Source organism: Blastomyces dermatitidis, assembly GCF_000003525.1.
Source record: "Blastomyces dermatitidis ER-3 genomic scaffold supercont1.8, whole genome shotgun sequence".
Taxonomy (NCBI): Eukaryota; Fungi; Ascomycota; class Eurotiomycetes; order Onygenales; family Ajellomycetaceae; genus Blastomyces; species Blastomyces dermatitidis.
Window position 1 is genome coordinate 1,986,035 of NW_025544781.1, and position 138,107 is coordinate 2,124,141.

Sequence of the window (138,107 nt, forward strand, 5' to 3'; positions counted from 1 at the left end):
CTTATCTCAAGAATCAGTCATCTTATTATTCTTCATCTTAATGTTAAGATTCTTTATCAGTGTTTATATTACAAGTTGAATCACATGAGTAATGCAGAGAATATAATCTTATTTATCATTTCAGAAATACAAAGCTTATTTTTGCTTCAAGCTCTTCATCATAGTATAGTTATTCACAGCATTATCAGTTGTAATTGTAAGAAGACTAAGACTAATATTTCAATAGTTATTTTTAATCACAGTTATTAATATCTCTGTTATATAATCCTCAGTATGACTACTGATCAATGATTCAAATTCAATTAATATCTCTTAATAAGTTCAGTTCTCATCAATGTAATAACATGTAACTTTCATAAATGTAAGATTGTTTGTACTAGTTTATATATTCACTGTGAGAGACACTCTTTGATAATTCTTCAACTCTGATTCTAGATGTTGTATATTAACTTTGTAGTATGTCTCAAGATTGAACTGAAGACAGAATCAATGTGAAATATGAAGATTTGAATTAAGCATTTGAAGAAGTGTTCAGAATTCAGAGTTTTCAATTGATTAAAGAGAAAGATTCAGAGATATACATATATGAAGTAATTATTCATAGAAGTTATCAGATGAGAGTTATAAAATCAGAGTACTGATACAGAGTCATTTTCACATAATTTTCTTCAAATTAGAAAGTTAGTGTTATTAAAAATCATTATCTGATAGAGTAACTTATCAGCTCAGTAGTAATTTTCTGATTATTTTTCTTTTATTGTCTGTATTCTGATAACTTCAGATGTTGGGAAATTTCTTCAGAGCTATGATCAGTTTATAATGAATGTTTCTGAATAAAGTTACAGTGATTACAGCAGAGAGATAACTCTTCAGTAATCTGTAATATAATCTGTTGATAATTATTTCATAGTTCATCTCAATATTTATGTTGAGTTTTTCATAAATTTCATGACCTGGAATCAGATGTAAAGACTGAAGTGATCATTTATCATGATTGAAAGAGAGTATTCTGTATTGAATTGTAAATAATATAGACTTTATAATTCACAGTGATTTCTTGAAGAGTTTATGAATCTTCAATAGAAGTAAAAGAAGTGAAAGAAGTGAATTCAGAAGATATGATAATAATTTAAGAAAGATAATAATTTATTTTCAATAACTGATCACTGATGTGTGTAAGAAGAATTAATATAAGAGAAAATAATCTTGTTTCTTAGCTTAGTTATAATTTTAGTACTAACTCAGATTGAATATTATTAATGTATAAAAGTAAATAAACAATCTTGATTAATCTCTGTCATATTTCTTGAAATATATTAATATTGTGAAAGAGAGTGTTACTAAATTATGTTATTAGATAATATTATTAAAAATATATTAATATTGTGAATATCAATGTTGAAAAAATGTTGATACTTATACATTATAGTGATTTGTGAATCATGATAGTTAAATATATATATATATATATATATTGTTCCTGACTTGATTACAACTTGTACAATAATTTTTAAAAACTCAAAATTAATTTCAATTATTAATAATTATGAACTTACAACTAATTAATATAAAAAGAAAAAAACTTTTTCTACTCATCATCTTTCTTCTCTTTCTCATTCTTCTTATCATTCTTTATAATTCACTTCTTATTCTTCTTCTTCTTCTTCTTCTTCTCATCTGAGATTAGACTGACCGTGTGACCGTGTCTGGAATCAGGACCAGATTTTTTGATAGTCTCATTACCAATTCGACTGATTCCATTACATGGTTTTAACATTAGATAGTAGTCTCATACTGTTTCAGTGAGACTTACTGTCTACTCTTATCACATTTTTCAAATGAGATCATGATTTCCACTTCTCAATTTAAATTATTTTTATTGCTTTAAATGACTTTAAATCTCATTTGAGCATTACCAAAAAGCGTTACTTTTTAAAAAATTAAAAATAGTCTAAAAAAAACCTTAAAATGTCTAAAAATATTAACTTTATGCTAAGAATGGAACTAAATGGGATCAAATGAGACCACTTTCTCATTTTTTTCAAGTCATGGTTTCATTTTAAGATCTAATATATAGTCACTTTATCTGTTTTTTTGATAGCCAGTCCCAGCGGGATTCACGCCAAGAAATGTATGGGATCAGATCAAATGAGATCAAATGTGAAATTTATGATCCCGGCGGCCAGTCTATCTGAGATAATAATCATTTCAAAATCTCTCTCTGCTATCTTCTCAGAGAAGAGTTCTCACTGCTTTCTCTCAGTTAGGTCAATCTGTGTCTCAAAATCCTGCATTTTCTGATCTGCTATCTCAGATTTCATCTCAGCAGTAAGTAGATTGACATACTCAGAGAGCAGAGCTGTCTTCTCAATATTCTGAATTATAGAGCACATTCAAGACCTGAACAAGGCCTCAATTCCCTTCTTCTCTACCAGCTCCTGCTAATCAATTAGAGAATAGAAGTATTATTAAAAATTGTTATCTCTTAATAAAAAACTTATCAGTTTTGACTTCTTTATCTTCTACTTCAATATCTTCTCAATTTTCTTCTATTATTACTTATTTACAGTAACACTCTTCTTCTCTCTCTCTCTCTTCATCTTAATCTTAAATCATTCTCAGAACTTCTTCTAATCTTATCACTACTATATGAGACTCTTCACTATCTTCTTTTTCAATCTCTTACAGATGATGTCATCTGCATTATTTCTATACTTAGTTCAGTCTAAATCTATCAGAAGTATTACTTAAAATTGTTATCATTCTACTCTCTTACAGAGTCTCTTTAAGATATTATAACATGCCTTGCAATCTGTCTCTCTGCACTTGAATATCTTCTTCTTCTCTCTCTTCAATCTGTCACAGCGCTCATGTGCCTTGATAGTTTGCAGAACTGCAGAATATTTGAAGAGAGATAATATGATTGATTTTAATAAGTGTTAAGAAAGAGATGAAGGCAGACAATGATATAATAATGATAATGATGATAATAATAATGATAATAATGATGATGATGATGATAATGATAATGATGATGATGATGATGAAAGAGAAAGTGCATTGAAATATATTATTAACTTATCAAATATAAAGAGACAAAGAAACTATTAACAGCTTTCAGAGATGTACAGAAACAGCTACAGTGTTGCATAGCAATATTATCTTCATTCAATGCATGCACTATTGATATTCTTTGTATACATTTATTATATAATCTATATCAGAGATACATACAGAAAACAGATCTTTATTACTAGAGAGAATGATTGCAGTGATTCTCTGTTTTCATATTATAAAGATAAGTTATTCTCATTTCTTTCTTCTCTCTTTTCTCTTCTTCTTCAACTCATCACTAAGTTTAAGCTGATATGAAAACTATTAAAACACTCATAGAAACCCTCAAATTGAAGAGTATAGACTAATCAAATTTTAAATGTAGATGAATTAAATTAATTTAATAATACTAATTATTTATTCTTCTCTTAATAAAACAATAGTTGTGTCTTTCTCTTCCTCTCTTAAACAAAACATAGCTTGTGAAAAGTGAGTATCACATCAGATTATAATGATTAACACAGTCTCAGTATACAGAGCTGTATACATGCAGCACATGCTGAACTGAGAGACTGTGTGAGTTACAAACTGACAGCAGCATCTCAGAGAGAGCTGTGCAGTGTGAGAAAGCTGTAATTCTCAGTCATGTATGTAGAGAGTAAATCACTGCAGTAAGTGCATGTGCATTGCATGAAAATAACACTTTTTAATAATACTCAGTCTCTGATATTATGAAAATAAAGTCTCTTTATGAGATCTGTTTTTATCAGAAGTCAGAGAATCTTATATTTCTCAAGATCATCTTCACATACCTTGTCTGTGAAATTGATAAGAGAAATCATTAATTTCAGTATTCTGCTCTTGATATTATTTAAGTGATAGTAGAGTTCACCCTGATCACACTTTTTAAGTATATGTTTTCTAATTATTCACATTTATACAGATATATACTAATTATTTATTAGATAATGTTAAGATAATGACTCATTGCAGCTGTGTTACTCTCACTGTGAGAAATACATAGTTAGTAATGAATATTGCAAAGACTCTGAGAAGTGAGTATTTTAAAAGTGCTGCAGCTCTGCAATCTTGATTTTTTTTATTTTTATTTTTTCTTTTTTTCTTTTTCTTTTCTTTTTTTTTTTATTGTGATTTTTTCTTGTATTTGTTTTGTTTTTTGTTTTTTGTCTGTGTTTAGAAAAGTAATGATATTTGATAACACTCTCTGTTGAATTTTCAACAAATGAGCACTATGTTATGATATTATATAAGTGAGAAATGATTTCATAATCTCATTTGATATCATTCTCAATAATGAAATCAGAATGAAAATATGACTAAGAATTCAAATATATTCTTTATCTGAGACTAGATTTTTATTTGAAAAGTGAATCTGAGATCTTTAATATTTGAAATAATGTGATTTGAGATCAATGTAATGAACACAAATCATAATCAGAAGTAATACTTTTAGATAACATGATAACTGTAAAGTTTGATTCTGATCTCAGACACGGTCACACAGTCAGTCTAACTGTACTATTACTGATTTATTTTCTTCTTAACTAACTTCTAACTGACAGTTATCAGACATTATAGAAGAAGATAATAAGCTTGAGTAAGAGATTAAGAATATTCTCAATAATAGATCTCACAGCTGCAGTTAATAATATTTTATAAAATAAGTTAATTATAATTAACTGATCTGAACTCTGAGTTCTATATTATCTGAAACAGCAGCTCTTAACTGATAAGAACTACTTCTGAAAGAGAGAGGTTAATGTAATAAGCTGTGTCTAATCAATTATATAGACTATTTTATTACACTTTATAGATTCTTCTATTTCACTATTAAATATATATACTCTGATTCTCAGTCATTCTCAATTGCTGATTCTTAGCTGTTATAAATATATATAGATTCTTCTGCTCTGAAGCTTCACTGTGTACATTATTATATACATGTATAAATATTCACTCTGATCTAGACTGGCCGCTGAGACTATGAATTTCATGTTTGATCTCATTTAATCTGATCTCATACATTTCTTGGCGTGAATCCCGCTGGGACTGGCTATCAAAAAAACATGCAAAGTGACTATATATCAGATTTTAAAATGAGATCATGACTTGAAAAAAATGAGAAAGTGGTTTCATTTGATCTCATTTAGTCTCATTCTTGACATAATGTTACTATTTTTAGACATTTTAAGGTTTTTTTTAGACTATTTTTAATTTTTTAAAAAGTAATGCTTTTTGATAACACTCAAATGAGATTTAAAGTCATTTAAAGCAATAAAAATAATTTAAATTGAGAAGTGAAAATCATGATCTCATTTGAAAAATGTGACAAGAGTAGACAGTAAGTCTCACTGAGACAGTATGAAACTACTATCTAATATTAAAACTGTGTAATGAGATCAGTTGAATTGGTAATGAAACTATCAAAAAATCTGATTCTGATCTCAGACACAGTCACATAGTCAGTCTACTCTGATCACTGATTTCTACACTTTCTCTTTCTTTTTCTTCTTTAATGTTTTTCTCTTTGTTATATAAGACCTATCAATATTATACCAATCTATTTAACGTAGACTTCTTATATAAATGATTATTTTATACTAGTGTTATAATAAGTACATATTACTGAAGTCTGATACTAATTAGATTAATAAATACTAAAAGTTTGTATGAAATAATAACTTATATCAGTTAAAAATTCTTGATTTTAAGACAGTTTTTACACAGTATATATACTTAGAGTTTTCAGAGAAATTTATATTTCAAAATCTCTATGCTTAGAGACTTCTATATCTGAAAACTCTATACACAGAGATTCTTTACTCAGAACTCTATACACAGAGACTCTTTTATTTATATATCTGAAAGTTTTCATCATCAGAGATGAGAGAGAGATCTGTGAGATAAAGCTTATAATCTGAAAGCTAAGACTGATTAAACTATATATAGTAATACACTAACTAGTTCAGAACTAGTTCAATTGATGCATGATTCTAAAATCAGTATTATGTGAAATTAAGCCTTTACATTAAAAAACATTGAAAAAAGCCTTTTAACACATTTATCACTATAGACTGCCGTAGTACTAGAAAAATCCTGAGAACTGATTCAACTGAAAGTTCTCAGATAGATATCATGGTCTCTGACTGTATACATCTATAATTGAAGAATAATAATAATATATAATATTAATATGACTTGTCTGTGACTTGTCTGAATCGAGTTGAATTGAGGAAAAGATAAATACCACAAGTTAAAGAGAACCAGTACACCATAGAGGCATGATGAACCTGCCAGCCACTCAGCTGGAGAACTGGAGTTTGATTCTTGTTACTTCATCTTCCTTCTAGTAATTAGTAGTAGTGAAAGAGGCGCCCAAGCACAGTGCTGAGGATCAGCAAATTCCCACACAGAATGAATTCATTAGTACAAGCCGATTTAACTCCTTCTAGCGCCCGATGATGTCACACAAAAAGCAAAGGGTCTCTGTTATTCCCGCGAAATGGAGGGGGAAAATGAATTGCAATGGGTTGTGCAGATTCCATACACATTATTAATGCATTACTACGCGTATGTTCAAAGTTTCTATGTGCCCAACCGCAACTGCCAACCTGCCCGGGACAATCACTGAGGACAACTTATCTCTCTATCCCTGTGTGTGTTTGTTACTATTCGGAGCGGCAACTAGGCATACAACGGGCCCAAAGGTCAAAGTTCCAGGCTAAAGCCAGCCCACTAAATAAGAGGAGTGCTTAGCTGCGTGGGAACTCTCTGCCCACGGATGGGATGGGCGCCTTGGGGCTGTCGTATTCAGGCAGAATTGTGAATGGATTACTGGCCTGCCCAAGAATCCATCTATATGTCTGGGGCTCATGGTACCGCCCAGTTAAAGAGCTCCGAAATACGCCGCAAGAAGGCTCCCGGAGTCCGGTAGTTTCCCCCAGTTGTATTGCGCCGCTTTGTTCCAAGCTTCTACCTCGCTATCCTCCAATCGGTTCAAGACGACATTCTTGCCGCGCGCATAGATGGTAAGTTGAGTAGTTGACCATCAGCAGGTCGAATAGTTGTTTGGGTGCATTCTCGCCAACCTGAGACACTTTTGTGATTCTGAGAGCATTTTCCCCCTGGATCTGGTTCTCTCAGAGAGGTTCCAGTGGTTTGGCCGTTGAAGGTTTGCCCTCGTTCCAAGCGAGCCAAAGTTCGGAGCAAGAAGAGAGTTCAAGGGGAAAAGTCTGTCTTGAGCAGATTTAATTTTTAGTTTTTAATGTTTGGTTGCGCAGCAGTATATATGATCAGCAGATATGGTTGGTTATATGCGGGGTAAAGGAAGAGGCGCAGGGAGATATTCAATATTTGAAGTAGGAAGAAGCTGTATAGGAAATACCTAGGTATAGGATATAGATTAGATACCCCACAGACTGAATGCCATGAATAGTCGAGGGAATTCGCCTGACAATAGCCGTTAGTTATCTATCTCACACGCTACCGCAGCGCAGAGAGCGAGGCTGATGCCAATAGGAACTGGCCCTCCTGGGCCATGCCAGCCCAAGCTGTCTTCGCCGTGCTGCTGGCTGCTGTGTCTGTTGGTCTGCTGGTTGGGTTGTTGGGTGTGTACGCTGTATTCTGTTTCTGTAGCTAAATAAGCTATCCAATAATAAATACTTATAAGAATAGTTGCCCGCAGCCGTGACCCGCGCCACCACCGCCCATCGCATATTATCACCACCGCCGCCGTCCATACCCACCACTTGCTTGTGAACGACGACGACAACTGCTCCTCACCTCCACTACTACACCACGCTGGCTATCAAGCTAGTCACTAGGTTAACTAATTGTTCTTATCAATTCAAACGAAATTGGTTTCTTCTCTCATTCTCTTTCCCGGGTAGGTATCTCTTTTACCTCGAACGCTTCCCTCCCCCCCCCCCCGCGGACGACGACGACAACAAACAACGACAACGACAACGACTTCGACGACTAACATCAACCAACCCGCATCCCCCTAGTTACCGCCTAACATATCCTCCTCCTGCGCGCCACCCTCTCCCTCCTGTCCAGCTCCGTCGACTCCCTGAATCTTACCTCCCCTAGCCGTATTACGATCTCTCCACCGTGTTTCATCGTCCCGCGTGGCCGGTGCGTGCTTGGATCCTCACACAACCCCCACAAGGCTTGTGTGGGTGGCGCTTCTTTGTATCGCGATAGAACAAATCTAGCAGAGACAGAAGACGAGAAAGGGAATATATGTCTGACAAAAAGAGAGATTGATAGACAGAAGACAGACTCATAAGGAATTTTCTGACGGTTGAAACGACTTTGCGCCTATAGGGAGATCGCTGGTTTTGCGCGCGACCAGCTGGGATCAATCGATCAATCAGACTGCGCCTTACAGTGTCAGGTCGACTATTCGTTCGTCGTATCTAGAATCTTCCTCTCTGACTCGCACCCTCTTTGATCGGGCCTCACCAGAGCAGCTGGATATTTCTATCTAACACAGCCGCAAGCAGCTTTTTGCTGTTCCCTGGCATTGTCATCCACTTTTTCCGCCCTTCCCCCCTGAAAATTACCATTGTTGCCGCACAAGGGACCAACATACTCGGTCGCCCGCTTCATTTACCCCCCTCCCTTCCACCCTCCCCTCCCCGTCAATAAACAGGAGCCATCCAGGTCAATCAAATAATAGTAGAACCTTGAAGCCACTCTTCTGCCTTGAAAAAACCCGGGAGCCAAGAGAGCAACTCTCCATCCTGGCTTGTCCGTCAAAATGAAGGTATGTCACTCGGAAAACCCCACTATTCCCACCCGACTTTTGCGACGTAAAATAAAATAACTGGAGGTCGATTTGCGCCGCGCCTCTTTGTCTTTGACTTTTTTTGATCCCGTAATCGATTGTGGTTGGACTAACGACTTTCTGTTCTGGCTAACGTTAAAATCTTTCTCCCCAAACAGGCTATCCGGCGCTCACTCAAGGGCGAAAAAGAACCGAAACCACAACATATCTCCATCACCCCAAAGTCTGCCATTGCTATTCTCCCACCAAAAAAGGTGAGCCATTTCTATTTTTATTTTCTTCCAGTTAAACATTGTCAAAAACTTTATGTCCTTAATTTTTTTTCCCCTCCCCCCCAAAAAATTAATCCTCATGTATCATTCCTATCTAGTTGTCGACTGCATTCCAACCAAACTCAAGAGACACAAGAATTATGCATGGTGTGGGCGCGAAATTAACAAACGCCACTAACATAAAACTAAAACTATTGGTGGTTATTCCAACATCTAGGTTATCAAAGCCCTTTATAACCACAGGCCCGAACCTGGCAATACGCAGGAGCTGGCTTTCAGCAAGGGTGATTTTTTCCATGTCATAAGCAGAGAAGACGACACCGACTGGTACGAGGCGTGCAACCCTCTAATCCCAAGCGCGCGGGGCCTCGTTCCTGTCTCATTTTTCGAGGTTATTGGCAAAAACGAGCGTAACAGTGGTGGGTCTGCGGGGAACCCCGAGGAATACAGTCAAGACCTGCACGACTCTGGATTTTCGGATCGCAGTCCACAACACTCCCGGTCAGACTCGACAAACACTACCAAGCAAGCCGCTCGCGCCAGGATGTCTGCCATTGGCAAGGGCTCTGGCGCCATGGTGTACGGCATTGTACAGTACGATTTCACCGCGGAACGCCCGGATGAACTCGATGCAAAGGCTGGCGAGGCCATTATCGTGATTGCCCAGTCCAATCCAGAGTGGTTCGTTGCGAAACCTATCGGTCGCCTGGGCGGCCCAGGCCTGATTCCCGTTTCGTTCATTGAGATTAGAGATATGACAACAGGCAAGGCCGTGGCAGACCCGCACGACGCTGTCAGAAAAGCTGGTGTTCCCCGCGTCGAGGAGTGGAAGAAGATGACGGCGGAATATAAAAACAGCTCTATCACCCTAGGGAAATTCGAGGGTGGAGCACAGGGTGCAGCAGCAACAGCGGCATCGGGAGACATTAGCAGAATGACCATGAATGGCAGCGATCCTGTAAGTTTTTACAATTGCATTCGAAGAAGCAGTGGAGAGCAGCAGATATCAAGAACTTTTACATTAGTCGTGTACAGAGCATTGTGACTGACTGTTTTCATCCCTCTTCCGTGTGGGGGTAATGATAAATCTTAGTACCAACAACAGAGCCACAATTCGGGCGTATACTCACCGAACCAGCAACAATACCAGAACCAAGCATACCGACAATCTACCCAGCAGAGCCCACAGCAATCTCAAAATTTTTACCCCCCGGCCCTCGCGCCGGTTTCCGCATGCATCCCCCGATTCGACACCGATCACGATAAACACTGGTTTGTCATTAGGGCTAAAATGGAAGATGGACGGTATTGGGAATTGTCGAGATACTATCACGATTTCTACGACTTCCAGATTGCCCTCCTGAGAGAATTCGAGGAGGAGGCCGGCAACAAGGGGAAACCGCGGACTTTGCCATTTATGCCAGGCCCCGTCACGCATGTCACCGAAAAGATTTCTAGTGGCCGACGGCAGAACCTAGATGAATACATCAAGAAGCTATTGTCGATGCCCCCTCACATCTCCCGCTGCCAGCTCGTCCGCCAACTCTTCGCACCGCGCCCCGGCGATGTCGAAATCTTCCCGACCACCTCAGACGACTACAGACTCTCCGGCGGTTCGCAGCAATCCTCCGGCCACGTCCCTTCCCGATCAGAGTCAACCCATTCTACCTCCAGAGGCCATATAAACACGGGCAGCTACCCACCCGGCTCGATGGGACCTCCACCATCCTCACAACGCCAAGCGCAAGGGCACCCGCACCACCAGCAAGGACGCACGCCCTCGCAATCACAATCAAACGGCAACGGCAGCGTGAACCTCAGCCGCTCCGAGCTGCAAAACCAGATGATGAACCGGCAACAGAGTGCGATGACACAAACCTCGTCTTCCTCTACCACAGGCGCCGGCGCGATCAAGATCAAAGTCTTCTTCCAAGACGACCTTATCGCCATCCGCGTGCCTAGCGATATCAGCTACGCGCAGCTGCGTGAGAAGCTGAAGGACCGGCTGAAGCTGGGCGACGAGATTATGCTGCAGTATAAGGATGAGCCGAGTAATGGGTTTGCGGAGTTGTTGAGTGACCATGATTTGGATACCGCGCTACAGCGGAATGCGAAGCTTACGCTGTATGTTGGGCTTGCGTAGATGTGTTGGCACGAGGAGCAGTAGGAGTGTTTGGACGAGAATATATATTTTATATTTGTTTCTTTTCTTTTTTTCTTCTTCTTTTCTTCTTCTATTTTATGTTCTTTTCTTTTTCTTCTTTTTTTTTTTTTTTTTTCTAGCACACGCCTGTGATCGTTTCTATGATCTGATCTTGATCTGATTTGACGGCTTATTCCCCTTCTATTTCTCTTCTTTTCCAACTTCTTTTTTTATTTTCTTCTTTTATTTAAACTTCTTTTTTTTTATACTCTGACGGAAACGGAGCAACTAGCTGAGCTGCCGGAGACATCGTTGCTTGGATCTATTTCCCCCTCCAGTCCCTTTCTTCTTCCCTTTCTTCCTCTTCTTCCTCTTCCTCTTCCCCTTTTATATCCATTTTATATATCCCAAATATGACCCCTTCTTCCCATCTCTCTCCCTATATAATCCCCTCATCCTCCGACCTTTTTTCTTTTCCTTTTCTCTTTTTTAACTTATATCTACCTATCTATTTCCTTTGTTGTTCGCTCGCGCTATTTATATTTAACGTGGCCCCACTGAAAATACCAGGATATGTATCGGAAAAAATTGGACCGGGACGGATGGATGGATGGATGGATGGACGGATGGATGTGCTCGATTGATATTGATCGATCGATTTGACTGAATGAATGTATTATGAGCCAGCCACGCCCTCCCTCCCCTTTGCGAAAAAAGGAAATGTGACATGATATGTTGTTGTATGCCAGTTCGAGGGAAATTCAATCTCCGTTATATTATGGCTTTTTTTCTCACTTATTTCTTATTTCGGTTCCGCTTCATCCTTTTTCTTTGGTTTGCTCTTTTCAATCACTTTCACACCCACTGTTGGTGTGTGTGCGCAATGCTGTATTTTCTCTTTTTTCTGCATTTCTTTTATTCTCACCCCCCTTCCCCTTGTCTTTTTCAATATGTGTGCTACCCTCCTCTATGATTTTTATTGTTTGATGGCCCCCTTTTGATGACCTTTTTTACCTGTGTTTTGTTATATCTAGCTTTGCTTTTTTTTTGTCTGTTTGCTGAAACCTCTATAATATATTGTAATTGTGAAACTGAGCAAGCATCATTGATTGTCTCCTTTTTATTCACTGACTAACTAAAATCCTATCTAACTAGATGATGAGTTGGTAATGTTCAGTGACCTTGAATTTTGCTCGGTGGGGAGCTAGAAATGTCTTAAATATAATCCCTTCATACGATTTATATCGGGAGCCTTCGTGCAAAAGTAGGGGGCGAGGCACACAGTGACTGTATACTCTTCTGCCAACAAGTGTTGTGGAGTAGGAACTCTAGATGAGATAGTAGTGGCCATGGATTCTGCTCTCATATATCAGTTATCATGCAAAGATGAAAGGATCAGGGTTTGTTAATGTAATGTACATGTACACCCGGACTCCTGAAGAAAGAAACATTATCAACTTCACAGATGAGTGATGCAGAGCTTCTGAGTTGATCTTCAGAGGTCAATTGTGATAAGCTCAATGTTATATAACCCGGCTGAGATAGTTAGTAGAAACTGTAAATGGCTATCCTACTTTTCATCCATACTCTGACAGATATCTGGGCTGTCCTTATTGATACCATCATCCTTTTCTCATTGTTACTATCTCTATCTAATGATCATAGATCTGTATGTAGTTATGGGACAAGTTGTGTATCAACCTCGGTAATAATACTTCCCCACTAGCCGTAAGAAGACTAGCGTAGGTAACTAGTTTTCTTCTTGCCGCATTTCCCCCGAATCCCGTGACAATCTCGCCTTCAAGCAGATTCCGACATCTAAACCACCTTCCATCTCAACCTCAAACAACCACTCTCTCGTCAATCCCTATTACACTATTCTCATAGGCATCCATCTCGCTCTGAAATTAGCGACGTCTGCTCCGTCATTTACCTTATTCTGCCATTTTGCATAGCGCCGCGTGATACCAACTTTTTGCTTCAAGCCCGCCTCTGCCGATTCCCGGATCTGGTCCCCTCCCTCGTTCGATAACTACCTGCACCTTTTGACCGACCAGATTCCGCTCATTTGCGTGTGATTTACATAGCCATAGGGTTGCGTGTTCGATACCCCGGCGACGAGTTTATGAAATACAGAGTCCGTCCCGCATTTTAGAAAGTATCTATTCCTGATCGAATCTCACTAGAAGGGTTCCATTTTGCGTGTTATTCCTTTCGGTTCTTTTCTTAATGTCATTTTCGGAACGGTATACAGCATAGTATAAAAATCAGTGACGAGAGAAACGAAATACACACTTTAAAAGGAAAAGAGAGAGAGAGAGATACAACCGTTGCTGGAGGGGAACGAGAATGCGACCTCCACTGCGCTCCCGCCACCCTAGCCTGCTCCTCGCAGATGCGATCTTGTGCTCGCGCACTCGACTGCCAACGGTTGTCCGCGGGCAGTATGGTGGCATCATTTGTGCGGACTGCAGGAGGAGTATGACGGGTAGGCGGAGGGCCGGTTCTCCTTTGATGGTTACCCCGCCCCAGGCACGGCGATCTAGAATAGGATTGCCAAGGGATATCTCTCGGAGCGGTGGTCGACGACAGCAGCAGCAGTATCAACAGCAGGTTAGAATGATCTCGAGCAGTCGGGCTGATGCTGCTGAGGTTGTAAATGGCGCGCCAAGCATGTCTGCTGCGGATGCGGGTAGACATCAGCTTTACGGGCCAATTCAGGAGTACGAGGCGCGCGTGCAGTCCGGGAGATTGAGGGATGATGCGCATCAGAGAGGTAATATATATATCTCTCTTTTCCTTTTGCTTTGCCCTCTTTAGTTATTGGATTCTTTATACCTGCCTTTTCCCTTTGCGTCTTATAGGTATAAACCAGAGGAGAGAATATTCATTAACGATTATCCTTTTTCTCCTGATTTTGTCGTCGAACAGATATCATCCAGCATCTCCAAGACCTTCACGAGATGCTCCGCTCCTACACTCCACCAACCGTAGTCCGCCCAACTATAGAGTTCCTCGAAAACCCAGACCCGAGACCCTCATTCTTCAACACACTATTTGGCCGCACTCCGCCTCCACCAGCCACAACGCAGATTCCCTCTAATCTGCCCAAGGGATTGTACATGCACGGCGACGTAGGGTGTGGCAAAACTATGTTGATGGACCTATTTTTCGACACGCTGCCGGAAAACGTCACCTCGCGGCAGCGCATCCACTTTCATAATTTCATGCAAGACGTGCATAAGCGCCTGCACGTTATGAAAATGAAACATGGAAATGAATTTGATGCGGTGCCGTTTGTTGCGGCCGATATTGCGGAAGGGGCGAGTGTACTATGCTTCGATGAGTTTCAGTGTACAGATGTGGCGGATGCTATGATTTTGAGGAGGTAGGACATCTTTTTCATTTGCCACTTCCCTAGACCTCTATACACAAAGTACTAACTGTTTAACCAGACTCCTTGACTCCCTCATGTCCCACGGCGTTGTTCTCGTCACAACCTCCAACCGCCACCCCGACGACCTGTACAAAAACGGCATCCAACGAGAATCCTTCATCCCCTGCATCACCCTTCTAAAAACATCCCTAACAGTCCTGAATCTCGACTCTGCCACGGACTACCGCAAAATCCCGCGCCCACCGTCAGGCGTCTATCACCACCCGCTCGGCATGCCCGCCGATCATCACGCGGACAAATGGTTCGAATACCTAGGCGACTTTGCCAATGACCCACCACACCGCGCCGTGCATCAAGTGTGGGGGCGCGATATCGAGGTGCCGCTGGCAAGCGGCAAAGCTGCGCGATTTACGTTTGACCAGCTGATTGGGCGGGCAACGGGGGCGGCGGATTATCTTGAGCTGATGCGGAGTTATGAGGCATTTATTGTGACGGATGTACCTGGGATGACGATTCGGCAGAGGGATTTAGCAAGGCGTTTTATCACCTTCATCGATGCGGTTTATGAGAGTCGGGTGCGTCTATTATTATACCTGCCCTTCGTTTTAATAAATATTTGTGACTTCCTTGTTGTTGGCTGGCAGAACTAACATCGATACAGGCAAAACTCGTCCTCACCACCGCTGTCCCGCTATCCAATCTGTTCCTTTCTGACGCGGAACTTAAAGAATCTATTGCTGAAAATAACAAATCATCCGAAAACGGTACCAACAACCAGGATGAAGTGCCTGAAAATCTCTCAGACTCTATGCGGCATCTCATGGATGACCTGGGCATGTCCATGTCCGCGCTTAAATCCAGCTCCATCTTCAGTGGCGACGAGGAGCGCTTTGCCTTTGCACGAGCGCTGTCGCGGCTCGCCGAGATGGAGGGGAAGGATTGGGTGGAGCGCGGGTTGGGGATTGGAATGGATACGAAGGCGGGGGAGGGGGATAAAGCGGCGTGGGATAAAGCGCGGAGTCGGTGGAGAGAGGATAGTTTGTGAGTTTTATTTTTTTTTTCTTTATTAGGCTGGGAGGATGTATATAGAATATGTCTGTATGTATGTATGGCTTCCTATTCTTCTTATCCATGCATTTTTGGAGGGTGATATACCTAGAACGTTTATTGTTTTGTTTAGCTAGATACAAATATATGTATATTTTCCGAATGGGGGTGAGTTTTTTATTCCGAGATTGATGATGATGACAACTAAAATAATACTCGAGAACTAATTTTCAAATAATTGAATGATAGGGGATTCCTATTTTATTATCATTCACATGATAATAACAGATTCTCCGTTCGTTTCATCATTGATACCAGTTACCTTTTATTCCCTTTCTTATTTTCTTTTGGAAACCTTTCTCAGTTTCCTCTTTCGCTTTCCTTGTTCCCCTCTCCCTTGTGAAAGGTGAACAGGTCCTGCGTAACATATTGTCCTACCCAGCAATATGTATATATATATAAACCCGCGCTATTCTTTCTGTCCATTTCTTTTTGACTTTTGCCATTTCCTCTCCTTTATCCCCCTCTCTTGATCCTCTGAACTCAGTCGCACCCGTTTTCTCCCAACCAAGCTCAGAATCGAATGGCAAAGTTGTTTCCGTGCCGATAACGCTCACAGCATCGCATCTATACTATAGGCCGAGAGTATAAACTAGGCAGTCGGCTCTAGTGTATGCATACATACCTTTTCTCCGGGAACCCCCTGACCGCGCCAGCATTTTCAGTTTTCATACTTTTCCTACCGCCAGAAATTTTCCATCCAGGATTTTCTTACCCAACCTTCACCTATATGTTTTTCCAACGCTCGCTAACTCTCGGTTAATATTGCGGCGAGGGAAACGAGGGAGTCTGACGTTGGAAATGCCGCTTTCCAATCCGTGTGACATTCAGATCATCATGAAGTGGAGCGGCAGTGCCCTCCGTCTACAAGGCCCACTTGTTTGCGAAAGACAACGGTTAACAAAGTTTGCTCTAGCTTATTGGCTTATTGAGAAAGACAGCGGGTAGCTCCTATAGCTCCTTACAGACGGGGCCCCAGCGAATGATATGCGACTGGGCATGAAGCCGCAGTACGTTTTGATATCCGGCTCAGACGTGAGGACGGTAATTTCCCTCTCGCTCGGAACCCTTCGTGAAGGGAAGTGTGGATGACTTCCGTGCTTGTGAATTCGATAGCTTCATATGCCCACGAGTATGAACTATAAAAGCCGCATTCTTCTTTGTATCCTCCGTTTTCTTTTCTTTTCTAGTTCAACCTTCCACCTTGTTCCACACTCCCACCCACTATCATGCTACGGCATTCAAAACCAAACCTACAAACGTCGTCATAAAGGCTCCAAGAGAAACTCAAAGCTAACCTCAATCCACATCAACCTCTCTATACGGATCTACCACTACTTGCTATCTAGATATACCTCCCACTCCTCCGTTGGAATTTACACCTACATGCATACACCGAACTATAAAAAGCGCATTTAGTTCGATAGCTCAAACCATCTTACATCAACCCAAACGCCATCCACAAAACCCTCCTCGATTTACCTAGCCTTATTCCCATACCTACCTTCGACCCTACGGACCACCATGTGCCTCGTATATGCCGTCTACGCCGGCTGCGGCCATAAAATAGGCGGAGAGATTGAGCCCTGTCCCTACGCGCGATACCCCGACGCATGCGCAGAAGCTAAAACAGAAGACCGGAAAGTTGAAATTATGTGCACGCGATGTCGCAAGTATTATGGCTGTGACTATACAGAGCGACTGAAAGACCGGACACCGCCACCGAAGGCTGCGGAGTATAAGGAGATCGAACCCAAGGAAGCGGCGCCTAAGAAAGCTGAATCTAAGGAAGCTAAGAACAAGGAAGGCGAGGGCAAGGAGGCCAAGAGCAAGTGAGAACAGCTAGCCATGTGCAGGGCGCTCTGAGGGCCATCTACGGCGTTTATGAGAAGGGGATCCCTGCAGTATAAATTTGTGTCTATATGCGCGAAGGTTAGGAAGAGAATGTCTGGTATATGCTAGGGTAAAGTGATGAAACAGCCGATTTGGGATATGATGTGCTTTTATTTGCTTCGATTTCCTGCAACATCTTATTTAGTGTATGTAGTCCTGGTATACCAGTCTATCCTTGAAGTAATACTTTGCTTTGAAGAACGGAACTGAGAAGAACTAAACTGGGAAGTTCCGACAAAGCCCCCTCCCTACCTACTAACTGTTCAAAATTTGACTTTCGCATTTGTTACATCAAAAATGGCACTCTTCTTTATTATGCCGAGCTTTAATTGTAGCAGACAGCCCTACCACATAAGTAATCATCATCTTCATTCTCAACCTATCCAAAGCAAGCAAATTTAACAGGCAGAGAATCAAATTCCCGAAAAGTTATCTGTGAAAGCAGAGAGATGAACACGTAAAGATGAACAAACTGTTATTCTTTTAAAAAAAGAAATCAAAAAACTAATCACCAAACAAAAGAGAAATAATCAAATCAATCCATTCCAAACCCAGAGAGTATATACTAATTACAGCGCAACCAACCATGAAAGAAACCATAAAAGTTACAAAGCCAAACAAAAAGGAGTCAGTAGGTAGAGAATAAGCATTCCATCAACGTATACCTACATAACCATGAACAAGAAGATCATCTATCATTAACTATAAACATTTCACCACGAAAACCCAAGGCGGGGAGGGGGGTCATTATCGAAATAATCAGGGGCAAGAAAAGAAAAAAAAAAAAGAGAGAGGAAAACATATACATCAAAAAGACAAGAAATCATCCACTAACCTTTTCAGAGCAAATGAAAACGAAGAAAGCAGGGGGAAAATTAAGAAAAAATCTCAAGACCCTCATCTCCAAAATCTCAACTTTCCCGCCGTCCTCTTCACCGTCCATCCCGCCTCACTCGCCCAATCACTAAGCGTCTCCCCTACACTCCTCCCCGCAGACGTCCGCCCAACAGAGCTTCCCGCCCCGCTAGACCCCGCACCAGCACTACTAGCCCCAGCGCCCAAAAACCCACCACCATACCCATACCCCGTCCCCCCCGCCGCCTCGAACTTCATCTTCCCCTCCATGACTTGATGAACAAGATTCAACATGGCAAACGCCCCGGACCCCAGCGCCCGGAATAGCGCGAGGCCCGCAACACTCCACAGCACAAAGGCCAAGTACCCGTTGTTCCCTGCCGATTTCTCCGTGAAGGACTCCGACACCGCCATGGCCAGGATCGCGTTCGCGACAACCCATACCGACACCATGTACGTGCGCACGGCGCGGTAGTAGTCTTCCTGCATCTGCGCCTCTGAGAGCTCGGGCGGGGCCACCTCGAGCCGGTCGCGCAGGTTCCGTAGCGCCTCGTCGTAGCCGCTATCGATGTCCAGTTGCTCCGAGGGCATTTCCAGCTCGACGGTGGAGGAGCCCGTGGTGCGCGCGGCGCCGAGGTCGGTGTGGATCATGTTATCGCCCTTGGTGCCCCACGTGACGTCGTGGGTGTTGCAGAAGGCATAGACCTGCAAGGTGCAGATGTAGCTAGGGAGTAGGGCGAAGTATTGCGCTGACGAGGTGAACATGTGCCAGGGATCGAGGTAGAGGAAGGACATGAAGAAATATAGGCCGACGGTTGAGAGGGTCGAGACGATGATGTTGGTGAAGGTATTGTTGCCCAGCTTCAGCCGTTCTTCGAGAGGTTGGTCACTGAGCTTTAATTGGGTCACCACCATATACAGAGCGGAAAAGACCGTGTACATCATTATTATACAATAGACAACCATGCCGGTCATGAACATCTTCTTGGCTCTGAAAGTATTGTTAGCTGCGTGGCTGAAGGCTCAGGAGGAAAGCAGGGAGCAGCTGTAAGTCACATACCCTTGGGGTCGATTACCCATCGACAAGATGAACTGCAGGCAAATAAGGAGTACACAGGCATATCGCAATATTACAAATATGTACTTTCCGATATTATGCCCGAACGGGTCATTGGTAGGGTCCGATAATGCACCAGCAATGAAGTAAAAAGTGAGATAGAAATTTGCCTATAGGTCAAATAGGAGGTCAACCAATTAGTTATAGTCCGTTGGTACGTAGTGAGAAGAAGTATCCCGCACTTGATGACCAACTTACCAAAGAAAAGAAAGTAAACGCTAAAGAAACAAACTGATACACAAATTCGATATGTAATAGGATTTTCCTCGGAATTGTATGGTCTGTCCGCCAAATTTGCCGGAAATGAATAAGCGAATACACTGCCGCGAAGAAGGCGCCATTGAGCCATCGTCGTCGTTGGGAGATGAACTCAGGCACAGAATCTACACAAAAGATTATGAGCTAAAATGTAGAGAACACCGTTGGTGCCAACGATCGGATAGGGAAAAAACAGGAAGAAAAAGAAAAGAAAAAAAAAGAAAAGGGGCAACATACCCGGAACGTCAGTCTCCCCAACTGCACTTTTCACAAACTTCAAAACCCATTTTTCTTCACGTTTAGCCACCAACTCCCAACACAGAATCCGATCCTCCGCAAGGTACATGTTGGCAGTAAACACATCCGCGTTCTTCCCGTGAAGCATCTCCCCCTTGAAATACTGACTCAACGGCCCATGGCCCGTACTATCATTCTGCAGGGCATGGTACCGGTACGCGCTCAACGCACCGGGTAGCACGGTAATATATCCAAAAACTGACTCGAGCGGTTTATCTAGGATATTCGACATTTTATATTCGAAATTCTGCGAGGCAACCAGCGGGTTAAACAAGCCCAGCCACCCTTTACCCTTGCCAGCTTTAATCTCCCCAGCAGCGCCCGCGACATTTGAGTCTTGATCAAACGCTTTCCAGAGATGGTATAGAGCAGTGGGCGCCGGCTTCGTCCCAACGTCAAGAAGAATGCAGACGTTGGGGGTCAAGGCGCGCCCGAAAGCGTTGAAGAACCATCTGTGCGAATTCAGTTTCTTCTCATTGCGCTCCTTCAGACAGAAGATGATTTGGCAGGGCATTATCCCCTTCTCTGCACCTTTGAATTTAAGATCCGGGTCTAGGGAGACCTGAGTGGTGTATTCATAAACGTGTGCATTGACTGGCTTCTGGTTGACGATGTTCTTGGCGATCCCATCCTGATAGACGCCCATGGCTGCAAGAGCATTCAATGTGCGCGGGTGTACTTTTTGTCTACCATCAGCAATGATGCACACCACAATCTTCTGCCAACCATCTTTACCCCAGGTTCGCGATTTTGTTCTGGAACAAAAATGGGTGATATTTCGCATGATACCGTGCATAGTACGGGTGAAGTGGATTTCATTTTCATTGTACATGGTCACGCAGACGAATAATTCCGTTTCACGTATCGTGCTGCCGATGTTTTGTCGTAGCTTATACCCCCTAACAGTAAAATCATCCGGATCGCAGGTGACAGCCGTGTATCTCATATGTGTGAATTCGCGGTCATCGCGACGGGGAAGGAAGCTGTGTAAGATTGTGGGGATTTTACACTCCAAGATCAACTCTCCGTTGATAAGCCGGACTTCCTTCTTCGTCATTTGCGCCTTGCGCACTCCTCTCCGCTCCTGACGTCCAGCTGGCGCAGGGCCATAATGAACATTCAGATTTGCCTCCTCATCCTCATCATCGTCCAAGTCAACCTTACTCATTACGTCTTTTTCATCCGTAACAACAGTGGAGTCGGTGACATAGGAATCAAATGACTGAACACTTGCACGAGTATCGTTTCTCTGATTTATCGATCTCCCTCCACCACCAAAAGGATCGTCCACATCATCGTCACCATCTCCGTCGGCAATATCAATACTTCTATCACCACTAGTTGACGCCGGAACCCCAGTGAACAACGGGGCTGGTGGCAGTGGCCGTCGCGGGCTGCCGCCATACCTCGAACTGGGAGTTCCTGGTCTAGGGCTTCCATTGATATCTGGGGGTTCATAATTTACACTGGATACACTCGGGGGAGCATTTTGTCGCGACCACTCCGAACCTCGCGACGGAGTCCAGGGCCGTGTTGGGGAACCTGATCGAGGAGGAAGATGGAGGCCGTCCACCACCACAGAGTCTAACGGCAACATACTGGGCGCTTGGCCAAGGCTTGACGACGGGCGGGAGGGAGAGAGGGATGAGGTGGAGGCAGATTGTTGATGAAGTGGATGATATCGCTGCGGCGACTGCCGAACCATAGATATAGGGCTTCTAATGTGTATATTGTCAGTTAAAATATCCGATTTGGATTGTTCACTGCTAGGAAATTGCTGGGCCTTTAGTTGCTTTTCAAGGGATGATAGTGTAATCGATTTGGTAAGCCCATCTACGCGCTTGGGTAACAAATGGGCTGGGGGTTTAGGGGAGGCAAGACGGAGCGGCTCGGGAACCATATCTGAAACCCGAGGTTTTCTGCGACATATAGTCTTCGTTCGTCCCAGGCCACCCTGGATCGGACTCCGTTCTTGCTCAAGAGACTTGTCCTTCCAGGTGACGCGCAACTGTTTTTTGCATGTAGGGGGAATTGTTGGTAGGTCTAACGCCTCACCAGCAGGCGCCATTGAGAGGTGACTGAGACGAGGGGCTGGGCCTGATGGAAGAATTCCCTTATCTTGGGTTGGCTGAACGCTATCTTCGGTGCTTTTTCCTTTTACCATGGCGGAGCGTGGGAATCCCTTCGCTGAAGTAGAAGTTGGGGTACAGATATTGAAAGCAGGAGAATCGTCCCGCAAAGTTACATACTGTTGACGCGAAAGCGGATTTTCGCGCTTTCTAAATCTTCTTGCGCTCCCCAGTTCAGATGCGTCATTTCCACCGTTGCCTAAATTGCTCTCGCCGGACGGCAAAAGTCTCATGGACGCGGCATTGCCTCGTACAATCGTGGGAGTTGATGTTGTCATATTATCGCCGCTAGCATCGATAACAGAGGGTTCGCCGGGGTAGGCATATGATGGGGGGTCTTCATCGTACATCGGGGGCGCGGGCCGGTCGTGGGGGGATGTGAACGTATCCATTGTTGACAATCTAGACCTGTGTCGCCGTAATTGCCCGGCGTTTTCCGGGCGGGGGGGAAGGTTTCTAGTTATATAGGGTATTCAAAATTCTGCCACCAGACACTGAAGCATGCGGTTTTAAGCAGACAAGATGTTATGAACGTTTTGTATACTATATTCTCACGTCGCGCAATTTGGTGACGAGTGATTTTGTGGAATGGGGCGGTGATAGGTAGGTATCCAGGCAACGCAAAGGCGCAACGATGGAGTCGTTCGTCGCAGCGAAATGCAGCTGCTGCGGAAAGTTAGTTTTGATCGTTTCGACTTAGAAATAAGGGAGACATGATGGTACCAGAAGCTGGCCACGCCTAATGCGTCAATCGCATCAGCCGCTGGCGGGGGAGTAAATCAAGCTTTTGCCCGTGATGTATATAACTCGGAGTAGTAGCGAGTAAGAAATTGGGTTACAAATATCAGAAGTCACGCTTCCAAAAGAATGCGCCAGAGGTGTATAACAAAAAGGTGTGCAGCTAAAAGAATAACCGCATAGATAAGACGGCAGAGCGTGGTGCCAGGGACGTGCCAGGGACGGACGGTGGGATGAGTTAAGATAGAGGAGAAGAACGGACGAGAGAAGCGATGTCACGTGTTTTTGTTTGTAAATTCGTGGTTGCTGTGACAACGGCGCTAGTGCGGCTGACTAACAAGCGCTTTGTTCCTGTAGCGGCCCCACCTCGGGGGGTTGCCACAGCGATCGCCTCGCCTGTCCCTGCTAACTAATGACAATTCTGACGTCATCTTGGCGCGATCAGGATTCCAACTGCCGGCGCGATGTGGGATGGAACCATGGTAGCGGTAGTTAACTATTTATTATTATTGGACGTTTCAGGCTCAGAGCCGGAGCCAGCCGCCCTGAGTAATGTTCTTTTGAACTGATTGATCTGTTGCGATGGACATATCATATGTAGTTAACTATCAAACCAAAAACCTCCTCTCTCCCCTTAATCCCCGGCCAATAATCAATCAACACCTGCCTGCACCGCCCACACGGACTCATAACCAGCTCCGCGCACGGCCCGCCCGTGAAGTGGAGACGTTGTCGCCGGCGCTGACGACGGCGTGGTCGTCTTGGGGTGGGAGGAGGGCTAGGAGGGCGTTGGCGGCGATGAGGGGGGGGGTTGGGGGGCCATTTTCGTCTTTGTATTTTTTTTTTTTTGTTTCTGTTTTCCTTTATTTATGTCTCTGATGGGAGGGCGGAGTGGTTATGTGGTTGGTGGTTTTGTTCCGTGCTGCCTTTAGATGTTCAGAGACCGCAGGGCTGAAGCCTGGGTGCAGGGGGGAGTCAGTCTCTGTATCGAGCAGTAACTAAATAGCAACTCACGCGTAGCGTATACCGAATATTTCTTATGCAACATCAATGATTGTAAGAAGTTAACTGTAAACAGCTATCTATGAAATAACCTCACTATGAGAATAAATAATTCTTAATTGGGGTTTTCCTTAAGCGCGTGTACATGTACTAACTACTCAGAAACACATAGATACAACATATACAAAGTATCGTACCCATCAAAAAAAAAAAAAAAAAAAAAAAAAAAAAAAAAAAAAACTATACTAACCCTGTATATTACTTCCCTATTGCTGGTATCATGATAATGAACATAAAACATATGTTAAGCAGTAAGCAATAAGCCATAACAACAATTAAGGCAACAGAGTGAGTTGAGAATGAAAGCACTAACATACAACAAAATAATTATGATGTAAGATGATGTTATAAAATAGAAGGAAAGGGAAGGAGGGAAGGGAGGGAAAACATGCCATTGACTCCAAATATAGTTCAAAAAAAAAAGGAAAAAAAAAAAAGAAAAAAAAAGGGGGGGGGGAATACCACAGGGGTGGGAATGATAGTAGGTAACTACGATTTAGCAAGCAACAAAACAAAAGGGGGATTGGAATTCTCATTCCCCACTGTGATGAAATGAGAGACTGACTGCATTATCTCATTCACCCCAGGTACTTCCAGCTGCCCACTTCCACCATGTTGTGTGTTCAATTTAAGGTATGCCAAAGTTCGACTAATTCCAATCTGATTGAAAGAAACTTTTCAGATTTCTTGTCACCTTGGGAACAACTTTTACAAATTTCCACCAATTTCTTTATTTTTTCCCACCTTCTTTTTTCCGGGAAATGTCGACTTTCAATTTCTTCCTGCGGTTTTTGGGGTAAATTTTATTCCCTTGCTGTGTCGAACTGAACTGTTCACTCACAGCATCCTCCTCCTCGTCAACATGACAGCCACTTGTACGATCAGAATAGAAAGTCGGAGGGGAGTCGCGGAGCCTATGTATATACCCCCTCGTTTCAAATATCAATGTTTTCGAAGTTATGCAAATAAAGGGATCGTCGAGTCACAAAACCATTCCGCGTGTTTGATTGGAGATAGGAGAGAAGGACAAAGGAAATGTTAAAACATGTCGATACCATCACGTTCGTAGAACAACAGAAAACCCAATTCTCTCGGGTTCATGTGTTGCAAGGGTGGTCATACCACATTCTTACTCCTCGCTGAGCAATGGCTGGCGTTCGCGATCAGTGGACTCGGCCGGCTCCGCGACGCTTCGGAAGAAGAAGTTTCTGTTGTGGTATTTGGCAACAGAGGTGGAGAGGGAGGAGGTGAAGAAAACTCCGAAGATCACGAAGGCGAAGATCCACTGAAGTGAGATGATCTTGAGCGAGAACTGCTTTAGAGCGAGGGCTGCAGATGGATTTTATCGTTAGCGCCTGAGAAGAGAGAGTAGGTATAAAATCGGAAAGTACTAAAACTTACACAGCGTCAATAAGCTCAAGGAGTATCCATAAGCAAAATCTGCCCTTCGAGCAATGTGGCCCTGGCCAAAGACGAACATGACCCAGATGAAGATATTAGCAACGACCCTCTTAGCGGTATTGTCTCCTCCAACCGCAACAGCTCCGTTCCAGAAGAGCGTCGATAGAGTCCACGCATACGGGCCAGCCACTGCGGGAAGGTGGATATCCAGGGGCAGATCTTGATGTTTCCAATAGACAATGCCCTGACTGATCAAGTTTGCAATGTCAATGATCTCCGCACCCCAGAACATGGACCTAACCCAGAGAAGGATGAAAGCGAGGACGAATAGATTGTTGAGGATATAAAAGCCGGCGACATTCGCGGCAGTTGTTACTTTTGCGGGGTTTGAGGAGAAGAGGTTGGCGATGTATCCAAGCTGGGACAGTAGTAGGATAATCCTGCAAGCTGTTAGTTCGTGACTCTCTCTGGAGGGAATTGCATCAGTTAGGTATATTGTTTAGATGGCCACAAAACTCACCAGAAAATCCCCGTCACGACGGTACTCTGCGAGAAGGGGGTGGGGTTTCGGTGTGTCTGTTCCCACACGGTGAAGCCGTTGGGTACATCGCCTGGCCTGCGGACGGAATAGAAGATGCCAAAGACGACCACCAACAACCAAGAGATGGGAGTCAGGACACGATATGCGGTAATGGCATTATTGCTGAATGTCTCCCGCTTCGCAAACGGATTGTCTAATGTTGATAATAGTGTATATTAGTAGAGTAATATTAAAGCCTTTCTTATTTAGGGGGGGATAGGGTTAGGGGGGTTGATCCACACATTCATGTACTCCCTTCTTTTTTTTTCTGGAGGGAGGTTTTTGATAAAGGAATTTTCAGCCTTCAGGGGGGGGGGGGGGGGCTGTTTTCAAACGGATTAGTGATACGTGAAATTTCGAAGCAACCAAAGGACCTAAAAAGATAAAAGGGAATTACAAAGCCTCTGCTATAGAGAGATACAGGGAGATGGAGAGAGATAGAGAGAAGGACGTTGTTTTGGTTGAGCCGGGGGTGGCAAGCTACCTTAGAGATGACGCAAGAGGGGAGTTGATAGTTGATATCAGTACAGTAACTACTTGTAGTTATGTAGTAGAACTACTTGCGATAACGAACCAGCTCAGACCAACCATGCAGAAACACAGCCAGTTAGACGATAGAGGAGAAGATCACGAGAAGAGGAGATGGCATTTGAAGATGAAGAAAGATGAAGATCGACGAGAAGAAGAGAAAAAGAGAAATGAGACGCCAGGACGCCAGGACGCCAGACTGCTGCCTCTTTCTTTTTTAACTACGCAGCGTAGCTCAAGTAGTTAGTTAACCCTCGGCTGCAAGGAAAGAAAGAACCCTCCCGGTTGTTTGTAGCAGTGACTTCGTCTCTACCTCGATAATCACGGTACAGAGTAACGTACGGAGTACAAGCCTGGGAATAAACCGCAGCTCTTGCACAATGCCAGCTTAGCCCATCTTTAGACTCCCTCTACAAACCCTCTACAAACCCTTCTACAAACCCTCCCAACGAATCAACAACGGACGATGGACATCACCCAACCCTCCTATCCCCCCCCCCCGCCCAATCTCTGCCAATCACCATCATCATGGCGCACGGGATGGGTTCCACCAAACGCCCGCGCGCAGTGTGGACAAACCACCCCCGCATTATCTCCTTCTCCTGCATACCCATACTGCGTAATAACAGTACATTAATAATAATAATTCATCCCAAGCAACCAAGCACCAAAGCATCAACAACCCCCCAAGGACACCGTGACCATCATCCGGCCTTCTCGTTGGCTACGCAAACAACTTGAAACTTAAAAAAGAAGCGAGGAAAACACACCGGCATCCTTGGCATCTTATTAACTATTTATTACGCTGTGGCTAGTTTATCCGAAGAATCCCCCTTCTTATTGAATTCAAAACGAACACAAACGCGATGGTTTTTGATGCGCCCCGTGCCTACTCTTGTTAGTAACGCTACGGAGTAACTAGTTACTAGTTAATAAGTTACTACATACTTAACTAGTTACTGCGTTACCTAGGGCGGGCGGGGAAATCAACTGCCAAGGATCAGTTCGTTATGAGAGAAGGTTTGTGATACGGGAAGGGTCTCGTTCATCCTCAACCCCCCCCCCCCCCCCCGGGTTCTTTCCATAATAATAGAGTCATTCAGTATCATGTCCCTGTCCCCGGGTCCCGTTTCAAACGAAAGAAAAAAAGGTCATGGGCCGCTAACGCGAAAAAATTTTAGGAAAATCAACGGGGGGGAGGGAGGGGAAGGGGAACCTGTAAGGGAAATGGGCCCTACCCCGAAAAATCCTCCGAAGGGATGGGATGGGAGAGGATATTGAAACTACACACGGTACATGTAGTTACTGTACGGGTAACCCGTTCCATTCAGAGTTTATTTTTATTTTTATTTTTATTTTATTTTATTTTATTTTATTTTTGGAGCTTTCTTCTTCCTTTCTGGTGCAAGGAGGAACAAGTATGTTGTATGTACTTCCGTATGTATGTATGTATGTCTCAGCTAAGCCGTTGGGAGGGAGGGGTCTCGTGGACAGGGCTGGGAGCAGGGAACGGGGAAACAGGCGCTTGGTGAGAGTTGGGTTAGTTAAAGCCGGGAGGGGGGGGGATTACGATATCTCAATTATCAGTCCTCCAGGGCAGACGGCAATGATAGAGCGTAGAAAAGAGATCAACAAACAGATTCCAGGTTCATGCCTGTCCAGCTTATTCCAAGAACTCATACATGCAAATCTGATCGTCCGTATCAAAGTTATCTTAGTTCCTATGAGAACATCAGCTCCCTTCCTTGCCATCATTGGTTCCTTTGAATAAGTTAACTAGAGGATCTCCCTTTGTTCCAGCAGTGATCATCATGCCCATCCAACACACTGCACTGCGGGGGAAAAGGGGCCAAAAAATATAAAAGGGGTAATGGAACTCAGATAGATCTACATTCCTCCATACGGAGTTACAAGGGACAGAGTCTAGATAGTTATCCTCTGTGGTAATATGAATATACCCATCTCACCCCTGTCCCGTCCCCTCCCCTTCCCATACAAGGGCCGGAGCGGGAAAATTCTTGAGAAAAGAAAAGAAAAAAAGGTTATTTTAACTCATTCTATTCATCGTCTATCAATCTATCCCTCAAGGAAGAAGAAAAAGAAGAGTAGTAGAAGGAAGATGTAGTCGAAAACTGAGGGCCAGGGTATGCAAGACAACAAGAAGGAACACCAAGAGAGAGAAAAAAAGGCCCAAAGAAAACGAATATGCATAGGGTTGAGCAGATGATTAGGATGTCATTTCGGTTCAGTTTGTTTGTTATGGTCCGGTGCGGCGTGTAGGAACTACATGAAGGGGCATGTCGTATCTGGCGTTTGCGTTTTAGGGATGTATGTATGCGTAGGTGCGGTAAAAGCAGGAGGAGAGTTTGAGTTAGGGGAAGAGTGAGGGCTTTAGGGAGGTAAAGAGTTGAGAGATATGAGGCTGGAGGTAACCCGCCTTCCTGAGGCATTATGTATGCTGTAAGTTTCCCGCCCAGGGGTCCCATTCTGGTATATAAAAAAAAGAAAAAAAAAAAGAAAGAAAGAAAGAATTACGGAAAATGTATCGAAAAACAGTGAGTCGCGTAAAGTTTAACGCGTGTGGCGGTAGTAATGATAATAATGAATGTTCACAAATCTCTATGTATCTCGTATAGGGAGTTAGTCGTGTATCCCAGTATCCAATTCTCTTGCAGCGCCGCTTCTGCTTTCTAAGCGTTTCTATTTACTCTTAAATGTCTGCAAACGCGAGCTCATAGGCTAATCCAAGTGTCATCTTCGCATGTTGTAGCATATGGTTGAAGTCGAGAGTCTCGATTGTATCCTGTCCTGTGTGGATGTGCTGGCTGGAGTGCTCGAATTTAGATTCGATCACAAAGGCGGAAGGGTAGCCGAATCGGCTGGCGGATGCGTGGTCGGAACAGGCGTAGCCGCACTCTGTAAGGACGAAGGGGATGTCGCAGTACTATTGTTTTGACGGAGATGAGGGAGTTAGCTGACAACAGTCTTAAATATACATTTACATATGTATGTACGGCAAGTATGCCTGGGAAGCAACTTACCCCGTTGACAACCTTCTTAATAAATTCAGTCAGCCCTTCATCAACAAAGTCGGTAATAACACCAACAGACTCCAGCTCTCCAGCGTCCAGTGTCCCCTTTGAATACCCAGTCATGTCCTGCTGAAGCATGGCCCTGATATCTTTGTTATCCTGCTTATATTTTGAGAAGACAGCTTGAGATCCCAACAAGCCACCTTCTTCTGCAGAGTACCAGTGGAATTCAACTGTGTTTGTTGCATTGCCCTGTGCAATGGCTTCCGATTGAAGTAGGACACGGAATGCCTCAAGAATAGTCACTGTCCCACTGCCATCATCGTCGGCACCAGGTGCGGCTAGAATCGATGGCAGGAACATGTTAATGCTGTCCTGATGTGCACCGATTACAACAGTTTTGTTACTCTGGCCAGGGACAGTCGCGATGACACTGAACTGGCCCCAGGGATGTTCAAATTTCTCAACTCTCGCGTTAGATGCTGGGGAGCTGCTGATGGTCTTCTGGATTTGCTTCATCAACCAGGTCGCGGACTGGATACCAGTCTCAGATTTATAGTATCTTGTATGGAAAGAGGTGAACGTGGTTAAATGACTGAACATATTATCCTTGGACAATTGGGCGGCTAGAGGCATGACCTCGACCGTTCGGTGAAGACCCGTGGGGAATGTAACGGCGGTTTTTGCGAAGGCTCTCGGGAATAAATTCTGTTCAACCTCCGCGGTGATGTCGAAAAATTTTCGGCCATCCTATTTGAAAATTAGTAACAAAATACACCGGATGAAAACAAGGGTAAATAGAAGTGATGTAGAAAAACACACCCGTTTCAGTCCCCATTTCTCCTCTTCCGTCACCCATCGAGTATCGCCAGGAGCAAGCTCAATCAAAAACTTCCCAAGGTGAACATCTGCAATAGTGTCGCCTATGGGTTTTTGATCGGGGAGTGCTGCTAAAGCTGTTGTTGAGGCCGCGATACCCAAACTTAGGAAGCTGGGGAACTTCATCGTAGGAGGAGGTCGTTAAGGCAAGCAGCCTTGACGTAATCCTGCAGGCGTTGGAATGAACGTGTGTGTTGGTGAAAATGAACGGGAGATAACGAACGAATCCACAATTAAGGATAGTGAGTAGTGTGGCTTCAGAGAAATAATGTAAGGGATATATAAGTTTATCGACTGGGGGATAGGAAGGTGGATGAGGGCGGGGAGTGTCTTGGAGGAATGGAGGATGCGCGCGAGGTGTGAGCTAAATTTTAAAAGGTCCTTGACTGCGGTTATCGGTTGATCAGCCGCGGGACTGTTGGTCTAGCCGGGACGGGGCAAGCGCTGCCAAGCCGGGGGTCTTCTCCACTACCCTAGGAGCCTCGGAACTCAACCCGACGATGGTCTCGGCATTTTGAGTCGACCAAGAAAGTGAGGTGGAATGACAAGCTGGAGCTTCCAGTCAGTCAGTCACATACCTACTCCTTCATTTGTGGTTGCTGTCGTGCTGCTGGTCATGAATCTCCCATATATCAACCAAGCTTTGAAGGTTATTAGCAATCTTCATTCTGTGTGTGGTGAAATTTGCCAAGCTTGTTCTACCTAGTACATACTGATGAAAATGGTTCTCAGTGTGTATAAGCATTTTGAAGAGAAGAGAAGAGAAACAAGAAAAAGAGAGATAGATATTGTTTGATAAGCCTCTCTCACTGATCAGATGCAAGCAAAAGCTCAAAAAGAAGAAATAAATTTTACTCACAACAGAAACCAGCATAATGATATGAGAAGCAAAAAAAGTTGCAATATAGAACAGGTGATGCAAAACTAGTAGAACTTGGTTAAATAGTATTTGTCTGACTGAGTGTGCATTTGACCTTAAACTAATAATAAAGGATGAAAGAGAAGAAGAAAGACTCTGAAAGAGATCTATTCAGAATACCTGTGATCTGAATATAATGAAACCACAACATCAAAGAAAGTGGCATAAAGCAATTGTCACACTCTAATACTATGAGAAGGAAGAAATTCATGTCATCTAGACATCATAATGTCTATGACAGGCATCTCACAAGCTCCAGAATTCCTTGCTGAATGCAAGTAGATAAAAATGTACAACTTCAATTTATACTGTAGACTGATTGTGATAGTTAAAATTCCAGTATGAAAAAGTAACATCACCTCAGATCTTCTCACTTCTTCTTTCACACCTATGATAGACAGGCATAGTGTGTAGAGCTGTTGTTTGATGAGTTAATAAACTGTGTTTCCCATGTATGTACTCCGTACTGTACCTGTACATGTACTGTTCATGTACTTCCCAAGAATCCCAACAAAGAACTTCCCTGACAAACTAGGGCCTTGCAGCTGTTGTCTACCCATGGAGTCAAGAATTCAAAAGGCTCACTTTTCATTCTTTCAAAGAGTGACTGCAATGAGATGATCATAGGTGGGTTCGTTCTGCGGGTGATTGAACTAAAAATGCCCAGAATCACCTTCGAGTCATAATGATATAGGGATCGTTGGCGAGAGTCATCGAAAATGGAGTTGCGACAATAGCTGGCTGGAGTCATTTTCAGGCCTTTTTCTCCCCTTTCCATCTCTCGAAATGTTATGAAGAGGTAATGTATGTACATACTCCGTACATGTACCACTTAACCTGTCAAGTAGAGCAGTTTGAGAATGGCAATTGGTAGGAATAATACAGAGTACGGAGTACAGACATGATAGATGGAGGCAAGCTGCAAGCTTCGCCCCACACCAGCTGACCAAAGCCAAGTTCCAGCTAAGCCGGGTTTGGCGGATTCTGATGACTCAGCCTCATGACTCAACCCTCGGCTAGGTATGATTGGCCTGGCACTTTCCAACCAATCGCGAGCTTTTGAACACCTTTGTCTTCAACCGCCCTTTAAAAGCCAACTCCAGCAGCATTCCTTTGTCGGGTCCAGCTAGGTCTCGTTTACTGCATCTCAGGGAAAGCCCTGATATAATCTCCAAAGGCCGTCGTTCCCTCTCTTTTCTGATTGTTGGGTCGTCTGCTGTCTTTGCCTTGGAACACTCGACCCTCAGCGACATACATCTGCGCCAGTAGTCATGGCTATCCATCCAACTCTCCATGCTGAAGGGTCCCTGACGCCGCAGCAGGCGCGGGAAATCTCTGTCTGGTCCCAGCAAGCTGTCCAATCCATCCATGTCGACGGGGCCGGTGGGATTCCCACCGCTAGAGTGCCCGGAACTTCAGTCTCGCTGGCAATCCCTCTCGACGACGAGCACCATCCACCCACTAGCTTGCCGTTGCGCGTAAGGACGGCTACCAATGGTGGTGATACCAGCGGCGATGTTGTCTCTTCTGTGACCTATCGTCGCAGGGAACCACTCCGCCGCGATAGCCTGAAAAGACGGGATGCGCTCCTCAAAGGCAAGGAGGGAAGCCGCCGGAGACAACGCTGGGAGAATGGTATGTGCCGAACCCACCTGCTTGCCTAGCTGCATGCATAAACCCACCCACAACACAACACACATTGTTAGGGCTATGCGCCTAAGCAGCATGTAACCGCCCTGAGTGCCAGTGGCGTGAAACATCGAACCCCAAGATTGAACTGTCATGAATGATCCTTTTCCTCACCGCGTCTATTTCACACTATGGTCCATGCAGGTCCTGCACCTTAAACACTGTAACCATCAAAATAAGTGGGACTGACAAGACGACTGTCCACTATTTTTTGGGCACATATCTTCGTTTCTCAGACCGCCTTCTTAATAATCCCTGGGTCCAACTGCCCTCTGCGATCGACTGGCAGGTTCAGCCCACCTACGAGCGGCGTACGGTCCCATATTACCTAGCTCCGCTCTGGGATTCCCACTTCGCGGCTCGGGAGCAGGCTAAAAATAGCAACGGGTCCCGCAAGACCAAGAATAAGGATGGTGGCTCGGATCTCCAATCCCAGATCCCCAAGGAGCTGCGGTTGAGATTGAAACATGCCCGTGCCGCCCGTGGGTTGCTGCGGGATCTCGAGGAGGAGATTCGTCGGTTCGTTGAGAGGTATTACGAGAAGCAGGTTTTGTCGGCGCAGAATGAGGAGGGGGTAGAGCTGGAGGGTGCGCACTCGCTCCTTTCTGACGAGGACAAGTGGGAGAAACTGCAAGACAAGACGGAGACGGAGACTGAGACGGAAAAGAAGTGCGATTCCGACGATGACGAAATTGTCTTCGTCGGTAGAAGGGGCCAGGTGCGCAATGCGTCCACAAATCAACCTGAAGATCAGGGTCGTCTGAGGAAGATGAATCATTCCGATATGGGCCACCTAAATAAGGAGAAAGATGGGGAGAAGATGGTGTTTGAAAGCTTAGAGGAGGATCGTGCTGCTGGATTTGGGTTCGTTCTGGCTGAATACACACATCCCTTACCCCAAACTCTCCCCACCCACATGTTCCTGCCATTCTACCTCACCCTCCTCAACCATTTCCTCCTCCCTTCCCACCCCCCCACCCTACTTCTTTAGGCTAAGCTAATCAATCCCCACCAAAGCCGCTGGCTGGTCCACTCCATCGCCTCCTACTACGGGCTCCGCACCTGGTCCGTTACCGTCGGAAATCCTGCCCGTCGTGAGACGTACGTTGGCATCAATCACCCACCGCCAGCTAAGCAACAGCAGCAGCATCATCGCCGGCATTCCCGATCGTCAACGTTGCCTGGCAATGGCGACACGTCCATGACTCCGGCCAGGGGACATGTTGCAACCGCAGCAAGGGTCAAGCGACAGGGCATACTCCCTCAGCCGCTGTGGGTGGCTGTTGGTGTCTCTTGACTCCCTTGATTCGGAGTTGAGAGATGAGATATGCTTGTAAATTTCGGGAGTTGGTGATTGTTGTGTGCTATGCCTCTTTATCCTAGAACAAAAGAGTTTCATTTCCATTGCTATTCTATTTTTATATTTCCCACAGCTTTTGCGGCTTTTTTTTCGGTCGAGGGGATGAGGAGTAGAGTATCCCCTCGTCTGGCCGCGAGGACACAATTAGCGTATTTTTTAGCGTGTACATTAGCGTATTAAATACACTAAAACTACTGGATAATATGGAGATCAGCTGTATTGGAGTGTTTTAATGTAATTTATGTAATTTATGTAATCTATTTAATCTAGCTCTACTGCGTAATTAATATCATTATTATTAAATAGAGTGTATGAATTCCCAGCTGAAGATGATGATAGCAATTCACTTTTCACTTTACACCTGTTTTTGTACTATTTAATAAAAAAAACAGTCAATCTGATTTAAAAGAAGTATTGAAGAATTGAAAATCATCTGTAGAAGTCATATTTCTCTCTCAGAGTGAGCAGAGTGAGAAGAGAGAAGAATCACATCTGAGATTTCAAGACTGCAGAATGCATACACTGGTGTGACCCTCAATTTTCGTTAGGGCCACCCTAATGAGCGCTTGGAGCGCGTTCTCATCATCATTGTATATAGCATAGACTACGGAGTACAGTACGTAGAAATCATATTAATATCTAGCATCTCTGCTATAAGCTCCTGCAGCTGCTCCACTGTTATAGCATCCCAGATTCCCAGGCAGCTCTAACTACTCCTCAAAGTGCATCATTTTCATAAGTCTAGTCAAGACTGCAAAGGAGAAGGATATCTCAATGGTGATTGTTGGGTTAATAATTGCTTTGAGGGTGTAGCAGGGGGTTCCAGAGCTTCTGGGGCTTCTGGAGGTTGCAATAGAAGGTTCAAGAGCAGCAAGGAGATCCATCTTGATGATAATAGAATGAGTATAGGCACGTACAGGGGAAATAATAAAATAAGAATGAGAAGCTGTATCCTATTTATGATTTATGAGGATAATTGGCCCTAACGAAAATACCGGGGCATACTATACTGTAGTAGAGCAGAAAACATGAGATAGTGAATCTATAAGTTATCAACAAATCAGATTGCATAGAATTGGTATTGCGCTAATTGTGTCCTCACGGCCAGAGATAGATACAGTTCACATGTACTTGTTTTTCATGAAGTGCACAGTACAGCACTGGTTCCTGTTAGATATATGAAGGAGAAAATGTTGTTCTTGTTTTAGATGTCTCTGAAAAGCTTTGACACAACATTAACATGGGTGTCTTTCATAACTCTCAAAACTAGATTGATGATCATCTTGTTATTTTCAGTTTAGGTACTTGATCTGCATTTAACTACTTTCTACCACACTCCATATGTGATGATGAGGAAAATATACTGAGTGTGGATTGGACATTGACATTCACCAGCCTCTCATTATTTTTGTGGTTGAAGCACTAATAACTAAATAAAACAGCAATGTCGCCAGGGGTACTCCGTAGAGTCAGTCACAACGGAAATGTTTCCACGGCTTCGGGTGAGGGCAGTTCATGCGCAGCGTACAAAAAAAGTCCATGAACTCATCGTTGCCCTAGCCCCTCACCTCAGCACACAATTAGTTATCCACGCGAAAAGGCCACACAGCAACCAAAATCGAAGAAGAAAGAGATTAAAAAAAAAAAAAAAAAAAAAAAAAAAAAAAAAAAAAAAAAAACGAATCACGAATCACGAATCACGAATCACGGATCCCCCGTACTGCCATTAAACAACTCCTGGTTAACCCCAACATTCACTTTGTTCTTCTCTGCCCACTCATATATCGCGTCAGTATCATGGCAGCGGGCTTCCACGTCCCAGTAGGCGAAGGAGTGTCGCGCCTTCTCGACGTTGCTCATTGATAGGTACCGCTGCGAGTACTGCTCTTGCCCTCGCTCGTCGGTGTACGTGTAACTCTGGTTCCACCAGTAGACCATTGAGACATCGCCGGCGCAGAGGATGGATTGGCGGAGGAGGTCGAAGCAGTGGTCTGGGGGTTTTGGGTTTTGGGTTGGTGTTCAGTTTCATTTTTGATGTAGGGGTGGGGTGAGTGGCTTTTTTCTTTTTTATGTTTGATATATTCATTGATATTTGATATCGATAACTACTCACTTTTATGGAAATCGATATCATCCTTCGACTCGCCGGGGAAGAATTTATCCGCGTAGAAAGTTCTGCGGATGCGGTTTAGGCAGTGCAGTTGATGGAACATGCCGACGCCATATATGTATTGGCCCGGCTCGACGAAGGATTCTATTGATCGGTCAAGCCGGCTGGCTATCGATTTGGGTAGCTGGACCACGCCGTCCGTTGCTATTTGATCTTGGTTAGTCATGTACTACTTTTTGCTCTCTATTGTTTTATTTTTTTTATTTTTTATTTTTTTTTTTTTTTTCCCCTCCTGCTGCTGCTACTGCTACCACAGGAGAAATGGGACAAAAGAAGAGAAGAGAAAAGGGAAGTCAGGAGAAGGGGAGATTTACATCCCAACGTCTTATTCCATGCTGCTTCTAGTTCGTCAGATGTTTCAGACTGGAATAGCTTCGACGGGGCGAAGCGCTTGTTCACATATCGGACATAACCATCTTCTCTTACGGGAGCTGGTTAAGGGAGTTCAAATGGGACAAGATATCAGCTCGCATGTTCCGAATTGAAAGGGCGACGACAGGAGAAGATAGGTGATGAGAGGGTAGGGTCTGTATTACATACAGTAGGGCAGAGCAGGCAGTTCAGTATCAGGAACGCATTTTTGCCGGATTGTCACTGACGAAACCCCCAACATTGACACCAGGACGACCAGGAGGAATATGTTGAGTGTCGTAAGAGCCTTGGCTGAGGTTTCCCAAGTACATCTCCAGTTTTCCCTCCAGTTTTCTCGTGATATTATCCCCTTCTCTACTTCATGATTATTATCATCATGAAGCAAATGCTCGTTTTCGACCATGTGATAACCATTACTGGTTCCCATGACTGCTTTTGGCTCCTCTATTGCTAGATAAACAGTATCTGAAGAAAGTGCTGTGTATTACTGTGGGAGAATTTCTGCGGCGGGACAGCAGTTTTCGTCTTAATTCTTCTACTTGATTGCCCATTGGCTTTTTTTTCCGTTTTCTCAATTCTACGATTTCTTTATTTGATCTTATGTTGTCCACGCCAGGCTGGACATATAGGTGTCACAATTCCGAATCAGCCGGCGCTTATGTCGCGAATTGTCGGTGACTGGTGTTACTCGCAGATGCAACTTTGGATTACACGGCAACCCGTTTCGGTATTGCCGTGACGTGTCCATTAATGGCATTTCATAGTAGCCGGATAAGATTGCCATGCATTTGGATATGTGATACCATGTTTATGGTTCCCTCCCTTTCAACTTTCGCTCCCTTTCGTTCTCAGCAAAAGGTTGAGAAGTTGAGAAGTGCCATCAACACCATCAAGAACATTGCCATAGCCAATTTTCAACCGGAAATCGCCCTCCGAGCATCGCTTACTGGACCAGCTGACTCATTTTGTCGGCAATTGCACAAGAGATCCTAGACCAGTTGCATATGGAAAAGGGATGCTCGATGAACTGTAATGACCCTCTCTCGTTCATGGATGGTCGATGGTCGTAGGGCGCAGTTGAAGATCTTGTTGAACCCTAGCCATCCGTTTTCCTGCACTGACTATTTAATAATAAACTGTGATACCGCACTGGAAGAGTGCTCTCCTCCGTTAAGTATTTATACCTTAGCTCCTCGAGTATGCCTGTGTAACCAACGAGAAAGCCTCCTAACCCCCTTCGATTCCGTAATATTCCACCCGTTTTGCTATCCCAGCATCACTTCCTCTTGGATTCCTCTATCAAAACAGCTTACCCAGTCTACCTGTCTTTCTCAAAACACACAATGCGGCTATCTCACACCATGAGCACCCTCCTGCTTCTCGCTCACGCCGCAATCGCCTCCGCTCTTCCAATCTCAGCCGAGAACGCCAACGAATTGAACAAGCGAATGGACCAATTCGAGATCCCCTGGCTCAGCGCCCCAAATGAAGCCGGCGCAGAAGAGCCCGCGCAACGCCGTGCTGTGCCGAAAGATGAAGCACCTAATAACATCGACAAACGCCTTCCGAAATTGGGCATGTGGGCCAGCCCCAAGGAAGAGGTTATGTTTATGGATAACAAGGAGCCCGCTTCTGGGGCTTTGGCTGCTAGGCACTAAGCACGATGATTGAATGAATGGGTGAGATGTTCCTTCGGTTTGCTTGCGAGGAGGGGTTGTTTCGGTGGACTGGAAAAGTTATGCATATCATGAAGGAAGCGGACGTGGGGCGGGTGCAAGATTGATCTTTGGACATTTTCGGGCTTGCTGGGTGATGGGAAAGATAGGAGTAACAGCGCATCTGGGTAGGTGGGGAAAGGATTTTACTCTTCGATGGGGGAGCCTAAGAATCTAGCAAAGGAAATTCATAGTTTAATCGTGTTGGTAGGGAGTGAGGACTGGGAGGCAACTTTCTGGTGTTTTTATTTTTTATTTTTTTTATTTTTTTTTATATTTTGTAGGTTAGAACTGGGGGAATGAGATCAAATCTATGGATTGATTCAGTGACACAAAAAGAACAACGTTTTTCTTAATCTAATGACTTGGTATATCCAGCTATATATTTAGAAAGGTTTGGATGTTTGATTCGTTTCTTATACTGAGTTAAATATCTGTTAATTAAGGGCGAGAGCACCTATATATCCTTCAAAAAGTGTCTAGAAATTAGTGGTATCTTAGAAACTAGCTATTCTTCCACAGTGCTTTTCTACCTGCTTTGGCTCCTTTTCTTTCCTAGCAAGGGGCAATCCACGGCTGCTTGCTACTATCATTCTCAATCATATACTTAGAAATAAAAGCTCTGGGCCGAGGGACGAAATGAGTGCCTTGTCTTCCCTCCTGCAGGATGGCGACTGACTTATATACAAGTTCGCCGAGGCACTGCTTGCAAGTGGTAGCATACTTTCGAATCAGAAACATGTAAGGGAACTCACATCGAAATAAATATTCTCAGGGGAAGTTGTCAGGCATGTATGTACGTGTGTATCTACGTCATGAGCAGGTGTCTTGTTCATCGAATATTTCCGGACAACTACTTTCTGATGTCTTACTGTTGTCGTTCCTAGAGGCGAAAAGAATTTTCTGGATGAAGATAGGGGGTTATTAAAGGGAGGGAGAGGATGGACACAGCAGGCGACGTAATTCCAGAGCACAAATGGAGATTACAATCTTCGTGTTATGCCCTGAAAAACGCTGAAAGGGGACATCTATATAAAATAAAATGATATAGTACAACACGAAATTCCGCCTCCTGAGTAACATTGAAGTTGAAAAAAGAAAAGGGGCTGCATGTAGCGTTCACAAAAAATAAGTTCTCCTAGCCCCTTACATAGTAGTTCAGACCTTTTTTTGTATAAAGTTATATTGCATTCCACATTTTCCTCCACATATTTTTCTTTCCTAAACATTTCCTACCAAGAAACCACTGTACCTAGCACCAGACTCTCGGATTTATATTGCTCTTCTCCGCCTTCTCTACCCTTCCCTTTTACGCCGTAAACTTATCGGTAAAGAAGACATATCCAAACATGAAGCTCCTTTACACCTTCGCTGCCACCCTCCTCACGCTCGCTGCCACCACCACGGCTGCTCCACAGCTGCCACTACCACTCGACTCCGTCACCGGCGTCGTTGGCAACCTTCCCGTTGTAGGCAGCGTGGTTGGCGGTGCACTCCCTGTCAAGGGCCGACAAGCTCCGGATGAAGAGCCTGAGGACGAGGACAGCGAGTGAACTCTTATCAAGAACCCTGTAAGTGCAGTTGATTCATTTAGTTTCAGCCGCATAAGGGTTTCCTGCACTTTCACTTGGGATCGGTGAGCTGATATGGTAGAAATAACAGGAGACCCCATGTCCATGACTAGTTCCGTTTGGCCATGGAGAGCGATTTGAAAATGGATAAGACGGGCGTGTCGATCTCAGGATAGTTGGCCCTAGTTCACAAATTTGTCATGTTCACTGGTTGTGTGTCCTATTTCGAACCTAAGGGATGATTGCCGTCGGGGGGAGGCGGGGGGGGAGGGGGGTTTTGAGAAGAGCCTTTTTCATGGTGGGGCTACCGATCATTCCTTGAAGTCTTCCTTTGTGTGAAAAAATGGAGGTCGTATATCTCGTTTTAATTTCGGATTGATGTGATCCTGTCAATGCTACAGACCTTTTACTAGCAATATATTATTAGTGAGATTCAAGCCATTTCTCACTGAAAAATAACATCGGCTAGCAGGAAATAGCCAGGGTAATATATACTCACTCACTCAAATACATGTATGTACATACATTCACTCACCATGTATAAGAGTTCGGAAATGATCGTGGCCTAAGCATTGGGCTGATAGACTCTCTCCTCATCCATATCTATCTAGTCGATAAAGTGTTATGGGGAATGAGTTCATTTGTCGGGCTCAGTCGGACCAAGTAGACCTAGATAATTCCAGATCTGTTTCACCTCGGCACCCTTGCAGCAGTGTATGTATATTATCAGCTCGCTTCTGCTTTTATCCGGCGGTTATCAGTGCAATATAATCAAGATAGTTGGCTTATTTCCCCCTAGCTAGCTGCCGAGACTTATGGGTTGATATCCAATGCAATGCCTCCCTTATTCAGGGGATATTGAGTTCTTCATGCAAGTCTTGAGCTGGCGAGTGCAATTGTAGAGCAGGCCATAGACTTGAAAATAGCTTGCCCAGCAGGGCGTGTCGGCATGGGCATGCATTGGGGAAACCGTGGGTTCAAACCGGATGAATTTAAATCATGGAAACCCTTTTCAGGCGATAGTTAGGGCACGCCGCTCTTGAAAAACAGAGGCTCTCTATGATGTTTCCGCTCACTAGCTCAGGGATCGCTCAGGGGGTTCCCGCTCAGAGTAACAATGGAAAAGAACTATGCAGGGTTTCCGAATAGGCTCAGTAGATGGTGGGAATAGATTTGCGTGGCACAAGTACGACTTCTTCATTTTGATAGAGATATTGTGATCGTTGTCGTTCAGGTACATATATGGCAAGATTGATTGAATCCACAGCTTGCTCAAGCCACTTCGCAAGCTGATATCGGGAGGGGAGGAATTTAGTGCGATAGTTACGTTTAACGTGGAGAATACTAAAATAATGATAGTGCAATCTACAAAAGCGTAAGACAACTAACACCCCTGATATAAACAGTTACATAAATAACCCTCATTTATGTAAATTAGCGTATTGGCACAGAGTCAATTGAAAACGAAAAGAATCTAGTAAAATAGCTGTATAAATATTGGTCCAGAGGCTATTTTTCACAAGAAACACTATGACAGCTTCAACTACAAGAGATGATACAAATTTCAGATAATTCTCAAGGTTCATGGTAGAGGAATCAAAACTTGGGTTAGAAGTGACTAACTCTCTGAATAGTCTATTTACAGTGTTCTAGTAGTAGTTATGTGTTTAGAATTTTTCAATCTTTACCCTCTCTGATAGTTATGATCTTGCAACTTCAGCATTTTAAGACTTTATAGTAACGTTTTCTCTTAATTAACTGCTTTCTGAAAAAAAGCATTATACGGATGATTTCTTTAAGACGAAGTACTAATTATTGACAATCTGAGATCACATTCTCTTGCTATCTTGAGTTTTCATCTCAAGTAGTGTTCAAATAGATCTGAAGCATCATGGTTTAAAAACTAAGTTATCTCATTATAAAGAGCATAGACAGGTGGTTGCATCTCTCCCAATAAAATCCTCTCCAAAACTTCAAGCAGCAGGCATGACAGAAACACTCACTGCACGGGAATCGATATTCTGTGTATTGAGCAGTGGCTAAATTGAATGCTAATATGCATTCCTAACTTTCAACGTCTCAGATACACATATTGAAATAAGGTAACCTTTTCTTCATGTAAATATCATCTATGTCTTGTGCCGTAGTGCACCTTGATATTTTAAGATGCTGAAGTGAAGCTACGGAGGGGCAAAAGGGAGGACTGCAAAGTTTGGAAGAATCGCGATATTTGAACCCTAGCAAGGGAAGCAACGGCTAATGAGGTTTTTAAATAAAACGATACACATGTGTACAATGTAAGTAAGCCCTCGACCCTGCCCAGGTGCCGTAACTCAGTCCCTTTCCTAGACCTTCTGGAGAAACTGGATCCAACTTTCTGTCCCACTGTCCGAATGTGTCGTAGGAGCCAATCCAAAATTCATGGTGCCTGTTGAGATTGACACTTGCGCAAATTGAGTCTGTGACGTTCTCCTTGCCAGATGTCAAGTCTTTTGACTCGGAGGTCGGGATTGAGCAAATGTAGATATTCCTTTCCTGTACCATGGTCAGCTTTACCAATGTTCAATACCCACCGGTCTAGACTCACCTGAAGGAATGTATGTATATACGGATGAGGTTTCGTCAGCGCTCACCTAAATTTATAGGTGTATCGTCCACCTAAGGGCATGCCTAGGGATTAAGCGATGAAGACCCAGCGACCTTAGGCAAGAGATATATATATATATGTACTGTATATCTAAATACCGATGACCTTGTTACCCAAACAGTATATTGCATGGTTGCTTTGACATATTCTGCCCTTTTTAGATGGGTCAATAAGCTGCTTGAGGAACTCCATACACCTCAAAGTGGCACCCCGAGGACTGTGAAGCTGTATCCATATAGCCCACATTTTATCGAGTGTAATAAGGAAAGTAAGATATAGAGGCAGCCCTTGTTCTATGTCGGCGGTTTAACTCTGGTGGTTACTTGGTCTACCCTAATTCCCTAATCGGGCCGGAAAACGCGCTAGGCGCGCCAAATCGCTCTTAAATAATATTTAGTTGGTCCTCACGAACCTCAACCATTTCCTCGTCGCATCCACCCCTATAGCTATGCGTATCTGACCTTCAGAAACTCCTCGCATCGCTTGGGATCTGCCTCTGACAGGCCTGTCTGTTTAGACTGTGCCCCATTTGCTTCCACTATGGACCGGTCTCAACGAGAACAATCCAGTTCTGCTGGCAAATTCCAGAGGAGGATGTCTAACAAACCCTCTGACGAGTTGACCCACTCCTTTAATCGCCTTTCTCTTGCGACAAATTCTGTTGCAGCCGGACCACCCTCATCGCCATCCCCATCTCCATACCAGTCCCCTTCGCGGTCTTTCGACCAGAACAATTCCCACTCTCGCCATGACTCCCCTTCCAGAGCCTTCGCCAACCATCCATCCGTTCCCCGAAGGACCCCTAGTACCAGCTCTCTGAGGGACGAGAGAAGAGTGTCCACTTCTTCACTACAAAAGAGATCATCGGTCAGCTCGCTACGCTCTGTCCAAACCTATAGCGGTAATGGTGTTGCTCCTCAGCGCCCTAGCCTTTCCAGACGCGCTTCGTCGAATTTCCTTTCTACTACATCTCCGAGCATGCGCCCCAGATCCCCCATGCCAGAGCCGCCCGTTCAGCCTGCGGCACCAACAGCCTCTTCGATCGCCCAAGAACATTTTAAAAGGGAGTTGGCTTTGCATCAGTCTACAGACCTGCAGTCCAAAACACTTGTTATCGTGCAAGATGCCTGCTACGGACATAGGTTCTCCCGCCCAAGAACCTCCAAAGCTGGCCTGGAGCAAATTGTCGAGCGTCCAGAGCGCCTACTTGCAAGCGTACTTGGCGTATCGACTGCCTATATTCGCCTAGGGAGACGATATGACGATGGCCAATTTGCTCCACATCCAGACCTTGACATCCGATCATTGCCAGTCCCGCCCTTTCAAATACGGAAGACGACACGCACAATGTCACTTAATTCCCCAGCGGTTACCCATGTTCATGGTGCAAAATGGATGGATGAACTACAGATTATGTGCGAAGCTGCAGAATCCCGTCTCGCTTTGAATGGAAAGGAGCTGGTCCGGCCTAGCAGTTCGGGGCGGGATAGTAGTTCCGCAAGCCGACCAAAGTTACATGAGGGCGACTTGTATTTGTGTTCAGAATCCTTAAATGCGTTTGAGGGTGCGTTGGGGGGAGTGTGCGAAGCTGTGGATGCCGTGTTTGGACCCTCTTCTACTACACGGGCGTTTGTGAGCATTCGCCCCCCTGGCCATCATTGCTCAGCGGACTATCCATCTGGGTTTTGCTGGCTTAACAACGTTCATGTTGGTATTACACATGCTGCAATGTCACATGGCCTCACACATGCCGCTATTATCGATTTCGATTTACACCACGGAGACGGATCGCAGGAAATTGCTTGGGAACAAAATCGAAAGGCAAAAGGGGCCTCCAAGAATGCACCACCTCATAAGAAAACGGCAATCGGTTATTTCAGTCTCCACGATATCAACTCCTATCCTTGTGAGGCTGGTGATGTAGACAAGGTTCGCAATGCTAGCGTTTGCATCGACAATGCTCATGGCCAGTCAATCTGGAATGTTCATCTTGAACCTTGGAAAACGTCCGCTGGCTTTTGGGAACTGTACAATACGAAGTACTCTATTCTTCTTGAAAAAACTCGAAAGTTTCTACGATCCCATACACAGCGTTTGCTAAACTCTCAAAATCCGCCACCTCCCAAAGCAGCAATTTTTATATCTGCCGGTTTTGACGCTAGTGAGTGGGAAGGCGTTGGCATGCAGAGACACAAAGTCAACGTTCCCACGGATTTCTATGCCAAGTTTACAGCAGACATTGTACGAATTGCAGAAGAGGAAGGTCTGGGCGTTGATGGCAGAATTATAAGCGTTTTAGAAGGAGGTTACTCTGACAGAGCTCTTATAAGTGGTGTGCTCAGTCACTTGTCAGGGCTTGCGGATAGCCAGAAAAATACTTCTGAAAATGGAGATAATCGCCTTGCAACTGAGATGCTGAGTCGCCTTGGTTTGAACGACCGTCCTGAGACTGTCTTAGAAGAGGACTCAACCTTTGATACCGAATGGTGGAAACTTCCACTGCTAGAAGAACTAGAACTTCTTGCAAACCCACCACCTCCAACTCCAGCTCGCAAGCCTCGTGAGAAGGGACCTCCCACGTATTGTTCTCCCACGCAGGCGTCAGTCGCTAAGATCGTCATGCCTTCCCGTGACCGGAGATCGATTTCATCGCAGCTAAGCGCCGGAGATGGAGGATATGCCCGTCCCCCACTCCCGGTCATTGACTGGGCAACGGCCGCATATGAATTATCGAAAGTTCTTATCCCTACAGACCGCCAAACCATTAGTTATCAGCACTCGGAATTGAAGGCTGAAAATACTCGGATCCGACGTGACGGCCATTCAACTTCGAATGTTTCCGAGTTGATTGCGGTTGATGATCGGAGACCAATGCAGTTAAGGGAGAGAAAACCAAAGTCACCAACACCTGAGCTCCAAACCCCCAAGCGACCATCTAGAACTTCGCGACGGACCACCATAGCCTCAGTGAGCGACCTTCCCGATGCCTCTATCATCGAATCTTCTGGGAGTAGTAACCAAAATTCCAAAGCTACTGATGCACATAGCTCACGACGCCTTAGCATAGCGTCGACGGTGGCGTCGACTACTGGTGGTGCCCGTAGCAGGGGAAGCGTAGAGGGAACTTCGCCGCCCTCGTCAAATGAAAGCAGTGCCCACGTGTTGAATTCACGTTCAGGAACCTCAAATGGGAAGTCTACAGACGCAATATTGGTGCAGAAATCGCGAGCTGCAAATGTCCGGACCAGCCCGAGAAAGACAGCAGCTGCTCCACAAGCACGAACTATCGGCGGTGGGCCCATGCCCCCTGCTCGCTCCTCGTCTATAAACAAAGATATTTCAGATCGCAATCTCACCAACCTCTCCGCGGGTATCAGAAAGCTAAATATCAAACTCAAAGTCCCTAGCCCGGAAGAGCATGCAGCGAGGGAAGAGGAGCGCAGGAAAGTTACTACGAGCAGATCCACTTCCAAAAAATCCCAGACTTCGAAAACCCCTAGATCGAGCAGCGCGAAAGCCACCGGGAAGATATCGCACCCTAACACTTCTTCAAACCAGGCTTCTTCGCCTCCACCTACTACAGCCCTATCTATCACCAGTTCCGATCCTATCAAGCAGAAAATGCCACCCCCTCCTCCCCACATAAACTCTGATATCGATACCATTCCTACCCCTGATCTATCCTCTCCCCCACTTTCAGCCAACTCATCCAGCGGGGGCATACGAGGGTGGCCATCCGACCAAATAACCCAGCGCAAGTACAAGGAGCCGTCGAAGACCCTCTCACCCGCAATTAGGTTAGAGGACAAGGATGACGCACCGTCTGCATCACGTACTCACATCTCGCCTCCCCTCACGCCACTCTGCGCGGAAAGTTCCGGCACACAGCCTCAGCCTCAACTTTCTGTGAAACCGCCATCTGCCCCGTTGGGGGGTGGCTATCACAGCGCCGCCGCTGCGCAGCCATCGACTATAAATCAGCTCCCTGTTTTCACATCTACCTCCGCTATCCCGTTTTCTACTGCTGCCGCTTCTAACGCGCCTCCTGTTCCACCCCAGGAGGAACAGCGAGAGTAAGGCCATGACGGTCTGTTCGCTCAATTAGAATCCGTATTTGCGAGGTTACCCTGCTGCAATTTTCCTTTTTGTCGACTTGCTTCTAGTCTATTTCTTCTTCTATCTATACCCGCTGTATTGGATGTATATTTAATCATATTCTCATCGTCTGCATTCATTTCCCCCTTAATGTTTGTTTATCCTTCATCGATTTAATAGTCAGCTGTACCATGTCAGATCTTTCCTTTATTTCCGATTTGTTTTCCTTTGTCTCTTTGTTCATTTGCTTTTTGCATTTAATACCCATTGAACTATTATTATTGCCATTTTCTCACTAATTTCTTCTCTTCGTTCTTGATCTTATCCCTGTTTTCCCTTCTGTTTCTATCTTTCCTTGCTGTCTATCTAGCTTCTGTAGTATTTTTATCTTCCATACACCCACCCACCTGGCCGTCATACTCCTGTTGGTTTCTTTTTCAAAATCTGCCTTCATTATCGTGACCACAATTATACCCCGCTGTATTCCAACAAGTGTTCTAGCGAGTAATATGCGCCTTCTTGAATTTTCTCTCTTTTCTCTCTTTATCTTTTTTATTTTATCTTTTTGTTTGTTTTTGTTATGAAGCTAAGTTAATTGCACCCATTCATTATTCAAATTCAACTTCAATGATGATAATAATCTCAAATTGTCCTAGCTCAGAACCTCTCTCGAGCCTGCATTTTTATTTCCTAAAAAAAATCATTTTCCAATCCGAATATATTGAAAGATGCCAAAACAGTGCATTCACTCTTCCTCTCGTCACGTTTTCCTCTTGCTTCACAGCTCCCGCTTCTGGTGCAAGTTCCCGAGTTGAAAATGTATGGTTTTTTCTTCCCTTCGTATCGTAAAATATCCCTCCCCTATCTTCCTTGTGGTTCTTTCCCTGAACCACAAAATTTCGGCAACTCCGATCTTTTCGTTCTTTTCTTCTGCCCGCATATGTGGAATGGTTCGGGCTCTTAACTACTAGTAAAAGCATGGTGGTGATCGAGCTCTGCCCCAATGTCCTGCAACCAGTATGATTGAATAGGACGGGGTGGATTGGGGTTGCTGCCGCCTCATGCGGTGAGCGGTTTCGGTTTATTTTTATTTGTATTTTTAAAAGGAAAAAAAAAAAAAAAAAAAAAAAAAAAAAAAAAAAAAAAAAAAAAAAAAAGAAATCCTCCTGCGGCAAAATGTCGAGGTAGTAAAACTCGCATAACGGGGGAGGGCTTTCACGCAAATCTTTACCGAGATGGATAGATAGACACCTTTGGTCATGTCGAGATAATGCGAAACAACTCACGCGCTTTGCTAGAGACTACACAGTCACTTCCCTTGCTAAGGCGGTGATTTTCAGACCTCGAGAGCGTCTCCCTTTGGGAGGTGCCTGAGGCTTTTTGACACCCTGCGGTCTGCTTTGAGGTGGAGCTGCCCTGACGTTCTTTTCCCTAGAAGACTGAGATCTTGACTCCTTCTTTCCGGTAGTCTCGCGAGTCGCCGTCCGGCTTGACTTTGGCGTTTCCTGTGCTGCTTGTTGCTGATCATCTCTTAATGCTAAGGCGGTTTTTTTCGCAGCTGGAACTAGCTTCCTTTTCCTAGATGACTGAGCTTTTGTGATTCCTTGGGGCTTACTGTGCAGGGAAGTAGGCTTGGAGCTCTTTTTCCTAGACAGAGTCCTTAAATCCCTTCTAGATTCAATCTTGGGCGCTGTCTCGCTTTGCCTTGCTGCTTCCTGTGCTGCTTGTTGTTGAGTTTTCCTCGATTCCATTTCAATAATTCGCTGACTCCGACGCAATGAACCAGTCTCAGCAATGGGCACAGAGCGTGCCATTCGTGATTCATTGGGTATCATATCTCGTCTCGTGGCTGGTTTTGCGAGTGTGCTGCTTTGACTTGGTGGCGCCAAAGAAGCCGTCCCTAAATGTGCATGGCTAAGATATTTAGCAGGAACTGCTGGGTTTGCTTTCCTTCGTGAAGAGACTCGCGGTGAACCGACTAGGGATTTCGTAGTACCACTGGCTGAGCGTTGACTCCTCCTCAAAGACTTCCCTGCACTTGGAGGTTCTATTTCGATATGCGACGACGGCAATGTTGCAGGTTCCTTGGTTTCGGCTTCTGCTTCTGCAGGACGGGGTGTCTTGTCTAAGCCGATAGCACATTCTTGCTCTATTTTGGGAAACTCCGATTCTATCCAGCGAAGCCAACCCAGATCTTTCTCCAGGTCAGATTCTTCTAGTGCTCTCACATAGTGGATCCAGCCCATATTCTCAGGTATCTGAGGATTGCGCTTACCAGCCTCCCAGTCTGCTATGTCTTTCTCTCGCTGTTTGCGCGCAGCCTCAGCCTTCTCCCTCCTGGGGAGTAAAAATTTGTGTTCGTGATAATGATACTCCTTCCACGTGTCTATTTTGGACTGTTGTTTCTCATCGAAATGCAACTGGATGCTGCCCTCAATCCCCTCCTTTTCCCGGTAGTCATGTACAGTCTGCTGGTATTTAGTAAAAACCTTCACTGACCTCCGTTTTCGCATCTGATGGGTTAGGAAAACAACCCATTGGTTTCGTTGGCCGCGATATCTCTGTCCCCAGTATTCAACCATATCCAGATGCTCTCCAAAGTCATTAGTTTGTGCTTGGGCTAATTCTAGTGGAAAGGCCGGCCGTCCACCCTGCTGTATTAGATAGTTATAGTCCTCCAGGTTCTCTGCGCGATGTTTCGCTCTAATAGCTTCCATCTCCGGGTCCGGACTCGGGGTATGGGTTAGGAAAGACGCGGTGGTCTTGCTTTCGGTCGAAGCAGAGCGGCGGCGAGCATCTGTACTGGATAGATTTCTGTTTTTTTGCCGACAATATTAAATTTTTAATCAGTAATCCGGATATCTGTACATCAAAAATCCAAATAGAAGCCTCACCTAAGTTTCTCCCCCAGTGCTGTCGCATCCAAGCGGTAATCCTGGCCTCTCGCGTCGACAAGCTCCCTTCCAAATCCAATGTCAGCATCCACATGGAAGGGGCAGGATATCGAACAGCAATGACAAATTCTTCCTTACTTCAATTTCTTTTTATGTTCTTCGGTCCATTCTTCCCCCTCCACTGGCTCAAGCCAACTTCTCAGCGTCGTCAGCATGCGATTTTATTGACAAAAACTTCCATGTTATGATTTGCTTGAATCAAAATAGGAGTATCCTACAGTACGCCCTCCAGGTCCTTTGCGGTCAACTTCTCGAGATCATGAATAGATAGCTTCATATTGAGCTGAATGGCCAATAACGACGCGGTCGATTCCGGTTTATTAATGGTGTGTTCTGTAGTAAGTGATGGTTAGAAAACTCGAGAGCAGGTAGAGACTCTTTATATGGGGGTGAATTTTAGATACAGACAGAGGGGAGCGCGCCAGATCAGCGACAAAACAAACAGAGCACCGCCATGCTACAACAGGAGGAGAGACGGCCATTGGATCACCGCGATGTGTCACTCACCGACGAACTACCCGGGCTGAAACCTACCAAAGAGCGAGATGTGACAAAAAGAGCTCTGTTGTAGTGTTGGAAGTGAACCAACCAACAAGCAAATCATCATCCCTTTGTATGACTGACTGCGGCGAGCTTCAATCACCAAGTGTGTATTGTATATTACATTAAATATATTGCAGTGCATGCTATAATTCAGTGTAATACATTACGGTATCGGTATCGGTATCGGTATAAGTATAGTATAGTATAGTATTGTATTGTACTCCGTAGAGAATAAACAAATACACCGAAGTCTATTTTAAGAACCAAGCTTAAAACCTTAATAATCCCGCTTTTCAAAATAGTTAATAAGCCATTTTGGCCTCCACGAACAATCGCATTTATTTACTCCTTGCCTTTGAGCCCTTGGGTCAGAACACACAGGATTGAGCAGACAAGGGTTACTATGCCTTTGATCCAGGCATTAGACGCCAGGCTTCTGCGAATTATGAGCTACCACGCCAGCCCGGGAGAAAGGGATCAAGGGTTTGCGGCGCACTCGTGATCGAGCGCTAGGACGGTAATCCAATAAAATAGGCCTCCGGAGAACACATCGACCACTTGGAACCGGAGGAACCACATTGCAGTATGAGGGGGACGATAACCACCTGCTGCGTGTTCCTCTGTTTGCCCAACACGATGCGTCACGCAGTGTTGCCTGTGGTTGTCGCAGCCCAAAACCCCCCTCCCCCGTTTTCCCCAGCCGTTGCACTGTGTTTGATGTCCAGCATTCATTCTGCAATATATATAAGCGGCGGTTCCTTTTTTTTTTCTTTCTCCTCTCTTCTATAGTGTTCGCCTGATTTCAAAAATTCTCGTCATATGGAGAGTCTTACCGGCATTGACCATAACATCATAGTTGTTATTAGTAAGATCCTTGCCACTAAAAAATGGACGATGATCCGAACCTCATCTTGGTCATCAGAGGGGCGCCGGGTGATGCAGCTGAAGGTCTCGAGCTACCCCACAATCGTACCCGCTATAGTGATCTACTAGATGGCTTCCACAAGCCTCCACCAGATCCGCGAAGCAGGAGCTCAAGCCCCAACTCAAACTCTGATGAAGGCGACCAAGGGAACAATAATAACGAGCCTCCGCGTGAGGGAAGCCTTCTATTAACCTTCGACAAGCCGCCTGCAAATGTCACCCGCGGATTCACCTTCGGGACCAGCAAGAGACGCTGTGATGTTTTGCTTGCAAAAACAAGCGTCCCCAATATAAGCGGGGTACATTTCGTTATTACATTGGAGAATACCGGCCATCTCGTGCTGAGGGACGTATCATCGAGGGAAACTGCCGTCAGCTATGACGGCTGGGGAGAGCAGTACCCACGGAGGCATTTCACGTGGATTCTAGATCTCAACGACAAGAGAATGAGCATTAGTGTCCATCTCCGTGGTTTCCGGTTGGACATCACCCTACCCAGTCATGCTTCCTGTCAAAGCCAGTACAAAGCGAACGTTGATGCCTACGTGAAAGCGAGTCAAGACTCTGTTCTCAGCCTCGGTGGACTGAATATGCCTAGCCAAGATCCAACTCGTCCACGTAGCCCAATTAATGATCCGATCTACTTTCCCGCCGAAACAATTGGACACGGGTCATTTGGAAAGGTTTACAAGGTTCTAGATGTGAGCACAGGCCGGGATTATGCTTCCAAGAGATTTCTTTTGCATTCTGCGGATATAGAACAAATGAAGAAAAAGCCGACAGAATCGCCTGCCTTCAAACAGCACCAGACCGAACTGGTAGAGTTCTTAAACGAAATGAAAATCATGAAATATCTTATGCATGTATGTCATCCTGTTCCATGCTACTGGCTTCAAGGTTAACTGTCGTATAGAAGCATGTCGTTGAGTTTGTGTGCTATCCCGCTGATCCGTTGCAGATTGTTATGGAATATATGCCCCTGGGAAGCCTTCGCTTTCAACACAGTGTTATCCCGATTAGTACAACAGAAATCCAACTCGTTCTTGCCCAAGGGCTCGACGCTCTTCGTTTCATGCATTCCAGAGACATCACGCATCGGGATATCAAGCCGGAAAATATCCTCGTCTATAGCAGAAACGGCCCCTTCATTATTAAATTAGCTGACTTTGGGCTTTCGAAATTTGGTAGTCTCAGAACGAATGTCGGGACGCTAGATTATAGGGCACCTGAATTCTTTCATTCCCAGCCCATAAACTATGACAGCAGAGTTGATATATGGGCTCTTGGGGTCGTCGCCCTTGAGTTCACCTATGGTGCCACTGAAGTTAACTCTGGCTATGACACTCAGCGTGTCGCTGACGCAGCCAAAAGCGCACTGCGTTCCCATTCGGACAGCCCATTCTATTTTATGTTGTCCAGAATGTTGGAGATTGACCCAAACAACCGGCCTACTGCGGAGGACTGCTTTGAGGGAGAGCCGACAATCGATTTTAGCATAAAACATAGTGGAGGGACCTCCGGCTTGATCACTCCAACAAATAATCGCAGTCTTTCTGCGCAGACAAGCAGGGTCTCAGCATCCGCGGACAGCCTAAGGCAAATACCAGCTGGCAGCATGCAAACACCGATGCCAAAGCGGCATCTATCATCTACCAGCTCGCGTGGCCACCGCACCAAACGCCAACGAGACTCGATCGACAATGCCTCACTGTCTTAGACTCGAAGCGATAGAACGGTAACAAACACTGCAATCGGTGCAGCAGCCCCACTTGACGTCGGAAACCGTAGGCATCTCGAATATAGCTACCAATATGCTGATGCTCCTGATGACGGTGACGGTGGAGGCTTTGATCGCAGGCGATGGGAGAGGACGATGGGAGAGGACCCAGTGGAACCCGCAGCGCGACCAGCAAATCGGGAAAACAAAGGGAATCCAGGCATGATCTCAGCGCAGGGGCCGATCAACAATTGTCGAGCCGATCACGGAACTCAATCACACAAAGTTTGACATCTTCGCATCAACCGCGAAGCACCAGGGCTGGCTCCGGTGCCAACTGAAGAGTCATAGATATTATATATAAGGTTAGTTAGAAGTACCTAGGTACGCCTTCTAGGCATCCGTTTTGAGATTGGATCATCAGTTCTTTATTAAGTCGCCACTAATTTACGCATAGGAATAACGAAACGAGTAGAACCCAGTGGGATAGTTTCATCGCGGGAACGCTGCTAGGAGTGGACAATTTCGGCCTTGAAACTTTTCGAGTAACATCCGATAACTAAATATTGCAAAGTAATAGATAAATAAAGAGCCGTCTTCAGTAAAATTCCTGATGAATACGAAGCGTGTGAATGCAATTTCATACGCTTTAAGTTTATTTGTTCTTCTTTGTTGCAATAAAGAAAAGAAACCTGGGTGAAAATAATTAATTAGAAAAGCTTTCTCTTATTATTATCTCTTAATTTTTCACTTCATTTTCTGTTTCATTTCTTTCATTTTCTACTTATATTTAGAACTTTACTATTTTTTTTATGATAGCTCTGTGATTGCTACTTCTTTATTGCAGCTTGCAATTGCCCGTTCTATAATTATAATAAGCTTATATTATTTATATATAAGAGAGTGTACACTCTCTATTTTAGAGAAATTAGACATGATTATATTCTCTTCACTACAGATATTCAGACACACATCTCAGAGAACTTGATTAATATTTATAGTAACATGAGTTTTAAATGTCACTCAGAACCCTCTCTGTATAGCCTCTAGATATACAGCTAGCAATCTACTGCGTAATCTGGTTCTAGGTTGAATTAAGCTACTTCCTCTTTGAAATAAACTTCCCCCCTGCCGCCGAGTCACAAAGCTAAATCACGTCATGTTATATAATCATCGCCAAGACCCCCGCCCTTGGCTAGAACATTCCGGTGCTTTCTCCGCTTGCTCCTCCGCTTTGGTAGATGCAGATGCCTTTCTGTTCTCCCGCTCCTATCATTCAACGCACATTTTGATGACGCACTGCTCTGCCGCCTGTTGTATGCAGCCACTTTAACCTAATAAGGGTCGGAGCATATCTGGTTAGTAATAGAGCCTTCCAGCCGACCATCTTTTTACTCATACCATACCTCCAAGCTTAACTATCCGTTTCCAAGGACGACATACTGCTTATAAGAGAGAACACCAACCTTATTTTCCCTCAACACTCATTATGGCTCCCATATCATTCTCTACAGGCACCCGGGCCCAGCAACAAGAGGATTCTTCGTTCACTCAAATGGACCCCGATCACGATCTTGAATCCATAGGCAGACACTGCCAGTTCGAATTCTGCAACCAGCTCGATTTCCTCCCCTTCCGCTGCGAGTCCTGCAAGGGCACATTCTGCCTCGACCACCGGACGGAAATGACACACAAATGCACACATGCAGGCGAATGGGCAGCTGCCCGGCGGAAAAACTCCGTCGGTGCTATAGGCACTGGAAACGGCAGCATGATGTCCTCTCTTCCGCCGGTTAAACCTACCGTTTACAACTCCACGCAGTGCTCACACCCATCCTGCAAAACTCTAATCCATACTTTGCAAAATACCGGCGTCCACTGCAACGAATGTAACCGCCAGTACTGTCTCAAACATCGCCTGTGCGAAGACCATGACTGTGCCAAGCTCATTCCGATCGGTGCGCGGCCTGCCAGGCAAGATCCGTCACCGGCTGAAAAGGCGCGGCTGGCATTCTCCCGCCTACGGACGTGGGGGAAAGATAAATCCTCCAACGTCGCCGCGAATCTGGCTCCCAAGCCGAAACCCAACAGCGCTGCGGCGCGCATGGCAAGGCTTACAGAGTTGAAAAAGAAGGCAAAGGGAGAACCCAACCTTGCGCTACAGAAGCGGTTTTACTTGCATGTTGAAGCGTCCGCGGATACCACAACGGCAAAGTATCCTACAGGTGATTTTTACTTTGATTCCTCTTGGAGTGTGGGCAAGGTTTTGGACGATGCGGCGCGCAGGTTACAGGTGCAGAACATCAATAATAGAGTTGCTGACGAGGCAGAGAGGCTGCGCGTCTTCCATGTCGAAGGGGGGAAGTTGTTAGAGTTCTCGGAGAAACTTGGTGCCTCTGCTGGTGTTGCGCAAGGGGATACCATTGTGCTACTCCGGGGCGTTGGCCCTCCACCCGAGCTTACTGTAGAACGGTGATAGTAGACAGATCGTAGTGGCTTTATTGTTTTTCTTTCTCTCACCTTAGACCGTGGATATGGTGCTATTTTTGCTTTTATCCTAGTTTCCGGGGTGCATTGTGTGTCCCAGTTTGATTATTACGATTACCCCATGTTGCGATAGCAGAAGGCGTTCATTTTGCATATATTACAGGCTTGTCATTGTCATTGGAAAGAGAGCATATTCTTAACATACTTGTTGTCTTCTAATCTCAAGAGCACTCAGAATATATGAATATTCATATACCCGTTAACCTGAACTCCAAGCAGCGGTTCTCTGCCGCTTCTTAGCAGTGCATCGATCCATTTACTGCCAAAATGATAACCAGATACCAGCTGTCTATTAAACTCGCAGAATACCGGAGTTCATTAAAAATTTCGCCATGTTCTCATAGCCCAGAAGCAGTTTCATAGCATCCCAAAAAAAACCCGCTACACGCTCATTTTCATCTTAATCCCCTTGTGCGGCTTATATCCCACAACCTCAAACTCCTCTTCCTTCCAACCATCCATAACCCCCGAGCCTCGGTCATCGCGTTTAATTATCAGTTCAGGAAATTCCACCGGCTCCCGCGTCAACTGCTCCTGTAACGCCTCGATATGATCCAAATACACATGCGCATCGCCCATGGTATGTATTAGCGTGCCGGGATGTAAATCCGCCGCATGCGCCAGCATATGCGTCAGTAATGCGTACGAGGCGATATTAAACGGCACCCCAAGTCCCATGTCGCATGAACGCTGGTAGAGCTGACAGGATAACGTTCCTTTCCTCTTCTCCCCCCTCCCATCATGACCATGATCCCCAGGAGGGAACGAGACATAAAACTGCGCAAACATGTGACAAGGTGGCAGCGCCATCTTCTTCAAATCCGCCGGGTTCCATGCGCTCAGGATAATCCGTCTATCGTACGGGTTGTCCTTTAGCTTCCGCACCACCTCTGCAATCTGATCCACGCCTTGCCCTGCGTAGTCAGTCTGGGCATCGATGTATTCCGCGCCAAAATGCCGCCATTGAAACCCGTACACGGGGCCTAGGTCGCCAACAGGACGATGGGATAGACCAACTGAGTCGAGATATTCACGGCTCCCGTTACCATCCCAAATCTTTATGCCAGCTTCGCTAAGAGGGAGGGAGGACGTGCATCCTGATATAAACCAGAGGAGTTCGGCGAGGACGGCACGGAGGAAGACGCGCTTGGTGGTTAGGAGAGGGAGGATGGGGGTGCGGGAAGAGGTGGAGGCCGAGTTGGAGGTGTTGGGTTTTGAAAGGGAGAAGCGGAGTTGCGGGGGCGCGAAGAGGGAGCGGGTACCCGTACCGGTGCGGTCAGGGCGGTATTCGCCTGCTTCGAGGATTGAGCGGATTAGGTTGAGGTACTGATGTTCCTCGTGGGAGGGATTGTGGAGGGGTGAGGGGACGGGTGACGATGTTGGCTCTGCTGGTGTTGGCGGGTTTAATGTGTCGTTAGGTTTTGGTGTTTCTGAGGGGGTGATGGGAACTGTTTGCGTGTCAGACCGAGCCATGATTAGCTATGTTGTGGCTACAGTTGCCCTTTATCTGGCATCGAGGTATATACCGGCTGTGGTATGTCAATCCTTTTGATATAACATTACAGCCGTTTGGTTGAATGAATCTCAATCCCGTCGCGTGCAAAGGGTTTTGGGGCTTGGATCAGTGGACGCGTCGCGAAAACCACGTGATGTCTTTTCTTTCTGAATTGTTTCTATTCACGCACCGCATTCAATGCGGTTAAAATTATACAGATAATTGCTAGTTAGGTAGTATTAGATCAAATCGCGGAGCTATGTACAGTACTAGTAAGGGAGTCTTCTAAAACGCCGTCCCAATGCACCCACCCATCATGATAGTGCTATTAACTCTGAATCCAAATGAACCAATTCTAATCAACCAGCAAATCTACGCCAACTCCTTGTAGAGCTGTAATCGCCCATTGGGGTATCTTCGAGTGGTCGCCGTACATATTTTTGAAAAATTCGCGAAGGAAGTCGGGGAATCTATCTTGAATAATCGACTCTCTAAGGGAACCCATCATTGCAAGCATGTAGTGAACATTGTGCATTGTAAGTCTGCAGGATATAGGTTAGTTCGCTTGACCCCAATAGCGTTCTTGCTAGCAGAAATGCCATTTGTTATGGAGCACTTACAAATGCGCCCCAACCGTTTCTTTGGCGGCGAGATGATGGATGTAGGCTCTCGTAATCTCAAGCCCCCCGTCTGCCTTGGATCGACAACACGCGCATTGACAGCCCTCTTCAATCGGCCGGAAGTCGTTCGCATATGACGCATTTCGGAGGTTCAAGGTGCCAAACGAAGTAACTGCATTTCCGAAACGCTGTTTCGCGGGTCAGTATTTTTTTTTCTTTCTTTTGGCCAGAGAGTCGTTCTGGTGAGGTTGGGTAGAAACTAACAGCTGTTCTCGTCGGCCACACGCAGTCAAACATATCCGCTCCGAGGGCAACGGCAACAACGAGATCTTCTGGATATCCCTGCAAAACTGTCAGTTTCTCATTCACTCATTCATGAGACCGAAAGTGACATACTACACCCATGACATATCGTGGCTTTTTCTCGGGTAGTAGGCCAGTACAAGTATTTACTCTAGCAAATTATAAAGATTAGCAGGCATTCCCAATATCCCAGATAGATAGCCTCCCTAGGCGCAGGACTCACACTTTGCAAAATTCATCCTTCGCCTCGCCACCAGAAAGCCCGCCAATAGCAATCCCTGGAGTATCTCTCTCAACCATTTGCTTGCAACATTCCTTTCGCAGCTCCAGATCCAATCCGCCCTGGATAATGCAGAATAGATTTTGTCTCTCAGGATATTTATGTGCATGAATACATCGATCGAGCCAGCGCACGGACCGCTCCATTGCCTCTTTTATTCTCGCGTGATCGGGGGATGTGGTGGCTATCACATCATCGAGCTGCATAATTATGTCTGAACCGATAGAATTTTGCAGCGAAATTGAGTGTTCTGGAGTAAGAAGCCTACAGGACATGCATTAGTTCATTGGTGCCGCATTAAGTTTAATAATAAATGATTATAACGCCAAATAAAGGAGATAAAAGTTTCATGTGGATGGTAACTTACATAGGGGTACCATCGTGCGGACTCAAAAACCGTACTCCGTCCTCTGTAACCTGCGCCAGCTTCAGCAGCGAAACCATCTGAAACCTATCACTCACGAATGAACACATAATGTTAGCCACAATATCCAGCATCTTATGATCTCCTTCTCCCCTAATCTTCCATCCTGCCCTCCTCTCCTTCGCCCCCATTTACTTCTCAGTTTCTTCACGCTTAGCTTTCCCCCACACGAAGCACTTGAACCTCTTCAAAGCCACCCATCTCGACCAATCTCATGAAAAGAAAATATCCAAAACTCACCCGCCACTATCTGTTAAAATATTCCCATTCCACCCTTGGAACGCATGCGCTCCCCCGACTTCATCTAGCACGGTCTGTCCAGGTTTCAAACCCAAATGGTAGGTATTATTTAGACATAGCTTGCATCCGGTCTGAGCGAGCTGATCCGGTGTCAAACCCTTCAACGAAGCTTGCGTAGCCACGGGCATGAATATTGGGAGCTGAACAGGGCCATGGGGGAGGTGGAGGGTGCTAGCGCGGGCTTTTGTGGTCTGAACAAACGACGAAAGCGCAGGGGTTAGTTAAGTTGCTTGTATTTTTTTGAGCTTCTGGGGTGGGACGAGACGTACGGAACATTTCGCTGCGAGATTAAAGGTTAGCGCTGAAGGCATCGGCTTTTTTGCCCCTGGTATTATTGTCGTGGCCGACATTGCGGCAGCGCTGTGGGTTACTGATGCGATGCGCGGGCCTGAGTGAGTGGTTCCTAGAGATCGATTGCGGAAGAAGGGAGTCGGTTGTAGGCAACGGATATAAGTACGTAAACGGCTCACGGGGCCATTGACTAGCGACATGGAATTTATTGAAGACAAAGTGACTTTTGAAAGATAGCAAAAAGCTGTTTTCCAGTTTTCAACATGTTTCCATATTTACTTCCGCCCAACTAGTTCCTGTGATGTCAAAAGAAGGGTGACTAAGCCAAGTAACTAACTAGTTAACTAACTATAGATCATGTACTCCGTACTCCGTAGTTACAACAAGATACATACCCTATCAACATCTCCTCTTGCCCCAGTGGCCGAATGAGGTGTTGAACTACATCTGGGCTACTGGGCTAGAGCACTTCGACTTGGACTTCCCATTGTTCCCAATAGGCTCCACTCAGGTTTGGCAAGCTCGGCGCTGCTCGTCTCCAGCAACAGGAATACAGAGTGAGTGTATATTTGTTAATAATCGGGAGAAGCGGTTGGCTAACAACGCTCCTACATGGCCAGGGTCTTAATACTGATTTCTTGACCCCATGTCCGAGGGTCTTATCTCTCGATCCTCTGCTGTGTCGCCGGCTAGGGCGAGGCGATGCCGGCGAAGGAGTTCTCCGCTTTCCACACCGCGGACGGAGCTGCGATGCAGGTGGTGAAAGAATCAGGGGCCTCGATTGGAGCCTCAAACCCGCATATACCCCATTTTATGGGGAAGAACATGGCACTATCGCAACAGCGGCTACGACATCCTCATTTTTTCTCCACATCTTTCGAGGTCGTCAACAAAAGTGCGACGGCGGCTGAAATTCGGGATTTCTGCCGTCAGCTGAAAACTCCACGCTCCCCGGGAGATCTTCGCAACCTGTGATCCTGGATCGCATCCAAAATCCCTTTCACCCTCTCAGCAAAACGCGACAATCGCTTTCCATTCAAACTCAACCGTTAGGGACGCGCATACGAACGAGCTTCCGACAAACATGACCTACGGTGGGAGAGGATTTTCTGCCAAGAGACCCTGTTGAGATGATCGAAAAGTCAATTGAAGACGTCAAATAGGCAGTTCCTGTATGCCGGGTTTTGTCTCCTCCAACATTCTGAATTACCCCAAAACTAATGCAGGAATAGGAGAAAGTATCAAATCAGCATGCCGTGGATACGTATTTGGAGGAAGGCAGCATCAGTGACAGAACGCTTGTCTGGAAGCAGGACCTGAGAATTGTGCCGCTTTCGGCTGCCATCTACCTTCTATGTTACTTGGATAGTTCGAATACGAATATAGGTGAATCCCTGCCCTCGGACAATTGGAATAACTATATGAAAAATATGTTGAGATTAACACTCCCACTAGGAAATGCAAAAGTATTGAATTCGTCAACAGGGAACGACCTCCTGACTGAAACCAATATGTCGAATTATGAATACACATGAGGACCACAAATTGGTGCATTCCTCTATATATACCTTGAGCATTCTGCCCTTACGGAAAAATAGGATTGCCCTGATGATTTCCCTCATTGCATATGTCCTCTTCGAAGTACCATCGAACTATTTTTTCAAGACGTTAAACCTAGTGTGAGGCGACAACCACTTCCCCATCCCTCTCGTCCAGTTTTCCACTAACTTAAAGACCACGTTTCGGCTGCGTAGAGATGGATTACTTTAATAACTACGCCACTGTCACAGTGCTGCGTCTGCTTCTAGGCATCTTCGAAGCCGGCCTGTTCCCAAGCTTGTGTTTTATCTCACTTTCTGGTATAGAACTTCCGAACGGTCGATGCGAGTTGCTATGATTCTAGCTTTTGCTACCCTTGGGGTGCTTTTGGTAGTGCCATCGCCTTCGCTGTTGGACATATGAATGGAACTCGGGGCTTATCCGGCTGGCGATGGCTCTTCATCCTCGAAGGCATCCCTTCATGCGCATCTGCGATTTTGGTGTACTTCTTCCTTCCTGACTACCCAGAAACCAGCCTCTTGGCTCTCACCGGCAGAGAAGGAGCTTGCGAAGGAGAGGCTAAGAGTGGAGGGCTCTAAATGTGAAAGCGCATCGATGACATGGAAGGACACCAAGGAGAGCGGAGAGGAAAGGAAAATGTTTGCATACTGAGTCTGTCATGTATATGGATAGGGTTAGTAGGTTTCCACTAGGTGTGGACTATTGGTCTAAAGCTCCAAGATACGGACTTAGACGGCCGTGTTTGTACTGTTTATGATAATAGAATTGACGTGGTACGGAGAACATACATGAGACATATTACGGCACAATCCACCATTTAACGTCCGCTATCAACAAGTGGCTCACCAACAATCAGCGAATCCACACTATCTCAAGACGGTATAGCATCGTACGTAGGGAACTATAAGAGGAACGCTCAAATAGAAAAGTCAAAATTCACAACTTTGAAATCCTCTCAACACACTCAGGGGATACCGTGACAGCATAAATAACCAGTTCCTGTCTCCTCTGATCTTCTTCTGTCTCTCACGACGGCTTGAGCTCTTCGCCCAGCCACGTTGCAACTACTCCAGCCGTCCCCCTAGGTTCAAGAAACGGCAGAGCGTGCGCCTCCGCCGCCACAAACACCTCTTTAACCTGGCCTGTCCCTTCGCCTCCGGCCCCACCAAGACCCGTGCCTGTCTTGCCAACAACCCGGCTTCGATAGGACTCTGTGCTTAGCATACTTTTGTCCTCTGCTGTCCACACATACAATGTTTTACAATGAATCCCCGGCAGGTATTCCTTTATCTTCGCCGGCTCACCCCTATAGAAGCCCGGTGCGATAAGACTCTCCTGGGCCCTCGTCGCATAGTCTTCCCTGACGGGATAACCTTTCATTGGCGGCGCAGCGCGCATGAACAGCTGCGCCTGCTGATATCTAGGTGTCGCAAGCTTCACGCTTCCATCGGGCATATCGCGGAATTCATACCGCAGCGTCTGAGCTAGCACGCGCGGGTCGAACTGCGAATAGTATTTGGACCTGCGCATGTGCCTCTCCGCTGCTTCGCGGCTCTCCCACCGGTCGCGCATCAGAGCTACGGAGAACCCTATGTTCGTACTCCGCACCAGCCCTTGCTCGGGAACACCTAGCGCTTTCAGCTCTTCAAGTGATATCCCGTCTCCAGCACGTGTTCCATGAGCACGATGCCGTGGAAAATGCGCGGGTGCCAAGCTGCGGGAAGCAGGAGGTGCTCGCAGCCCCAGCTTTGTCCTATGCCAATCAGCGGCAGTGTCATTGAAGTTTGGAAATAGTTGATGAGCTACATGATGTCGTGCGCCCTGTCAAACCAGTGATGTTCATCGCCTATCTCGTCCTCGTTGACCTGGAAGGATTGCCCATGGTTGGCGATGTCGGGAGCCCAGATTGCGTGGATTGGCGGCGTGAGTGGGTTTGAGAGGACGTCGGCGAAGAAGGGTTCGTAGGATTCTTTGGTTGAGCCCATGCCGTGGACGAAGATTAATGTTGCGCCGGGGCTGTCTGGTTTTACATATTCGTTTTTGCGCGCAACGTCTGTGAAGGCAATACTTGTTGATATGCAGCTTCAGGCGGGACTTATGCGGGTCGCGGGTGCCCCGGTGGAACGAGCGAGGATATGCAACCAGGATTATATGAGTTTTCACGTCCCAGTGTGAAGGCATTTTCTTTTCTCCTAGCCGCTCCGCTTTGCTTTCTTTGTAGGCTCACTGAGAAACCGTATTTTTCAGCTTGGGCTAGACACATTTCAATTAACAGGTCATGACATGCCCGTGAGAGTTCGGCAAATGGCACCCCGACCTCCAAACTCCATAAGAAGAGTGGTTAAATGTATGACTAAAATCCTTGGTCAATGCTGATCGGGCATATTTGCCTGGCTGTTGGTGTTGAAACTAATTCAAAGCTGTTGAGATTGAACAGAATTTTCCAACTCCCCCTTGGAATAACTAGCAAAACACTGTCAAAATATCCACCTTTCTCAATGATCTTTCAAATATTATTCTATTATTATTCAAATATATGTCTTATATCTTTATTCATTATTCATCAAACTCATATATATTATATCTTTTTTTATTTTTATTTTTATTTTTCTTATACCAGTTTTACAGTCTCGCAGATATATAAGACGATCTACTCTGTCTCCATCTTCTCAAACTATCTATTATTATTATTCTTCCATTTATAGATGTATACAATCAGTGACTTTGATATCTGTCTAATAAAATCAGAATTCTTCTACTTACAAGATTAATAATATATATATACTGATGGAGGTGATATATAGAGTACACCTCGCTTAGGCGGAAGCGGTCGGCCCGTAGAGAGGGGAATCCAACATATACACAGTATTTATATAATATAAATTTCATTTCAGAATTAAATAGTCATTTAAACAATTGTATGAAATCTCACTTCTTGCTGATCTCTTTAATCACACAATCTATAAGTTATAGATAGAAGTCGCAATCATCTTTTTCCACTCAGCTTGAATATTATTATTATATTAATCTCTATCTTTGTCATTTATAAATATTTCTAGTTACTAGTACATTTATATCAAGCTGTAAACATTTAGAATTTTATATTTCAAGATCTGTCAAGTCAGCAATTATCTGTTATAGCTATAATAATCAACTCTCAAGTATTCTCTGTGAAAGAGATCTTAGAAAACTCAGTATCTATCTACAGTATTTCATTTTCAAAGATAGAAACAGAATAAATTTCTAAATCTTGTGAATAAATTGATTTCAATGAAGGATAATTTTGAATCATGGATAGCGTCGGTGGATCGGATAGCTCTTCATACACATTTTGCGGGCGATATTTTGCACAAGGATGACTACGGGATAGATTTTGATAAGGCAATATCGTAGGATGTTTCAGAAGGAATAAAACTTGTTGGTTCTCTAAGAGTGGTGGGTTGGTTGCGCATCATCCGCACCAACATTCAGAGGATACTACATAGGTGAGGTCTTCTAAAGCTTATGGCTCCAAACCACCCCTAAAATCACCACAAGAATATAGATGAAGCGAAACACAGGACGGATAGCAGCTGCTATCCAACTAGGAACCGCGGATATAATGCTTTGCGGTGTACGCCTCCTCACATCTGTTGCTGGGCAGAAGGTATATTTTGGATTCTGCTCTACCCCACTAGCTCCCCGGGGACAAAGGGAAGGAGGTGACATATGGCACTCATTTGGCTTTGCATCTGCCACTGCTACGTTTGAGACCATTTTCGAGGCCTTTCACGTACGTGTAAACTTAGCAAGCTCGCTGGCAAGCCCTCCCAATCTGCCAACTAATTAGCCTTTCATCAACGAGATCAACTCGATTGAATGTGTGATTAGTATCTCATATCAAGGGAAAAATGAATTGAATAGATATATTCATACCCACGAAGAGGGAATTTGTGACACAGATGGGAGGCAAAGTGCATGTATCAACAGCTCTCAAAGGCAGGTTGTGGGCGACTGATGATAAATGCTCCTTGATTTCCCGAGCTAGGGGTACACCCAAGAGGATATTTAGATTATATTCAAAGGAAAGATCGCCATCGAGTGACATATCAGGAATACCGTGGATATTTAGAGACTAAGTATCGTAACTATCCGTTTGCCGGCCCTGTTGTATAGTCCATGTAGAGGTATATGAAACGAAATGAAGTCGGATGTGTCTCAGCTACCACTTGGGCCCTATTTTCAGACTGGAAGGCTGATAAGGAGAGGTTCCTTGAGAAGAAAAAGCGTCCCTCCCATATGTACATCCTGGTCATTGCTCTGGTGGCTACATAGTGGGGTTTGGTAGATGCAAGAATCAAGATAGTATCCGTTAGTTGACATATACGGCATTTTACCGAGTGATATATCTGAGGGACATTTCGGTGTTGTTTGGGATAATGTGATGCCGCTTACTATTTCCAATATAGTGAGTCGGGTTTCTTTCCACTTAACTTCGGTTCCGATGATTGCGGTGGGGGGGATGGCCTTCCGGGTTGCTGCAGGCTGGCTGGTTGGAATATGTGCTAACGAATTGAAGATCTAGTCGAGGGCATAGAACTCGTTTTGCGTACACCCGTAAGATACCTGGCTTGCAAGAGAGTCAAAGGATATTTTAGAGAGGAGACAAGAATGGCGGAGGGATCACTTTCTATACCATTAGTTAGCTGTCATACTCTGGTGGACTTCAAAATTTTCTCTCCGATTTATTGTGTATACGCTGTTTGGTCGATGGAGGTGGCATTCAGCGATCCGATGTAATAGCATTTTCAACGGATAGCTGGTGACCAGCAGCGTAGAATACCACCAGATGCGAATTCCAGCCAAACTCCTAGACAGAATGAGAAGTGACAGAGGGCACCTGGGCTCAGTCGTCGTCCAGTCATGGTGAAATGTGACGTATTAACGGCCCCGAGGGTGTCTAGAGAAGTGTTTGCCTGGCACAAATATGAACACACGAATAGCAATAACGGCAATGTCAGGCCAGTCATACCTGCATATCACATTTTAGACACCTTGTAGAGATGGCAGTGAATGTGATGGCGATGGTGATGGGCGCCGGAACCTCATATCTGTTTGGCAGAATCGAAACCTTCACCCCTCTTTTTACAGAGCCAGAGTTGGGAATCCGTATGGCTGCGGTAAATAAGGCATAATTTGGCGGATTTTCTAAGCCACCGTATTCTAAGATAGAGCCACGGAGGGTATGTTAAGAAGGATAGACATTATGAAAGTGCCTGATGATTACCCGCGGTTGAAAAGAATCCCGCAGGTATGGTATCGTTTGAATGAACATCAACTTGTAAACCTGCTAGCGCTAGCCCTAAGAGGACTGATGAATTGAAAAGGAGGACTAAATTCCTCCACGCATTATCCATCGAAAATATGACAGGCATGGAGAGGCAATAGCTCCCAACATTGGGTTTCTAGAGTCCATGTCGGCTTCTGTGGCGATACCCCTTTTAATCTCGCGTCAGAAGAATGTAAATTCCTTTTAACAAGTCACCCCCCAGTCGGTCAAATTTGAGGATCGGCTTAGATACTGATTAAACCTATATGCATTGAGATCTGCTTAATTCAAGCTGCTGCCTATTCAACGTTAACCTCGTAGCATTTCGTGCCGACGTTTTTGGGACAAATTTGTTTCTGCCACCGTGGATAATCTGGCGACTAGGGCGATGATATTTTCAACGTAGGATATTAGCAAGGTTGATATCGCTGTTTCGAACCGATTTCTGTCGAATCAAGGTAACCTGTTTCCCATGTTCTTGCAATGTATATTTCATGTCTCAAAAGAAGGTTGGTTGAGTGTGTGTACTTGAACAGGGAATGGGGTATTGTAGAAGAATTTACTGGCTGACAGAAAAGAAAAAAGGGTGAAGGATTTCAGAATGAGGGTACATTTGGGAGTAGATTGGACAGAGTTCAACTGCAAAGCTTCACCGTCCGTGAATAGAGGGAGAACAATCAATTGGTCTCTACTGCATAAAGACAAGGTTGCCAGGATGCGTGTTGTTGCGCGAAACGACAATCGTTACTGCGTAGTTCGTGAAACATGTATCGTTATCAGTGGCAAGAGCGACGCTAGAGCTGGGAACTCTCTTGGTGAATTGTCCGAATATGGGCGTTTTTAATCGCCAGATTACCAGCGCTTGCTGCAATATCGAGGACTACCGCTGACATCCGTTGGAGTCCATCAACGTTAAAACGGATCGTGCATCGATTTCCTCGGGGTAGTTCTTCTATGAACTTCTAATTTTCAAGGAGGTTTTGTTGGAATGCACTGTACGTGCAGTGTACTGTATATCACGAGCATTGCCGGAGGTGGCTTTACCATCTTTAGAGCCCCAAAATGAATAGAGAGGATTCATTGCCGTCGAAGAAAAAGGCGGAGAGCCGGGCAATTGAGGATGTGTTTCCTCATCAGTATTGTATCATTTATGAGGGTATCGTGAGGTCGTTACAAAATCGCGCATGCTCATATAACTACCTGTCAGCGGGAGCGCCCGCCTGGGCACCACCATGGATGGCAATGCTTCAAACCCCTGGATGGCCACAGCGCCCACGACAATTATTAGCGCTGTCATCATCGTGATGAACTGGCCAATTTCTTGCGGGGAAGCAGGATCCTTGGGTGGCGCGCATTTAGTCTAAGACGGGGGCGTGCTGATCTTTGGCAGGCTGGGCCATTGTGTTGATGAGCCTTGGAGAAAGTAGTAGTACGTCCTTCTTTACTATCGGTGGCAAACCCCTGGAAATTTGCACGATATCCCGAGCGGTTTCGAAATTTTTCAGAAATCATAATTACCAATGGATGAGGTAGATAGATATAACGGGGGTCAAGGTGACGAAAGAAACAGGAATATTTTTGCGAGACTGAGCGTGGTGGAGAAATGGCACATTCTTGTCCAATTATCCGGTCTGTCATCGGGCATGAAACCCTGGACTGTACTCGCTCCATCCTCACTGTTCAGTGCTTCAAGGCTGTTTAACTCCAGGATCGCCAGGAACACCGAGGCTCACGTGCAAAATATCGGCTGCGATCCGTATTATTCTCGACGGTTGAGAATAATAACGCTGACAAGCGAGGGCCGAAATGACGGCTGTGGGCCGAAATGAGATGATATCGTATCGGTTGGGAATCTGAGACAGCTAGAGACCGAACACTGAATAATTAATTAGGGTTAGTTTGGACAACCAGCAGATATTCTCCCGTATCGTATCTGGTAGTTGCCTCATCAACTCTCCGAACGCTCACGCAAAACGATGATAAATATTCTAATGATGATGATACTAATAATAAGAAGAATAATATTAAGCTTACATTCATATAGATTTGAAGTTCGAGGAACCAATCATGCTGCGGCGGCCATCGCGAATGTTGCACCCTCGCGTAACGGCACTTCTTCCTGTAATCTGGATTCTGGGTCACTTGTTGAATGCCACTTCGTCTGTATATTGCACCTGCCAGACCGAGCTAGCCCTAATTTCTGGAGGAGAACCTGTGTCCCCAAGTCCAAACTGAGAAAAACTACCACCAACCACGTACGAACCCCCAAAGTAGCGTCCGTTCAGGAGTCACCGGCCTTGTCTACCTGAAGGGGCAACCCGCAATCTCACCAAGCGCTTTTTCGTGATCCTGGAACTTTCAGGTGTTGAACCCGTGATATCGCCGAGGTATACGATGATTGATCCATCTGATCCTGCTTGTGGCATCTAATTACGGATGGGGCACCCGCAGTGGCGAGCGGGAATAGAGGCCTTTCCTTGCGGGTACATATATAGAGCGAGCCAGCGGCATTTCCCCCTGTTTTTCTCTTCCTGCTCTGTCTATCATTCCCCAAGAAGTACCTCTGAAATTTGCTAGAAAGACTCGCAAATTTTGTCCTCTCGTTACGTACATTCTTTTACTGCCGTTATACTCCACTTCTTTCAAACAAAATGAAGGTGTCCACCGCCCTCTTCACCCTGGGCCTTGCCCTTGGTGTTGTATCCGAACCGATCCGCGTCCAGCGTGACCTCGACGCATTCAAGGCCATTTTCACCGAGATCGATGGCAAGGTCGACAGCCTCTCCTCCGCCATCAATGGAGGAGATCAAGACAACATCATCAGTGCTGGTGAGGACTTGGTCGCTACCATCAACAAGGGCGTCGAGACCGCCAATGCTCAGGATCCTCTGTCCCTAACCGAAGCTCTCGGCCTCACCACCCCAGTCCAGGCCCTCACCAAGAAGGTTGAGGGTGCGATCAGCCAGGTCATTGATGCGAAGGAGGATTTCGTTGCCGCAGGCTTCGCTTTCACAATCAAGCAGAACCTTGATGATCAATTCGCCGCATCCAATGATCTCACTGAGGCCGTGAGCTCCAAGGTCCCCGACGGTGTCAAGGAAATTGCCAAGCAACTCGCCGCCGGTATTTCCAACGCCATCCAGAAGGGTATTGATGCCTACAAGGATGTCACCGATGACGGTGGCAGCACCCCAACCGACGAACCCACTGGTACTGCTGAGCCCACTGGTGAGCCAACTGACGAACCCACTGGAGAGCCCACTGGTGAACCCACCGCCGAACCCACTGGTGAGCCCACTGGCGAGCCAACCGGCGGATATCCCACCCCTCCCCCAGCCTCCACCCCCAGCGGTGGTGTCCCAACCTCGGGCCCCACTCCTCCTCCTGAGTGGGAGGGCGCTGCCGCTATCAACGGACAGAGCATCGCCGGTGTCATCGCTGCCGCTGCCGTTGTCCTCGCCTTTTAAATTACCTGTCCAGTTTTATTGGGTAGGAATTTAATGGAACGTGGTGCGTGTATATAGGTTAAGATGGAACAAAGGGTGATCGGACGGTCCAGGCCAGGTGCCTGTATTACTTACTTGTCTATATTAATTGTAATTGCATGGCATTATTGGTCTGATTGTTTCATCCGAAGTAACCGTATCAAGGAATGTATGTAATGTGAACTTGCTCGGGAGAACCGTGTATATAGTAATAGTAATAATAATAATGAATAATCGTATGCATTATTCGTTTTCCTCATCCTTTTTCGTGAATAGAGGTAGTCTGACCGTATTCTCGGGGGTAGTAAGATTTCACTTATGCCTTGTAGCAACAGAGGCAACAAACCTGGAAAAGGCCATAGGTTTTCCGGGAGAACAAAGGGAATGGGGGAATCTAATTGCTCTCCTATTCCCAATCAATTGCCCATCCAATTCTTTGCTGGTAAAGAGGTCGCAAATGTTGAGTTGACAGTTGTTCCGGTCGGTACGCAGCCTCTCGGATACTTGGGGTGCATTGACGGCGCTTGATTAGACCGTGCCGTCAGATTACTCATGGGCTTCGTTTAGGTAGATTGCATACGTGTAGATTGTGCTGTTGAAGCCGGTATTTATCGTAGTGAATCGAACGCAGCGTAAGTAAGCCCGCCGACGAAGGACCCCACCTTGCAATCGCTGAGCACGGGAGAAGAATAAACGTCATATAGAAACACCATTTGAACTGGGAACCGACATTTCTGTAGAATTTCAATTCGCCGAGAGACAGTGTTCATGCCGGCTTTTTAAGTTGTGGAAAATCGGCATAACTATGAAATAATTTCATTTCATTACTTAACCCTGTGATGAGCAACATTCAATTGGTCGATCATGCAGTTGTGACTTTTTTTTTTTTTTTTTTTTTTTTTTTTTTTTTTTTTTTTTTTGCCCCCTCTAGTTAGAGCAACGCATATATTCCCTTTTAAAATCGCATTGCGGATCAACGATCCAACTCAATTAGCTTGATAGCCAAATCGCGATTGTAGCACACGACCCTGATTTCGTTGCTCTACCGATTAAAGAAGAGATTGCTTCTATCAATCCTTTGCACCCAGGGTGTCTATTTTTGGGCGGGGTAAGTGATCCTGTCTGACCGTTCCGTTTCCATGCAGTTAACACGAGAGAACTTCGTGCGGGAGAAGGTTGCACTGCTACCCACCGGCGAGGAAAGCAGAGATCATTTTTGCTGATGCGGATAATTCGGGTAAAACGACCTGAACTCCATCTTGAGAGTTGGCAATAGGGCCATTCGGAATTGCTTAAACTTGAGAATTTCAGGAGATCATCCGGTACTTTTCCTTGAAGTTGCGAAGGTAACTAAACATTAACGCATTTTGTCATGTGATATTAAATCCAAATGAGCAAGTTTAGACGATTAGTTACCACGTGATAAATGCGGTCGGGAAAAGTTTCCCCAAAGACAGCCCAATAAAATTGCGGCAGAAAAAAAAAAACGGAAATATTCTAGGGAGCTTGGGACGTCAAAAGTCCGCTTCACCGATTTATAAACACATAAACAGCACGAAAGACACAGGATGAAATGGCTCTGTAGTGGATGATTTGGGAGGTATAGTTAACAACTTTTATTTATGCCCCAAAGATCAATCAAAATCGTTTCCATGCTAATTCCGTTCTCAAAAGTCCATTTTCCCCGCTGTTCTCAACAACCCACTCGTTTAGCAGCCATGGACATCCACAGATGTCGATTTGTAGCATACAACCCGCAGGCAATTAACGCCCTCGCATTCTCTCATCCGCCATCTGCAGAAGCCTCCGGTAGAGGCGTACCTACCCTTCGACTTGCCATTGGACGAGCCAACGGCGACGTCGAAATATGGAACCCCTTACGCGGAGCTTGGCTACAAGAATCGATTTTACGGGGAGGTAAGGACCGCACCATTGAAGGCCTTGCATGGACTCAGGACCCTAGTGAAGATGAGGTGGATAGCAGTGGATTCAAAGTCCCCGGGAAGCTGCGATTATTCAGCATTGGTTCTTCGAGCGTCGTGACAGAATGGAACCTAGAGGAAGGCCGACCTGCCAGACATTCGAGCGGTAGCTTTGGCGAGATCTGGTGTTTGGCTGCGCAACCCCGGTGGAAACCGACGAAGAAGGATAAGGATGGAAAATTCTTACCGCCTGCTGAGGGGGAGTATACCGGGCAGCACTTGGCGGTGGGTTGTGCAGATGGGTCGATAGTTATTTTGTCCACAGAGAACGGGGATCTGAGATATCTGCGTACTATGAGACCTTCAACCAAAAAGGCTCGAGTCCTTAGTCTTACGTTCCAGGATCGCAATACTGCTGTAGCTGGATATGCGGATAGCACCATTCGAATATTCGATATCCGCAGTGGGAAGATTTTGCGAACAGTTTCCATGGGTAAGGGTCCTGTGAAGGGCTCTAAAGACCTTTTGGTATGGTCCGTGAAATGCTTGCCGGACGGAACTATCATCTCTGGCGACTCTTCTGGTGAAATACGGTTTTGGGACGTGAGGAATTATTCCCTAATCCAACGCATACAAGGTCACCAGGCAGATGTGTTGGATATTGCCGTTAGTGCTGATGGAGAATCTGTCATCAGCGGCGGCGCGGACCAAAGGACGACCATTTACAAACTAGAGAGCGGCAGGAAAAGTGATAAATCAAGAAGATGGAAAGAAGTGACACATCGTCGATATCATACGCATGATGTCAAAGCTTTCGCTGTTTATGAGACTAAGGATATAAGCATCGTGGTATCTGGAGGTAAAAAATGCTCAGGTGTTAAAACATATACTTTTCAATTCGTCTCTAACATTTTGAATTATAGGATTGGACACAATACCCGTCGTCCTTCCGTTGCGCGAATATGGAGCGGAGCATCATCGGAAACTATCGAATCTTCCCCAAGTTCCTCAAGTCACCTCATCACCTTCATCCCGTCTCCTTATGAGCTGGTGGGACCGCGAAGTATGTTTGTGGTATATTTCCAAGCGCTCGGGGCCTGGTGAACAACTGCTAGACGGGACTAGCCATAAGCTCGTAGGCAAAGTGTTGGTCCAGGGCGATGAAAGCCTTACATCTGCCGCCTTGTCATCAGATGGGAAGCTTCTCATTGCAGCAACTGTGGCGGAAGTGAAGATTTTCAGCCTAAAATGGCGAAAGGGAGACAGCAAACCAGCCCTGCGCGTCCAAAAGATCGATCTTCCTCCTGCAGTGGCTAGGCACGGAGCCAAATCTGCTACTTTCTCACCTGATAGCCAATGGATTTGTCTTGTCCGCCCCAATAACGATATTAGTCTTGCTAGGATTGTATCAGACTCCGATCCCAAGGAGAATCCGCGCGTGCTATCTGAGCTGATCGATTTGGATCGTATTCCTAGACAAATTCGACACAAAGAAATCTATGGTACGCTTGGTCAGTATGAACGGAGCGTTCGCTGTGTTGTATTTTCCGAAGATAGTAGGATGCTTGCCTGTGGGGACCTCGGAGGATTTATTGACACGTGGATTTTGGAGGATGTTCAAGAATTCGAGAAAACCGGCAAAGGGGTAAAGGTGAACGGAATTGCCTCGTCGGATGATGAATCCTCAGATGACGATGATGCTCCTGTTGTGCTTGAGGGCCAGCGTTGGATACCGACACCGTCAGAATCACCTATTCCTCGCCTGAAAGCTGGAATTCTACTGCTATCATTCCGGCCGCCAAATCGCTCCCACGTAAAGACTCTTACCAACGGCACCACCGATTCTCACGTCTCTCGTCCGACTTCGCCTGGTACTGGTCGCCTAATGGTATTGACTGCTGAGCACCAATTATCTGAATTTGAAGTGATGAAAGGGAAACTGTCTGATTGGTCCCGGAGAAACCCCAAAGCGTACCTACCCAATGAATTCACTATACTTAAGGATCGAGCGATGGGCGCTATTTGGGATGTAAACCAGAGCCGGGAACGCCTTTGGTTATACGGCCCTACATGGATGTGGATGTTCGATCTATCGCAAGATTTCCCTTCACCAGATGATGTGGTTGAAAGCAAGGATGTCCCTGACACAGCAAAGCAGGGGACGAACAAACGCAAAAGATATGACGAGGAGGGGAAGATGCCGAAGACCAACACTGGGGCTGGTGATAGAATAGCAGTTTCGAAATCTGATGTAGGTTTAGGAAGGAAAATGCGCAAAATTGTGGGCAGCGACGAAGCAAATGCGCAATGGATAGACCTCAAGCGGGAAAGGAGCCGAGATGATGTGGTTGAAGAAGACGAATATGAACAATACAATGAGTCATCAGCAGCAAATGACTCCGTACTAGCACGCCTTCGACGAGACCGAAGTCTCTCCGAACCAGAGACAAAGGAGGAGGGGAAGGATGAAGACGACGGCAGGGATAAGGAGACAAGCCATCACGGTCAATATCAACCCAATGGTATGAGTACCTCCTTTCCCTCTTCATCCATCACCTCCAGCAGGAAATTGCAAGTAGCCTTTGCCGTCGTGATCGACAACAGACCACATGCCAATGGGCACAACAAGACGCTGGCGAAGGGGAAGCAAGAACAAAGCCAGAAACCACAAGCGGCTATACCCGAAAAGCCTGAGCGAGAAGAGCAGGCGACCGTTGCTACCCAGAACCCGGCTAACCAAGATGCTGTACCAGAGCTTCCATTGCAAGCGAAAGAGACACCGAAAAGCACACCACAGCAACGTCGTTGGTGGCATACACATAAGTATCGAGATGTTCTAGGAATAGTACCACTCGACCAACTGGGTAGTGTATCGGATACAGACCAGGAGTTGAGAGGGGGCGGTTTCAACCTAGAAGTTGCGGTGGTGGAGCGGCCAATGTGGGAAATAGAGTTGCCTGGGCGGTATGTGCGGGACTACGAGTAGGGGGAGATACTCGATGAGTGGGAGGAACGGAGAAGAAAAGTTGTATGGGGATTCATTTATATGTATGTACGGTAGTACATGTGTTAGCATGGGCCAGGTGTTGATATGTGATTTTCATTTTTGGTTCAGGTAACTGTCTAGACGCGACGCTCAATGTACGCTATCTTATATATCCAAGCGGTGGAGCGTCTTCTTTTGTTGCGTTTCTGCATAACTCAAAAAAATTTAAATAAATAAATGCTAAATCTACGTCTAATGACTACTCTTGAAGGTCTCCGTTTCCTCCACAGAAAATCAGCCCATGGAGTAACTTCCCAACCGGTTTATGCTATTATTCTATGAATCCGTCCCCCTGCAGCTCCCGGACTTGATCTGCCCTCCAACATTTGGCATCCTGTTGTGTATTCACCAGCCAGGACTGCCAGAAAAGCAGAAACGTTTCAAGAGAATATCAGAGAAGGAAGTATCAAGAGAAAATAGGGATTTTATTCTTAAGATTATGAAGTTGGATCCGCGGGATAGACCAAGCAAGTGCTCAGGAGTTTTTAGGTGATGTGATGTGTGGTTTGGTACAGAATAAATTGGAACCCCGCTGTCTCAAATACCTATTCTGAGTGGATGGAAACAAGGTAGCGACATTATATTTTGCAGCGACTAAGAGAATGAACCCAAAATGAGTCCTTGTTGCTCGTGAATAAGAATCCTTAACCATTATTATATAACTTATCATAACTAACTATATCATATGTTAAGTCCGCCACAATAGCCTCAGCCTCAGCCTCAACCTCAACCTCAACTTCGACTCCAGGCATTGAAACTGGTTGTTCAGGTATTAGATCAATAAAGGGTCAATGCAAACGAAAGTGGACCACATCAATTATGAAGACATAGTTATGCATTTATACAGAGTCCTCAGAACCTTTTCAGCCGTGTATTATTAACTCAACCCGGTATCAGCCCTGAGCTTGCAGACGTCCGGCTTTGTTTTTCATCGCAGCCAGGCACCAGGGTTTGAGAGGCGTGTTTCCAACCCCAGAATCCTTCTGCCTCTCTCGCCTTGGCTATCGATACGCAGAAGGGAAACTAATAAAAACCGCACCCGTTCCCTTGACTTCAGAGGAAGAAAATAACCGAATGAATGGATAAATATCCCATTACTTAGGGTTGCTGATGTTCACGCGCTTCATTTTCTCATGCCCCTCTGTCCTTTGCGCTCTCGCATAATATCCCGGCCTGGAAACTCGTCATTTTCCATCTTGTTATATTGTAGCAGGATCGCGAAGGAGTTTGTACAGTACATTAGGAATATCTTAAATTATGCCGGAAGGTCCGTACTGCCTTCTATGTGGAGGTTTTATTCATTACCGATCCCCGACAGCACAATGGCAGACTGAGTTTCGTGCCGGTAAGTACATATCTGTATCCCTGCAAGAAATTTCTATCAGTATCACCAATCAATACGCAGGATCTCTGGACAGTAAATGTGCCCCTAGAGTAACCATCAATGCTAATACTCAAACTTAGTTCGCATTCCCGGCGGCGGCGAAGAAAGGACGCCATTTTTGACTGGCGTGGGTGGAGAGATCGCCTACACCATTCCGTTCTCAGCTCCTTCAGATCGAGATCAACGCTATAATGATAGAGAATACATGTTCTCTCCCCTGGATGCGTTCACACCTTTCCATTCCCCAACTTACCGTCCCGATATTGGATACGTATTTCATGACCAATGTTGGAACCTACTTAATGCTCTTAACTACCCGGACCCTGTCCCGGTTCACCGCCTCTACGACATCTTTCGGTCACTCCCCTTACGGTCTCTACATTGGGTGCAATGGGGTCATACCTATGGCGGCCTAGTGAAGACATATCCGATCTATTACCCGTGGGAGGAGGCTCGCCTCGCTGGCATGATCACGGGCTCTGTGACTAGACCGAAGCTGTCTCCGTACTACTACTGCAAACAGGATCCTTGGGATATCCCAGAGTTACGACAGATCTTGGCTGAAACTAAAGAGAGCCCTGCCCAGGAATTCAACAATGATGATCTGAGGATATCTTGTAGACCGCAACGGCATGCGGATTGTTTCTCGGAGTTGCCAGTGGAACTACGTGAGCAGATTCTGACGCAGCTGCTCGTCAAAGATGTTGCTAGCCTCAGGCTAGCTTCAAGGTCCTTCGCCTGCCTACCACTCTCGCAGTACTTTTGGTTTTCCCGGTTTCTGCCGGGCATGGACAGAGATTTTATCTTCGAGGCTACAAGACCGGACAGTGAATCTGCCGTGAACGCTAGATGCCGTGACTGGCGAACGTTATATGAGAAAACAGGCCAGATCTTGCTCGAAGGGGGAGCTTTGGCGAATCGGGTAAGAATTTGGAACTGCAATAGATCACTTGCAAGATTGTTAAAAATTCAGCCGTTAGATAAAATGCGTTTGGAGAAAGCAGACCAATACAATAATATCGTGTGGAAAGTTGCCGGGGCACGCTATAACCATATGTCATATGATTTGCTTTACGTACAGGCTGCTCGTTTACCACGCGAAATATCTCAGATCGCAGTGTCATTCATAACACTCAATGGTAAGCAGCATGTCTCAGGAATTCGACTATGTTCCCGCAAGGAGCCAGGTGTGGATATGGGCTACATCATCCCGGCGAGCGAAATTGTCCTGGACCTAGAAAACGAAGAGGGTGCTTCAGCAACGCTATCAGGATTTATAACTTCTATTAGTCCCGATGGGATACGTGCGCTGCAAGCTACCACTCTTGAAGGAAGGTTATCGAACTGGGCTGGGTGTCCGGACGCTACGCCGGTGACGCTGCGACTTTGTACCAACGACCGTATATCCCATCTGAAGTGTGCATTTGATGTAATCGCCGCCCCCCCCCCTCCCCCTCCTGAACCCCTTTCTTTGGTACTATTATTTCTCTTCCGTTGTAGTAACTTATGATCGTTCTAGGGGTTTAAACTCGTCGAGCTCTTCGTGCCAGACACAGAAGTCGGCTCGCATGAACGGCCACCACAAGTCCCCCTGCGGACAAATGCGATCTGGTACCCTAACGTCCCACCCGAAGATGTTTACCTGCATGAATCTACTTTTCCAGGCAAAGAAGTGCCGCAGTCCGAGTACCATCCACTCATCCACGTAATGTTCGGTGGTCCTGAGGGCTCATATCTAAAATACCTGACACGGATATCCGTTACGGTTTCAAGACAGGAGATTGTGGGGATAGATTTTGAGTATGGGGCAGAGGGTGCGCCGGTCGAGCGGCTACGGGCAGGTCGTAACCCCAAGGGTGCAGATGACTCGTTGAAGATATCTTTCACTATCGATGGGCCGGGTGGAGAACTTCTTACTGGTATACAAGCAAACGGGGACTTTGGGAAGAATATCACTTCAATAAAGGTAAGCCTCACATTACTTATGCTTCGCAAAATTTTTCTTTCTCTCGTCCATTGTTCTCCATTTTCTCGAACATCAAAGCTTACAAAGTTCAACAGGTCATAACAAATCACAACAGACAATTCACCTTCCAGCCAAATGCAATTCCCCAATTGAAGTTCCCACCAGGGCCACAGGTCCGCAAAAGGATGGGAAAAATTGAAATAACCCCAGGAACGACTATAATAGGGATATACGTTATGCACGTAAGTTTTTTTTCTTTTTCTTCTTCTTTTTTTCTCCTCCATTCCTCCTTTTGCAGGTGGTGGTCTACCATACCACTTTTCAACTATAGATGTGAACTTGTAATCTGCAACTGCACTGCGCTGTCGTGGGTAAATCAATTACTTCTACCATTGAACCAGCTAGCTAACGACCGACCCCTCTTTTTTCTTTCAATCCAACAGCATCATGTATTCAGCATGATAGCACTCGGGCCTATATCGAAAAGATTACCAGGGTATTGCGACAACGATCGTCTGGCGAAAGACGAATGCGAAATCAAATCATCATCATCACGAAGATCCAGCAGCTGGGCAGGCTAACAAGAGCTCTCTACTACTGTATAATTGGCGCAGCCCAAACAGGCGTCTGGAAATTCTACAGATTTTTCACGGCAATTCGAGGCATTTTTCCAGATATCCTTTTTCGTTTTGCTGGCTATCTATTTCCAAGTCACACTAGGTGCTTTTTTCCTTATGTGAGGAGCTGCATCATTCGCTGGCTTGTAGAACTCTTTGAAGATACATCATCGCGTCACGCTATATGTAGAAAGAGGACGGCAAATATTCTACGAGCGAGCCAAAGAAAAAGAAAAGAAAAGGACAGAACCGGCTCCCTGAAACAAAAGTCTCAAAAGCCTTAAGAATAGAGACACGATTCGTCCCGAAAACAAAAACACTCCCAGCACAAGAAAAATGCAAATGCAACTGCAACGCAACCCCTCCCCGACACCCCAGCCAGCCAACTCGACACTAAGCTAGACACACTCCAACGCCTCATGGACAGGTGGCTTCTCAATCAAAATCCGCATTCCGGGCCGAACCCCCCCGCCCCGCTCGACAACCCCCAAAACCCCAGCCTTGCGCCCGACAATATTCCCCTCCGCATCCCGCACGACAAATTTCTCCTTCAGCCCTTTCCGGAACCGGTCGATTTGCGCACACGGGTTCCGCAGCCCCGTCACCGTCACCGTCACCGTCACCGTCGCCGCGGCCGCCGCATTCGTTACCATCGACATGGACGTTGACATCGCCGACGAACCGCAACTTCGTCCCCCTCCCTAGCGCCAACAGATCAATACCCTTAGTCGTAATATTCTCCCCCATATCGCCCGGTAGGAGCGGACCATTAGCACCAGCACCAGCGTCCTCCTCCCCGCACCGCCTACCGGCGCCAGGATCTCTGCGTGGAGCAGGTGCACCTGGCGGAGATTTGGCGGCGGGGGTCTAATGTGTAGGCGCGAGCGGTGCTGGACGGTGGCGCGGCGTGGGCGTCACCTTGCATGCCCAGGTTGGGGAGGAGGGTTATGCTTGGGACGCTGGGTTTGGAGAAGGAGTGGGAGGCGGAGGCGTGGACGCTTAGGACGGACATGGTTTGGTGGTTTGGTGGTTCGATTTGATTTGATATAGATATAGAGATGGATCGATAGGGAAAGTAACTATGATGAGTTCTTTTTGTGTCGACGACGCCAAGTGAGTGTAGATTCTATAGATGGACAAACTGGACTGGATACTGACTGCAATGCGTGTAGTGTAGGCTTGTAAGGGACATGGTTGCCTAACAAGTCGTATCCAGCGGTACATTTCCGGGGTGAGTTGGCATATGCTGGATGACAATTATTTTCGATTAGTGGTAGGGTAGGGGTGAGTGACAGCCAGGAGGGAGACTTTTACATCTCTCTCAACTGAAGTTTAGTTATATTCTGTGTACAATAATTTATTTTATTGCATTGTGGAAAGTATTAAATATCAGTAATAGCATGAATCAAACAAAGATTCTTAAATTCTAATGGAGTCTTCCTGGACCGTCCGAGATTCATAACCGCTGAATGAGAGAGATAATAATGATGCTCTCTACTTGAGAGAGAATATAGCGCAAATAACTTTGAACTGATGAGTGTGAATATAAAATAAGCAGATACACATCAAGTTGTATACAGTTGCATTTAGTAAATACTTGTTGCTGAATAATAATAGAATATGTACAAGCTTTAGATGTTTTCACCTGATATCAATAGTTAAATGTTTTGATGTGGTATGATATATGGTATAGTTAACATTTCATTAATACGGCATAAAAGAGAAAAAATAATATAAAAAATAATATAAAAAATAATATAAAAAAATATTGATCGGTGTCAAAATATAAAGAGAAATGAAAAGGAAAGAGGAGTGTGGAGGAAGAAGGAATAGCAAAAGAAGAAAGTTGAAATGAATTGAAAGAGAAACAAAAAAGTAAAGGGCTAATGCTAGCTTCAAAAGTAGGAAGAAAGAAAGAAAAGGAGAGAAGATGAGAAAATCAAGGGTAAAAGAGTAAAAAGAGAGCAAAACAAAAGAAAATCCAAGCAAAGAAAGACGTCAGGAAGAAAGGAACGCCTTCAAACCCATGATTGAGACATTGATGAAAACTATAAAACTGGGACCAAAACCCGAACCCCAACCTAGACCCCCAGAAATCGGATGGACAGTGGATAAGACACAAAGGAAATGAAATATGATGTGTAGTGTAGTGTAGCGAAGTGTGATAGTAGGAGAGGGCATCCAGCGAACCGAGAACAAATGGCGGTTTGAGATAGAGCAAGGAGAAGGCAGGCCAGGGAGATGGGGAGAAGTTAGATGAATGTTTAGTGTATCCGACGACGAGAAACTTTATGGCCAGACACGAATGGACTCACTCCAGTCGCCTATTGTTAGAAAATTCATAAAGGAAAAAAAAGGCATGTATATGGCGTCGGGATGGATACGGTGGGATGTGACTATCTTTCATTTTTTTTTATTTTTTATTTTTATTTTTTTGGATGTGTGAGGGTTCGGGGTCGACATTGGAAGAGATATAGAGGTGGTTTTGGATTCCATAAGGAAAGCAACCATAAACGAGGATTCATTCGTTAGAAAAAAAGGACGCCTTTGTCGTGGCGTTGTAATAACTTTTCATCGTTCCGATCGTGGGTAGGAAAATTGAGCAAAATAAAGCGTAGCATAGGCATCATCACCCCACGACTCCAAAAGGTTATCGCCCCTGGCTTGATCGATCTGGGTTTGGTTGCCCCGTCTGCCCCTGAGTGGGATTCACCCACTCCACATTGCCATTCGGTGTTGTAACAGGCACCTTCGATTCATCAGCGGATGCATCGTTGCCGTTGGTGCCGTTTCCACTATTACTGATTCGTCCATTAGGAAAGAGGTTATTAATCTCCGTTGCGATAGCCTGGGCCATATAACCGCGCAGCTCTCTTTCTTCCCGTTCGTCCTCTTTTATCAGTCGTCGACGCTCCTCTTTGGAAAGGTTCTCGCGGCGCATCCGGCGGATTTCAAGAATGACCCAGAGCAGGACCTCCTCTGGGGCGCGGGTGCGGGACATGCCATGTTTTGCTGGGTTGCGAACATACCGTCGTGTGACGTCTGTTGCGCCGTCGATGGAGAATGCGACGCAGTATGCCATTTTGCGGTTCCACCCTAATGAATCTAAATTAGAATCCCCTCTGCTGGGAAAACTAGACCAATGGGTATACACAAATATTCATAAATAAAACGTACCTTCAGCGTAAAGCCGGGGATTATCCCAGGCCTCCTCACAAGCATCAACATGGACCCATCGCTTCTGATGTTCAGAGTACACTTCGGTCCAGACATAATCCTCAGAATTCCACACCCATCTAACGCGGCCACCTACAGCGCGACACAACATTGAAAAGCAATTTGCCCATTCACCCACCCGTCCTCGTCGTGTCTGGAGCAGGGCCCAGACGTCCGAATAGCGGGGAAACCGCTCGTTTGCGCCGCATGTTGCATCCGAACATCGGTACAATTCGACTCGGGTTGCGCCACGGGCAGTTTCGTCTGGGGTAGGCGGGGTCATTCCATGGGCGATGGTCGGGCTGTAACAGGCGGAGCAGGGAGGGTTATTGACGAATTGGAAGAAAGACCGTTTGAACCATCTAGATATTTATAAGTTAGCCAAGGTACATGAAAGCAGATAAAAGCAGATACTGAAAAAAAAATAAAATAATAATAATAAAAATAAAACAAGAACCATACCTCAGCAGAGATTTGATGACACAATCTTGATAACCCCACTGTGGTTTCACGTTTTCACCCATACTGGCAGCCTCAGCCTGGAGAATCTGGCACTCCTCGTCTGCTTCTGAATATATCCTGTCTAGCGGGATTACGGCCAGGGCTTCGTCCAGCAGGCCGGGGTTTTCGTATTTGGTAGGGGTGACGGACAAGACATGGAGAAGGTTGCTAAATTTGAAGGAGACCGGGTCTTGGGGAGGGGCGGGGACGAGCGGGAGGCTTCGAAGGGAATATGATGGTGGATGTGGATGTTGTTGTGGATGTTGTGAAGAAGATCGATGACTGGATGACTGAAGACGAGAGGCAGGGGGAGAATGGGGAGTGGCAGGAGTAGGCGAAGGAGAAGGAGAAGCGGTTCTAGAGCGGGATCGCTCCTGCAGCGAGTTCAGGCGGCGCGTCCGTAGCAAGTCCTCGAATTGCTGTGTGAGTTGAGAGGCATCGTAGGCGGAGGTTGTGGAGGGAGGAGAGGAGCGAAGAGAAGAGCGAGACGAGCGGGAAGGAAGACGGGCTCCAGAGCGATGAGGGGGACGATCCGCCATGGCGAGACAGCAGGCTGGCAGTCAGTCGCAGTGACTGTCAGCACCACCAGTAGAGGGAGGCGGGCGAGGTGTCTCCCGAATTACACGATGCCAGGGAATAGATATATGGATGCAAAAGGGTCGGTCAGTTTGAAGATGGGTCGTCGGTGGATATAGGTGGTTCTCGTGGAAGAGGGAGAGACGAAGGAAGTGGTCAATGCGATTGAAGGTGGATAACGAGGTCGGTCAGACGATGGATGGATGGCGTGTGAGAGTGAGAATGAGAGGGAGTTGGGTGTTCCAAGATGCAATCGCTGGGGATGGTGGTGGGAGTGGGATGGAATAATAATGGATGGATTGGTTGGATTTGGCTGCTAAGGAGACAGACAGCAGCAACCAGGATAGCACAGCCGAGTTGTCGTCTTGGCGGAGGCAGGTCGCTGGACGAGAAAAGCGGCACAACACGGGACAGAGAAGAGGTATCGAATATATAGGTGTAAACAGGTATGGGGTAGAGAGAAATAAGAAGAGAAGATGGAAGATGAGGATGGAGATAGAGGAGAGATGTGAAGGAGAAGAGAATCGGAGAGAAGAAAAAGAAGAGGAGGGAGACAACGACGACGACGACGACGACGACGACGAGGATGAGGATGAGGAGGAGGAGGAGGAGGAGAAAGCGAAAGAAGAAGAAGAAAGGGAGGAGGAGGAGGTGAGGATGATGCAGACAGACAGACAAGACAGAAACACTGTATTGCGATTACAGTTGTTATTACAGACCCTTAACGCGTATGCCTGGCGTCGACCGGTGGTGGGTGTGGTGTGGCACGCCTCATACAATCCAATTACAGTACATATAGTATAATAATACACCACATGACCTATGCCAGCAGCAACTACGGACCGTAAAGACGAACAACCTAGCTTAAGGTTCAAAAGCATCCCAAATAATAATAGTATGTCAAGCTCCTGTCCTGTCCGAGATACAGCAACAGCACACCAACTGGTACCTACGCACAACATTCAACACCTGGTAAGGTAAGGAGAGGCGTATTGAGCAGCGTATTGCCCCGTACGGGCGTCGTAATTGGCGCGGGCAGTGACGAATCTGCCACTCTACGCTAGTTACTTCGGGCCTAGCCCTTCCCTCCTGCTGGTCGGCTTGGCACGAATTGGCAGCAAAAGGCTTGGCAGGCGTCGTCAGCTTTCGCTGTGATTTTTCAATTTTTTCAATTTTTGTTTTTTAATTTTTTTAAAGACTGGTTGTAGATTAGGTGGATAAGCGAGCGTCGCCTGCTCTGATTGGCCAGGTTGACCCTGACTGCGCGGCTAGCATCCAACTAACTACTCCGTACTCTGTTCGCAGAGTAGAGATCCTGATACTGCCACTTTCTGCCTACTTACGCTGCGTATGTACGCTGTAAATATATCTATGAAGAGTTTGGAGGATATCTCCCTATTTCGTATAAAGGCTCACTTCTCGCGCTGTTTCTACGTTGGGCACATATCCTCATCCCTCTGGTGGTTGGTGGACTTGGTAGGGTAGCGGACCTATACCAATACCTACCTACCTACCCTACCCACGCATACACGTACGTCACGTACCAACCTTGGTCTAGATATATCGCGCCCGCGCATACGACAACTTTCTTGCCACCTACCGCATTTCATTTCTCCGGTATCCTATCGTCTGTCTAATATCCGTCTAAGTAAATCCCTAAGTACGTATTCCTGAGCGACGTGCTCTCCCTTCATCTCTCTTCAGGAACCTCAAAAAATGAAGAGAGCCAAACAAGAATTAAAGAATTAAAAAAAAATATAAAATATAAAATATTAAAAAAAAAAAAAAAAAAAAAAAAAAAAAAAAAAAAAAGAGTCTCGATCCACCCCGAAACCTGGGTCACAAAGAAGGCCTTATCCCAGAACTCCTCTCAGAGCAGTTCTTGCTAGGTTCCTTTGAAAGGAAGCAGCACAGGCCAGGCCAGGGGTAGAAAAAGGACGGCAACATAGTCTTCCTAGGAGAATGGAGGAATTGAATGAAGCCGTCCTCAGCCCGGCTACTACGGCAATAGCCAGCAGCAGTCGATTGGCTCGGGTTGGATGAGACAGTGACATTGATATTCTTACGTTTTGTACTGCCTGTCTGTCCTACCCACGGGACATGTACAGCATATATGTATGTCTGTCCGTCCACGGATGTGGAATCAGAGACACACAGATTGTATCTACTTAGGTATGCTTCCCTGATGGCTATGTATGTATATGTTTAAATCTGTACATGTGTACGGAGCATTTACAGTATATGTGAATATATCATGCATTGTTACTAGTTGGGCAGGTGATTTGTTCTTGATCCTCTGTGATGTATTTCCATCCAAAAAGGTCGAAACTATATTAGTTACTCCGTACATGTATGGATATTACCTGGCTAGAACACACCAGCCACATATTCTCAGCCACAACTCAATTGAACCAGCCTCACGCTAACCATCTCTCAAACCAAAAACCAATCAACAGCCGCCATGGATATTCTTTAAACGAAGATTCCTTCCCTCATTATTACTATTTTTCATCGGGTTTCAGTCCGGTCCAGCCCCTCAGCCCCCGTCGATCCCTTCTCACTCTATTCACGCTTTTTTTCTCTTTTTCTCATCTTCTTATCTTCTCAACATAACCACGCTAAAACCCGCCTAGACTCATCATTTCACACGCCGGTATACTCTTCACAGATTGACCTACAGCAAACTCTTGCTAAGAAAGGAAAAAGAAGGAATTATACTGTAATAAATTTTAGCTATTAATAATGAACAATTTTACTTAATCAAACAAAGGCTAACTAACTATATTAATTATCAATAATATTATGAAGTACTTCTTATAAGTTATACATAAACACATATTCTGTGGCGGGCTGCGTCTGATCATTATATAGCCTATTTTATTACACTTCATAGATTTCACTGAAAGCTCTGATTCTCAGTCATTCTCAATCACTGATTCTCAGCTGAAAAACTCATGAAATTTCTATTCTTTCACTCTGAAGCTTCACTGTGTACACACTGTGTATATGTATAAATATTCACTCTGATTACTGATTCTCATACTTTCTCTTTCTTTTTCTTCTTTAATGTTTTTCACTTTATTATATAAGATCTATAAATATTATACTGATCTATTCAGTGTAAATCTCTTACACTTGAAAAATATTCATCATTTTCTTATTAAAAATAATTATTCATTGAGAAGATATCTGAATGTGTAATAATATATAAGAAATAGAGAAATAATTGAACAGTTAAGCAGACACTGAGTTCTCAGATAAAAGCTTACTTACTAATTACTCTGACTCTGTAACAAGATTTTATAAAGAGAATAAGATTTTATAAAGAGAATATCAGTGAAAGATCTGAGAGTTCTGACACAGATATATAAGATATTCATACAATTACACTTCTTTCAATTTCACAGTTATTATATATTTAATAAATGATACAACTGTATCTACTGATAATATGAGAGAACTCTCAAATGTAAGTATAAATACAGTATCACAGTGACTCTAAGTAATGTTGAAATTATAACAGTAATAGATAGCTGATATACATGTAACTTAATAATATTAATATAAAGAGATTTAATAATTATCTCAATAAGAAACCTCTGTACAGACAATTTCAACACTGATAGAACTAAATATAAACATAATATAAACACTGAAGAAATACTTAGATACTCTTATATATTTCAATACTTCTAATCTCACTCTCTACTCATTATAAAGATTGAAAATGCTTATGAAACTAAGTATAGATAAAGATATCATCAGTTTACTAATCAATCAAGATTAATATATTAATAAATAATTGAAGAATCATGTAAAACAGAAGTTTCATTCATAAATAAAAGCATGTAAATCAGTGTTATATATATCTGATAATATTATCAAATATCTTAATATTCTGTTCTGAGACACTGCTATATAATAGAAGATATTAGATTAATTACAGAGTGTCTAACAGAGAAATACTTCTCTTATAACATTTATCTCTGATTTTGATATCAAGATTCTAGAAGTAGATAATCAATCTTAAGAGAATAAAATAAAGATTAATATATTTAAGAAGATACTAACTTTTGAACTTCTACAGACTTTTATAAGTGTAGACAAAGATCAGACTTATAAAGACTTCTGTATATAACTCTGAATATTGAATGACTGTCTTATCAAGCTCAAAAGTATACAGAACAGTGATAGAAGATATTATATTTCAGTTACTTATAGATCTATACTAAAGAATAATAAAAATGATACAGATGCTATAAACTGAGTAGACTTGAATATCTATATATAAGTAAGAGTCTCTGCTATCTGAATAGACTTCTGAGTTTCTGAAATCACTTCTGAAGATGTCACTGACTGATGTCAATGTGAGATATATATCAATTGTAATTAATTAGAATATATTATCTTCAACTATTAATCAGTCTATATATCTTCTCACTTAAGAGAAAGATCAGTATCTTCTCACTTAAAGAATGAATTAACATCTATTCATGTCAATTACATTGCATTTGTAAGAGGCCTACACTGAATAGATCAGTATTATATATAGATCTTATATAACAAAGTGAAAAACATTAAAGAAGAAAAAGAAAGAGAAAGTATGAGAATTAATAATCAGAGTAAATATTTATACACATACACAGTATATACACAGTGAAGCTTCAAGACAGAAGAATAGAAATTCTGTGAGTTTTTCAGCTGAGAATCAGTGATTGAGAATATGTCACGCTCCCGGCCGCGCCAAGGCCCTGTTGCGGTTCCACACGGCTCATCGCTTCCATGCGGATGATTTCATTCATCCCGCATCTCATCTGAACCGGTTTCCAACCACTCTATGACATTATTCGGATATATCATAGGAAGATCCGATTGATGGGTATGAGAACCCTGCTTCTATATGAGGTCAGCAGATTACTCTTTCTTGGCAATGAGACACTGCTGAGATATCACTCTAGCTATTCTTACTTATGAAATGAGAGAAGAGTATTCACTCATTATCTATATAGAATAGCTAGATACTGACTTCTTATCAAAGAAGTCAGTGATTTGTTTTTCTTCTACTGAAATATATATGAGAGTTACTGTGTGTCTTATACAATCTTCTTAGTATACTAAGTATTATATCTGTGATATCCTCACAATAATCTTGTAGTCTATGAGCTCACTATTTAAGCAAGATAGTCAAGCTCACTTATATAGCTTCTTAAACAACTACTTCTACATGATACTGCTGACTAGTCACTGCTTCAGTTCTGTTATATTACAATTCAAATCACTCAATCTGATTACATGTTTAAATCAGTCAAGCTCTAACAGACTGATATGATCTCATACACCTGCACTGAGACTGATCTGATCTCACTCTCTGAGAAAAACACTACATCATTTCCTAGAGTGTGTACATCTCTACTCTGGCAGAAATCTGAGATTTCTGAACTCACTGCATATTTTAATATAAGCTCTTTAACTGCTCTGCTACTGCTGCAGCCTCTACACACCTACATCTATTATGAAGATAGAGAGATTAAGATCAGAGATTTATTGAGATATAAGAGAAACATCTTGTCTGAATTTCACAGCTTTATCTGTATTCTTGAATGAAAATTCCACCTTAACCTGAGCCAGTATAATACTCATGAGATATAAGTAATATATGCTATCAACCTTCTTGAAGGCATCTCTGCAACTACTTGAATTATCAAGAAGAGAGAGCTTGAGTGTATTAATACTGTCATGACTTGAGAAGAATTTAAGAACTTTCTACTAAATCAAATTGAAGATCACTGTAACTGCAGCTTCACAGTGATACAGTGATTCAACTTATTACATTAATAAGATGATGAAAATCCTTCTGATTTCAATACAAGATTTGAAGAATATTGAGAGAAACTGACTGATGATTTGAATCAATTAAAAACACAGCTTTATCTCATGAAGCTGACTCACAAGGTATGAACAATGATATCATAATATCAGAGTTCATTAATCAATCACACTGAGCTTGTTAACCTGGCTTCTCAAATCTATTTGAATAATCAATTCTCTGAGAAAAAGGCTAATAAGACCTCTTCTAAGTAATCAATAACAGAATCTAAATAATATCATGATGACTTCAGTGTGAAGAAAGTAAAGAAGAATTCTAAGTATTCTGATTCTTCACTCACTGTGAAGAAATATTAAAAAAGATTTGACAAAGATCTCTGTTTCAACTGTGAAGCTGATGATCATTATATCAGTGATTGTAAGAAACTGAAGAAGAGAAGAAACTGAGAAGACATCTTCTTGAAGTTAACTTCTCTTCTGACAAATATATTCACAGAAGATAAAGAAGAGAAAGAAAAGAATTGATAATTCTCATATCTCTGAGTTTATGTTATGATTACAATGCATACTCTGAATGAGAAGATATCAGTGAGATACCTACTCAACTCTGAGATGAATATTAACTTCATATTCTATTCCCTTTCTTTGATGAAGAGTTGAAAGAAGATAGACTTATCAGATCATATAAAATTTACAGATGAAATGAAATATCACTGTTTTAATATAATTTAAGCAAAGTGTGTGATCACAGACTCAGAAGAAATCTTCAAGAAAAGCAGTCTGCTTCTTCATGCAGTCAACATCATAGATGAGAATGTTATTCTAGGTCTTCTGTGATTGAGAGAAAACAATTCTCTCATTGACTGAGTCACTCAGATATGACAGTACTGTCTCACTGATGAAGAGATGATGATAGAGAAATCTGAAGAGTTTCATCAGAAGAATCTTGAGAAAAAGATTGAGTTAATATACTGTGTAGCAGGTGATTGAGACTTGAGAACAGATGAAGAAGTCATCATTCTTACTGCAAGATTAGCAGCAGTATCTGTCATTGAAGACAGATGTACATGATGTCTCTTTACAGATTTTAAGAATGTCTTTTTAGAAAGAAAAGCAGTGAAGTTTCCTAATATCAAGATATGATATAAGATTTGTCTTGAAGACAGTGCAACAGCACTGTACAGGCCTCTTTACAACTTGTCTGTAAAGGAGTTGAATGTTCTGTGCAAATATCTTGAAGAAGTACAATCAAAGAACTGAATATATTTATCAAAGAGTTCAGCAGAGACATCTATACTCTTTGTGTTCAAGAAGAATGATAGACTATGTCTATGTATAGACTACAGAGGTCTCAATAAGATGACAGTTAAGAATTACTATTCACTATCATTGATTAATGAGATGATCAATTGATTATCTGAAGCAAAGATATTCTCAAAGATTGATATATAAGATGTCTATCATAGAATCAGAGTTAATGAAGACAATGTTTGAAAAACAGCCTTTTATATCAAGTACAGCAATTTTGAATATCTTGTTTTGTCTTTTGATCTCTGTAACACTTCAGCCATCTTTCAGACCTATATAAATAAGGTACTGTGAGGCCTTGTTAATGTCTTCTGTATAGTATACTTAAACAACATTCTAATCTTCTCAAAAATGAAGAAAGAATATGATACTCATGTTTGAGAAGTGTTGAGTTGCTTTATTATTATTATTATTATTCTTCAATTATAGATGTATGCAGTCAGAGACTATGACATCTACCTGAGAACTTTAGTTCTCAGGGTTTTTTCTATGTCTGTAAAGTTAACTATTGTACATTCATCAATTTCAGATATGCAAAATCAGAAAATTCCAGCCCAGAATACAAAAACTGTTTACAAATTGCAGTGTTTTAACATCTTTTGATACTTTGTAATCATTTGACAATATCATGACAAAAGAAAAGAGAGAAAGAACACAGTCTCAAAGATAGACACATTAAATAGATAGATAGAAAGAAATTGAAAGGAAAAGATACAGAAAAAGAAAAAGTAAAGAGAGACTATAACAAAACAAATTCTTAAAAGAGAGTGTATAGCTGTTTTAACAGACTATATCTGATTGATTTCCTCCTCTTCATATTCAGATAATTCTGAATTTAGCCATTTTCTTGTAGCTGCTTGAGTTTCTGATAGAAAGTCTATTAAGTATTTAATTCCTGTCTCAGTTGAGAATAAGAATCTCATATTTAATTGATTTAGATCATACTTCTCTTTCAATCTAGCTCTGAGACTATTGTATAATGCACAGTGCATTATAATATGCTCAGGATTCTCATTTGTATTGCAGAATGAGCATTCTATTGAGTCAAATCTATCATCAAATCTTTGTATATAAGATTTGAAATAGCCATGTCCTAGTTTCAGCTGTATTATAGATGAGAATATTTTCTTTTTACATTTAATTGAACAAGATTTCCACTTGGGTTTTGTTTCAAATCTTGAATAATGTATACTCTTCTTTTGTTTCTGCCAGCTTTCATTCCACTTGTCTAAACAAGATTCTTTTATTTTTCTCTTTATAAAAGACCAGGACACAATTTTTTGAATAGATCTGCTTAATTCTGCACCCTTTTTTGCAGCTGAATCAGCCAATTCATTGCCATGAATATTCATATGAGCAGGAACCCAGTGCAGATGAATTCTCAGCTTTGATGTTCTTCTCTCTTGAATTTTTAAAACAGAGTTTAAGATCAGTTCAAGATTCATTTGACCATTATGAATCTGACTATTTCTAAGTCTTTTTAAAGCAGCTTGACTATCAGAGAATATCCATGCCTCTTTCAAACAATTTCCTCTTTTATGAGATTTTATTTCAATGAGTTTGAAAGCTTTCACTATTGCAAATAGTTCAGCATCAAAGACTTCACATTCAGAGCCTAGATTCCAGAAATCTGAGATAAAATTAATATTATCTTCAGTATAAGCAATGCCTGCGCCCAATCTGTTCAAGTTCTCATTTTTTGAGCCATCTGAATAAATCAGAATAGAGTCTTTTATATTGATTGTAGAAATTCTCTTCAAATGCTGTTCATATTCTTTCTCTTTTGATAGTTCACTTATTTGTAAGTCTATAAGAGATTCAAGCTTTTTTCTCCAGGGAGATAACTTCTCATGATCAACTTTTTCAACATTTAAAGAAGAAAATTGATTTTTAATCAGAGAGCATAGTCTGTACAGTTGAGAAGGCATTTTCTTTGAAGAATTATTTTCATTTCAATCAAGAAATCTATTCCAATCCAGTTCATTTCCAGAGTTAATTGGTGGAAATGAAGAAGAGACTCTTTCTCTGATTATATGATTTGAGCTCATCTTTACAACTCTCAGAGCATAGTTCATACAGGCCTTTTCAAATCTAATAGTAGGAGGAGGAATTGAAGCTTCAATTTCCATTGCTTTAATAGGAGATGATTTAAATGCTCCCAGAATTCTTCTCAAGGCTCTGTTTTGCAGACTTTGAAAGAGTTCAGTGAAATTCCCTTGATTATTCCACCAAACTTGAACTCCATAATCAGCTACTGATGTAATACAGGCTATATATAACTGTCTCATAGCCTGGAAGGATAGACCTCTCTCTGTATTTGATAGTCTGATTATGTTGTTCAATAGTCTTTCTACCTTGACAGTTCTTTGTTGAATGTGATATTTAAAATTCAACTTGGAGTTTAACCATACTCCTAACCATTTGACATTTACACTGGGTTTAATCTCTCTATTTAAAAGAGTTAGAGATAGTTCTTTCTCATTGAATCTAGGAAAGAAATGAATTAACTCAGTTTTATCCATATCAAATTGAATTTGATTGATATCTGCTCTAACAAAGATTTCCTTTGCAGCTTCTTCAATTACTTTCAAATTCTCTTTGATAGTTTTTGAGCTGTAGACTAGACCAATATCATCCACATAACTCGGAGATCGCACTATTCTCATATTTCTATTTTTGAATAGATATGCAGTGTATATTGCAAATAAAATGGGTGAGATTGGAGACCCCTGTGGTACTCCTATTTTTATCTCAGTCTTGTCTTGTTTCATTCCATCAAAGAAGAGTTGTATAATTCTTTTAGACATAAAACAGTTAACCCATTTTATTAGGGAAAGTGGCAGTTTTAATATCTTCAATGTCTGAATTAACTTTGACTTTGAAACATGATCAAACGCTCCTTTTATATCAATAAAAACTGCAGTTGAGACCAGACCCTCATGCTTTGCTATTTGAATATCATGAACAACTGAGAGAACAGTGTCAATTGCAGAACACTGTTTTCTACCTCCCATTTGTTCACTGAATAAAAGAGAATCATCTATAGAGCTTATAAAAGATAGTCGAGTAGCTATTATCTTTTCTAAAACCTTTCCTAAACAGTTCAATAGAGATATTACTCTATATGACTTAGGAATTGAAGTTTTTCTATTAGGTTTTGCAAGAATCACTTCAGTGGCTTCTCTCCAGCATTCAGGATGATATCCATTTTTCAAGAGATTGAAAAAGAGCTCAAAATATTCATTCTTTAAGTAGGAATATGTATTTTGAATAATCAAGTGATTAATTGAATCTGGACCTGCAGCAGTTTTAACAGAACTTGAGAAGATAGCTGACTCTAATTCATCTTGTGTAAGATCAGGCCATTCCCAGTCATTTTCATCAATGTAGTTGAGAAGTGATATATTCTCTTCCTCTGAATCTGAATCTGAATCTGGTGAGTTCTGAAAGAGAATTCTCATGAAAGCTTGACATTTTTCCTCAAAAGAGTTTGCTGTATATGATTCATTCTGAAACTCATATTCTAGAGCTGGAAGTTTTGCTACACTTCTTGTTTTAGTATAGTTAAAAGCTTTAAAAACTTCCTTCCCTTGTGCTTCTTCAAGAAATTTATTCCAGCAGTCTGTTTTAGCTCTTTTAATATCTGAAAAATATTCATTTCTGACAGTTTTGAACTCTTCATCAGATATTACATCATTCTTCCAATCTCTTCTAGCAGTAGCTAATTCTTTTCTTTTAGATGAGATATTCTCATTCCACCAAGGTTTTGAATACTCAGAAGATTTTCTTTTTGAAATATTATCTCTAACACTTGTTAGAATGATAGATGTAATAAGCTTCACTCTATTCTCAAGCATTTCATTTGAGATATCTTGACCAGAATTCCAATATAGCTCATTCTGTCTTTCAGATTTTAACAGTTTTATGCTTTCTTCAACTGCTTTCCAATCAGCTTTTTCAAAGTTATACTGATTAGAGAGAAGAGGATTTTCACTCATTTGTTTTTCACTCAGTTCAATATCAAATTGAATAATCTCATGATCTGATCCTGATGTCTCATTTGAATCAATAAACCAGTTTACAAGTCTTCTTTTCATTAGATTTTGTGACATGAATGTTAGATCTATAATAGACTTCTGTTTCATGCCTTTTCTAAAGAATGTTTGTTGATCAGACTTATTAACCAAATCTATTGAATGCTCAAAGGTCCATTCAACCAGATTATCAGCTCTCACTGCTCTCTTGCATTCTGAATTCCACCAGGGATGATGTGCATTGAAATCTCCTGCAATTATAGAGTTTCTTGATGGAGTTATGTTCAGAAATCCTCTATCAATTGTCCAGATATTGTTATTTTCCTTCAATGACTTTTCATTATAGATATTTATGAGCTGTATAGTATCAAACTCATTTTCTTTATCTATAATATCACCCACCAGAATATCAGGGTCAGACATGATATCAAATCTTAGATTAAATTGATATCTTGATCTCTTTCTTCCATAGATCACTACTCTTGACTTTATCTCAGACTTTTGAGGTAAAAAGCAGTAGTAGCTTGAATGAGAAATGACATATTTTTGCTCAGCATCAAAATTCGGCTCCTGAAGCAGTACAAAATCAACTTTTTGTTCAAATGCAATTTGAAGACAAGAATAAATGCAATTTGAGTTTCTATCCACATTATTTTGAATAAATGTGATTTTTGAAGAGTTTTTAAACTTTTTTTGTTGTTTTTGTTGTATATTCATACTAAAAGAGAGTAGAGAAGAATCTAATCACTATCATCAGATAGTAGATTATAACTGTTCTGAAAAGTAGGAATCTCAACTGCTTGCATTATATCTAGTTTATCACCAGAGTCATTTCTCAATTCTCTAATCTTAACAGGAGTTTGAGGATTCAAATTCTGTTTACATTTTGCTGGAGAATTGGAGTTTGAAGACTTAGATAATTGAGAGTTTCTTCTTTTTGAGCTTGCAGTTGTGAGTTTACTGGCTTGACTCTTCTCTTCAGTTCTAGATTGACTTTGAGCTTCATCTTTTCTCCAGTTCTTTTGAGTTCTAGGAGCAAACATACATTCTTTAGAGCTAGATGCATGTTTTTCTTTACAATTAGAGCACTTAAGCAGAGTATGTTGACAAATTTCACCTCTTTTTGAGCATGTTTCACATTTATGCTCACTAGTTTTGTGATCTCTGGCACAGAATGCACATTTTGAGTCTCTAAAACATGAGATTGCAAAGTGTCCATATCTTTGACAGTTTGAACACTGTGTTTGAGCTTTGAGATTCATTCTTGAGTCTTTGTATTCATGAACTCTCATTTTCAAACCTGCTACTCTTACTTCAGAGATCTTTGACTGTTCAAGTGTTTTTGTATATACTAGAACAGAGGCATTTCTCCTGCTTTGTCTGAACTCAATTGAATTTAGCCATACAGGCTCCTTTCTCAGTTGAATGGAGTTGTATTCTTCCAATTCATTTTTGAGAAGTAGCATTCCTTCTTCACAGTCAAAAATTTCAACTGGAATATCATGAAGAATGAATTTGCCCCACTTTTCATCTCTTTCAGATAGAATTGTTGTGTTTAGCAATGATTCTACTGCTGACTTCCAGAGATTCTCATTCTGAATAAGGAATTCAGCACTGAATTCAGGCATTGTAGTCAGAATAATAGAGTTTCCAAAGAATGATGACTCAATTGAAGCTATAACTGGTTTTTGAACTTCAATATCAGTCATCAACTGAGAAAAGAACTGCTGATTAATTTCATTTCTGATTCTGAAAATGAGATTTGAGTTTAGCTTGTTTCTTTGCAGAATGTCCTGGTTTGAGACTTTGAGAATGAGTCTTCTATTTCTAGAGATTTGGAAGTTTTTCTCTTTTTGCATTTTCTTTTCCACTTTTCTATGAATAGAGGCATGAGCAGTATTCTTCTCAGTTTTCTCAGGATTTTGAGCAGGTTTTGAGACAGCAGGTTTAGAGACAGCAGATTCAGCTGCTTGAGCATATGTTTTCTTCTGATTCAAAGAAGAAGAAGGAGTAGGAAGAAAGGAAGAAGAAGAGTAAGATGAAGAGTCAGTGATTGTACTAGGAATTTTCAAGGTTTTTTGAACTGTGTTTGAGATTCCAAGTTTGAACTTGATCACCTCCTGTAGTTGTCTGGCCTGAGCATGAAGAATTAACAGAACTTCTTCATTCATCTCACTCAGACACTGCTTTCCAAGAATCTTGCTTGCTTTTTCAAGTTCCTGTATTTCAAGAACTTGTTGTTTCTCTATTTCTTCTTTCTTTCTTCTCTTCAGAATTTCAATCTCAGGAATAGCATTTGAGAAAGCATCTTTTTCCACATCAACTGAGCGTATTTTTGAACTCATTGTTTTCACTCAATGAAAAGTTGGTCAGACTGTTTCAATTGAGATATTTCTAAGTCTGTTTTCAATTGAAAAGTTGGTCAGACTGTTTCAAAAGAAGAATAAAAGACTTTTGTGTATAAAACACCTGATTTTTTTCACACTAGTTCAGTAACTAGGTTAGATTTTTGAAGAGAATCTAATAAACTAAAATTGATTTTTAAGATAAATCAATAAAATCTTTACAATCTCTTTCTTGGGATACAGTGAGGAAAAGTATGATATCAATTGATAATAAATCAGATGATATGACAGTTTTTGAGAGAAAAACTGACAAAAAATAAATCAATTTTTTGCAGAGAAATTGATTAAAACTATTCAATTTTATTCTAAATCATTCAATTCTCCTCACACAACAAGTGTGCAACTCAAATCAGTTAATAAAGAGTGTAAAAAAGAATTAAGTATTAATGAAAGCTCTTCAGCCACTGAAATAGTAATTCTTACTTAAAAGAATATGAAATTATGACAGAAAACAACTCTGTTTTTAATTCTTTGTAAGAATATTGTGTAAAACCCAGAGAAAAACACCTTACTTTTTCAAGAGAAGTAAAAAACTATTTCTAAGATCTTTTTTTTTTGCATTAACTGCTGCAGAAGAATGAGATAGAAACTGCTAAGATATGCACTACTGTATACCCCCTACCAAGACTTTCCCTCTTCAGGGTCTTGATATTATAGAGAATATAAGTCTGTTTCTATATGATAATATAAATATTGCCAGCGGGATGTAGAGGAACTGGTTATTTATATCTCAAAATAGAAGACTTTGTCAATGATTATATCAATATAGAGTTAATTCTCAAATTCAATAGAAACCTAGTGTTGCTGTTCTCAATCCCTTGCAGAATCTATTGAATATTGAGGTATTAAAACTAGATTTAATATATCTCACTGTGCAGGGATCAAAGGCTCAGTCAGACCTTGGGGTATACTGATTTTATAGTTGTTGATGTGCTGTTGACTCGTTGTCCACTGGTTATGTATTGAATACTGTTGCCGAGGTATCTTTTTGTATCGTTCTGCTGGGGATGGGCCAGATTGAGAGGGGTAGTACAGGGGTGAGACTTGGTGTTGAAGTCTAGATACACTGGCGGCGGACCGTGGAGGTTGCACTTCAGAAGAGTCCGTTGATTATGTGCTTGATATTATCGCCGAGGTATCTTTTTGTATTTTTCTGCCGGGGATGGGCCAGATTGGGAAGGGCGGTACGAGGGTGAGACTTGGCGTTGGTGTTTTGGAACATCAAAGATGGACAGGGTTTTCGCGGAGGTCGCTCCTCGGATATCTCCACAACTACAGGTCGGGGGTCTTCCAAAATCGAGAAGATTGGTGCATATGGCTAGGTCACTTCACCTTACAATTTGTATGGCACTCTGGCCCGGGGTTGTGGTGTGGTAGGGGAGAACGGGGGATAATCCCACACAGGAGCTTCGAACAACGTCCGGTTCACGTTTGGCTGGATAACTCCACCACCACACGGGGTATGCGGTCGGCGATGGGGTCAAAATGCTCGTATGATCGAGGGCTTTTCGATGGATCTATCGGCGGGTTCTTATTCGAAAAATCGAGCGAGTTCGTGGTGGAGCGGTTTTGAAAGCATAGATGTGTTGAGTTGCTTGAGACAGTATTAACTCTATATAAACACTGAAAAATGCTTGTTCTACATGCAGAAGATTGATTTCTTAGATTATATTATTGAGATGAATGACATTTCAATGAACAGGAGTCAGATCTCTGTCATTGAGAACTGGCCAGTGCCGCAGATGTACTGTGAGATGCAGGTGTTTCTAGAATTTGCAAATTTCTACAGATAATTCATCTATACATATTCACAGATTACTGCTCCTCTTACAGATCTGTTGAAGAAAAGTGTGAAAGACAGAAAAATGAGACTGTTTATTCTCACCCAAGACACTGTGCAGGTATTTGCAGAATTGAAACAAGCTTTCACAGATGTCATAATACTGAATCACTTTAACCCTGACTTACTCAGTCAGTGTGAGACTGATGTATCTGAGAATGAGATCTGTGAAATCTTTTCACAGTTGACATCAAAGACCTTTCAATGTTGAAAGAATCAGAGAATAATCATCTCTGAGAAAACAGACAATGAATTGTCTGTGAGAGAAGACTTTTTCACAGAGTCTACAAGACACTGCAAATGAAGATCAGTGACCTTCTTCTTCAAGAAGTTATCACTCACACAGAGAAGATATGATACTTATAATCAGAAGATGTTAGCAATTATTGAATTCTTTAAGATCTGGTGACATTATCTTCAGAGTAGTAAGTACTCAGTGTAAGTTCTCACTGATCATGTAAATCTGTGTTATTTCTTGACAACAAAGAGCTTGACAGAACATCAAGCCAGGTGAGTGAAGCTGCTTTCAGAGTATAATTTCTATATCTGATACTGTTCAGATTGGCTTAATTCTGCTGATACACTGTCTAGATAGCCTGATTATAATATTGTTGATATGAAGAAGAATTCTATAAAAGAATCTCTATCATCACTGCAGAAGAAGCTGGCTGCAGAGGGTTGAAGTTCTCTAAAGCTTGAGAACAGTGCTGAAGAGGCAGCTGTATAACTCAGTATAGAAGATGAAAGAGAACCCGGGTTCTCACAGAGAACTGACACTGAAGATTATGAGCTTCTCATATCATATCTTGTAATCATTGAATTGACAAAGAATGAAATGATCTACAATCTTTCAATCTGACTACTTTTGAAATTCATTGAAGAGTTATAGAAGGAGGATGCCTCTACTGCAGCTTGAATTCAAAAGTTAAAGAAGAAAGAATTCAGTTTAAACTTGAAAGAGACAGACTCTGAGCAGAGTAATACTGCTAAGAAATCAAGTTACTGATAACTAGAAGAATATGAACTTCTACTGCTGAATGATTCAGTCTTTGTCTCTTGTAGCAGAGCAGTGCATCAGAAGTTATTGAGAATTCATCATAATGATTCTTATACAGAGCACTTTGAGTTAGAGAAGACTGAGAAGCTTCTAAAATGTAAATACACTTGAAACAAGCTCTGAACAGATGTCAAAGAGTATATTGAAACTTGTAATATCTGTCAAAGAATAAAGATTCTGTAGTATAAGTAATACAGTGAGTTGATATCACTGCCTGTTTCAAAAAGCTCATAATAGAATCTATTAATGAATTTCATAGTTGACCTGCTGAAGTCAACAAGAGTTAAAGAATATAACTCAATTTTGATCATTGTTGATCACTTCACAAAGATAATCAGATATATCTCTACTTATAAAAAGATTAAAGTCTCTGAATTGACTGACCTGTTTTTAGATATCATCATTTATAATCACAGTGCTTTGAAATTGTTAATAATAGATTAAGAATTCCTCTTCATCAGTAAATACTGATTAGCTTTTTGCTATTATCTTATGATAAGATGTCTTCTCAGTACTGTATTTCATCTGCAGATTAATAGTCAGACTGAATGTCAGAATCAGATACTAGAACAGTATCTTTGAGTGTTCTGTTTATATTATCAGAATGATTAGCTTAAACATCTTCTGACTGCTGAATTTGCATATAACAATGTAAAGAATACAATCTTAAAGATATCTTATATCTTCTTTCTATACTTGTTATGAATATAATTCTTTATTACTCAGTGATGTCGCGGACAACATTTCAAAGAGAGGAATAGACAGTCAGAATGTTGAACAGATACAGAGAATGAAGTATCTCTCAGTGTCAGAAGTAAAAGTGAGATTGAAACTTTTGAATAAAATTCATGAGAAGACAGTGAAAAGCATTCATCACACTCAGAAGCAGTAGATAAAATACTATAATTGAAAACATCTTCTGATAAAGTTCTTAATAGAGAATCAAGTACTACTTTCAGCAAAGAATATCAAGATAATGAGACTGTATAAGAAGCTCAGTGAGTAGTGACTAAAATCTTTCCTGATAACAAGAGTAATAAGTAAGCAGATATATAAGTTAAAATTACTCATAGAATTGAAATCAATTCATTCTATTTTTCACATTTTCTATTTAAAGCTCTATAAGTAACACTCTGAGATGAAGCTATCTCAGCTGAATAATATTGAGATTGAGAGTGATACTGAATATCTTATGAAGAAAATATTGAATAAGTGAATACATTACAGCAAGCTTCAATATCTTGTTAAATAAGAAGATTATTCATTGTCAGAGAATTTGTGAGAACTGCTTGAGTATTTGAAAAATGCTGAGAAAGAGATTGCAATCTATAAGATAACTAGTAGAGATCACCCTGTTACATGTCAGAGACATTGAGCAAGAAATACTGCTTAAGACTTCTCATTTTTCTCAAAGAGTTTTTTAGAGATAATCTCACAGTGATAAGTCAGTGTCTTATAGACTCTGTAGCACTCTTCTTCTATTTTCTCTTAAAGAGTTTTTAGAAGTTTAATAAGACTATACAAGTGTAACATTTCTGAAGCAGTTAAAAGAAAAGAAATATTTGAAATTAATAAAAAGATTAATATTATCAATCTGTAGACTGCTGCTATTCTAATGAGACTGCAGCCTGCTGAAAAAGTAAAAAGAGAGATCAGAGTCTACTTATTAATAACTACACTCTTATTAAACTCATTCTTCACTGTTGAAGTCTCTGACATTAGTATTTTTATCTGCTGAGAAGTTAGCACTGCAGCACTGCAGAGAAGCATGCTACAGAAGAGTATAAGAGATGCTGAAAGTATCAACTTATCAACTTACAAAGTATCTCAGTTATCTGCTTCAACTGAAGTGAGATTCTCTTTAATCAGTGATTAATCTTCACAGTACTTTCAATGATGATATTAACTGATTTCTTCTTAAGATCAGTCATTCTGAGATGTTTTTTCATCTCAGAGACTCACACTTTCATCTTCTTTTACAGATGAATAAGAGAGATCTTTTCAGTCTTGATAAAATCTATCAATACTTAAAGCTCTGAGATTCTTGCTCTGTACTGCTTGAGCATCTGAGCTTCTTGTCAGAGCTGACACAATGCCTTCTTATAAGGTAGATAATACTTACAGAGAGACAGAAGTTGTTGTTACAGATGCAATGAAAATAACAGAAGTAAGAGAAGAGACAGATATATAAAATTTCTCTCTTCTTCAGCTGCTTAATGCAGTGCAGACAAGTAGCAGTGCTGATCAGAGACTGCATCAGAGCCTCTTCACAGAGAGAAGACAAAGGAACTGCAGGACTCTGCAGACTCAACTCAGCAGTATCTCAAGCAGGGCTTGAGCATGCCGCAGGAGAGGAACTATGAATTGAGCTTCTTGAAGCCACTGTCTCTGAAACCAAGCTCTTCTCAGGTTCCTCTCTGAATAACTACATGGGGTCATATGCCACTGTATTGGCTGGAGGGGGGGGCGGTGTTGCAATGGCAGCAGAAGGGGCAGAGAATGAATCAGACATAGATGAACTGACCAGCAGAAGAGATGACATCTCACTGCAAGGTATGATGACTACCACCACAGCCACAAAAGAAGCAGGAGAAGAAGGAGGTGTGGCAATGAAAGCAGTGCTCCCGCGGCTCATTGATACTACTGTCTTCATCTTCAACCTGGCTTTCTTGGCGGCCATGGAGGCCGCCGCCGCACCATGAAGACATTTATTACCCACTAGAAAATGTCAGAATAAGCCCTCTACTGTTCTTCAAGAATGATACTCCCATACACTCACTATTGCAGATGAGAGAGAGGGAAGAAAAATGTATCATGAGAGAGAGAATCTTTTGAAAAAATCCTGTCACTACTGTTAGCTTTGTCTCTAAAACACATCACTTTTGCAGAGAATTTCATATATAGGATGAAATATGTTAAGAGATCTGCAAGTCACTTGTTAACTACATTTTTCCATATTTCAAATTGATATATAAGGAACTCACTTATCACACATTTGATTTGAATGAAGATGAGAAAAGAAAGACCTACACAGTCAGTAGAAAAACTCATCTTTGTGTCACACACAGCACACACACTGTCAATCAGTTGACAACTGTTGCTATACAACAAAGATAATTCCTAATTCAGTAATCTTGAGAGTATAGAGACTATGCTCTTAAAGAGAAGAGCATTATCACACTCTCAGCTGTGTCAAGGCCTCATTACAGTTTCACATGACTCATCACTTTCATGTGAATAATTTCATTCATCTCACATTCTATCTGAACTGGTTTTCAACCACTCTATGACATCATTTGAATATATCATAGAAAGATCTGATTGATAAATATAAGAATCTCACTTCTATATAAGATCAGCAGATTACTCTTTCTTGATAATGAGACACTGCTGAGGTATCACTCTGGCTATTCTTACTCATGAAATGAGAGAAGAGTATCTGCTTATTGTCTATATAAAATAGCTAGATACTGACTCCTCATCAAAGAAGTCAGTGATTTGTTTTCCTTCTACTGAAATATATATGAGAGTTACTGTGTATCTCATACAATCTTCTTAGTATACTAAGTATCATATCTGTGATATTCTTGCAATAACCTTGTAGCCTACGAGCTCACTATTTAAGCAAGATAGTCAAGCTCACTCATACAGCTTCTCAAACAACTACTTCTACATGACACCGTCAACTAGTCATCACTTCGGTTCCGCCACGTTACAGAATAACTGAGAATCAGAGCTTTCAGTAGAATCTATGAAGTGTAAAGAAATAGTCTATATAATAATTAAGTATAGTCTGTCATATTAGTCTCTCTATTCTCTGATTATATATAGTTCTTATCAGTCAAGAGCTGCAGTCTCAGATAATACAGAACTCAGAGTTCAGATCAGATGATTATAACTGACTTATTTTACAAGATATTATCAGTTACAGTTACAGAGTCTCTTATCAAGAATATCTTTAATCTCTTATTCAAGTTCATTATCTTCTTCTATGATCTCTAATAACTATTAGTTGAAAATCAGTTGAGAAGAGAACAGATCAGTGATAGTATAGCAGAGTAAGCTTATGTAAAAGATATTATAAATTTCTGATAATGTATTAAGATAGTAGTTATGACTATCTAGAACTTCTATCACTTTATACTTGATATTAAACTGACCGTGTGACCGTGTCTGAGATCAGAACCAGAATTTTTGATAGTCTCATTGTCAATTTGACAGATCTCATTACATGGTTCTAATATTAGATAGTAGTCTCATACTGTCTCAGTGAGACTTACTGTCTACTCTTATTACATTTTTCAAATGAGACCATGATTTCTACTTCTCAATTTAAATTATTTTTATTGCTTTAAATGACTTTAAATCTCATTTAAGTGTTATCAAAAAGCATTACTTTTTAAAAAATTAAAAATAGTCTAAAAAAAACCTTAAAATGTCTAAAAATAGTAACTTTATGCTAAGAATGAAACTAAATGAGATCAAATAGAATCACTTTCTCATTTTTTTCAAGTCATGATTTCATTTTAAGATCTGATATATAGTCACTTTACATGTTTATTTAATGATTAGTCTCAGTGAGATTCATGTCAAGAAATGTATGAGATCAGATCAAATGAAACCAAACATGAAATTCATGATCCTGGCGGCCAGTCTACTTGATATAACAGTAATTCAGTGTATAAGATAAATATGTAATTTATAAACTGATTATGTGACCGTGTCTGAGATCAGAATCAAACTTTATAGTTATTATATTATCTAAAAGTATTACTTCTGATTATAATTTGTATTTATCACATTAATTTCGAATCATGTTATTTCAAATATTAAAGATCTCAGATTCACTTTTCAAATAAAAATCTAGTCTTAGATAAAGAATATATTTAAATTCTTAGTTACATTTTCATTCTGATCTCATTATTGAGAATGATATTAAATAAGATTATAAAATCACTTCTCACTTACAGAATATCATAACATAGTACTTATTTATTGAAAATTTAATAGAGAGTATTATCAAATATTATTACTTTTCTAAACACAGATTATAATTTATATAATTTTAATTATGAAAAAATATAAAATATAAAAAAAAAACAAAAAATAAAAAACAAAATAAAAACAAGAAAAAATCATAATAAAAAAAAAAGAGAAAGAAAAAAAAAGAAAAGAAAAGAAAAAGAAAAAAAGAAAAAAGAAAAAAAAAATCAAGATTACAGAGCTGTAGTATTTTTAAAATACTTACTTTTCAGAGTCTTTATAATATTTATTATCAACTATATATCTTTTATAGTGAGAGTAACACAGCTGTAATAAGCTATTATCTTAATATTATCTAATAAATAATCAGTATATATCTGTATAAATGTAAATATTTAGAAAATATACACTTAAAAAGTATAATCAGAGTGAACTCTGCTGTCACTTAAATAATATTAAGAACAGAATACTGAAATCAATGATTTCTCTCATCAATTTCACAGACAAGATATATAAAGATGATTTTAAAGAATATAAGATTCTCTGACTTCTGATAAAAACAGATCTTATGAAGAGACTCTATTTTCATAATATCAGAGACTGAGTGTTATTAAAAAGTGTTACTTCTATATAATATACATGCACTTACTGTAACAATTCACTCTCTGTATATATAACTGAGAGTTACAGCTTTCTCACACTGCACAGCTCTTTCTGAAATGCTGCTATCAGTTTGCAACTTATACAGTCTCTCAGTTCAGCATATACTACATATATACAGCTCTGTGTACTGAGACTAGACTGGCCGCTGAGATCATGAATTTCATATTTGATCTCATTTAATCTAATTTCATACATTTCTTGATGTGAATCCCGCTAAGACTAGTTATTAAAAAAACATGCAAAGTGACTATATATCAGATCTTAAAATGAAACCATGACTTGAAAAAAATAAGAAAGTGATTTCATTTGATTTTATTTAGTCTCATTCTTAGTATAAAGTTACTATTTTTAGATATTTTAAGATTTCTTTTAGACTATTTTTAATTTTTTAAAAAGTAACACTTTTTGATAACACTCAAATGAGATTTAAAGTCATTTAAAGCATTAAAAATAATTTAAATTGAGAAGTGAAAATCATGGTTTCATTTGAAAAATATGACAAGAGTAGACAGTAATTTTTCACTGAAACAGTATGAAACTACTATCTAATGTTAAAACCTTGTAATGAGATCAGTCAAATTGATAATAAGACTATCAAAAAATCTGATTCTGGTCTCAGACACGGTCACACGGTCAGTCTAGCTGAGACTGTGTTAATTATTATAATCTGATATGATACTCACTTTTCGCGGGCTATATCTTATTTGAAAGAGGAGGAGAAAGATGTAACTGTTATTTTATTAAGAGAGAATGAATATGTGATTCAGAAGAATGTATAACTACTGAATAATAACACGGCCGCTTCTGAACTTGCTTACGAATGTAAAGAGGCCATAGCAGCCATCAATTAATTTAGTGTACAGTATATAAGAAGCCGGTGTACATCTGTAATTATACACTGACTCAAGCAATCTTTAAATCACATCTGATAGCATATCTAAAAATCAGTGAGAAGTGCAGACTTCTTCAGAATGTAATAATTTCATCTATGAAGTAATTCATAGTTATCATGTCAGTGTGATTCTAAAAATATCTTAAAAGATAGTATATAAAGAGCAGTGAGTGAAAGAGTATCTGATTGATACTGCTTTACTTGTTAAGAGAAAACTTCACACTCAGATGAATGCCATGTATCATATGTAAACAGATAAGGTGTGAGAAAAGAGATGAGAGTAGTGAACTAGATTCAAAGAAGATCACTCTCTACTCAGAAGAATAAAAGAGAGATGACTATCACTGAAGTTATACAATAATAACAGAAATCATATAATGATAGATATTATACAATTAACAAGAAATCACTGAAATGAATATCTTCTCTAGTTAATATGAATAACACTCTTCTCTGCTACCTAAACTGAAAGATATGCAGAATCTCTCAGAGAATTTACTAAAAGCAGTATGAAAAGCAGCTGAGATCACTGAACTGAAATCAAAGCTCTGTATATATACAAGAATTCTAAATGAAATTGAGATCTTGTATACATAGTGACAGACTGAGACAGAAGTCAAATAACAATTGATATTCACTGTAGATTAAGTATTCATAATGAAGAGCTTTATCAATGCAATTATCAGTATTAATAAGAATAGAGAAAACTAGACTGGCCGCCGGGATCATGAATTTCACATTTGATCTCATTTAATCTGATCTCATACATTTCTTAGCGTGAGTCCCACCAGGACCAAGTCTCAAAAAAATCTGAAAATGAACCATTTCTGAGAGAAATGATGTGAAAAATGACTAGATTTAATTCAAGAACAGTGAAATGAGAGTAATTTTTCAGAATAAACTGTGAAAGATGATCATTCATTCAAAATTAGAATGAGACTGAAACTGAAGATTAAAATCAGTCTCATTCAATTCATTCAGTGATTGCTTATATAATCAGAATTTGATAATGATTATTAATAACACTCATGAAACAACTAAATACATTCTTATACAAGTTTATTCTTTACTTTCTCATGAAAACTACACTTCTCTGATATACTGTGATCAGAGATATTAAACTGTCTGATAATTTCATGTTTTACAATCATGAGTTTCTTGATTATTTCTTCTTATAATTGTTCTCAGTGATAGTGATAAATATCTTGACTTGAGTTGAACTTTCACTTCATTCTTATCTCTGTCAATAAAATTGTCAGAATATCATATATCATCAGTGCAATAGTTGAATATATACTCTTAATAATTTTTCATAACTCTAGAATTGATTTAGTGTGTAAATTCATCAGATCATCTTGAAGATAGCAGTTAAATTCAGTTTTATAAGTATGTAGTTTTGCCTGATTTTCAGTTGTAATCAATGTATGTAAGTTCTGTTTCAAAGTTAGTATTATAGTTCTATATAATATAAAGCATTATCAAAGATTGTTACTTATTAGAGAATTGTATTTCACTGTCTTCATATCTCAAACATCTGCTCATTCAAATCTCTGATAGTTGACATTGTAGTAGTCTCAGATTAATTTAATATATGAGTCTCATTTCTTCTCTGTTCAATCTTGAGAAGTGTAGATATTAACTTAATAAGAGAAATCTAGTAGAGCTGCTACAGCATAGTACTCTGTAAAAGATTGTTTCATTTTACTGTAGTAATATGTCAGTTTATTTCTTACAGTAACAATAGCCTGCACTATAGTATCATCTCAGACTGAATTTCTTTTTAAGTAATTCAACTGCTTCTCTGTAAGAATAAGTGCTCGCAGGCGATTATTCGGGTGTTTGCAGCTTGGCGTGATATGTACTGTTAACTACTAGAAGTATTCATGATAGAAAGATAAAATGTAGAGATTAAATGTATAATAGTATTTAAGCTGAGTTATAAATAGTATTCACAAACTCCAGTCTATATAGTTGTGTGTAGTCAAGGGCTGCTAGCTCTATTGATTATATGAGAGATAGAAATAGAGATAAAGAATTTATGAGAAGTGAGATTTCTTACATACCTCTCTCTCTCTAAGGCTTCATCTGCAAAGTCTTTCACTGAGTGACTTTATAGAATCAGCTCAGTACTGCAGTGATACTCATTAAAAATCCTTTATATCTATAAAAAACCTCAGTGAGGAAAAATCCCTTATTACTGTGAAGAAAAAAGAGTCTATTACTCAGTTTCTTATTTCACAAGATTCTTTATAATTTACAGATTCTTCTCTGACTATTATACAGATTCATCTTACATCTTTCATACAGAAGAGTTTCAGTTAACTCTCAATCATTTTTATAAAGTTCTTCTGTGATTATTACACAGATTCATCTCACAGATGAATCACTCTCTGTGAGATCATTCTTATTAAAGAGAAATATTCATAAGTTAATCTTTCACTCATTCTTATGAATCATTGTTCTTTAACACTGTAGAATTGTGAGGAATTTTCCATTTCTTTCACTAACTCTGTAGAATTGTAGAATCAAGATGTCTGCAGTCTGCAATCACTCTTTATAGTTATATAGAAAGATTCAGACCTGTAATTCATAATTACTCTTATTTACTAGAGTGATCTGACTGTTCTGTGAAATCACTCACAGTGTAAGCAAATCTCTCTAAAGTAGTATAAATATCTCAGATCTATCTACAGAATCTTATCTTCTTTTCTCTTTTTCTGTAACAGTTTTCATTCTTATAAATTATAAGTATTCTCATTTATCTGTGAAGTGTTTTCACTCAGATGATAGAGAGAGAGTGTTTCTGACAATGTCTGCATATTAATTCAAGAACTTCTTAAGAATAAAAATTTTTCAATTTCAATATTTTTACAATAATATCTGATTACTGCTGAGCTTCTCATGAGTGTTTCTATGACTTCTCTGATCACTTTTTACCAGCTGATGAAGCAGGAGCACCGCCGCCCATGATCATGCCTTCATTTCTCTCAGCCCTGTCACTGTATTCAATCTTCAGGCCAGCAGTCAACTCCCTGCATCTTCCAGGCCAGTCCCTGGCTTCAAGCAGTGCAGTTCTCTTCTTTGCTGTAAGTCTTCTCATAAGTAATTTCTTACAGATTCTAGCTAACAGTTTTTGCAAAACTCTCTGTATTGTCAGTGTCTTCTGCAGCCTCACAGGTCTATAATCATCTCTTTTCTACTCACACAATCTCTGATCAGACATATGTGAATATGTCTAGATTCTCTATCAATGGTCCTCACACTGCAGCGCATTTTCACAATCTCATTGTCAATGAGAGATGAGTTTCTGAGTATCTGCAAAATCTGAGTAATTAAGATAATGTGAATGTTATGAATTTGTGATGAGAGTTAGTCTGAACAGATGAGTTCTCTCTTCATATCTCAATTATTTTCAGACTGAATACTTCAGCATAACTGAGAAAGTGAATACAGCTTTATAAGAGATATCTGATCATACACACAGATAGTCAGTTCTCAAGACTCTGTTACAACTATATATACTCTGATGTTCAGCTTCTCTGAAGTCTGTACATTTCTGACAGTCTTCACATCAAATGTAATAATTATCTGTATCACAGACATAATACTCTCTGCTTCTTTGAAGAGAGAAATTGATAGTTGTGAGAAAATTGAATATTATGAATATTGAGAATATGAGTTTGAGTTTTCTTTATTTTTTCTTTATTAATCTTCAAATTGTGTTCACAGCTCTGTTTATTTTCTTGTTTTTTAACTTTAATAAGAATATGATTTCTTCTTTTCTTGTATACACTGCAGACTGTTCATCTCAGTAGAAACTTATTATCTTATAGACTAGAATTTGCAAATAACAGTGTTAATATCTTTATTATAATCAGGTTCTTAGCAAAGACTGTGTCATTCTGACTTATCAGAATTCATAGTATGAAAATCATGTCTCAGCTTCTACAGATGTCTTATCTATCTGAATAATTCTCAAGTGAACTCATTTATCTTATCAGAATACTTTTATCATTGAATCTTGAATCAGAGCTCATAATCTCACTTCTCTGAGTTAATAATTTCTTTAATCTGATATTCTCTTTCACTCTCTAGTGCTTTATAAATAGAATGATGAGTCACAGAATTCTCTTCTAAGAATTTCTTATATTTGCAGAGTAAAGAGATATGAAAAATATTATATATTTATAACTCAGATGATAGTTTTAATCTGTAGAACTGTGAGCTAACTTTCTTCATAATCTTACAAGACTCTGTCTGTAAGAGATTCAGCTTCTTACTAGATCTCTATATAATAATGTTTTCTAGACTCAGTCAGACTCTATCATCTTTCTTAAAACTCTTTATAATATACTTGAAGTTATAGTATCTCTTCTGATACTCTTGAGTCTTTCTCAAGAATTCACAGACTTTCTCTCAGATATTCTGAATTCTCTCAGTCTGTTCACAGACATCATCATACTCTATAGTATACTCTCATAAGTTTATTAAGATTATCTGTGAATGAGTCTCAGTGAGCATCTCAAAGAGAGTTTTGTCTGTGCTGACATGCTTTAAGTTGTTGTATATGAACTCTGTGAGTGATAATCAATACACTCAGTTATTCTGATTGTAATTGACAAAGCACTGCAGATACTGTTTCAATATACTTATCAGATGTTCTGTCTGATTATCTGTCTGTTGATGAAAAGTCATGCTTAGATCTCATGAGATCTTCAGTATAGTTATCAGATTAGATCAGAACTCTTCTATGAAGATTGATTCTCTGTCTGAGATAATATTCACAGATAATTCATGCAACTGAATCATATCACAGATGAAGATATGAGTCAAATTCTTTGACTTCAAGTTCTTACAGGTGAATATAAAGTGTGTTATCTTGATAAAGTAATTCACTATCATCAGCACACTGTCAAAACAGGTATTATATATGTCCTTGCTTTCTAAGAGGCTCACAAGAGTATTCATTTCTAGCTGTTCTCAAGGTTTCTGTGAGATGAATAGAGAAATAAGTTCTTTATATAATCTGAACTGCACTACTCATGAATTCTGATAAATAGTATAAGAATTCACTATCTTCTTCATAAGTCCTTGCATCTTCAGCTAGAAGTATTTTCTTATAAGCAACTTATGAGTTCTAGTGTCTATAAAATAATCTGCTAGAGAAGAGTCATGATGCCTTTTAATAAGTTCTATGTATAGAAACTTATTCATGAGTATATAAATTCAGCTCTCTCTTTATAAGAGATTATTTAAGTTTCTTCAATTCTTTGTTTCTGCAGAGTTAATCTCTGTTATGAGCAGTTTTCAAATATGCTGAGTATATTCATTCTTCAGTTGCAGTTCAGATAATCTGAATAGAAGATCTTGTGAAGACTTATACTCTGTTTCTTCTTACATCAGATCTTTCATAGCACTTCTCAAAGCCTGCAAATTCTTCAGGTTATAGATACTCTCTTCAAGAATTCTCACAGAGATTCTCAGAGTGTTGACTCTCAGTGTTACAGAGAGTAGTTATACAGACTTCTTCTCTCTCTCTTTCTTCTTCTCTTACAGAGAATTGAGAGACTCTTCAGTTAATCTCTTCATAACACTCAGTTTAAGCATTCTGTGAAGCTTTTCTGTCTTCTCTAGTCTCTCTGTATCTGTTACTCTGACCTTCTTAACATAGTCTGATCTGTGAGAGAGTCTGTTCACTGAGTTCTTAGTTCTCTTGATATGTTCTATCTTGAATCAGAACTCACTCAGTCTCTGAGTTCAGCAAATCTGTCACTGTGAGAGTTCCTTGATTGAAGCAAACTGTTGTAAGCTGTTATGATCAGTTCTAACAGTAATCACTGTTATGAGGCTCTCAAAGTAGTGATGTTAATAATAGAAGAATTTCACTATTATAAGAAGCTTCTAATCATGAATGTTATAGTTGATCTTCACAGGTTGCATCTTCTGTGAGAAAAAGACTACTGAAACTCAGTTCTCATTTAACTGTAGTTATAAGACTATTTCTGAAATTGTAAAGAAGAAGACATCTGTCTTCAATCTGATTAAGAGTAAGAAATTAAAGTGAAACAGTATCACTGTATTTATAAATATCTATTTCAATCTTACAAAGACTCTGTGAGCTTCTGAGATAAGAAAGTTCTTACAGTTCTTTCTTCTCAATAATCTTTTCATTCTCTGTTTATAAGATAACTTCTTCTTATTTTCATTCTTCAGTATGTCTGTAAGAGCTAAGAAGATTCTTATGAATGCAAAGATAAACTGTCTATAGAAATTTACAAAGCTCAGAAAGATCTGAATCTCATGAATACTAGTTAACTTCAGTCATGATAGAATAGTCTCAATCTGTGAAGATTTCATCTAAATATCATCTGTGATGATTATATATTCTAGAAAATTAATTCAGTGAGCACTGAAGTTGCACTTCATGAGCTTAATATACAGTTCTGTCTCATCTAAGATCTTCAACATGCTTCACACATGCTCAGTGTGTTCTTTCTTCTTCATGAAGTATATCATCACATCATTCAGATATATTATCATGAAGACATTCAGATATATATGAAGTATTTTATTAATGAAAGACTGAAATGCTATGAGAGTGTTAGTCAGATCAAAAGACATCACTAGATATTCAAACAATCTCAGTGCAGTTTTAAAGACAGTCTTTCATTCATTCTCAGATTATATTCACAGCTGTGTATATATATTAATCATATTCAGTTGTGTGAATATGACAGCTTCTGTAAGACAGTTGATCACATTCTTGATCAGAGACAGAGAGTAGTAGCTCTTTATTATCTTGAAGTTCAGATTGTAATAGTCTATACATAATCTAAGATCTTCATTCTTCTTCTTTGCAAACATCACAGAGACTTTCACAGAGATCTGTGAAGATCAGATAAAGCTATTCTTCAGATTCTTCTTCATATAGATCTGCAAGGCCTCTGTCTTATGATGAGAGAGTTTATAGATTGATTCTCAGAAGAGTTTCTGCTCTTCTATCAAATCTATTATCAGATTCTTCTCACAGTGAGAAGAAAGCTCAGCTGTCTTTACTGAGCTGAATATCTCTGTAAGATCTCAGTATTTCTCTGATATCTAAAGCTCAGTTTCCATGACTGCAAGATTCTCAGACACTTATAAAGTCATTATATAGATGAGCTTATCTTCTCTGATCAACTCTGCAGCATCAACTGATTCTATCTCTGTGAGTGAGTCTGTTAACACTGATTAGAAGTATAAATCTGACTCACAGACAGCTATGTACAGATTGTGTTTTTGAAGTTATGCAAGTCTCAAGTACATGTCATCTGTGATGTTCATGATAATCACAGTTTTCACAAATCTTCTTCAGATTTCAGAGAGATCTTGTAATTCAAAGATAACTCTTATAAGTCTCTCAGCTCTCAGATCTGAGTTCTTGCACTCTGCTTATTATAAGAGCAGGTTCTCAGTTTTCATCTTTCAGCTTATTCACTTCATGAGCTTTAGAGACATCACAGTGATCTGAGATTCTGAGTTCATCAATACTTCTCATGCTTGTGAGACAGCAGCATCACAGTGTGATCTCTTCTCATAAGCAAGCATTTTCATTGAGAGAGCAACAGATTCAGGTGTCAGCTTCAAGGCTCTTAAGAAGGCTGTTGCTGACTCTGTTCATAACTCTTCAAATTTCTATTTTAATTTGTCTGAATAGTTTATGCAGAGATGTTCTGATTTAGAATAGATGAAGCAGAGTCTCTTTTTCTTAGTCTCTCTGTTATGTACTCTGTTCATAAGAGCTTGTGAAGCTCTCTCTTTCTACTCAGTAGTCAGACATGAATCTCTCTATATCTTATCATCTTTTTCTGACAAATCTGTTCTCTGTTATTCTGACTCTTACAGAGCTGGTTAATGATTCACTCTCTGCAGGTCTGTGACTCTCACAGTGATCTGCAAGTGATGAATGAGAGTCATTAGTTTCTTCAGAGTTAAGAACTTAGAGTCTTGCTCAATGAGCTTGTTCTGCATGTCTTTATTCAGTCTCTTTATAAACATCATTATTCAGGTCTTGTTTCAGAGCTCTGTTTTCACAGATCTCAATTCATATCACAATTTCATGAAGCACTGTGAGTAGTCTTCATCAGATTTCTTATCTCTTTTTCTAATGTTAGTGATCACAGCTCAGATGTTCTCTGTCTAGCTTGCAGAGTTCTTTAACTTATTCTCTAGATAGGTCTTGAGAACAGATCAGTGAGATCTCTCATGATCATTCTCTAGATAATTCAGTCAGTTCTTGACTTCAGTGTAATAGAGGCCTGTTATCACATAGATGACAGCTTCTTCATCTTTCATGTCACACAGCTGAGCTTGTAAGTCAATTTTAAATACAAACTCACAAAAGCTTTTATAGATTATGATTTGATAAGTGGCCTTAAGTGATCACAGCTTAAGAAAGTTTCTTTTCAGTTCACAGATGTCTCTGAAGATCATGTCTAGAGACTCAGTTCAAGAGTGTTTACAGACAGTAAGCATTTCTTATAGAAAAATAGCTTGATTCTGCAGAAGATGCTCAAGAATGTTCTTCACTGAGATTGATTTATTTATAGATTCAGAGAGTTCCTCTGTCACAGATGCAGAGAATGATGTCTCATAAGTGATTGATAAGTTCTCTGAGACTTCTTTTATGAAGATTATTCATGATTCAGATAACTGCTTCTGAGTGTCTACAGTAGAGTTTGCAGGGATTGAAGTATACAAGTTTCTAGTTCTTTCAGTCATAACAGATGATTGCTGACTGACTGAGCTTGAAATGTAAGAATAAGTGCTCACAGGCGATTATTTGAGTGTTTGCAGCTTGATATGATATATACTGTTAACTACTAGAAGTATTCACAGTAGAAAGATAAAATGTAGAGATTAAATATATAATAGTATTCAAGCTGAGTTATAAATAGTATTCGTGAACTTCAGTCTATATAGTTGTGTGTAGCCAAGGGCCGCTAGCCCTATTAATTACATGAGAGATAGGAATAGGGGTAAAGAATCCGTGAGAAGCGGAATTTCTTACATTCTCAAGATAAGTAAATAAACTGTTATACACTTATCAGACTGACTGCAGCATTGATGTATAAGTAATTGAGACTGTCTTTATTATCTTATAAAACTGAAACAGTAAATTAATCACATATTTCAACTGAGTTCACTTCATATCAGAAAGTTTCAATATCTGAATCTTTTTCTAATCAGAGTATTGCACTCAATGATCAATTGTCTGATGCAATTGAAGAGCTTAAATAGCTATCTTATATATTGAACTTCACTGTGTTCTAACATTCTGTATCATATTCAGTGATGTGACTGATTTATTTATTTATTGAATATCATGAAATTATTATTATTGTTTAAAAGAGGTATAAATCATATTAATAATGTTTTGAATCTATAATATTTAAATTATTAGTCAATCTATTCAAAATTAACAGTAGTGTTATCAAAAAGTGTTATTAAAAAGCAATATTAAAAAGTGTTATTAAAAAATATTATCTTTTATAAAGTGAATACAAAAGTTACTTAAGTAATTACTTTCATCTTATTCTCATCTCAAGAATCAGTCATCTCATTATTCTTTATCTTGATATTAAGATTCTTTATCAGTGTTTACATCACAAGTTGAATCACATGAGTAATACAGAGAATATGACCTTGTTTATTATTTCAGAAATACAAAGTCAATTTTTACTTTAAGCTCTTCATTATAGTATAGTTATTCATAGTATTATCAGTTATAATTGTAAGAAGACTGAGACTAATATCTCAATAGTTATTTTTAATCACAGTCATTAATATCTCTGCTATATAATTCTCAATATAACTACTGATCAATGATTCAAATTCAATTAATGTCTCTTAATAAGTTCAGTTCTCATCAATATAATAACATATAACTCTTATAAATGCAAGATTATTTATACTAGTTCATGCATTCACTATAAGAGACACTCTTTGATAATTCTTCAACTCTGATTCTAGATGTTATATATTGACTTTGTAGTATATCTTGAGATTGAACTGAAGACAGAATTGATATGAAATATGAAGATTTGAATTAAGTATTTGAAGAAGTGTTCAGAATTCAGAGTTTTCAATTGATTGAAGAGAAAGATTCAGAGATATATATATACAAAGTAATTATTCACAGAAGTTATCAGATAAGAGTTATGAAATCAGAGTACTGATACAGAGTTGTTTTTACATGATTTTCTTCAAATTAGAAAGTTAGTATTATTAAAAATCATTATCTGATAGAGTAACTTATCAGCTCAGTAGTAATTTTCTGATTATTTTTCTTTTATTATCTGCATTCTGATGACTTCAGATGTTGAAAAATTTCTTCAGAGTCATGATCAGTTTATGATGAATATTTCTGAATAAAGTTATAGTGATTATAGCAGAGAGATGACTCTTCAGTAATCTATAATACAATCTATTAATAATTATTTCATAGTTCATCTCAATGTTTGTGTTGAGTTTTTCATAAATTTCATGACCTGGAATCAGATGTGAAGAATGAAGTAATTATTTATCATGATTGAAAGAGAGTATTCTGTGTTGAATTATAAATAATATAGACTTTATGATTCACAGTGATTTCTTGAAGAGTTTGTGAATCTTCAATAGAAGTAAAAGAAGTGAAAGAAGTGAATTCAGAAGATATAATAATAATTTAAGAAAGATAATAATTTATTTTCAATAACTGATCACTGATATGTGTAAGAAGAATTAATATAAGAGAAAATAATCTTGTTTCTTAGCTTAGTTATAATTTTAGTACTAACTCAGATTGAATATCATTAATATATAAAAATAAACAAACAATATTGATTAATCTCTGTCATATTTCTTGAAATATATTAATATTGTGAAAGAGAGTGTTACTAAATTACATTATCAGATAATATTACTAAAAATATATTAATATTGTAAATATTAATGTTGAAAAAATGTTGATACTTATACATTATAGTGATTTGTAAATCATGATAGTTAAATATATATATATATATATATGTTGATTCTGACTTGATTACAACTTGTACAATAATTTTTAAAAACTTAAAATTAATTTCAATTATTAATAATTATGAACTTACAACTAACTAATATAAAAAGAAAAAAACTTTTTCTACTTATTATCTTTCTTCTCTTTCTCATTCTTCTTATCATTCTTTATAATTCACTTCTTATTCTTCTTCTTCTTCTTCTTCTTCTTCTTATCTGAGATGATAATCATCTCAAAATCTCTCTTCACTGCCTTCTCAGAGAAGAGTTCTCACTGCTTCTTCTTAGCCAGATTAACCTGCATCTCAAAATCTCACATTTTCTAGTCTACTGTCTCAGGTTTCACTTCAGTGATAAGCAGATTAACATGCTCAGAGAGCAGAGCTGTCTTCTTAATATTCTGAATCATGAAGCATATTCAAGACCTGAATAAGACCTCAATCTTCTTCTTCTCTGTCAGCTTCTGCTAATGTAAGAAATCCCGCTTCTCACGAATTCTTTACCTCTATTCCTATCTCTTATGTAATCAATAGGGCTAGTGGCTCTTGACTACATACAACTATATAGACTGAAGTTCATGAATACTATTCATAACTCAGCTTGAATGCTATTATACATTTAATCTCTACATTTTATTTTTCTACTGTGAATACTTCTAGTAGTTAACAGTATATATCATGTCAAGCTGCAAAGACCTGAATAATCATCTGTGAGCACTTATTCTTACATTTCAAGCTCAGTCAGTCAGCAACTGTCTGTTATGACTGAAAGAACTAGAAACTTGTATGCTTCAATTCCTGTGAACCCTACTGCAGACACTCAGAAGCAGTCACTCAAACTATGAATAACTCTTATAAAAGAAGTCTCAGAGAACTTATCAATTACTTACAGAACATCATTCTCTGTATCTGTGACAGAGAAACTCTCTGAACTCATAAATGAATTAATCTCAGTGAAGAACATTCTTGAGCATCTCTCACAGAATTAAGCTATTTTTCTACAAGAAATACTTACTGTCTGTAAACACTCTTAAACTGAGTTTCTAGACATGAACTTCAGAGACACTCATGAACTGAAAAGAAACTTTCTTAAGCTGCAATCACTTAAGATCACTTATTAAATCATAATCTATAAAAGCTTTTACAAGTTTGCATTTGAAATTGACTTACAAGTCTGACTGTGTGATATGAAAGATGAAGAAGCTGTCATCTATACAATGACAGATCTCTATTACACTGAAGTCAAGAACTGACTGAATTATCTAGAGAATAATCATGAGAGATCTCACTAATCTATTCTCAAGACCTATCTAGAGAATAAGTTGAGAGACTCTGTGAGCTGAACAGAGAACATCTGAGCTGCAATTATCAATATTAGAAAAAGAGATGAGAAATCTGATAAAGACTACTTATAACACTTCATGAAATTGTGATATAAATTGAGACCTGTGAAAACAGAGTTCTTGTGATTCAAAGGTTGCTTAAGCCAGCGTACGATTACAGGCGTACGCCGGCTTCTTATATATTGTAATATCATATGCTAATTTAATTAGCGGCCGCTATGGCCCCTTTACACTTGTATGTGTATGCTAGTAGTTCAGAAGCGGCTGTGTTATTATCCAACAGTCATACATTCTTCCGAACCACATTCTCTCCCACCAGATTCAGTCACACTCATGTGATCATATTGTACACCCTAGCTTCATGCAGATTAGCTTGCCACTAGCATTTCACAATTGTATGATCTATTCCTGATTCAGCTAGCATTCTGTGTACACTCTTACAAATAAACTTTCACTATATTACATCACTTATTCACTAACTTTTCTCATTCTTCAATCATCTTCTTCATCATCATTATCATTGAATGTCACTATCTTATTCAAGATTTCTACTTCTTCTTCTGTTCAACTCTTTTCATCTGTTCATCTATTATATTATACATGTTTCTGACAATGACTCTCTGTTCTCATAACAAGTGTCATTGTAGTGCTTATATTGAGCAGTTCATTAGCAGTAAGTGTAATATGTTGTGAAATGTATATGATCAGAACTTGTTTATCTTCTAATAATTGTCAGAATATACTATTATGAATGATACATCTTCTTCATCTTCTTATACACTCTCTTCATCTTCTTATACACTCTTAACTGTTTCTCTTCTCAGCAGGTTTCTGATTGTGTTTTCTAACATGATTTTGCATAGACACAGATGCTGATATATTTGTTTTTATTCATGTAGAATCTTCACATGTTGACAGATTCATGTTCACTGATGATAGTGAATCTCATATTGAATCATTGATTAAGAACTTGAAGAATGTGATAATGAAGAAATTGTCTATGTTATATATGACTGAGTCTTCTGTGTCTCTCTCTACTCTCTCTGTTTCTTTCTCTGCTACTCTCTCTCAATCTTCTACACCTGTCTCTGTGTCTGATTCTCCCGCTTCTGCTACCTCTGATTTTACTACCTCTGCCTTCATTATCAGCTCTCTCTGTTTCAAGAAGATGTTATGTAGACTTAATGAATCACATCTTTCAGTGTGTACACTTCTGCTCTTCTTATCAACTCTCAGAACAATTTATTATATGAAGACTGTATATAATATAACTATCTAAAGCTCAGTTACAGACACTGATTATTATATTTATTTTAAATATTCATGATGAGATAATTATTCATTCATATCAGAGAATCATTTCTCTTCTCAACAGTGTCAAGATTATAAGTCTTTTTCTTTTTCATCTTTTCTTTCTAATACTGATTTTTCTGTTCTTAGAGGAAATTATTATGAGTTTTACTGTGCATGAAGTCATGATGTTAACAGATATCAAGAAGCTTTTCACAACTGTAAAGTTTAATATTACAGAGATATTCACTCTGATGAATTTCTTTGAGATGATAGATCTGTATTAACCTATTCTCTGACATCTATTGTCTGACTTCATGATGCAGATGAAAGATATTCATATTTTCAGAAATGAGAATGCAGATGTCATACTCTTTTACACTCACAGATGTGAGACTTATACATCTTGTCTGAGATGTCATCATGAAAATGAGCTGTTTGCATACTGTGTTCTGCTTTCTGTATTCTCTTATGTCTCTCTCTCTCTTTCTGAGAAGCCTTGTATGTGTTGTAATTGTGTGTATAATTCTAAGGCCAGCAGGTGTTTATTCAGTAATTATTATCTCTGTTTTTACAGTTTCATATGCTAACAATAGTTCTTAGTTACTCTGGCATCAGAGGTCATTTTAATCAAAGATAATAACACTGCTGAGACTACTCTCTTTCACTCTCAAGCTTCTCTCATCACTTCTTCTTCCTTCTCTATGAAGAAGGTTGTGCGTATATCAGATTATAAGCATTCAGTTCTGTGTCTCTCTCTTTCATTTCTTCTGTCTTCACTCTCTCTACTCTGACTTCTGGTTCTGCAGATTCTGTGCTCTTCTTCAATTTCTCTACACATACATGTATGCATTTCTATATTGGCATTCCAGTCAATCTTGTAATAAATGACATTAATGTCATACACAGAGTGATAGAGAAATCAGAGACATGCACAGTGTTATTGTAAGAGCAGCTTGCAGCTCTTAAATTCCTTACAGATCTTGAGTTTTGAGATTTCTTTTGTTTTTGATGTTTTTCAGATGATGTGATGTTGAAAATAGATTAAATATATGATGTATGAAAATGAATGAGATGTATATAATAATATTTGTCTTTTGCAGCTGATTCTTACAGTTAATGATCAATTCATTATTTCTTTTCTTATACTTTTTCTTTATCTGCTAGTTACTACTCTTACACAATCTCTATATGATACAGTATTCAGTGACTAGGTTCAGCAGCTTTCATCTTTTATAATTCTGTCTCATGCATTATACTGTCTCTCTTCACTCACTCAGATCACTACAGTGAACAGCTCATTAAAACTAATCTCACTCAATCTCTGAGCATTCTCAGAAGCTGAGATGACTTGATCTCATGTATCTGTAGATGTTTCAGATAGTTCATTCTCTGTAATCTCTGTGATTAAACTGATATAAACAGTTGAATTCAACTCTGAATTTCTTTTTCTTCTGCAATCTGACTCATGTGCAAGTCTGCTGCTTTGAGACTGCTCTTTATCACATTGCACCTGCTGTCTGTGATGTGTTATTATACAATCAGCTACAGTCTCATCACTTATTGAAGTATGATGTTCACCTGATTTCTTCATTTCTTCTCATTCTTTTCTTATAATTGTGAAAAGATCAGAATAAGTGAGATTATCTGATTTGTAAGTGTCTATGATTTCTCTTACTTCATGAGACTTTTTAATTGTAAGTCTCTTCTTTTTCAATACTGATGATAGTGCTGCAGATAATTATAATTCACTTAAGTCTTACATCTTTGCTTTCATAAGTTGTGAATTATTGATTAAGTTATGTAAGATCTGTCTCTCTGATTCTTTCAATGCATACATTCTCAGAGAATGTGATTTGAGTATTTTATATGACTTAAACCACCTAGATTGAAACTTCTCAGAACTCTTATTATGTACAAGAACTCATATTCTCATCTTGAGACTCAATTTCTTAATAAGTGAGTCTCATATTCTTTTCAATTGAATTGCTCAGTTCAGAAGTAACTTGTTAGCTTTTACATGTGTGTGACTGATCTCTTTCAATCTTGGTTCTGTGTTCATGACTGTTGTATCTGCAACTGCTACTGCTGCATCTGTAACTGCTGTTTCTGCTGCATCTGTAACTGCTGTTCTTGCTGTGTCTGCAACTGCTTCCTTCTCCACCTTTTCCAAAGCATTCTTCAGAATGCGCGGATGCAATCCATACAACAGGTAGAATAGTGAATACTTAGAGACTGTATACTGTTGAATCTGTGTGGTCAATAGCACCTGCCTGAGATATTCATCTCATAGTCTCATAGGCTTGCTCACTAGATATTTTGTCAGCATGTTGCTCAAGATTTCATTCAAGTGTTTCATCTTCTCATTCATCTGCAGATGATATGATATTGTTCTACAATGTCTTGTCTGTAACTGGCTCATGAAATGTCTCACTGCTTCTTCTACAAGGTTCACACTATTATCAGTTAGAATCTCGCGCGGCATTTCATAGTTGACATAGATCTCATTATGTAGGAACTTCATCACCACCTTCTCTGTTACCTCTGAAACCGCTTTCACAACTGACCAGTCAGTAGTGTAATCAATAGCAGTGATTATTCATCAATTTCCATTTGACATTTGTGATAATATGTCTATGAGATTCACTCTTCATTGTTTGAACAGTTGTATCATACACTTCATCTGATATTATGCTTCTTCATGTTCTAATTCTTTCTTAGATTCTTTTATAACCTGATAATTCGGGCACTTATGAGTGTATGCCTGGATGTCCTCAGCCATGCTTGGCCAGTATACTCTTGATTTGAGTATACTCATGAGTTCAGGGCTTTCTAAGTGGCTGAATTCCTTGTGCATGTGAGTTATCAAGTCATGTCTAAATGAAGATTCTAGATAGAGAGCTTCTGCATATTCTAGATCACAGTAAAGCACAATGTTGTTTTTCAATTTCCTCAGCTTGAAGTTCAGAAGCATCTCTTCTACTACTTTCACAAGACACTTGTCATCTGACATCTTGTTATTCTTTAAGTAAGAGATTATAATATTCACTTATTCTGATTTCTTACATTCTCTCAGTGTGTTTAACATGAATATTTCTTGTGCCTGGTTTACAGAACTCTTACTCATAAAATCAGATCTATAACTGATTGTATCAGATATCACTGTATCTGATTTCTTTCAGTATTTAATATGAAGATTGTATACTTGAAACTCTGAGATTCAATGTGCTAAGTGTTTGAAAGGTTTTATCATTGATTGTAGATAGATGAGACTTTTATAATCTGTGATCACTGTTGTTATATGCCTGTTGTTAATATATCTATCTCATAACACCAGCATGTGCTTGATTGCTAGCAATTTCTTTTCATACACTGAGTAATTGAGCTCAGTGTCTGATAGTTTTCTACTATCATATGTCACTGAGTGCAGCTTGTCATTCATGCTCATCTGTAGAAGAGCATCTTCAATAGCTCATTTAGATGCATCTGTCTTGATATAGAAAGATTTATCACAATCTGATTGAATAAGCACTGAAGATATTGTTATATATTTTCTCAGTGTAAGAAAAGCCTCTTCACATACAGTATTTCAGATGATTGAATGAAACTTCTTCTTTTACAGATTTGCATTCATTTCTCTTAAGAGATCTAAGAGTGATGCAGATATTCATGTAAAATTCTTGATGAATCTGCAGTAGTATGAGATCAATTCAAGAAACTGTTATACATAATGTACATTTCTCAGCTGTGATCAATTCACTATGACATTCAATTTCTTCAGAATGAAGTGTATATAGTCATCACTCACTACATATTCTATAAACTTCAACTCTTTCATTTTAAATACATACTTAATTGATTTGATGTAGAGCTTATACTCTGTCAGAGTTGTAAGCACTTTATCAAGATACTTCAGATATTCATGATATGAGTTTGAAAAGACTAGAATATTATCAAGATATACAAGACATGAGGTTTCATTCTGTTTATAAAGAATTATATTCATCATTATTTGAAAGATAGCAGGTGCATTTGTCAGACTAAATGATATTATCAGGAATTTGAACTTCTCTCATTGTATATTAAACATGATTCACAGAACTGACAGTTCATTTACACAGATCTGTCAGTATTCTGAGAGAAGATTGATCTTTAATAGATATTAAGTGTTTTCAACTATATTCCACTGTTGTTGAATCTGTGACAGTGAATATTCATTCTTGATTATAAGCTTGTTAAGTACTTGATAATTGATACACATCTGTCACTCCTCATCTGCCTTTTTCATGAATAGGACTGAAAAGCCTCACACACTTGATGAGAATTGTATGAGATCATATTCTAGAAGGTCTGTGATCTGACACTTCTGTTCTTCAAGATGTGTTTGTGACAGAGAGTACATATTCTGATTGACTGGTTTTGCATTCTTCATGTCAATCTCATGTATGAATCCTCATTCTGGCAGTAATTCTGATGAAAGATCTGTTCAGAAGATCTTTTCATACTTCTTCAGAAGCTTCTTTATATGCTTATTCTTCTGCATATCTTTTATCTTGGTTTTCTCTGCTTTCAGGTTCTGTATAACATACAGAATGCTTTCAGATGAGATCTTGTGAATCATTCTCTTTGCTTATTAATGTATAAGCAGATTTAATCCTTCTATATCAGAGATATGAAATGTCCTTCTCATATCAGTTGATAGAATCATATAAATCATTTTCTTTCTATCAGTCAACTGCATATGACATGTACATCATTGAATCTGCAGATTGAACCTTTGAAATCAATTGAGTCTGAGAATAAGATTGTATTTCATGTTCTGCAGCTCTCATGCTCAAATATAGCAAGATCATTCTTCAAAGTGCAAGGAAACTCTTACTCTTGCAGATGATATCAAATATCAGTTATCAGATAATCTTATACATTGAGAATTCTTCACTCAATGAATCTCTTTCAATCTTCAGATTATATAATCATTAATATATTGTATAGAAGCTTCTGTATCTGCTAACACTTTTGCAGCCATCTCTTAATTCTTACTCAAGTGCTCTCTATACATTAACATTTCAAGTCTCAAGGTATTGAGATAAGTGTTCACTTCATCATTCTTATCTACATCTCATTCAGAAGCCTGCTTCTTCTTTGCATTTGTAGAATTCAGAGAGTTATCTAACACAGGCATCTCTTTCACTTTGAAGACTTTTCATAGAATATCAGCAAGTGTCTCTGAGCTCACTGATTCTGCTAGTTTTTTGACTCTCTTACTTCTCTTAACTATGCATGCTAGATGCAATCTTTTGCATCATGATTTTGACATCTGCAGTTGAAGCAAGCTTGATGCTTATGATATCAAGATTTTCACTCAGAGAATCTCTTTTTCAGGGAATTCAGCACTTTAGCAATAGTATTCAGATCTAGATTCATTGTGTTCAGATATATAACTTATGTTATAGAAGTCTGATTATCTGTTCTTCACTGAGATATACTCAATTGCAGTATTTTCTATTATAATTGACTTACTTATTCCTGTACAATGAGAATGTTATATACTTTCTTCACTGTGCCTGACTATGAGATTAAGCATTTTCATTTCACTCTCAACTCAGATGTAAGATCATGAATGAAGATCTGTAAACAGAAAGATGTTGAAAGCTCTTCATTTAATATGAGATAGTATAAACTGAAGTGTGTGAAGTATGATGTAAGATCACTCACTTGTCTACACTCAGTGAAGTGTTCATAATACTTATCTTATACATTCATCTTCTCAAAGTTGTGTAAGATTTACTTGAAAAACTCATTTCATGTTCATGAAAATGAATATCACTCTGAGTCTGTGAGATTTATCTTTTCATCAGTCATTTATAATGACTTTGCTTTTTTATATAGAAATGCAACAGATCTTAAGACTTGTTGACATTCTGTTAACTATCTGTCTATGAGTTCATATTCAATCTAATAATATAATTACATCTGACTTAGTCAGCTGATTGCAGCATTATTTTTTTCAGTTATTATTAAAGCTTGATAACTTCAGCAGATCTTCTGACTTGATATATTTCATACTCAGATTCTCATTCTGTGCAGTAGTCTTCAATGATGTGTATGCTTCTGAAGAGATTATGAATGATTGTGATGAAATCTCTAGATTCAGTGTAGTCATCTATCTGTGTAAACATTCAATTTTCTACTGCAGATCTAAGATCTGATTTTCTCCATTCTTATTAATGATGATGATTGCATCAGTGAAGCTCTTCATAGTGAATACTTAATCTGCAGTGAATATCAATTGTTGTTTGACTTCTGTCTCAGTCTGCCACTGTGTATGCAAGGTCTCAATCTCATTTAGAATTCTTGTACATATACAGAGCTTCAATTCCAGTTCAGCAGTCTCAGCTGTTTTTCTTACTGCTTTGAGTAAATTCTCTGAGAGGTTCTGCATATCTTTCAGTTCAGGTAGCAGAGAAGAGTGTTGTTCATATCAGCTAGATAAGATATTCATTTCAGTGATTTCTTGTTGATTATACAATGTCTATTGTTATATCACTGTATCATTATATCACTATATCATTATATGATTTCTGTTATCATTGTACAACTCTGATGATGATCACTCTCTCTTTTATCTCTTTGAGTGAAGAGTGATCTTCTTTGAATCTGGTTCACTGCTTTCATTCCTTTTCTCACATCTCATCTATTCGCATACATGGTATTCACCTGGGCATGGAGTTTTCTCTTAACAAGTGAAGCAGCATCAATCAGATACTCTTTCACTCACTGCTCTTCATACACTATCTTTTTGAGGCATTCTAGAACCACACTGGCATGATAACTATGAATCACTTCATAGATGAAATTATCACACTCTGAAGAAGCCTGCACTTCTCACTGGTTTTTAGACATGCTATCAGATGTGATTCAAAGATTGCTTAAGCCAGTGTACGATTACAGGCGTATGCCGGCTTCTTATATATTGTAATATTGTATGCTCATTTAATTAGCGGCTGCTATGGCCTCTTTACACTCATACGCGTACGCTAGTAGTTCGGAAGCGGCCGCGTTATTATCCGACGGTCGTACATTCTTCCGAACCACATTCTGAAATAAGATCTGAATAATGATATTCACAAAGAGACTGAATAAAGACATGCAGAACAAGCTCATTGAGCAAGACTCTAAGTTCTTGACTCTGAAGAAACTGATGACTCTCATTCATCACTTACAGATCACTGTGAGAGTCACAGACTCATAGAGAGTGAATTATCAATCAGCTCTGTAAAAGCTAGAACAACAGAGAACAGATTTGTTAGAAAAAGATAATAAGATATAGAGAGATTTATATCTGACTGCTGAGCAGAGAGAGAGAGTCTCACAAGCTCTTATAAATAGAGTGTATAATAGAGAGATTAAGGAAAAGAAACTCTGCTTTATCTACTCTAAATCAGAACATCTTCATATAAACTGTTCAGACAAATTAAAATAGAAATTTGAGAAGTCACAGACAGAGTCAGCAACAGCCTTCTTAAGAGTCTTAAAGCTGACATCTGAATCTGTTACTTCTCTGATGAAAATGCTTACTTATAGAGAGAGATTATACTGCAGTGCTACTACTCTGCAAGTATGAAAAGTATTAATAAACTCAGGATTTCAGATCACTGTGATGTCTTTAAAGCTTACAGAGTGTATAAGCTGAAAGATAAAGACTGAGAATCTACTCTTATAACAAGCAGAGTGTGAGAACTCAGATCTGAGAACTGAGAGACTTATAAGAGTTATCTTTGAATTACAAGATCTCTCTGAAATCTGAAGAAGATTTACAGAAACTGTGATTATTGCAGACATCATAGATAATATGTACTTAGAACTTATATAACTTCAAAGACATAATCTGCACATAGCTGTTCATAAGTCAGGTTTATACTTTCAATTAGTGTTGACAGACTCACTTACAGAGATAGAATCAGTTAATACTGTAGAGTTGATTAGAGAAGATAAGCTCATCTATATAATAACTTTATAAGTGTCTGAGAATCTCACAGTTATGAAAACTGAGCTTCAGATATCAGAGAAATACTGAGATCTTACAGAGATATTCAGCTCAGTAAAGGCAGCTGAGCTTTCTTCTCACTGTAAGAAGAATCTGATAATAGATTTGATAGAAGAGCAGAAACTCTTCTGAGAATCAATTTATAAGCTCTCTCATCACAAGACAGAGATCTTGTGAATCTATGTGAAGAAGAATCTGAAGAATGACTTTATCTAATCTTCACAGACCTCTATGAGAGTCTCTGTGATATTTGTGAAGAAGAAGAATGAAGATCTCAGATTATATATAGACTATTATAATCTGAACTTCAAGATAATAAAGAGTCACTATTTCCTGTCTCTGATTGAGAATGTGATTAATCATCTCATAGAAGCTGTCATATTCACACAACTGAATGTGATTAATATATATATATAACTGTAAATACAGTCTGAAGATGAATAAAAGACTGTCTTTAGAACTGCACTGAGATTATTTGAATATCTAGTAATGTCTTTTGATTTGAATAATACTCTCACAGCATTTCAGTCTTTTATTAACAATACACTTCATACATATCTGAATGTCTTTATAATAATATATCTGAATGATGTGATAATATACTCTGTGAAGAAGAAAGAACACACTGAGCATGTATAAAGTGTATTAAAGATCTTAGATAAGACAGAACTATATATTAAGCTTACAAAGTACAACTTCAGTGTCTGCTGAATTAATTTCCTAGAATATGTAATCACTGCAGATGATATTCAGATGAAATCTTCACAGATTGAGACTATTCTATTATAACTGAAGTTAACTAGTATTCATGAGATTCAGATCTTTCTGAGCTTTATGAATTTCTATAGATGATTTATCTTTGTATTTATAAGAATCTTCTTGACTCTTACAGACATACTGAAGAATGAAAATAAGAAGAAGTCATTTCATGAATAGAGAGTGAAAAGATTATTAAGAAGAGAGAACTGTGAGAACTTTCTTATCTCAGAAGCTCACAGAGTCTTTGTAAGATTGAAATAGATATTTATAGACACAGTGATACTGTTTCACTTTGATTTCTTACTCTTAATCAGATTAAAGACAGATATCTTCTTCTTTACAATTTCAGAAATAGTCTTATAACTACAGTTAAATGAGAACTGAGTTTCAGTGATCTTTTTCTCATAGAAGATGTAATCTGCAAAGATTAACTATAACATCTATAATCAGAAGCTTCTTATAATAGTGAAATTCTTCTGTCACTGATATCACTACTTTGAGAGTCTCACAACAGTGATTACTGTTAGAACTAATCATGACAGCTTATAATAGTTTACTTCAATCAAGAAACTCTCACAGTGATAGATTTACTGAGCTCAGAGACTGAGTGAGTTCTGATTCAAGATAGAATATATTAAGAAAACTAAGAACTCAGCAGATGAACTCTCTTACAGATCAGACTATGTTAAGAAGATCAGAATGACAGATACAGAGAGACTAGAGAAGATAGAAAAGCTTTATAAAATACTTGAACTAAGTATTATGAAGAGATTGACTGAAGAGTCTCTCAATTCCTCATGAGAGAAGAGAGAAGAGAGAGAAAAGAAGTCTACACAACTACTTTCTATAACACTGAGAGTTAACACTCTGAGAATCTCTGTGAGAATTCTTGAAGAGAGTATTTATAATCTGAAAAGTTTGCAGACTTTGAGAAGTACTGTGAAAGACCTGATATAAGAGAAAACAGAGTATAAGCCTTTATAAAATCTTCTATTCAGATTATCTGAACTGCAACTGAAGAATGAATATACTCAGTATATTCAGAAACTACTCACAGCAGAGATCAACTCTGCAGAAATAAAGAATTAGAGAGACTTAAATAATCTCTTGCAAAGAGAGAGCTGGATTTATATGCCTGTAAATGAGTTTCTATACATAGAACTTATCAAAAGATATCATGACTCTTCTCTAGCAGGTCATTTTATAGATACTAGAACTCATAAGTTACTTATAAGAAAATACTTCTGACTGAAGATACAAGAACTTGTGAAGAAGATAGTGAATTCTTATACTGTTTATCAGAGTTCACAGATAGTACAGTTCAGATTATATAAAGAACTTACTTCTCTACTCATTTCATAGAAACCTTGAAAACAGCTAGAAATGAATGCTCTTATAAGTCTTTCTGAAAGTAAGAATATATATGATGTCTGCTTTGACAGTGTGCTGATGATAGTGAATTACTTTATCAAGATAACACACTTTATACTCACTCACAAGAACTTGAAGTCAAAGAATTTGACTTATATCTTTGTCTGTAATATGATTCAGTTGCATGAATTATCTGTAAATATTGTCTCAGATAGAGAATCAATTTTTGTAGAAGAGTTCTGATCTGATCTGATGATTATACTGAAGATTTCATGAGATCTAAGCACAGCTTTTCATTAACAGACAGATGATCAGATAGAACATCTGATAAGTATATTAAAACAGTATCTGTAATACTTTGTCAATTATAATCAGAATGACTGAGTGTATTGATTATCACTTATAAAGTTTATATATAACAACTTAAAGTATATCAGCACAGATAAAACTCTCTTTGAGATACTCACTGAGACTTATTCATGAATAATCTTGATAAATCTGTGAGAGTATACTATAGAGTGTGATAACATCTGTGAACAGGCTGAGAGAATTCAGAAGATTCAGAAGAAAGCCTGTGAATTCTTGAGAAAGACTTAAGAGTATCAGAAAAGATACTATAACTTCAAGCATATTATAAAGAGTTTCAAGAAAGATGATAGAGTCTAACTAAGTTTAGAAAATATCATTATATAGAGATTTAGTAAGAAGCTGAATCTCTTATAGACAGAGTCTTACAAGATTATGAAGAAAGTTAGCTTATAGTTTTACAGATTGAAACTGTTATCTGAGTTATAGATATACAATATTTTTCATATCTCTTTACTTTATAAATATAAGAAATTCTTAGAAGAGAACTCTGTGACTCATCACTCTATTTATAAAGCACTAGAGAGTGAAAGAGAATATCAGATTAAAGAGATTATTAACTCAGAGAAGTAAGATCATGAGCTCTGATTCAAGATTCAGTGATAAGAATATTCTGACAAGATAAATGAGTTTATATGAGAATTATTCAGATAGATAAGATATCTGCAGAAGCTGAGACATGACTTTCATACTGTAAATTCTGATAAGTCAGAATGATATGATCTTTGCTAAGAATCTGATTATAATAAAGATATTAACACTGTTATTTATAAACTCTAGTCTATAAGATAATAAGTTTCTACTGAAATGAACAGTCTGCAGTGTATGTAAGAGAAGAAGAAATTATATTCTTATTAAAGTTAAAAAACAGAAAACAAACAGAGCTGTGAACATAATTTAGAGATTAATAAAGAAAAAAACAAAGAAAACTCACATTCACACTCACATTCTCAACACCCGTGACATTCAATTCTCTCACAACTATCAATTCTTCTCTTCAAAGAAGCAGAGAGCATCATGCCTGCAGTACAGACAATTGTTGCATTTAGCATGAAGATCACCAGAAATGCACAGACTTCAGAGAAGCTGAATATCAGAGTGTATACAGTTGCAGCAGAGCCTTGAAGACTGATCATCTATGTGTGTGATCAGATATCTCTTATAAAGCTGTGTCTGCTTTCTCAGTTGTACTGAAGTATTCAGCCTGCCCCGGTGGCTGAATGGTTAATGCGGCCACCTGGTAGCGCCTTGGCGTGGGAAACCAAGGCGCGTGAGTTCGAAACCCGCAGGGAATACATTAAATCCGGAACTCAAGCACCTCAGGTTTTTAATAAATACAGAGATGTACAAATCGCTCCAATGAATTGCTCTATGTTCCTGGGCTGAGAAGTTATTATCGCATGTATCTAATTGTCACTCCTTTGTATTTTCCTATGTTCTTGTTATCTTGGCGTGGTCTCAACACCTGTATTTCCTCCTGTATAATCAACACTTGACCTGTATTTAACATCACGCAAGGACTCATCATAAGCTCCGCTTGCATATGAGTATAATGAAAGAATAATAATAATAATAATAATAATAATAAGTATTCAGCCTGGAAACAATTGAGATATAAAGAGAGAGCTTATCTACTCAGATCAACTTTCATCATAAATTCATGACATTCATATTATCTTAATTACCTGGATTTTACAGGTACTCAGAGACTCATCTCTCATTAACAATGAAATTGTGAAAATGCACTGTGATGTGAGAATCATTGATAGAGAATCTAGACATATTTACATATATCTGATCAGAAATTATGTAAGCAGAGAAAGAATAATTATAGGTCTATGAGACTGCAGAAGACACTGACAACACTGAAAGCTTTATAAGAATTATCAGTCAGAGACTGTAAGAAATTACTTATAAGAAGACTTACAGTAAAGAAAGAGACTGCACTGCTTAAAGTCAGAGACTGATCTGAAGAAGGCAGAGAATTAATCACTGATCTGAAGATTGAGTGCAGTGATAAGACTGAAAGAGATGAAGATATAATTGTGAGCAGTGACATCTCTGCTTCATCAGCTGATAAAAAGTGATCAGAGAAGTTACAGAGACACTCATGAAAAGCTCAGTAATAATCAGACATTATTTATAAAGATATTGAAATTGAAAAAATTTTTATTCTTGAGAAGTTCTTGAATTAATATACAGATATTGTCAGAAACACTCTCTCTCTATTATCTGAGTGAAAATACTTCACAGATGAATGAGAATACTCACAGTTTATAAGAATAAAAGCTGTTACAGAAAAAGAAAAAAGAAGATAAGATTTTATAGACAGATCTGAAATATTTATACTACTCTAGAGAGATTTACTTACACTGTGAGTGATTCTGTGAAACAGTCAGATTACTCTAGTAAATAAGAGTGATTATGAATCACAGATCTGAATCTTTCTATGTGACTATAAAAAGTGATTACAGACTGTGAATATCTTGATTCTATAATTCTACAGAGTTAATGAAAGAATGAAAAATTCCTCACAATTCTACAGTGTCAAAGAACAATGATTTGTAAGAATGAGTGAAAAATCAACTTATAAATACTTCTCTTTGATAAGAGTAATCTTACAGAGAGTGATTCATCTGTGAGATGAATCTGTGTAATAATTACATAAGAATCTTATAAAAATGATTGAGAGTTAACTGAAATTCTTCTGTATAAAAGATATGAGATGAATCTGTGTGATAGTCAGAGAAGAATCTGTAGATTATAAAGAATCTTATGAAATAAGAAACTGAGTGACAGACTCTTTTCTCTTTATAATAATAAGGGATTTTTTCTCACTGAGATTTTTTATAGATGTGAAGAATTTTTAGTGAGTATTACTGCAGTGCTGAGCTGATTCTATGAGATCACTCAGTGAAAGACTTCACAGATGAAGTCTTAGAGAGGGAAGATTATGTAAGAAATCTCACTTCTTACAGATTCTTTATCTCTATTTCTATCTCTTATATAATCAATAGAGCTAGCGGCTCTTGACTACACACAACTATATAGACTGGAGTTTGTGAATACTATTCACAACTCAGCTTGAATGCTATTATACATTTAATCTCTACATTTTATCTTTCTACTGCGAATACTTCTAGTAGTTAACAGTATATATCACGTCAAGCTGCAAACACCCGAATAATCGCCTGCGAGCACTTATTCTTACAGCTAATTAATTAGAGAACAGAAGTATTATCAAAAATTGTTATCTTTTAATAAATAAAAAACTTATCAGTTTTGACTTCTTTATCTCTCACTTTAACATCTTCTCAATCTTCTTCTATCACTGCTTATTTATAGTAATACTCTTCTTCTCTCTCTCTCTCTTTATCTTAGTCTTAAATCATTCTCAGAACTTCTTCTGATCTCACTGCTACTGTATAAGACTTTTCACTGTCTTTTTCTTCAATCTCTTATAAGCAGCATTATTCACATTATTTCTATACTTAGTTCAGTCTAAATCTATCAGAAGTATTACTTAAAATCATTATCATTCTACTCTCTTACAGAGTCTCTTCAAGGCATTATAACATGTCTTACAATCTGTCTCTTTTCACTTGAATATCTTCTTCTTCTCTCTCTTCAATCTGTGACAGCGCTCATGCGCCTTGATAGTCCGCAGAACTGCAGAATATTTGAAGAGAAATGACATAATTGATTTCAGTAAGTGTTGAAGAGAGGTGAAGATAGAAGAGACAGTCAGAAATAATATAATAATGATAATAATGATAATAATGATAATGATGATGATAATGATGATAATGATGATGATGATAGTAATAATGATAATGATGATAATAATGATGATGATGATAATGAAAGGAAAAGTGTATTGAAATATATTACTGACTTATCAAATATAAAGAGACTCAAAGAAAATATTAACAGCTTTCAATGATGTACAGAAACAGCTACAGTGTTGTATAGTAACATCATCTTCATTTAATACATACACTATTAATATTCTTTGTATACAGTTATCATATATTCTGTATCAGAGATACATGCAGAAAATAGATTTTTATTACTAGAGTAAATAATTGCAGCAATTCTCTGTTTTCATATTATAAAAATAAGTTATTCTTATTTCTTTCTTCTCTCTTTTCTCTTCTTCAATCAATCACTAATTTCAAGCTGATATGAAAACTATTAAAACACTCTCAGAAACTCTCAAATTGAAGAGTATAGATTAATCAAATTTCAAATACAGAAAAAATCAAATTATCTTCTACAGATTCAATTACTCATTTCTCTTTAAATAAAACAGCAGTTGTGTTCTCTTCTTCTCTCAATCAAATGAAACATGATCTGTGAAAAGCAAGTATCACATCAGATTATAATAATTAACACAGTTTCAGCACACAGAGCTGTATATACACAGTGTGTACTGAACTGAGAGACTGTGTGAGTTGTAAATCAGCAGCAGCATTTCAGAAAGAGCTGTGCAGTGTGAAAAAGCTGCAACTCTCAGTCACATACACAGAGAATGAATCATTATAGTAAGTACATATGTATTAAAGTAACACTTTTTGATAACACTCAGTCTCTGATATGATGAAAAGAGAGTCTCTCTGTGAGATCTGTTTCTATCAGAAGTCAGAAAATCTTATATTTCTCAAGATCATCTTCATATGTCTTATCTGTGAAATTAATAAGAGAAATCATTAATTTCAGCATTCTATTCTTGATATTATTCAAGTGACAGCAGAGTTCACTCTGATCACACTTTTTAAGTATATATTTTCTAATTATTCACATTTATATAGATATATACTGATTATTTATTAGATGATATTAAGATAATGACTTATCACAGCTGTGTTACTCTCACTGTGAGAGATACACAGTTAATAATAAACATTGCAAAGACTCTGAGAAATAAGTATTTTAAGAGTGCTATAACTCTGTGATCTTGATTTTTTTTTATTTTTATTTTTTGTTTTTTTCTTTTTCTTTTCTTTTTTTTTTATTTTTCTTTTTCTTTTTATCTCTTTTTTTCTTTCTCTTCTTTTTTTCTTTCTCTTTTTTTTTTGTTGTGATTTTTTCTTGTTGTTTTATTTTTTATTTTTTTATTATTTTTTATATTTTATATTTTTTTTTTAATTAAAATGATATTAATTATAATCTGTGTTCAGAAAAGTAATAATATTTAGTAACACTCTCTGTTAAATTTTCAACAAATGAGCACTATGTTATGATATTATGTAAGTAAGAAATGATTTCATAGTTTCATTTAATATCATTTTCAATAATGAGATCAGAATGAAAATGTGACTAAGAATTCAAACATATTTTTTATCTGAGACTAGATTTTTATTTGAAAAGTGAATCTGAAATCTTTAATATTTGAAATAACAGAATTTAAGATCAATGTAATGAATATAAACTATGATCAGAAGTAATGCTTTTAGACAATGTGATAACTGTAAAGTTTGATTCTGATCTCAGACACGGTCACACGGTCAGTCTAATTACAACTGATAATGCTGTGAATAACTACACTATAAGAAAGAGCTTGAATGTCACGCCCCCGGCCGCGCCAAGGCCCCGTTGCGGTTCCACACGGCCCATCGCTTCCATGCGGATGATTTCATCTCATCTGAACCGGTTTCCAACCACTCTATAGCATAGAAAGATTCAATTAATGAATATGAGAACTCTGCTTCTATACAAGGTCAGCAGATTACTCTTTCTTGATAATGAGATGCTGCTGAGATATTACTCTGACTATTCTCACTTATGAAATAAGAGAAGAGTATTCACTTATTATCTATATAGAATAGCTAGATGCTGGCTTCTCATCAAAGAAGTCAGTAATTTGTTTTTCTTCTACTGAAATATATATGAGAGTTACTGCATATCTTATACAATCTTCTTAGTATACTAAGTATCATATCTGTGATATTCTTGCAATAACTCTGTAATCTACAAGCTTACTATTTAAGCAAGATAGTCAAGCTCATTTATACAGCTTCTTAAATAACTATCTCTATATATCATCACTGACTAGTCATCACTTCAGTTCTATTATATTACAATTTGAATCACTTAATCTAATTACATGTTTAAATCAGTTAAGCTCTAACAGACTGATATAATCTCATATATCTGTACTGAGACTGATCTGATCTCACTCTCTGAGAGAAACACTATATCATTCTCTAGAGTGTGTACATCTCTATTCTGGCAGAAATCTGAGATTTCTGAACCTACTGCATATTTTAATATAAGCTCTTCAATCACTCTATCACTGTCGCGACCTCTACACATCTACATCTATTATAAAGATAGAGAGATGAAGATCAGAGATTCTCTGAGATATAAGAGAAATATCTTATCTGAATTTCACAGCTTTATCTGTACTCTTGAACAGAAATTCTACCTTAATCTGAGTCAGTATAATACTCATGAGATATGAGTAATATACACTGTCAATCTTCTTGAAGACATCTCTGTGACTACTTGAGTTATCAAGAAGAGAAAGCTTGAGTGTATCAATACTGTTATAACTTGAGAAGAATTCAAGAACTTTCTACTGAATTAAATTAAAGATCACTGTAACTGCAGCTTCATGACAGCATAGCAGTTCAACTCATTATATTAACAAGATAATAAGAATTCTTTCAATTTCAATACAAGATTTGAAGAATATTGAGAGAAATTAACTGATGATTTGAATCAATTAAAAACACAGCTTTATCTTACAAAGCTGACTTATAAGATGTAAATAATAATATTATAATATCAGAGTTTATTAATTAATTACACTGAGCTTGTCAACCTGGCTTTCTGAATCTATTTGAATAATCAATTCTCTGAGAAAAAGATTAATAAGATCTCTTCTAAGTAATTAATAACAGAATCTAAACAGTACTGTGACAGCTTCAGTGTGAAGAAAGTAAAGAAGAATTTCAAGTATTCTGATTCTTCACTCACTGTAAAGAAATATTAAAAAAGATTTAATAAAGATCTCTATTTTAACTGTGAAGCTGATGAATACTATGTCAGTGATTATAAAAAGCTGAAGAAGAAAAGAAACTGAAAAGATATCTTCTCAAAGTTAACTTCTCTTCTGACAAATGTATCTATAAAAGATAAAGAAGAGAATGAAATGAAGAATTAATAATTCTCATATCTCTAAGTTCATGTTATAATCATAATATATACTCTGAATGAGAAGATATCAGTGAGATGTCTACTCAACTCTGAAGTAGATATTAACTTTATATTCTATTTCTTTTCTTTGATGAAGAATTGAAAGAAGATAGATTCATCAGATTATATGAAATTTACTGATGAAATAAAATATCATCATTTTAACATAATTCAAGCAAAGTATGTGATTACAGACTCAGAAGAAATCTTCAAGAAGAGTAGTCTGCTTCTTCATACAGTTAATATTATAGATGAGAACATCATTCTAGATCTTCTATAGTTGAGAGAAAACAATTCTCTTATTAACTGAGTTACTCAGATATGATGATATCATCTCTCTAATGAAGAGACAGTGATAGAGGAATCTGAAGAGTTTCATCAGAAGAATCTTGAGAAAAAGATAGAGTCAATATACTGTGTAGCAGATGATTGAGACTTGAGAATAGATAAAGAAGTCATCACTTTCACTGCAAGATTAGCAGCAGTATTCATCATTGAAGACAGATATATATAACATCTCTTTACAGATTATAAGAATGTCTTTTCAGAAAGAGAAGCAGTGAAGTTTTCTAACACTAAGATACAATATAAGATTCACCTTGAAGACAGTGTA

At 40.3% G+C, this 138,107-nt stretch overlaps 29 protein-coding genes across 33 annotated transcripts; 16 read left to right on the forward strand and 13 right to left on the reverse strand.

The window, feature by feature from the left end:
* Positions 1-6,958: 6,958 nt before the first annotated feature.
* On the forward strand, positions 6,959-12,954 carry BDCG_07356. 2 transcript variants are annotated; one of them, XM_045423148.1, is made up of 6 exons: positions 7,407-7,682; positions 7,750-7,960; positions 8,082-8,845; positions 9,025-9,120; positions 9,356-10,096; positions 10,232-12,717. In XM_045423148.1, exons 3-6 carry the CDS (start codon positions 8,840-8,842, stop codon positions 11,279-11,281), a joined length of 1,893 nt encoding a protein of 630 aa, XP_045282092.1. In that variant the 5' UTR covers positions 7,407-7,682; positions 7,750-7,960; positions 8,082-8,839; the 3' UTR covers positions 11,282-12,717. The 2 variants fall into 2 exon arrangements, with proteins under 2 accessions (XP_045282091.1, XP_045282092.1); XM_045423147.1 differs by having other exon boundaries at positions 6,959-7,682; positions 7,750-8,845; positions 10,232-12,954.
* Positions 12,955-12,977: 23 nt separating this feature from the next.
* Positions 12,978-15,998, forward strand: BDCG_07357 (mitochondrial ATPase). The gene is made up of 4 exons (XM_045423149.1): positions 12,978-14,057; positions 14,213-14,669; positions 14,737-15,253; positions 15,340-15,998. The coding sequence occupies exons 1-4, from the start codon at positions 13,631-13,633 to the stop codon at positions 15,721-15,723; spliced, it is 1,785 nt and encodes a 594-aa protein (XP_045278607.1). The 5' UTR covers positions 12,978-13,630; the 3' UTR covers positions 15,724-15,998.
* Positions 15,999-16,619: 621 nt separating this feature from the next.
* BDCG_07358 (uncharacterized protein) lies at positions 16,620-17,968 on the forward strand. The gene has a single exon (XM_045423150.1). It carries the CDS (start codon positions 17,310-17,312, stop codon positions 17,619-17,621), a length of 312 nt encoding a protein of 103 aa, XP_045278608.1. The 5' UTR covers positions 16,620-17,309; the 3' UTR covers positions 17,622-17,968.
* On the reverse strand, positions 17,748-23,302 carry BDCG_07359 (chitin synthase 2). Its single transcript, XM_045423151.1, has 6 exons — positions 23,058-23,302; positions 22,455-23,000; positions 20,146-21,923; positions 19,849-20,033; positions 19,594-19,760; positions 17,748-19,524 (listed from the first exon to the last, which is right to left on the reverse strand). Exons 2-6 carry the CDS (start codon positions 22,724-22,726, stop codon positions 18,576-18,578), a joined length of 3,351 nt encoding a protein of 1,116 aa, XP_045278609.1. The 5' UTR covers positions 22,727-23,000; positions 23,058-23,302; the 3' UTR covers positions 17,748-18,575.
* A 1,961-nt stretch (positions 23,303-25,263) lies between these two features.
* Positions 25,264-26,706, reverse strand: BDCG_07360 (uncharacterized protein; the record flags this gene model as incomplete). Its single annotated transcript, XM_045423152.1, has 4 exons — positions 25,264-25,463; positions 25,536-25,975; positions 26,056-26,269; positions 26,676-26,706. The coding sequence occupies 4 exons, from the start codon at positions 26,704-26,706 to the stop codon at positions 25,264-25,266; spliced, it is 885 nt and encodes a 294-aa protein (XP_045278610.1).
* A 1,285-nt stretch (positions 26,707-27,991) lies between these two features.
* BDCG_07361 (leucyl aminopeptidase) lies at positions 27,992-31,149 on the reverse strand. The gene is made up of 3 exons (XM_045423153.1): positions 30,498-31,149; positions 29,685-30,425; positions 27,992-29,587 (listed from the first exon to the last, which is right to left on the reverse strand). The coding sequence occupies exons 1-3, from the start codon at positions 30,678-30,680 to the stop codon at positions 29,354-29,356; spliced, it is 1,158 nt and encodes a 385-aa protein (XP_045278611.1). The 5' UTR covers positions 30,681-31,149; the 3' UTR covers positions 27,992-29,353.
* A 1,327-nt stretch (positions 31,150-32,476) lies between these two features.
* On the forward strand, positions 32,477-34,869 carry BDCG_07362 (uncharacterized protein). Its single transcript, XM_045423154.1, has 3 exons — positions 32,477-33,108; positions 33,399-34,026; positions 34,180-34,869. Exons 1-3 carry the CDS (start codon positions 32,745-32,747, stop codon positions 34,457-34,459), a joined length of 1,272 nt encoding a protein of 423 aa, XP_045278612.1. The 5' UTR covers positions 32,477-32,744; the 3' UTR covers positions 34,460-34,869.
* Positions 34,870-35,832: 963 nt separating this feature from the next.
* BDCG_07363 (uncharacterized protein) lies at positions 35,833-37,703 on the reverse strand. The gene is made up of 4 exons (XM_045423155.1): positions 37,233-37,703; positions 37,007-37,123; positions 36,636-36,836; positions 35,833-36,513 (listed from the first exon to the last, which is right to left on the reverse strand). Exons 1-4 carry the CDS (start codon positions 37,489-37,491, stop codon positions 36,227-36,229), a joined length of 864 nt encoding a protein of 287 aa, XP_045278613.1. The 5' UTR covers positions 37,492-37,703; the 3' UTR covers positions 35,833-36,226.
* A 408-nt stretch (positions 37,704-38,111) lies between these two features.
* BDCG_07364 (uncharacterized protein) lies at positions 38,112-39,058 on the forward strand. The gene has a single exon (XM_045423156.1). It carries the CDS (start codon positions 38,408-38,410, stop codon positions 38,720-38,722), a length of 315 nt encoding a protein of 104 aa, XP_045278614.1. The 5' UTR covers positions 38,112-38,407; the 3' UTR covers positions 38,723-39,058.
* A 923-nt stretch (positions 39,059-39,981) lies between these two features.
* BDCG_17504 (uncharacterized protein) lies at positions 39,982-41,050 on the forward strand. The gene is made up of 2 exons (XM_045426616.1): positions 39,982-40,350; positions 40,442-41,050. The coding sequence occupies exon 1, from the start codon at positions 40,129-40,131 to the stop codon at positions 40,330-40,332; it is 204 nt and encodes a 67-aa protein (XP_045282093.1). The 5' UTR covers positions 39,982-40,128; the 3' UTR covers positions 40,333-40,350; positions 40,442-41,050.
* A 2,302-nt stretch (positions 41,051-43,352) lies between these two features.
* Positions 43,353-50,048, forward strand: BDCG_07365 (histone deacetylase HOS3). The gene has a single exon (XM_045423157.1). It carries the CDS (start codon positions 43,538-43,540, stop codon positions 47,072-47,074), a length of 3,537 nt encoding a protein of 1,178 aa, XP_045278615.1. The 5' UTR covers positions 43,353-43,537; the 3' UTR covers positions 47,075-50,048.
* On the reverse strand, positions 48,246-50,705 carry BDCG_07366. Of its 3 annotated transcripts, none has more exons than XM_045423159.1 (5): positions 50,455-50,705; positions 50,265-50,379; positions 50,125-50,181; positions 49,987-50,052; positions 48,246-49,906 (listed from the first exon to the last, which is right to left on the reverse strand). In XM_045423159.1, exons 2-5 carry the CDS (start codon positions 50,321-50,323, stop codon positions 48,394-48,396), a joined length of 1,695 nt encoding a protein of 564 aa, XP_045282095.1. In that variant the 5' UTR covers positions 50,324-50,379; positions 50,455-50,705; the 3' UTR covers positions 48,246-48,393. The 3 variants fall into 3 exon arrangements, with proteins under 3 accessions (XP_045282095.1, XP_045282094.1, XP_045282096.1); XM_045423160.1 differs by having other exon boundaries at positions 48,247-49,906; positions 50,554-50,697; XM_045423158.1 differs by having other exon boundaries at positions 50,265-50,705.
* A 771-nt stretch (positions 50,706-51,476) lies between these two features.
* On the forward strand, positions 51,477-54,089 carry BDCG_07367 (the record flags this gene model as incomplete). Of its 2 annotated transcripts, XM_045423162.1 has the most annotated exons (3): positions 51,477-52,376; positions 52,472-53,595; positions 53,688-54,089. In XM_045423162.1, 2 exons carry the CDS (start codon positions 51,477-51,479, stop codon positions 53,228-53,230), a joined length of 1,659 nt encoding a protein of 552 aa, XP_045282097.1. The 2 variants fall into 2 exon arrangements, with proteins under 2 accessions (XP_045282097.1, XP_045278616.1); XM_045423161.1 differs by lacking the exon at positions 53,688-54,089 and having other exon boundaries at positions 52,427-53,230.
* Positions 54,090-54,172: 83 nt separating this feature from the next.
* On the forward strand, positions 54,173-58,461 carry BDCG_07368 (zinc finger protein). The gene is made up of 4 exons (XM_045423163.1): positions 54,173-54,588; positions 54,664-57,827; positions 57,938-58,091; positions 58,182-58,461. Exon 2 carries the CDS (start codon positions 54,720-54,722, stop codon positions 55,704-55,706), a length of 987 nt encoding a protein of 328 aa, XP_045278617.1. The 5' UTR covers positions 54,173-54,588; positions 54,664-54,719; the 3' UTR covers positions 55,707-57,827; positions 57,938-58,091; positions 58,182-58,461.
* Positions 55,763-57,357, reverse strand: BDCG_07369 (thymidylate synthase). The gene has a single exon (XM_045423164.1). It carries the CDS (start codon positions 57,248-57,250, stop codon positions 56,159-56,161), a length of 1,092 nt encoding a protein of 363 aa, XP_045278618.1. The 5' UTR covers positions 57,251-57,357; the 3' UTR covers positions 55,763-56,158.
* Positions 57,408-59,775, reverse strand: BDCG_07370 (queuine tRNA-ribosyltransferase). The gene is made up of 8 exons (XM_045423165.1): positions 59,469-59,775; positions 59,140-59,390; positions 58,843-58,926; positions 58,419-58,739; positions 58,289-58,346; positions 58,157-58,234; positions 57,893-58,080; positions 57,408-57,814 (listed from the first exon to the last, which is right to left on the reverse strand). The coding sequence occupies exons 1-8, from the start codon at positions 59,688-59,690 to the stop codon at positions 57,628-57,630; spliced, it is 1,389 nt and encodes a 462-aa protein (XP_045278619.1). The 5' UTR covers positions 59,691-59,775; the 3' UTR covers positions 57,408-57,627.
* A 417-nt stretch (positions 59,776-60,192) lies between these two features.
* BDCG_07371 (uncharacterized protein) lies at positions 60,193-61,628 on the forward strand (the record flags this gene model as incomplete). The annotated part of the gene is made up of 3 exons (XM_045423166.1): positions 60,193-60,461; positions 61,225-61,329; positions 61,424-61,628. The coding sequence occupies 3 exons, from the start codon at positions 60,193-60,195 to the stop codon at positions 61,626-61,628; spliced, it is 579 nt and encodes a 192-aa protein (XP_045278620.1).
* Positions 61,629-62,076: 448 nt separating this feature from the next.
* On the reverse strand, positions 62,077-63,035 carry BDCG_07372 (toxin biosynthesis protein; the record flags this gene model as incomplete). Its single annotated transcript, XM_045423167.1, has 2 exons — positions 62,077-62,803; positions 62,857-63,035. The coding sequence occupies 2 exons, from the start codon at positions 63,033-63,035 to the stop codon at positions 62,077-62,079; spliced, it is 906 nt and encodes a 301-aa protein (XP_045278621.1).
* Positions 63,036-68,379: 5,344 nt separating this feature from the next.
* On the forward strand, positions 68,380-70,080 carry BDCG_07375 (antigenic cell wall protein). Its single transcript, XM_045423168.1, has one exon. It carries the CDS (start codon positions 69,010-69,012, stop codon positions 69,823-69,825), a length of 816 nt encoding a protein of 271 aa, XP_045278622.1. The 5' UTR covers positions 68,380-69,009; the 3' UTR covers positions 69,826-70,080.
* Positions 70,081-70,745: 665 nt separating this feature from the next.
* Positions 70,746-71,174, reverse strand: BDCG_17505 (uncharacterized protein; the record flags this gene model as incomplete). The annotated part of the gene is made up of 1 exon (XM_045426617.1): positions 70,746-71,174. A coding segment is annotated over one exon (341 nt), but the record flags the coding sequence as incomplete, so codon positions are not given.
* Positions 71,175-71,561: 387 nt separating this feature from the next.
* On the forward strand, positions 71,562-74,751 carry BDCG_07376 (small nucleolar ribonucleoprotein complex subunit; the record flags this gene model as incomplete). Its single annotated transcript, XM_045423169.1, has 2 exons — positions 71,562-72,624; positions 72,689-74,751. 2 exons carry the CDS (start codon positions 71,562-71,564, stop codon positions 74,749-74,751), a joined length of 3,126 nt encoding a protein of 1,041 aa, XP_045278623.1.
* Positions 74,752-75,411: 660 nt separating this feature from the next.
* BDCG_07377 (uncharacterized protein) lies at positions 75,412-80,219 on the forward strand. The gene is made up of 6 exons (XM_045423170.1): positions 75,412-76,156; positions 76,276-77,624; positions 77,715-78,161; positions 78,257-78,403; positions 78,605-79,891; positions 79,951-80,219. Exons 1-5 carry the CDS (start codon positions 76,069-76,071, stop codon positions 78,740-78,742), a joined length of 2,169 nt encoding a protein of 722 aa, XP_045278624.1. The 5' UTR covers positions 75,412-76,068; the 3' UTR covers positions 78,743-79,891; positions 79,951-80,219.
* BDCG_07378 (MOSC protein) lies at positions 78,877-79,975 on the reverse strand. Its single transcript, XM_045423171.1, has 3 exons — positions 79,937-79,975; positions 79,621-79,869; positions 78,877-79,583 (listed from the first exon to the last, which is right to left on the reverse strand). Exons 2-3 carry the CDS (start codon positions 79,788-79,790, stop codon positions 79,214-79,216), a joined length of 540 nt encoding a protein of 179 aa, XP_045278625.1. The 5' UTR covers positions 79,791-79,869; positions 79,937-79,975; the 3' UTR covers positions 78,877-79,213.
* On the reverse strand, positions 80,079-83,701 carry BDCG_07379 (peptide-N4-(N-acetyl-beta-glucosaminyl)asparagine amidase). Its single transcript, XM_045423172.1, has 3 exons — positions 82,457-83,701; positions 81,956-82,356; positions 80,079-81,874 (listed from the first exon to the last, which is right to left on the reverse strand). Exons 1-3 carry the CDS (start codon positions 83,032-83,034, stop codon positions 81,429-81,431), a joined length of 1,425 nt encoding a protein of 474 aa, XP_045278626.1. The 5' UTR covers positions 83,035-83,701; the 3' UTR covers positions 80,079-81,428.
* BDCG_07380 (uncharacterized protein) lies at positions 83,366-83,875 on the forward strand (the record flags this gene model as incomplete). The annotated part of the gene is made up of 1 exon (XM_045423173.1): positions 83,366-83,875. The coding sequence occupies one exon, from the start codon at positions 83,366-83,368 to the stop codon at positions 83,873-83,875; it is 510 nt and encodes a 169-aa protein (XP_045278627.1).
* A 519-nt stretch (positions 83,876-84,394) lies between these two features.
* BDCG_17506 (uncharacterized protein) lies at positions 84,395-86,136 on the forward strand. Its single transcript, XM_045426618.1, has one exon. It carries the CDS (start codon positions 85,424-85,426, stop codon positions 85,682-85,684), a length of 261 nt encoding a protein of 86 aa, XP_045282099.1. The 5' UTR covers positions 84,395-85,423; the 3' UTR covers positions 85,685-86,136.
* Positions 86,137-94,979: 8,843 nt separating this feature from the next.
* BDCG_17507 (uncharacterized protein) lies at positions 94,980-96,584 on the reverse strand (the record flags this gene model as incomplete). Its single annotated transcript, XM_045426619.1, has 4 exons — positions 94,980-95,114; positions 95,285-95,430; positions 95,540-95,567; positions 95,646-96,584. 4 exons carry the CDS (start codon positions 96,582-96,584, stop codon positions 94,980-94,982), a joined length of 1,248 nt encoding a protein of 415 aa, XP_045282100.1.
* Positions 96,585-102,018: 5,434 nt separating this feature from the next.
* Positions 102,019-102,243, forward strand: BDCG_17508 (uncharacterized protein; the record flags this gene model as incomplete). The annotated part of the gene is made up of 1 exon (XM_045426620.1): positions 102,019-102,243. The coding sequence occupies one exon, from the start codon at positions 102,019-102,021 to the stop codon at positions 102,241-102,243; it is 225 nt and encodes a 74-aa protein (XP_045282101.1).
* Positions 102,244-109,005: 6,762 nt separating this feature from the next.
* BDCG_17509 (uncharacterized protein) lies at positions 109,006-109,302 on the reverse strand (the record flags this gene model as incomplete). Its single annotated transcript, XM_045426621.1, has 2 exons — positions 109,006-109,202; positions 109,284-109,302. 2 exons carry the CDS (start codon positions 109,300-109,302, stop codon positions 109,006-109,008), a joined length of 216 nt encoding a protein of 71 aa, XP_045282102.1.
* Positions 109,303-138,107: the final 28,805 nt, after the last annotated feature.

Coding starts and splice junctions, on each gene's coding strand:
- BDCG_07356 (XM_045423147.1), top strand. Junction 9,121..9,355: donor CTATTCTCCCACCAAAAAAG/GTGAGCCATTTC, acceptor TCCAACATCTAG/GTTATCAAAGCCCTTTATAA. Junction 10,097..10,231: donor CCATGAATGGCAGCGATCCT/GTAAGTTTTTAC, acceptor GATAAATCTTAG/TACCAACAACAGAGCCACAA.
- BDCG_07357 (XM_045423149.1), top strand. CDS start 13,631: ATGCGACCTCCACTGCGCTCCCGCCACCCTAGCCTGCTCCTCGCAGAT. Junction 14,670..14,736: donor GATGCTATGATTTTGAGGAG/GTAGGACATCTT, acceptor CTGTTTAACCAG/ACTCCTTGACTCCCTCATGT. Junction 15,254..15,339: donor ATGCGGTTTATGAGAGTCGG/GTGCGTCTATTA, acceptor ACATCGATACAG/GCAAAACTCGTCCTCACCAC.
- BDCG_07358 (XM_045423150.1), top strand. CDS start 17,310: ATGTGCCTCGTATATGCCGTCTACGCCGGCTGCGGCCATAAAATAGGC.
- BDCG_07359 (XM_045423151.1), bottom strand. CDS start 22,726: ATGGATACGTTCACATCCCCCCACGACCGGCCCGCGCCCCCGATGTAC. Junction 19,761..19,848: donor CGTTTACTTTCTTTTCTTTG/GTAAGTTGGTCA, acceptor TTTGACCTATAG/GCAAATTTCTATCTCACTTT. Junction 19,525..19,593: donor ATGGGTAATCGACCCCAAGG/GTATGTGACTTA, acceptor CAATACTTTCAG/AGCCAAGAAGATGTTCATGA.
- BDCG_07361 (XM_045423153.1), bottom strand. CDS start 30,680: ATGAAGTTCCCCAGCTTCCTAAGTTTGGGTATCGCGGCCTCAACAACA. Junction 30,426..30,497: donor AGAAATGGGGACTGAAACGG/GTGTGTTTTTCT, acceptor ATTTTCAAATAG/GATGGCCGAAAATTTTTCGA. Junction 29,588..29,684: donor TTAAGAAGGTTGTCAACGGG/GTAAGTTGCTTC, acceptor TCAAAACAATAG/TACTGCGACATCCCCTTCGT.
- BDCG_07362 (XM_045423154.1), top strand. CDS start 32,745: ATGGCTATCCATCCAACTCTCCATGCTGAAGGGTCCCTGACGCCGCAG. Junction 33,109..33,398: donor GAGACAACGCTGGGAGAATG/GTATGTGCCGAA, acceptor TTCGTTTCTCAG/ACCGCCTTCTTAATAATCCC. Junction 34,027..34,179: donor GATCGTGCTGCTGGATTTGG/GTTCGTTCTGGC, acceptor TCCCCACCAAAG/CCGCTGGCTGGTCCACTCCA.
- BDCG_07363 (XM_045423155.1), bottom strand. CDS start 37,491: ATGGGAACCAGTAATGGTTATCACATGGTCGAAAACGAGCATTTGCTT. Junction 37,124..37,232: donor ACTGCCTGCTCTGCCCTACT/GTATGTAATACA, acceptor TCCCTTAACCAG/CTCCCGTAAGAGAAGATGGT. Junction 36,837..37,006: donor ATGGAATAAGACGTTGGGAT/GTAAATCTCCCC, acceptor AAGATCAAATAG/CAACGGACGGCGTGGTCCAG.
- BDCG_07364 (XM_045423156.1), top strand. CDS start 38,408: ATGCGGCTATCTCACACCATGAGCACCCTCCTGCTTCTCGCTCACGCC.
- BDCG_17504 (XM_045426616.1), top strand. CDS start 40,129: ATGAAGCTCCTTTACACCTTCGCTGCCACCCTCCTCACGCTCGCTGCC.
- BDCG_07365 (XM_045423157.1), top strand. CDS start 43,538: ATGGACCGGTCTCAACGAGAACAATCCAGTTCTGCTGGCAAATTCCAG.
- BDCG_07366 (XM_045423159.1), bottom strand. CDS start 50,323: ATGAAGCTATCTATTCATGATCTCGAGAAGTTGACCGCAAAGGACCTG. Junction 50,182..50,264: donor AAGGACCTGGAGGGCGTACT/GTAGGATACTCC, acceptor GACGCTGAGAAG/TTGGCTTGAGCCAGTGGAGG. Junction 50,053..50,124: donor GAACATAAAAAGAAATTGAA/GTAAGGAAGAAT, acceptor TGGATTTGGAAG/GGAGCTTGTCGACGCGAGAG.
- BDCG_07368 (XM_045423163.1), top strand. CDS start 54,720: ATGGCTCCCATATCATTCTCTACAGGCACCCGGGCCCAGCAACAAGAG.
- BDCG_07369 (XM_045423164.1), bottom strand. CDS start 57,250: ATGGCTCGGTCTGACACGCAAACAGTTCCCATCACCCCCTCAGAAACA.
- BDCG_07370 (XM_045423165.1), bottom strand. CDS start 59,690: ATGTCGCTAGTCAATGGCCCCGTGAGCCGTTTACGTACTTATATCCGT. Junction 58,927..59,139: donor ATTTTAACAGATAGTGGCGG/GTGAGTTTTGGA, acceptor CGTGAGTGATAG/GTTTCAGATGGTTTCGCTGC. Junction 58,740..58,842: donor CCGCACGATGGTACCCCTAT/GTAAGTTACCAT, acceptor CATGTCCTGTAG/GCTTCTTACTCCAGAACACT.
- BDCG_07375 (XM_045423168.1), top strand. CDS start 69,010: ATGAAGGTGTCCACCGCCCTCTTCACCCTGGGCCTTGCCCTTGGTGTT.
- BDCG_07377 (XM_045423170.1), top strand. CDS start 76,069: ATGCCGGAAGGTCCGTACTGCCTTCTATGTGGAGGTTTTATTCATTAC. Junction 76,157..76,275: donor GCAGACTGAGTTTCGTGCCG/GTAAGTACATAT, acceptor ACTCAAACTTAG/TTCGCATTCCCGGCGGCGGC. Junction 77,625..77,714: donor ATCTGAAGTGTGCATTTGAT/GTAATCGCCGCC, acceptor TGATCGTTCTAG/GGGTTTAAACTCGTCGAGCT.
- BDCG_07378 (XM_045423171.1), bottom strand. CDS start 79,790: ATGTCCGTCCTAAGCGTCCACGCCTCCGCCTCCCACTCCTTCTCCAAA. Junction 79,584..79,620: donor CGCCGCCAAATCTCCGCCAG/GTGCACCTGCTC, acceptor TGGCGCCGGTAG/GCGGTGCGGGGAGGAGGACG.
- BDCG_07379 (XM_045423172.1), bottom strand. CDS start 83,034: ATGGCGGATCGTCCCCCTCATCGCTCTGGAGCCCGTCTTCCTTCCCGC. Junction 82,357..82,456: donor GTCATCAAATCTCTGCTGAG/GTATGGTTCTTG, acceptor ATAAATATCTAG/ATGGTTCAAACGGTCTTTCT. Junction 81,875..81,955: donor TCCCCGGCTTTACGCTGAAG/GTACGTTTTATT, acceptor TAGATTCATTAG/GGTGGAACCGCAAAATGGCA.
- BDCG_17506 (XM_045426618.1), top strand. CDS start 85,424: ATGGATATTACCTGGCTAGAACACACCAGCCACATATTCTCAGCCACA.